The sequence below is a fragment of the Pempheris klunzingeri genome, chromosome 2 (genome assembly GCF_042242105.1).
Source record: "Pempheris klunzingeri isolate RE-2024b chromosome 2, fPemKlu1.hap1, whole genome shotgun sequence".
Lineage (NCBI taxonomy): Eukaryota > Metazoa > Chordata > Actinopteri > Acropomatiformes > Pempheridae > Pempheris > Pempheris klunzingeri.
The window spans coordinates 29,035,431-29,142,567 of NC_092013.1; the positions used below are offsets into that span (position 1 = coordinate 29,035,431).

Below are 107,137 nucleotides of genomic sequence, written 5' to 3' on the forward strand. Positions count from 1 at the left end.
TTGCTCTTTATGTGCAAGTCATGGAGTCGCAGCACCAAAAAGGGATATTTCAGGTGGTGAAACCTTCACACTGAGAACAATGATATTGCTGTAACTATATAAATGTTCTAATAATTGCAGGTAAACAGAGCGACTGTTCCCACTGTTCACGCTTTGATGATAATTACAAAACCATGTGAGAAGGTACAGTGTGGTCCCAGAGCAATTGTGTGTGATTCAGTTACAATAGAGCATTTTCAGTCAGGCAAATTAAAGTTGAAGAGAAAAAAGACATGGCAGGATTTGGACTTTTTGAGCTTTGTGTACTGTAGCCATGTGAATGCTGCAGCCACAATATACTGCTGTAGTGGTACCAGGAGTAGATTTGCAGGAGGGTGGGTTTGGGTTAAGGGTCTACTTACTTTACATAATTTAATTCCAGATATTTAAATTCTATTAAAGGCTATTTGTTTCGAGCCTTCTGCTTGGTTGCGCTGGAGACTCCTGGAGGCTAAAGAGGCTAAAGAGGTTGTCACAGGTCAGTGGGTTGCACCCAGTTGGCATACCTGAAAGGATGAAGGCGTTCAGAGACTGCACCACCACGCTGGATGGCAGGCGTCAAACTGTCAGAAATGGCCAAACAAAATCATGGACAAAAACAGAAGAGGTAAGATATAAAGAGGATCGATTTGATGTAGGTGCAAACTGCCAAGTGATTTGACTTCTTCTCTGACTCCGCCGACAGCAGGTTTCAGGACTCTCAAGGTAAAAATTGGAGGCTGTAAAGAGTTTTCCAGCAAGAGTGTAAGTTTCATTTCAACTTTCAAGGGAAAACACCTTGGATCAAACTCCAGACAGCAAATCATACTAACGCACTGTGGGCTTAAAGCCTATGTGATGCTATGGCATAAGCTCCTCCCATCTATCCCTGCCCTACCCTGACTGTGGCTCTCTGAAAATGAGTCATAAATACATAGTCTTATTTATCTAAAGGGTCAGTAATTTCCTCAAACTGTAGGGCACTGTAGTGTTTAACGGATGTTACTGACAAGAGACTAATATCACATTTCTTGGGGACTATTTTCTGCTGTGGATTAATCTACATTTGGTGCTTTAGTGATTGATGTCAGCCAGTGCAACTGTGTGGCTCATCAGTGTGTTTTTAACACTTTTTGGATGACAATGTAATTTTGATACACACAAAATACAGTTTTTTTGATCAATTCGTTGTTGGTTTTTGTTAAAAATCTGAAATCTGAAATATCACCACCTTTACGTTTTGATCTGTAATAATACTTTACATTTTATGAGCATATATTTTATATGTAAAATTAATCTACACAGTAACTACAATCTGTAGACATCAAATTTCTGTTGAAGTAGCATCAAAAGTAAATACTTTTGACTAAATGCTTGCGCTGTTACGGCTGCTGAAGAGATGCCGAAGTTTAAAACACTTTCAGCGACACTTTCAGTACAGCGGCGTACATACCCTGCACTTAAAGCGCCAACGGTACGTTTCGAAATATTGTTACTTGAGTAATATTGAATTATTTGGTCAAATATATCATTATATTTGACTTTGCCCATAATGCCTGCTTTATTGCTTTGCAGTTAGTACACTGTGCCCTTGCATTTGCGCTGTGACGGGAGTTCATGAAGAGCTTTTGAGTACACCTGGTGTAACATTAAGTTGAGGAATAAGAATGGGCAGAATTTAAAAGGTGATAGATTGCACTGGAAGTTTCACCCAACAGCCCTTTGCGCGGAGCAGGGACAGGCAGCATAATGGGTTATAGAGTGAAGTTATCGTCATGGTTATCATTCTAGATGTTAATGGACTTTATAGGGAGAGAGAGAGACTGCAAAGACACATTAATGTCTTCATCTTCATTTTTAACCTTGACCTACCTATTGCGCTCCTGAGGTAACCAGGAGTCAGGCAGGCACACACACAATAACACACACACACACACACACACACAGAAGATGAATTCTGCAGAGGAGGTCATTTATAATTAGTTACACAGCATGAAAGTTGTCCTGCTCCGCCACACACAATCAAAGACAACTCACAGCATACAGCATCCTCTGCATGCACAATAGCAATCAGTATTCAAGGCAATCAAGTAATCATATTTTTAATAATCCATCTCCTACTGGGGGACAGTGTACAACAGTGCTGGTTGAATATTAGATAATGGGCAAAAATCGGATAAAAAGCAACCCATTATGCCCACGTGTTACTATTGCACTGCACTTTTAACACCATATTTTTTCACCCAGTAGCAGCAGTGTGTGGCTGTCAGAGTGTGACAGCTCTATACCTCAATGCCAGCAGTAAGACAGGTTGCCAGAGAAAGCCTGGAGAGAGCTGCGGGCTAATGCTCTACAGCACCAGTCGTTGCTGGAACTATGGACCTCTTTGTTCCTCCAACCAACTCTTGGAAAACTTTGCTTTTCCCCCTCTGTGGACGAGACTCAGCTCAGGTGTTTGTCTCAGACAGAGAGCTCACACCTGCTCCACTCAGTTACCAGTTCTGACAGTTTTATAGACCTGGACATGTGTTCATAGATTCACTTCATTGGATTAGCCACACATTTTATATTTAAATCAGTTTAAATAAATGAGTCATTACTACATAACTATGTATAGTAGCTGTGTGGCAGACTGTAGAAGGCAGGGACGAATGGGATGAACTCAAGACAAATGTATTAGGAGAGCTGGAAGTAGTATCAGAAATGGATCACACATTTTTTTATGAAGCACTGAATGTGTGTGTGTGTGTGTGGATTACGTATACACAATTAAATAACCTGGAATTGATAATAACAAAAGGTATAATACCTGGGGTAAAAGGGTAAAGTACTCTTGTACAGCCATCACAAACTTAACATTAGCACATTTGAGAGTCGTGACCATCTCAACTTCCTCGGCTCAGTGGCTTTAAGCACTTTGTGCTGGGTAACTACTGCTCAAACTGTGACTGCACTCTCTCTCTTGTGCAACTAGCTTGCTTGCTTTAGCGATAAGTCAGCTTTGCCTTGTGGAACGCATAATTAACAACAAATAACAGACACCAGATTTTTTTTTTTGTCAAACTATTCGATATATTGATTTTTTTTGGCTGTTATGAGAATTTCAACAACTAAAAATAAGTTCCGTTATTTTGAATTGCTTGTGTTCAGTTCAGTTGAGACCTACACAGCAGTTTGGAGCACGGTGGATTAGGGCATGGGGATGCTTCACCTCAGGTCTTTTGGTTTATGGGGGTCTGGCCTTTACTGTTGAAAAGCTATGACCTTCACTTGACAACATGCTCCTACATTAGCCGTTTTGAGGTCATGCACATTTGAGGTTTTCAACTGCAATTGCCAAATTTGGCACTCCAGACACTGTCAAGAAATGATTTCTAAAATATGTCTAATGTAGGGCACGACCAGAACAAGTGTGTCAGACCTCCTGGGAACTGAGAACATCCAATCGAAGAACATTCACTGGTCTCTGGGTAAATTTGGGTCAATAAAGTTGCTAAAGTGGACTCCCCTCTGTGGCAGTATTACCTTATCCGTGGTCTCGTGCAGCAGGTGTAATTTCCATTCCTTCCATTTCAAAATAAGGGATGGAATAATTCCGCACAAGAGAATGTGTCATTTAACATTAAGATTGATTGGGTTTATCTGTCATTATGTGGACAGTCCTACTATTCAGTGGAAAAAGTATTCTGATCCTTCATCTTCTTTCTTCATTGGTGCAATGTGCAGAGTTATGAAATTAGCATAGATGTAGATTCGCGTGGGAGAAACACTGAGTACATGTTTGAATATGTGATAATGTGTGGACCTGTATGATTGAGCCATGAGGATATATGGGAGTGCGTGTGGGGATCTGAAAAAAGAGGGAAAGGAAAGGAAGATATGTAAATATACAAATTTATGTACGGCTGCATGCATAAGCTCACAACTATCGGTAGTGGAATCCCAGAAGCAACATAATTTTGAGTTTGGGGAGTCTGATGAGTAACCATCCACATTTATAATGCAGCAATGAATGATATAAGAAATACATAACATGTAATTAAAATCTAATTACATATGCACCATATGCCCACCATATGCACCCGCTGCCAGTGCATCCAGTCCAGCAGCCTCTCTGTGATCATTTCTGCTGTGCATTAAAGCTGAGTTGTGCCTCGCTCAAGGATATTTCTGCGGTGCCTTGGAGGTGAACTGGAACCTCTCCAGCCGACAGTCCACACTCTGCTCTGTGGTCAATTCCCAACTTAATCCTCTACAGCCTGAGCTATGGTCATCATTAACAAAAACCAACTGAAAGAGTTGATGAAGGTAACCAGTACCAGTAAGAATATACCTGAGCAGCAGTCTCACACATTTTAAATAGAAGTCCACTGACACCTGCCACCCTTTAAACAGTTGGACAGTTTGAGCTGCCTCCAGACATAGACTCCTAAGGTGCAACAAATTCAGACATTCATTTTTCAACATATGGGCAATGAAAAAACTTAATTTGCTCTTCAGGAACTAATTTTCACCCTTTGTAGTTGCCTTATTTTATTTAATTTCATTGAATTAATTCACCACTTAATGTAATTAGTTTTTACTCAGTGTTTCTTATTCTTTTATTTGTTAGTGTGTTGCTCTTTCATTTCTTTTAATCCGTAGTATTTCCTTGTTTTACTGAAGGATGAGTGTGCTCAGGTGTGTCTGTTTTGTCAAACTGTGGGACAAATTTCTCACTTGATACAAAACAATTTTTCACATTTTGAGAAAATGGGCTTTACGGATCAAATTATAGACAGAAATGAATCTGATAATTGGGAGGTGTTTTGCAGTGAATAAATGCATCATATTTTAGAGGGAGATTATATGCTTGGTTTTAAAACATTTAATTTGTACTTTGTTTTACTGTAGTTTCCCCACTGCGAGCAGGCATGAATCATCTTAGAAGATATAGCTCCTGGCTGAAAATCTCAACTGATGAATGATGTCTCTAATGTGCGTTTGTTTGTGACACTAAAAAACTGTGTTTAACTGTAAAATATTAGCAGAGCCGGTCTTTTGCTTCTTCTGCTACATTTGTGCGTTTTGCAGTAGAGCCACATGAATACGCCACCGCCTGTTATTAAACTTTATCATGAAATATCCGTGCCTAAAATGACATTTCCCAAGTATATGATTAACCATTCACAGTGTAGTACGAGGTGATTCACTGGGTCAAATATATGAGATCCTGTAATTTAACAGCGTGTGGTCAAATCATCCAACGCTGTCACCTTGTGGCAGAGAGAAAAAACTGCACTAAACGTTCATGTGGAAACGTAAAAATGTCATCATTACAGGCCTTCTGTGTGTGTGTGTGTGTGTGTGTGTGTGTGTGTGTGTGTGTGTGTCAGCCGATCTGTAATGGAAGAGTGCCAGCCATGCTGATTTAACCTTTCCCACAGGATCAGACTGGGTGATGAGGCTCTTTCATATCAGTTTAATGTGCTGTGATATTGGTATTCAGTCTTATATTTGCTCTCATATTCAACATGCATATGTAGCTGTTTTGCTCTTCATATCTTTTTACATTCGGCTGGGTTGCGGCAGCAGCTCAAACCTCAACACTCCGCACAGCAGCCTATTTCGGTGGGGGTTTGTATGTATGTCACAGAGCCTCCCTGTCCTCTCTTTCACCCCGAAAAAAGCAGAAATACTCCCTCTTCATCCCGCGCTTCCTCTCTCTCTACCCCCCCCCCTTTCTATCTCTCTCCGCCTCCACCCAGCTTTGATCCGCCCCTGCAGCCACGCTGGAAAGATGACAGAGCGAGGAAAGGGAGAGTGGAGACGAAGGGAGAGGGGAGAAAAAGAGATGACAGCTCCTCAACAAGTGTGGAGCATTGGGACGGGGAGAGGGAGAGAGGGGGGGAGAAAGAGGAGAGAGGGATTCTGACGATGAGTCTCTCATCATGGTAGGAGGAGGAGACATATGCAGCACCAAGAGGCACTGGAGCTGTGTTAAGCATGCACATGCTCGCTGCACTCTCACACAGACACACACACATACACTAGGTTAACCACCTCTGTTTACCCCAAATCTGGATTTTCTGCACTCTCCGTTGCCATCTGCCCTGGTTGCCACAGATGCTGACTTGTAACACATCCAATAATAATCAGTCACAGAAAAGTAGATGGTTATGAGCCGCTGTGGCCTTGACAGTCACTCACACACACTGATAGACCAGACATAGATATATACTCAGCAGCTCAAAGACTGGCAACGTTATGCCCCCCTGCATAGGGAGAGCATGCAGGAGGGCAGAATGGAGGAGGAAGCAAGATAAACTGCAAATCTAGTTTCAAATTGTGAAGGATCTCTTGGATAAATACCAGCAGACTGTCAAAAACCAAGAAAGAGTTCAGTACTTTCCCAATCTTATTAACAACTATCATAAGCCCAAGGCACTTTTCAGTGTGTTTAATTCTGTCACCGCCTCACTCCCCACCCCCTACTTAGAAGTATCTGTCTCCATATTGCTAATGCTAATTTTTTTGTCACAGTCTTATTGTTAGTGCTATAGTCACTGTTAGTACGTTGGTTGCTGTTTGTGTTGTCTCTCTCTCTCTCTGTCTCTCTCTCTCTCTCTCTCTCTCTGTCCAACCTCCACCCAACATGGACCCCTACAGAAGCCGCCCACATTGAGCCTGGTTCTGTTCGAGGTTTCTTCCCGTTAAAGGGGAGTTCTTCCTCCACTGTTGCTTAATATAATATCTGATGCTGCTCATGTGGGGATTCTTGAATCATTAATGTTGAATTCCTGAATCGTTGGGTCTCTCTCTAATTAAAGAGTTTGGTCTGAGCTGCTCTTTATGGAAAGCGTCTTGAGATAACGCTGTTGTGATTTGGCGCTCTATAAATAAAGATTGATTGATTGATTGAAATGTGAGGATTTTCAAAAAAATTTTAGAGACAAAGTACTGAACATCAGAGCTTCAGTCCATCTGTAAATAGTTTTTCCATCAACCCTGACAACACTGTAGCTACAAATTCCCTTAATTCCATCACTTTACCAGAACTTCATCAAATTATTTCTTCTATGAAAACCACCTGTTGGCTCAACATTATTCCTACTAAACTCTTCAAAGTTATTTGCATTGTTTGTCCCAGTACATTACCAGTAAATTACCAAAAGCTCCGTGCAGTCATGTTTGCCAAGCTTTCAAACATGTAGCAGTCCACCCACTTTTAAAAAACAGAACCTAAATCCTTCTGTCCTCAGTGTTGGTTAAACACTGGAATTTTTCAAAAACCCAGTGTTTAACCAGGCGGGATGACAGTTGGTTATGTATGCTGTGATTGGCAGTTGGAGCCAATCACTACTGAGAATAACTAATGACCTGTAACTGCTCCATCTTCCTGCTCCTCAGTCAAACTGCAGTCTTCAACACAGTGGATCATTCCATCCTCATTCAAAGGTCAAACCAATGGGAGAAGTACTCTTTCAGTGTCTCTATTAGAAACCCATCTTCTTCCTCTGTCTCCATGTCCTGTGGTGTCCCCCAAGGTTCTATACTTGGTCCAATAATTATTTTGCATCTACTTGCATCTGCTGGGCTACATTATTCAAAAATCATTACTCAAAGACTTACTTTACCTTACTTAAGGCCAAATAACTACTGGCTAACTAACTGACCGACCGCAGACACTGAACACTGGATGGCTGCAAGGTTTCACCAGCTCAGTGACTAACGTCCCTCAATCAGAAGGTCTGTGGTTCGATCCCCAGCTCCCAGGTACAATGTTGAAGTGTGCTTGGGCAAGACACTGAACCCCAACTTGCTTGTCCTCCAACTTAGATTCCTCCTGTAGGAATGATGTGTGAATGAGGATGTGATGTAAAAGCGCTTTGAGTAGTTGAAATGTCTAGAAAGGCGCCATACAAATACAGACCATTTACCATTAAAGCATTTGACCTCTCAAGACTCTGCAGCCCTCAGACTCTCACAGGAGCCTTTATCACCTCCCATTAAACTTGCCAGGTTTATTGCAATGGAGTCCTCCTCCTCCTCACCGGCAGATCTGTCCCCAGTAACTATCAGACCTACACCACACATGTAATGAGTTCTTTGCGCAATAGTTCAGTCAGAGAAATTCTGATATAGTCTGTAAAGTTATTCTTACTGGATATCAGGATGTCGCTCAGCATAATGTGTTATCCAGTTCACTGTGGAAAGACAGATAAAACACTCATCAACATAATTTTCCAAATCATCTGTGTCATTTCATTGTGTAGGCCAAATTCACTTTAAAAAATTTTGTTTATTTCCTAGGATGGGGATTGTGTTCCAGCAATAGGACGTCGCCATCTTGAATCTCGCACCTGCTCTTACGAGAGTAGCCCTAGCATGCCGGACCCAGTAAAAAATGCAATTGATGAAAGTTGGCAAGCTAGCTCAGACACAACATGTTCATACAGTTTATTCAAGACATGTATGTGTAATAATGACTCTTGCCTCAACACTGTCTTCAAACTCCAACAGAAGAGTTTAAATAAAGGTAGATGTTGCCATCCAACACAGCTGATAAGCTATTATTCGCCACAAAATGTGTCATCTCAATCTCATCTCAAATTTGAATAAGATGTATGGGTTCTAACTTAAGGAGCTCTTTTTCTCATTGGGCCAAAAACATGTTTCTCATAGGCCATAATGCTTTAGAAACGACTTTAAACTATGTTTTATACTTAAGCATTGCTTCTTTACAGCCTTCTCATGCAGGCTGTACAAATAAAGAAAATTAAAAATGATGTAGGAAGACTTTTATTCTGAAATGATATATTCACCACGGGATGAGACACTCACAAACTAAAAAAAAAGACATTATGCAAAGTGGTGCACATAGGGAATCCTAATGTAGTTCAAGCTTGTTACTATACATTTTACCACGAAAAGTATACACGATTTTCTTTAATGGTGTCATTATTTTGAAGGGCACTGGTATAGTAGAGACTGAACAGACCTTCCATCTTAAAGTTATGCATTTTGTCTTTGTTAGGGACAAAACGTTTATACTCACATATATGAGACAGTCATTTATTTCCTCCCCTGCAAAAACATATGTAGCTTTTTCATACTAGTGCACCTGTACAGACTGACAACCGAGACACAGAGTGTGAATAAAGGACGAGGCAACATGCTGGAGCCCTGAAAACAGATAACAGTTAGAAACAGATGCAGCACCAGTGTCTGATGGGTCTCTGCCAGCATGGGAAGCATTTTCTAGGACACAGCCAATGTGAGAAAAGACTGTGGAAATTCATAATCATCACATTCAACCCATGTGTTTCTTGAGGGGAGGTAAATATCTACCAACAGCACTGACATTGCTCCAAGCCAAGATGTTGTCCATGTGACTTGAATCCAGTGTCCCTGCATCACTGAAAAATCACGTGTCCTCAATGATACCCGGTTATTATTTTGACATGAATCAGAAACAACTCATAAATACAGAGGTTCCCATGAGAGAGCTCAAATCATCCTGCCTCTCTTTACATCTAATTGATATGCATCTCATACTTAGTAGGACAAGAACTTACTCTCCATGTAATTGAACTAATTGAAGCTAATTTGAATCCCTGTTACATACATGTAAATTTGATTTCCACTTACCTGACAAAATAATAATGGCTACATACCATTTCTTCTCGTAAAACGTATGTCTTCCAAATTTGACAATCAACAGCTTGCTTTGTTTGTTATATATATCTGCACTATAAACTGTCAAAGTGGTGATGTCTTGAGGCCTTTGTCTATACTATGAGTCTATACCAGGGTATAAAACTCTAGGGGTTGTAGGGATATTCTGTCTTTTTTACATCACTGTTGACCATTATTTGATAAATCTGCAAAAGATCTGTAGATTACTAATCCAGCATTCACTCAAAAAATGGAAAAGAATAGTACAATTCTGAGCTAAAGAAGTACTATTGGTGTTATAATTTTATCCTCAGTTTATCCTCAGAAAGTTTTTCACTCCAGTACATTTATCTGACAGCTTTTAGATGCACGTTACTTTGCAGACTAAGATTTACATTTACAAAACATTTGCTCATTTTAGTCACATCATCTTAAATGTAAGTTTAAAGTTGGTAAGATTACTTAAAGTAGTAATTTGACTTCTGATACATTAAGTACATTTAACTGATAATACTTTTGTAAAGTTTTAACACGTCTTAACAGCCTGACGAAATCCTTGTGCAGCATTGAAAACTGGGGTATAGTGTGGTTATCTTTTACTGTAACCCAGCAACACATTCTGGAGTCTGATTTCAGTTCATTTGAAGAGTTTTAAGGATTTACAGAGCTGCAGATCACTCTGGCCTTGAGTTTGAAAAAACTCCTGCACCCCTTCTCCTCCTCGCTCTTCTTCACTCCCTGCCAACTGGCATAAAAGGCCCTAGATGAACACACTGGCACACATACATTGAAAATGTTGGGGCGTGTGTGTGTGTGTGTGTGTGTGTGTGTGTGTGTGTGTGTGTGTGTGAGGGTGTTTTTGTATGTGTGTGTACCTTTCCGGGCTCTTTGTCTGTCACATTCACCGGTAAGTGAACCCTTGTCCCTGAAAATCCAAATGACACAGTAAACTGTTCTTGTCACCCATAAATCCAGGCAATTATCCTGGCACACACACACACACACACACACACACACACACACACAAGCTGACTTGGCTGCGTAGGAGTTTCACGGCTTAGTGTTTGCATGTCGCAGTGATATCTTGCGTATTGAGTGTGTGGGATGGAGGAGCGCTGCATGTAAGGAGACAGATGCTGGAGCTCGCAGTGACACACAAACAAACACTGACTGTCAGACACACACACACACACACACACACACACACACACACTTGCATGATACCCAAAATCTGACAAACACTGCAATGAAACTGATGTGCTCGGCAACTGACTGTCCCACAGATGAACTCTGTTACTGAGATTCACACTAAACCAAGGGGAGTCTGATCAAATAATCCAATTCCCTACTGTTACCCCTAGCCCAGCCCTCGGAAACACACACACACACATTCACACGCACACACACATGGGCACATGCACAGACACAAAAACAGAGTATGGGATGACGGTTGAATACTAATGTCGGACCTATTTACATTTCAAGCTGCACGACTGTCAGCACATCTCTGTTCGGGGAGAGAGTGGGGAATTGTCAAGAACACAGTTCTCGCCTCGCTCTTCGTTTTATTCCAACCTTTAAACCCACAACATAATATTGGGATACTTTTGCATCAAGGCTGATAATGAAACTTCAGTCAAATGGGGAGAGCCACTGTTTCATCCTTCATTTTGTTTACAAATCCCATGTTTACACCGTTTTCCCTCTGAGAAACCAGTTTCCGTGTGATGACTCTCTCTTTTCATTCCATTCATTTTGCCTCCGCATCGCGTCGGACTGACCCAGTAAAAGTCGTCAGGAGCTGCTGTGTGAATGGTGCAGCTTTTCAAAGTCTAGACCTATTCAGATATTCTCATTAGATGTCCTTCGTGCTGGAAGAAAAGCTCAACTGGTGCTCTTGCACAGAGGTTTTACTGAAGGCGGTAGAAATGAAATAAAATCAGACAGTTGCCTGGCAGGTATCAGCACCATAAACAGCATCATACAATGCAGCTCTGAATTAAAAGTCTGGTCCAGTCAGTTGATGGAGCAGAAGTAGATTATGTGTGAAAGGTTCATCTACACTACAAAATATACGCTTTCCTTTCTTTTTATGACCCTATTTAAAATCTTTTTTTAGTAGTGGAGGAAAGGATCTAAGCCATCTAGACATGATGTGAAATGTGTGTTTTGGTGGTGGCATTAACATGCATGCAGCCTACTATTCTAACGACCTCGTGTGCTGCTGTGTGTTTTATCAGATGATATATTTTGTATCTAAAGGAGGAGCAATATAAAGTAGCATAAGATGAAAATAATCGCGTAAAGTACAAGTACCTCTCTTGAGTAAATTAATTATTTACTTTTCACAGGCTGAGGCAGATTAGACAAGTAGCCGAGTACATTTACTCAATCATGTTTGAGTTCGGATGAATTTGTACCTAAATATTTAAAGTAAAATAGGCTCCACTTTGAAGAGATTTAAACTGATTTATCTTATTAATGACACTTCTGTACTTTGTGTAGAATGCAGGATTTTATTATTATTAACAGTGTTATTTTACAGTGTTGCATAAATAGTTTTATTCAAGGGAAAGTTCTGAGTACCTCTACCAGTGCCGATACCAACATCTCAGTCAGAGAAAGGGTAAAAGTAAGGTATGATGGAGCCCCCATGAGTTTGCCTGGGGCCTCCAACTCACTAAACCCACCCTTGATCTAATATTATAGGTGAGTATATCCCTTATATAACCCTTAACTGAATTAATTATTAGAATCAAGAGAATATCTCACAGGTGTGGCAGGTCTGTTTATCTCAGAAACATTGCTTATTTTCAAGGTTGGATATTGCTCTGGCATGATGGCAGAACATTTTGACTTTTAGTGTGAAATGGCTTTGTTAAGCATCTATGAAATGTGCAGATGTACACGTGCCAGTGTACTGTGTGTGCTGCAGCCTTTCTAACTGGTCTCTTTAACTTTGTCTTAATGTGCATTCAGTGCCTTTGTTGATGTGTTGTGTTTCCTTTGGGTAAAAAGGAAAGGATACATAACAATTTAGATATATAACAAATGAATACTGCACTATAATAGTATTTAGTGGTCAGCAAATACTGCCTCCTCCTCAGTACAGTTGAGGTCAATGACATTTTGTGGTGCTGAAAAATTACATTTAAAAAAGATAACAGGCAAGTGTTTCCAGGAACAAAGTCTGTAACTCTGGTCCAGTGCTTTTCAGATATTTCACATATCACAAATAATTGGCAAACAATTGCCACAACTTACCGATCACAACTACAGACCTCGCTGAACTACTTTCTCCCAAAGAAATAGTCCCCATGAAAGCAGTGACAGCATGACTGTGGATTATCCAGTAAATATGTGCATTTTTTGCAATTCAGGTGAAAATCACGATGGATGAGGATTGATCTGATATGAGCAAAGTGATTGTTGGTAGACTAGGTCAGGTCATTGGTGTGTGTGTGTGTGTGTGTGTGTGTGTGTGTGTGTGTGTGTGTGTATGCATCGCTTCTACACATGCACGCGTGTTTACATAAATCACTGCGTTAAGAATTAAGTTGAGCAGCCTCTTCTCCGTCTATCTCTCTCACACTCCCTGCCTTTCTGCTCCACTTATCCACAGCGTTGCCTGCAGCTACTCATCTGAGAACAGAGCAGAGAAAATGAGGGAATCAACTCCAAAGTGGAGGAGGATGATGTGTAAGAACAATCATTGTGCCAGGAGGCATGATAAGCCTTTGAATAGGAGGCTCATTTATGAAAGTTCTTAACCCTGTTGCTTTTTCTGTTTCTCTCTCAGAGCATCAGCGGGCTGTTTGTAGACTGTCAAACAATGAGTTCACCAACTGAGGGTGTCATAGCCAGGTCAAGAGACATTTTAATCAAACATTCACACACATACAGGCTGAGGTACTGAGTCAAACATTAAGCCAGCAGGCATCCACCACCAGTGGCTGACTAGAATTACCAATGTGCTCTGCGCTGGCAAACAGTGATCCAATTATTGTGCGGGCCAAATGCAGTCCTGCAGTGCCCTCTTTAGGACGGACGGTGAAGGGAAGACGATATATTCCGGATCTCACTAGTATCATCAGTTATACTGACATCAGATGACACGTCTCGTGTGTGACTGTGAATTTCACATTGACTTCATAGACATTTGTATTAGTGAACATCAGATGCAGAATCAGGCCAGGACCAGACTGGGGATAAAGAAAACCACAGCTGTAGGCCTCCAGCGGCACCCCCACTTCCTCCCAGTGAGTACAATTAACAGGTAGTTGTACTTTACTTGAGTATTTTGATTTTATGCTACTATATATCCATATCCATATCTATCTCAGAGGGAAATATTGTACTTTGTACCCAAACTACATGTATCCTACAGCCCCAGTTATTAGTTATATAAAAAAACATACAGTGGGGCAAAAAAGTATTTAGTCAGCCACCAATTGTGCAAGTTCTCCCACTTAAAAAGATGAGAGAGGCCTGTAATTTTCATCATAGGTACACTTCAACTATGAGAGACAGAATGGGGGGAAAGAATCCAGGAAATCACATTGTAGGATTTTTAATGAATTAATTGGTAAATTCCTCTGTAAAATAAGTATTTGGTCACCTACAAACAAGCAAGATTTCTGGCTCTCACAGACCTGTAACTTCTTCTTTAAGAGGCTCCTCAGTCCTCCACTCGTTACCTGTATTAATGGCACCTGTTTGAACTCGTTATCAGTATAAAAGACACCTGTCCACAACCTCAAACAGTCACACTCCAGACTCCACTATGGCCAAGACCAAAGAGCTGTCAAAGGAAACCAGAAACAAAATTGTAGACCTGCACCAGGCTGGGAAGACTGAATCTGCAATAGGTAAGCAGCTTGGTGTGAAGAAATCAACTGTGGGAGCAATTATTAGAAAATGGAAGACATACAAGACCACTGATAATCTCCCTCGATCTGGGGCTGCACGCAAGATCTCACCCCGTGGGGTCAAAATGATCACAAGAACGGTGAGCAAAAATCCCAGAACCACACGGGGGGACCTAGTGAATGACCTGCAGAGAGCTGGGACCAAAGTAACAAAGGCTACCATCGGTAACACACTACGCCGCCAGGGATTCAAATCCTGCAGTGTCAGACGTGCCCCCCTGCTTAAGCCAGTACATGTCCAGGCCCGTCTGAAGTTTGAGAGCATTTGGATGATCCAGAAGAGGATTGGGAGAATGTCATATGGTCAGATGAAACCAAAATTGAACTTTTTGGTAAAAACTCAACTTGTCGTGTTTGGAGGAGAAAGATTGCTGAGTTGCATCCAAAGAACACCATACCTACTGTGAAGCATGGGGGTGGAACCATCATGCTTTGGGGCTGTTTTTCTGCAAAGGGACCAAGACGACTGATCCGTGTAAAGGAAAGAATGAATGGGGCCATGTATCATGAGATTTTGAGTGAAAACCTCCTTCCATCAGCAAGGGCATTGAAGATGAAACGTGGCTGGGTCTTTCAGCATGACAATGATCCCAAACACACCGCCCGGTGGCTTCGTAAGAAGCATTTCAAGGTGCTGGAGTGGCCTAGCCAGTCTCCAGATCTCAACCCCATAGAAAATCTTTGGAGGGAGTTGAAAGTCCGTGTTGCCCAGCGACAGCCCCAAAACGTCACTGCTCTAGAGGAGATCTGCATGGAGGAATGGGCCAAAATACCAGGAACAGTGTGTGAAAACCTTGTGAAGACTTACAGAAAACGTTTGACCTCTGTCATTGCCAACAAAGGGTATATAACAAAGTATTGAGATAAACTTGTTATTGACCAAATACTTATTTTCCACCATAATTTGCAAATAAATTCTTTAAAAATCAGACACTGTAATTTTCTGGATTTTTTTTTTTTTTTTTTTTTTTTTTTTTTTTTTTTTTTTTTTTTTTTTTTTTTCTCATTTTGTCTCTCATAGTTGAAGTGTACCTATGATGAAAATTACAGGCCTCTCTCATCTTTTTAAGTGGGAAAACTTTCACAATTGGTGGCTGACTAAATACTTTTTTGCCCCGCTGTATGTGTTAAAGATTAAATCAGTGGATCCCCACATTTTTGTCTGTGACTCCTTGTGTTGTCGATGTCTTTGGGTTGTCAGCAGTTCCACCACAGACTGTCTAATATTTCACAAAAGTAAAGACCAGAGAAAAGTCAAAAATGCCAACATGAATTTGTGCATCAGAACGTACCCTTTTCTTCTTCTGTTTTCCATTAATCAGCAGTAAAAGCATTGGTCCTGCAGAAAAGGTTCTATTCCATATATTATCATATATGACATTAGACTGTTAATACAGATTCAATAAAGTGTAAGCAGCATTTTACTTACTTGACTACTTTATGAAGAGTTATGTCAACCAGCTACAGCTGTAAAATAGAAGTTTTGGGAGTTTTGTCCATTGGTTCCCAACCTGGGGGTCAGCAACAGCACCAGGGCACAAAACAAACCTCTGCAATCCAAAAGTGTATTCTTTTTCTGGGCTTTTTCTGGCTTTTGTTGTGAAATATTGAGTAATCTGACCTCTTCTGAAGAGGTCGCCAGCCAACCGCAGGGCCAACACATAGAGACAGACAGCCTCATGCAATTTTGAGAATCACCAGTCAACTTAATGTGCATGTCTTTGGATTGTGGGAGGAAGTACCCGGAGAGAACCCACGCAAACACGGGGAGGTCCAAACCTGGATTCGACCCCTTTCTTGCTGTGAGGCAACAGTGCTAACCACCCACCACCACCTTATGATATCTTTGCATGTGAAATACACACCTGTCAGATAAATGGATTGGAGCAAAAAGCACAATATTTCCCTCTGAAATGTAGTAGAGGAGAAGTATAAAGTAGCATAAAATGGAAATACTCAATACTCAAATACAAGCAAGAACCTCAAAAATTTTACTGCTATTATAGTACAGGACAGGACAGTAAGGTACAGGACGGGACAGTACAGGACAGTAAGGTACAGTACAGGACAGGACAGGACAGTAAGGTACAGGACAGGACAGTAAGGCACAGGACGGGACAGTACAGGACAGTAAGGTACAGTACAGGACAGGACAGTAAAGTACAGTACAGGACAGTAAAGTACAGTACAGGACAGTAAGGTACAGTACAGGACAGGACAGGACAGGACAGGACAGGACAGGACAGTAAAGTACAGGACAGGACAGGACAGGACAGGACAGTAAAGTACAGTACAGGACAGTAAAGTACAGTACAGGACAGGACAGGACAGGACAGTAAAGTACAGGACAGGACAGGACAGTAAAGTACAGTACAGGACAGGACAGGACAGTAAAGTACAGTACAGGACAGGACAGGACAGTACAGTACAGGACAGGACAGGACAGTAAGGTACAGTACAGGACAGTACAGGACGGGACGGGACAGTAAGGTACAGTACAGGACAGTACAGGACAGTACAGGACAGGACAGTACAGTACAGGACAGTAAAGTACAGTACAGGACAGGACAGGACAGTAAAGTACAGGACAGGACAGGACAGTAAAGTACAGTACAGGACAGGACAGGACAGGACAGTAAGGTACAGTACAGGACAGTACAGGACGGGACGGGACAGTAAGGTACAGTACAGGACAGTACAGGACAGGACAGTACAGTACAGGACAGGACAGGACAGGACAGTATGGTACCGGTCAGGACAGGACAGGACAGTAAGGTACAGTACAGGACAGTACAGGACAGGACAGTAAGGTACAGGACAGTACAGGACAGGACAGGACAGTAAGGTACAGGACAGTAAGGTACAGGACAGGACAGGACAGTAAGGTACAGGACAGTAAGGTACAGGACAGGACAGGACAGTAAGGTACAGGACAGGACAGGACAGTACAGGACAGTAAGGTACAGGACAGGACAGGACAGTAAGGTACAGGACAGGACAGGACAGTAAGGTACAGGACAGTAAGGTACAGGACAGGACAGGACAGTAAGGTACAGGACGGGACGGGACAGACAAAACTCCTAATGAGGGAACATACTTTGGATGAATGCTCTTCCCTCCAGTAAAGTTCAACAAGGACAATCTATGACAAGGAGCATGTGTTATATTGTCATCCATCTTTACAAACAACCTCTGAAAACCCAAAGCCTCCTCTGTGTTGATGGAAAACCTTTTCTGAACCTTTCCACAGTCCACTCCGCATGAAGCTCTCACACAGGCACCTCAAGCATCTGGGTTAAATGAGATGGTCTGTGTGGGATTTCCAGCGCTGCATTGCAGTGTAACATGTGAACCACACGGTGGCAGTGCCAGACAGGTGAGGAGACGGCATGGTGCTCTGCTGGCTGATCATGTCTGGCTGCATCTCAACAGTTTATCAGAAGTGTAAACCAAAATGTTCACACCTCAACCGTTGGCTATAAGATGGGGGTTTCAGGGAATAAACACATGGTTATCTTTAAATCTGATGCACCGACACTGTAATCTGAGTATTTTGCTGCAGGTCAGTACTACTGCCTGGCTGCCGGACAGTGATGATGCACGAACCGTACATTAGTCAAGGTGTGATATGAGCATGTCCCTGAGATTCAAGGACCTCTCTGTGTCGAAGAATGCACAGCTCGAACTGAATGATCCAGAGGCAACTGTAATAGAAAAGAAAAGAAAGGCGATAGTCACTTCCCTGGTTGCTATGGCAACATACCTGCTCCTCACTACAGCATCATCCCTGAACACAGAGACAGAAGTCTGTCTGATGTGGAAGAAGCAAGAGAGAGAGAGAGAGAGAGAGACCAGTGGACAGACAGAGAGAGACAGGGCGTGCATTTTAACCCAAATTACTGAGCAATATTTCAGATTCTGGTCAGGAGTCAGCAGCCTGTTTCTCAAAATCCAACTTTACATCATTTCCAACAGGTCAGCACTGACACACACACGTACACACACACACACACACACACGCTATGATGGGAACAGCCTACTACAGAACCTCCTCGAAACTCACCCCATGAGTGGGTGGACCTGAAATTCAATGAGCCTAAAAAACAAAGGTTACTTCCACCCAGAGCCTCCAAAACTCTGCTGGAATTCTCAGCAAAAGATTCCAGCAGGACAAATACATATTTTTGTAATAATTTCTATTTTTATTATATCCCCTGAGCAGCTGATTATTGAACTTTAAAGGCTCAGCTTGTTGGAGACCCAGACACAAGCCAGACAATTCAACTGAGATCAAATTCCTTTTCCTTCCCTTCATTTCTTAGTCAATTAAAAGTGGTCATATGTAATGCTCAGAAATATATTGTCTGTACACTGCTGAAATGAAACAAATTAAATCAACTTAAATATTTAAATAAATGGGAAGCTTCATTTGTTTGCACCTACAGGGCTTAGAATTGGTAATAAATAAGAAGTAAATTACAAATGAGCATCAGGCATGCGAGGGATCAGTGTGTCCCAACAGTCCATGGCACGTCTCGACATATTGTGAACTGGTGTTTTGTTCTGAAATCAATTCTCCATGTATAACATATTGTTTTAAGTATCAAACATGGATCTCCTGTTGACTTGACTCGGGCTAACATCCTGTTATCATGCTTAAATAATCCTGTTTATTATCATCCAGCTAATTTGGTTCTTTGAAGCAGTTCAAATCCTGGATGAAAGTCTTTAATAACAGCGCGCTCTTATTTTGAAGGGAAGGCAAAATGAGCGGAGAGTTGAAACCATGATCAGCTTTCACATGATTAGCTGACCTTGTACACCTGTGATGCAGGTATACATAACCCTCCCAGCATGCACTGGGGCTTCAGATTCATGGGCATAGGCCCACTGTATCCACTCCTTGATCATTGTTACACACATATGTGCAGTATATACCAGCCATGCGGTATATATTACCAGTGAATGAGGCTAGGCTGTTGGTGTCCTTGGTGCAGGATTGGTGGAGGTTCCCAACATACGCAACATAAGAGTCTTTTGGTAGAGTTCTCCGACTGTATTTTTTGGTATATTTTATCAAATATAAGTACAGGTAACTCTTTGTGAGGAGAATTCAATTGTAATAATTACATCAACAGACCATACTGATTTTTCAATAACCTGCATGTTCTCTTCTAAAATCCTATTCATACCTACACTCTTTTGTTCTGAATCCAATAAAGCAAGCCATTTGAATTTACTTCAAGTAAAAGGTTCAGCCTGAAGCATCTTGGTCGGGATCCAGCTAAATGTCAGTTAGCCAGCACATTTGGTCTAAAGCAGTTGTTGCTCTCTGACAGCAGGTCCACATTAATTTGAAATCAGCTTCAAAGAACTGAAAAATCCATACTAGTGTAACATTGTCATCAAACCTATGCACACTGCTGCTCCTGCTAACACGTGATATCCAGCATGTTGGAAACCTTATCATCAGAAATGTGTCAACTAAGACTATGAAAATATATTTATGATCATGTTTTTCCAGCGGTTTCATCAAACTGGGCTCCTGACACCATGGGAAACGGTCTGCTTTTCTGGGTGAAATGCGTCTTTCATGAGACATTAATCGAGAATTCCCTTCACAAAACAAAATGCAGCCCTCGTTTGGTTGTGAATTGAGATTTTTCTTTAAAAAAAATGAAAAATAGCATCATTGTGTGAGTTCTGTCTGTGTAACTATTTCAAATATCACATGTGATTGCTGATGTTTTCATCTCATTAAATGAGTGGTTTTAATGGAAAGCTGCCACAGAGGGAAACACTTCATACTGAACATCTTATTTCCAACACAGAGTTTATAGTCGTTGATCCCATTTTGGTTCTGGAGGGGTTAGGTTAGGGGCTGCTGTAGGAATACTTTCACACAAGGGATAACGAAGGCTCCCTTTCTGTGGATCACGATGTCAAAAACCAGAGCACTGTACAGCAGCATGCCCTTATCCTAAAGTTATTGTACAAACGTCCTGCTCCCCTTTCATAGCAGTGTGGAGCCATGTCAGACTAGCAGCAAAGCCAAGGTAGAAGGTCATGAAGCCAGGCCTGAATACACGCTGACCCATTCAGACCAAGTGGAAACACACCTGGCTCAGCTTTATAGGTCTGACAGTGGCATGGGCGTACCGGGGCAGCAACTTAGCTTTTAAATCTCTTTTGCATAATGATTACAATGTGAAATTCAGTCATAGATTCTTATTCCAGTCTGCTGTATGAAATCCCTCACTGTGGCAGTAGTGCTGTAGATGCAACTGCCGGCTACCTGCACCTCATGCTGCAGCAGTCTGCCAGGTGAAACAGAAGAAGGTTAGTGTGAGGATCAGCGATACCACGGCCAGTTTGATTCCTTAAATACAGTAGATCCTGTCATGTGCATGGCCTGTCGGTGCACGCTGTAACCAACAACAGCAATGTAGCTTTATGATCTTTTGGGACCCACTCTGAATCCAATGTTTGCATCCAACCTGAGGGCCTCTTTTTGTTTTCTTAACAGTGCTGATTCAACCTATCCTGCTAGCGAAGGCGGGGAACTGTATGCTAAAAGTGTTCCAACGGGCAGCTGAAGTGTCCAATCAGAGGGAGAGTCGTCGTTCAAACCGGCCAATGGCAGCGGCGGGATGACGCGCTGCGCCTCTCAGCGCGCCGTGGGGGCGGTGCTTGTCGTCGAGGACCCACCCCTCAAGGCCGCGGGGTTTGGTTGCACACAGGCTGCAGTTTCAGTTTGTTTTATTCACCATTTTGAGTAGCTGAGGGTAAAAAAATTAAGAATATTTGCGTGTGGAGGACAAGCCGCTGCCGTACTTTTATTTTCACGCGCTAGCTCGGTCGGTGGAGTTGTGCGTCAACCTCGCTCCCCTCGGTGTTTTGCGGAGCGGGAATCTACATTTCTTTTTTTTTCTCCCCCCTGTGCTTTTTCTTCTCCCCCCTTTCTTACATCCTTAACCTCTACAGTATTCCTGCAAAATGTCAAGACCAGTGAGGTAGGTGTGCTAAATCTGTCCTCGGCTCTGCCCGCGTTAATAACGACGCCGTGCTCGGAAGGCGTCGCAGATAAACACGCACGTCTCGACCATGCTGTGTTTTATGAGCTGGGATGTGTTTATTTCATGAAAAGCTAATGGGAGTGTGTGTGTGCGTGAGTCTGACTGTGTGTGTGTGTGTGTGTGTGTGTGTGCAGCCTCTCTCTCTAACATGGATCCCAGCGGTGTGGACTGCTCGCCATGTCTTGTGGAGATATTACGCGCCGTGTCGTGTCTGTCGTGCTTTTAAACGGCTCCATGATGTGCATTGTTGGCTGCTATGTAGGCCAAGCGGAAAATTAGGCGGAGTGATTTAACCAGCTAACGTTTTACGGCTCACTTGTACCAGGCCTGCTAATATCTGGTTTTTTTTCCCTCTCTGGCTGAGAATGAGAATATGGCTACCCATTCATCCAGGGGAGGCTCTGAAACGCTAACACCCCCCCCCCCTCACCCTCACCACCACCTCCAAGGCTGAAAAAAAAAAGCCACCGGAGGAGGAGGAGGTGGTGTTCGGCCTCGGGATTTGATCTTGTTACCGCGCAGACTGGCCGTGTCGGTGCTGCACCGTCAGTGGCGCACGGTTACATTTCGGAGGTGTCCGAACAATAGGGGAGCGCGTGTGAGTCGACAAAAATGTCGTTTGTGTGTGGGGGGGGGGGGGAAGGTGGTGGATTGTAAGAGCTGGCTGTAAATTAAGGCTGCTGGCTGATGTCAGAGGAAGGCGGAGAACTACAAAAAGTCACCACACCCCCCCCCCACCTCACTCACACACACACACACACACACACACACACACAAACACCCCCCGATGCAAGATCCCCCGTGTGATTATAACGCGTGAGGTGTCTCCAGGCCTTCTCACCGAACATGAACACGTCCTTTTTTTTTTTTTTTAAACTAGATTCCAAGTCGTTTCATATTAAAGGGTTTAATGTTAAGTTGATCCTCGAAATCTCGCGTTTTTTCGCCCTTTAAATGCCGCATTTAGGGCACCAGAGAGGAGTGTTGGACCATGAGCTGCTCGTTCTTTCTCCAAGTAAAAAAAAAAAGGGAGTTGATGATATTTGGAATTGGGGAAAAGTCTTTAGAGGCTTTATGGAGATCACAGAGGGTGGACTAGGGTGTGTATAACGCATTTATTTAAAAAGATATGTGTTTGGTAAGCAGTCCCATTAATAGACCTCCACTTGAATTTGAAAGTGACTCTGATGATGAATACATTCTCAATATTCAGGACAGCCGGAGTTATTAGGAGAGGTTACAAATTCAACAACTAAACAAAATAAAACTTCTCTTTTCCGTGTCCATGCCTCGTGCACCAGCGTTGGAGGTGGATTGCTGTTACATCTGCAGCCCCTCAGCTTCCCCAAAGGCCTTGAAGGACAATGATCTGATGTGGTGTCTTAGTTCAGAGCACAATCAAAGCCTGGTTGCTGCTAATTTAAGACAGAAACTGTGTCTTTTTACTTGCATTCATTGTGCAAATTTTCTTCGACTGCAGACGGGGTATGTTTGTGGTTATTGAGTGAATCAGTGTAGTGCACAAGGAAAACAGCGGCTTTGATTATCTCCACAAACGACAGCAAATACACCTCATCTGCTGCGTTAAAGAAGCCCGATTGTCCACGTGTGTTTCGGTTTCGGTACATAATTTGAGCTCAAGGCCAGTTCAGTCGGACCACAGCACCGCGGGAAACAAACGTGGCCCAGACATTCATCTCAGTTAGGGCGGATGCTGTGCTGATGCAGAGGACCCCGGCAAATAAAGCTGAACCCGACTCAACTTTTGCCACAGTGCTGTTTGACACCGTCCAGCAGCTCACTACATCGCCACGCCAGTCAAATATTAATGCACGTGCACATTCCAGTTAGTGTTTTATACTCTGATACTGTTTTTGTGCACATCACGCTGCACACATATGAATGAACTGACATCTTGGAGGTGGAATAACCACAAGAAGTATTAGTAAACTACCAGCAACTTATTAGTGCAGGAACATTAAGTAGAATCCAATAAAATAATCAGGGCTGGAAAAGACCTGCTTTCATGACGAATTTAAAAGAAAAAGATATCCATGACACGGTAGCAGTCATTTTATCAGACCAGCAGTCTAGAACAAACAAGATATTGAAGTAACTGTGACATGAAACGGAGAAAAGCAAACAAACCGTAACATTTGCTTTGTTGTCAGTAGAAAATGAATAGAACTGCAGTTTTTATTCAATGACTTACTTGTGGACATTTTCCTATCCAAACCCAAATGACGGCTTATGCGGACAAGCTGCTAGTACTTAACGTGATCAGGACAAGGATGCAACTGAATCTGCAGCTGTGTGTTCAAAAACTGGCATCCGTCAAGTATTCAGGAGTGTGTAATGTTCTGATGATCCAATACAATTTCAAAACAAATGTCATGAAAAAACAATTGGTCAGTAAACTGATCAGCGAGCAAAAGGGTCAAACACAAACTTCTTTCTCCTTCTCAGTTCTGTGGATTTGCAGCGGTACATTCAAATCTGTGAATCAGCTGTAAATGATCAGTACTTACTAAATAAATGTAACTGCAGCTGGTAATGTTCACTGTAAGACATGAAGGCACTTCCACAGAGCTTGTAGGACATTATACCTTCTGTTGCAGGTTTTCCTGGAGTTATTTGAGAAAAAGGTGGCAAAGGCTAGAGGAACGCGTGCGGCACGCATGGCGCTCTGTTAGGGCGGCATACATTTGTGAAAAATCAAATGTATGCACAGACAAACAAACTTAATACCTAGATGAAAAACAAAGCTTGTGACAAACGACAGTGTTTGTCTCAGCACAGCAGTCAACATTAATCATTTCACATTCCTGACTCTATTTTAGAGCCTCTTTGCTAAAACTGATGGCTTCTTGATTTAAGATGTTTGCACATTTTATTATTATTGGTCTCATTTATTTGCGACGTATGTATCTTCTAAAACTGGTGAAGTTAGAATATTTTTACAGCGCTGGTTTTCATTTATTTTCTTAGTCAAAATAAATCTGCTGAGCCCGCCTGCGTGGCACTGATGATGTTCTATCATCTGATATTTACCCACTGGTAACAGACGGACATGCTGCTCTGTTGGGTGGCAGCAGACTCGTCTGTCCTGGACTTCATGCCCATGTTGTAGAAAGATGTTTCGGCGTGTTGTTGGCCTTTTCTGTTCGGCTTCCTACATCTCCAGCAGCTGTCAGTAGAATGTCACATGGGAGCTTCACAGTGTTTTGGGAAGCTGCATCTTTTATTCTTAAGAACTGCACATCCACTGCCAAACTTTTCCTCTGCTCTGCTCTCGTTCCCCGGCTCGCCATGCACACTGCCCACACCCCATAACACCTTAGTTGAAATTTTCATTTTATAGACGCTATAACAACCACTGTCACTTTTCTTCGTCATTGTTTTGCAATGTGCAGCTGTCGTCATCTGATGAGCTCGGAGGCGTATGATTCTGATGGATTGGGCAATTTGGAGCCGTTTTTCAACTGGAACTGGTTCTCAATTCCCATCCCTAAATTTAACTCGGCTAAACTAAATCCAAGTTTTCCTTATTTTTTCCTAAGGCTGCCCCTTGCCCAGCGGAAACTGATGATAATGAATACCAAAACATCTAAAAATAATAACAGCCACAATGTTTAGTCCTTCCTGAACATTGTCTGGCTGGCACACTGACTCGAACATGTATTAAGTCAAGGATAGTCAAGACTTGTAGAGCTGCAACTAATGATGATTTTCATTATTGATCAGTATCATTTTCTCAATCGTTTAGTCCATACAATTTCAGAAAATAGTTAAATTGCCTGTCACTGTACATAGCCCAAGGTGGGATCTTCAAATGTCTACAAAACCTGCAGTTCAAATGAATCAGTTTACTCTCATTGAAATGAAGCACCCTCACGTTGGAGAGGCTGGAACCAGCAAACGTCTGGCATGTTTGCTTAAAATTGTTCAGAGAACTATTTCGTTGTACCACGCAGCTCGTTACTGAGACTACCACCGTTGTACGTGGGTCCCCCACATGATGGATTGCATCATCAGATTCATACACCATCCTTTCTCCACAGTTTGATGACTCACTAGCGTTGAGATGGTTGGAAAAATAGTATCTTACTCTCTGATATTCCTGAGATGTGAATGATAGTGTGGAAAGCTTGGCGGGCACATCAATGGCTGCTGCTGCTGCTGCTTCACATGTCTGGGGCTCTCGCTGTGGTCAGTGTGTGCGCGCATGTTGTTGTAATCTAAATACTTGTAAAAGTTTATGACCCCCCTCCCTCCCCATCACACACAAACACACACACATTGTTCCAGCGTGATATTTAATCTGGTTAGGAGCCACAGATTCATAGATAGTTCAGGCCGTGCATGCAGATGATCTGTGGTGCCACCAGTTGCCCAGTGTGATCACCACACCAGATACCGGTTTGCCAAAAAGTGCTCAATATGCAGAGACTACATTTTCAGGCCCAAAATAACACTATTCTTCACCTTTTTCCTAAGTAGAACAAGGGACGATTTTTCGGTGGTTTTAACCTGCACCATTGCAGCCTCTAGAGGTGTGTGTTACCTGAACTATAGTTGGCTGCTGTCACCTGAGGCTTCCCTCATACACTTTGCCAAATTAGCCCTTGAAACTGTAGAGGAGAGGCCAGTGTCCAGTTCACTGCCCCCAGCTGGAGGCTGCTTGGGGCCTCTCTAACCAAATAATACAGTTCAGACACTCATACACAGCTGGCTTGTTGCTGCATGTTGAATTGCTGCACATGACACATAATATTTTTGCTGCTCACCCTCCAGCACCCCTGGACATGTCTAATATTGGGTGTGGGCAGTGAAGTTACTTTGTCCTGTGTAAATGTAATCTGATGCAATGTGTACTTCTCCACAGGAACAGGAAAGTGGTGAACTACTCACAATTCAACGAGTCTGACGATGCAGGTAAGAGACACCGAAGATATGTTTTTATCATTGGAATTTAATACATTTTCTGGAAAATCTATTGAGAAATTGTTATTGGATGACGCAAACTGATAGTAGTGTGTGCTTCTGCCTATGTGACAAATTAAGTACCTGATAGATCAAGACCTGATAGAGCACCTCATTCTTCTGATGCAAAAGGTAAAAATATTATCTAACAATTAAGGGTGTTGTGATTTAAAATTTAAATTGAGAATTGATGGAAATAAGGGTTAGATTTCCACCTTGGAAATCAGATCGGCGATTCCTGAGTATATATTTTTTTTCCCTCTCCACCGCGCTTACTTTTGCATATCAGAGACGACACAGCATAGTTCACCGTTAGTCTGCAGTGGCACCATTTCCACTGCAGGAGGCAGAGATGATGGAGAAGCAACACAAGTGGGGAAATCCTCCTGCTTCCTCGAAGTTAGCGGCGTGCAGGGCTGAGTATCGTTAAAAAAAATGACGACACCAGTACTCGTACAGAGATACCAATACCAGCAGAGTACTTCATTTGATACCATTTTTTCTCAACTTCATTCAATGCCCAGGTGTGTAGTCGAGCTGGGCAGTAAGGCATAAAATGTATTTAAAATAATATGGAAAAATGATAGTGCTGTCAGAAGCAGCACAGATATACTAGGACTGAGAGTTGGCCACCTAAAGTAAAACCGATTGATTGCTCTTATGACAATAAGTAATAGACAAGCTTAGGAAACCTCCACCAGAGTTAACATCCGTAATCAGGCTGGTGTCCTGCGCCCCCCCCCCCCCCCAGTAAGTACTATAGCCATACTGCAAACTTCATCACATGTACTGCACTCAACTTGGCTGCCACAGACTCTGTGGGCTGTAGCTGCAGAGTAGTGGGCCAATCAGATGTTACATGGGTGCAATCAGGATGTTCTAAGAACTGCTTTTTCCTGTACATCAGAATTATTTATTTATCTTTTATTTAGATATTGTCAAAACCATCTATGACAGGAGAATATTGAATATTATTAAGCCCCATAAGTGTGTAATATAATTACCATGGCTTTTTAATAAAATCTGAAGAGAACAACAAAGCCCCGCTAGGGCCTGGTGTGAACATTAATGCATGCAAAATCAATATGATCTCCTGTTAGTTACAGGAAAAACCACATAGATGAATGCACACAAGGAGTTTGGCTCTGCTAGTTAAATGCTAGAACAGATGTGATAGCTGTGGTAGCACAGCACGTTCTGCACACTACCTGACTGGCAAATATCCTCTACAACCAAAATGGCTCCAGATAACCGGCATAGTGTTTCTCTTTGACACCAAAGTCATCTCTCGCTCTCCAGCGTTTAGTTCGGCCATTGTTTGTGTTTGGGGGCCATTGTCACTCGGTAGGAATGCCGGCATCAAAACCTGTGCGTGGCGTAGTTCTCTCATACGCATGTGTCACATGGACTGTAGGGCAGCGTGCATGCTCTTGGATTGTGTATCATTTTTAAAAAAAACTCCTCTTGCTTGAAGCTTTTGCTATTTAGAAATTGTTTCGATACTACTTGGTGCTGGGTTATTTTGGTAGATATCAATACCCAGACCTGCTAGACTGACTGGCAGTTACCCTCCCCTGTGAGTTATGTGAACAATGAACGAATTGTTTTTGTTGTTTCACAACTGGTGAAATGAGTTATTGCACTTTGACCATAGGCCATAGGCTAGAAAATGATGGCAGTTACACTAGAAATTGAATTGTGACCATAGAATCAAAAGTGTGTCATTATCGCTTCAATACATCCAGAGATATCTCAGGCACAGCTACCTAAGTGTAAATGATGTACTAATAGATATCTTGTCATGGTACACACACATATCATGTCATGTCATCCCTGTGTGGTAGAGTATACTGATACCGGTGTCAGCCTTAACGTTAGCACATTAATACTGGAACTGATGGATTAAACCAGATGAATCTGCCATCAGTTGAAGATCTAATGTAAAAAACAACATGGAGAATTAACTCGGTAATTCTATATTTTACCATGAAAGAATACTTAGTTGCTGACCTCCAAATATCACCGTATTCAGAAGCAGTTAAAGAAAGAACTGAGTGTGACTGGTTTTGTCCTAGTCATGGTGTGTGTGCGACAGCCGCGAATAAGAAGGTGTCCTTGTGCGTAGCTACATGTGAGTGAAAGACTAAAATCGTGTCCTTTCTCTCCAGATGAGGAGTATGGCGACAGTAAGCCGAAGAAGGTGCGCACAGCCCCTCGTGAGCCCAAGCACAAGCGCTCAAAGAACTCACAGGATGACAGGTGAGCCCTCGGTGTTCAATGCTGCAATGTGTTCATCATCATTCATTAATATAACTCAACCTTGTGCTTCACCACTACTTCAACATAAAGCAGCCTTTAGAGTTTGGCCTTGAGAAACACTGAAGCTTCTACATTGTATGAGTGCTGTGGAAATTCACCCCACTATAGGCAGACTGAAAGAGTCAGCACTAAGAGACCAGGATAGAGTAGGGCAGGTGCAGCAAGGCTGGAGGAAGTAGGTAGTTGATCAAATACATGTGTGAGAGGGGAGACAGCCAGGTGTGCTGCAGCAGTGTGTCAGGCAGACCAGAGCAGGGCAGAGCTGGTGGGTGAGCTGGAGGAAGTGTAGAGAGAAAGAAGCCCGGCTGGTGGAAACTGTGGGAGGGAGGGAAGGAGGGAGGAGAGCAGCACTCGGTTTCATCGTGGATGCAACTCGTGATGCACTACCACTCGTAAAACTTTTCCCCGTGCATTCAAGTCAGCCGTGCTGTGATGACGCGAGCTTCACAGTGACTAAACTTCTAAAAAGCTTTGTCACCAAACGGCTTCAGGTGCATTAGCATCTCCTGGACTGGAGCGAGGCAGACCCTGATGTGCATGTTGCCTGAGAAAACAAAGGCAGATCACGATCTGGAATTTGTGATCTGGCCAAAGAGATGCATGTATATGACTCAGTATGAATGGAAGTGCCTTCACTGTCATCTGGATTCATTCTGGATTGAGACACTTGAAATATGGCGCCTGTGAAACAATTTATGAAAAAAAGGACAATCCGCAGCTCTTCCTGCAATTAACATGCAACAATTTATGGCATCCGTGGCTCAGCGTTACTAGAAAGTGCCCTTTTTGTATGGTGTCTCCTCATAATAACAGGGGCCTGTGTCATTATCCTGCTGTCTAATCAGCATGTAGGTGTGTTATACCTGCCAGATAGCTGTCAGACAAAATAACCAGACAGGCATGTGAGAAGTAAGAGAATTAACATGAGCAGATGAACTTTGTGATTGCTTTGTTCAGCCCATAAAAGATCGTTCAAAAACAGTTTTGCAGTCACCTTTTGCCGCAGGAGATTATCGGTGCATATTTGTGACCACTCCTGACGACCTCCCTGTTGCCTGTTTGATTTTATTTGTTAAATGAGACGCAGATTAAAACCTGTGTCTTGTTTGGGTACCTTTACCCAAGTTGCTAAGACTTTTTCCTGACTTGTGTTGCAGCGAGGAGTCTGATGACAAGCTCTCTAAATCCAAAAATGATTCAGCAGGTAAGTGTGTGTGGTTGGCTCATGGAATCTGTGTGAACTTCTGCAATTTGATTGGGTGAGGAGTGAACAGTGGAGGCAGCTCACTGACTTCCCTCTGTATCGCTGCTGCAGATGACTTTGGCAGCGATGAAGACAATGACTTTGGAGAGGAGGAGGATGAAGATGGAGGAAGCGACTATGAAGAAAAAAGAGGGAAAAAGGCAAAGAAAGCCAAGGTCGAGAAGCCCAGCAAGAGGGGGCCGAAGAGAAAACGGGCTGCAGGTAACGACCCACTCACTTTCTTTTACTTATTGAGTTGTGGAATATGTCTGCTGCTTCTTACGTCCATTCTGTTTGATTTTATAAATTCAGCTCCAGGCCTGTATTTGTGATCTACATAGTTTTAGGCGTTAATACCAAATATAATGACATCTTGGGTAAAGTTATGCTGCCAGGACAGTTAAAACTGATGCTATTAACTATATTATTACCAGCTTATGGTCTACGTATGTTATTAATGACAAACTACTGGTGTGTTGTGTATATTTCTTTATTGACATTATTAATCCTTGTAACGGTAAGTAATGATATACAGTTGCACACTTTAGCTGCTTTACTGGCATTAGAGGTACATTTCAAATAGGCTTGGGGGGAAAAACTACTCCGTTAAGACTTAAACTAAATTGATGTAAGTTAAAGACCACAAAAACCCTTTTTTATTCAAACCAAGTGTGCTTGAGGTCTTCATAGAGGAAAACTATGAAGGGTTTCAACAACACACTAATAAACATGACCCAATCTAATAAAAGAAGAGCTTTGCTCACCCACTGGGGCTCCAGACGGAAATATCATCACACTTTTTCTCTGAAGGCATCATACTGAAGGTTTTAATTTAGAGCCGTTGGTTTTCTCTTTAGATATATTTTAACTGCCTTTTTATATTTTGCTCCCTCAGTGTTCAGATGAATAGTTAGTCTGTACAGCCACTGTGTATGTGTCAGTAATTGCAGTGGACCTGGCTGTCTGTGGCTTCAGATGTCCTACACAGCAGAAACGGCTCACCTGCAGTGCTTCACTCTCTTTTCTGTACACACGGTGGTGGTTTGTATTCCATTTAAAGGCACTGTGATTCAGTACTGCTTACCTGTGTTACCCAGAATACGGCCCAGGTGAAGGTTTCTAGTGCTTCTCCAAATCAGTGTTCAGATTTACACATTACGTCTCATGCTCAGTGAAGTTATAAAAGATAGGAAGTGGTCGTTAAAACAATCACCTTAGATGTGGCTTTATTGGCCAATAATCCAAATGGTGATCAGGAAGTCTATTGATCGATCTGTCTTTAAAGACTCTCTTCATGTTCACGCCTTCATAGACTAACTGATTGTGCTCAGAAAACAATCGGCTAATGAAAATAGTTGTTTTGGGGGATCTTCATCACCATGCCTTACTCTCAGCCATATAAACTGATCCAGAGAGATGGATCCCCTAAACACATGCATGAAACCTGTGACTCAAAATGTTGTGTATATTTGCCCGGTTAGTCTATAGGCCCTCTGTGTTTACTGACTCAACGTGTACCCGTGTGTGTTTCTGGCATAGATGACAGTGATGATGACAGGGAAGTGAGTCGAAAGCGTACAGTGCGTCAGGCAGCCTCCAAGGCTGTGTCCAAACAGAGGGAGATCCTGCTGGGCGATGGAGGCAGCGAGGATGAGGAGCACGAAGACCAAGAGGAATCCTATATGGACCGTATGTAGAACTGCACTGGACACTGATTCAGCAGCACACCAAGTGTTACATGTAGAGGACATCTGATGTTGTTACTGAGCCACGTGGTGAGATGAATGGTGCTGAAGTTTGGAAACCTCACGAAGATTACTTAAAGACCTAAAACACTTGTCACATGAAAAGATTCTTTAGCTCAGAGGTTGAGGGAGACAGAGAGGCTGTTGGCTCTCTGAAGAAACGTCCAGGCCCCTTCATTTTGTCTTCCTTTTGGCGCCCCCAGAGGACAAAAGCAGTGGTGCGCCCCAGAATGAAGCTTCCTTAAGATCTTCATCTGGTTTGCTTTGCTCGACAAATGCAGCTAACATTAGCCAAAGCTAGCTTTCATTTAGCCACCGACACAAATTGATATATTGATGTAAAGCCAAGTCTCTCAACATATTTCATAAATAAAACATCACACACCTGTGTAGGAGGGAGAGGACCACTTCAGGATCCGGTTTGGATCCTTTGAAATCCCGCAGTTCTGTTCATCTGTTAAATGATGACTCGTGTTTTGCCCGTGCTCTATCACTGTTACCTTTCGACCTTTCTTCTTTTGTTCCCAGTATCGGCTATAACCACAACATATAACATCAAAAATAGAATTCTCTTTAGAGAATTTTAATTGGCTACCATACTGTCACTGCCAAAATATAGGCTCCTCCAGTGAGTGTGGCGTATGGCTCATGGCACCTGGTGACAGGCATTTGGAGTAACTAAGTAGAAATAGCCGGTCCTTGTGTCCTTGTGTTGGTCATATCGTGGCATCAGTGTCCTACTGAGACGGTTCCTCAAGCAGTTAAAAAGCTTGTAGCTGTAGCTTGTAGTCGTTATTGTACCTGCTGCTAGAAAAACAGGAAGCTGTAGTCGCATTAGTGAACCAGCAGTGCCGCCATCTTTGTTGAAAAGATTGTCACACTTCCTGTTTGTATTTGCAGCTGACGAGTCCGGCAGCGATGAGGACTTCATGGTGGAGGATGATGATGACAGTGACTACGGTCACTCCAAGAAGAGAGGCAAGAAGGTGATTCGACGGGGACGGCCGGAGAAAAAGGAGAAGAAAAGCCCCAAACCCCGACTAAAGGCCACAGGTGAGAGGTCCACTCCTTCCTCTGCTGTTCCTAATGGACGTGCACACTTTTATGACTCTAGGATTGGTCCGAATCTCCCAGACAACGCTTGTAAAAAATATACTCAAAACCATCTCTGCTCTCTCAGCTGACAGGAAGTCTCTAGTTCTCAATGAAATAGTTTTTAACGTAAGTGGTAAATGTAGAAATGTGAGTGGACAGATTGAGTGGGACATTCCAGTGGACAACTGGAAATGGATTCATATTTAGTGACACTTAGATTATTGACTTAAACGTCTTGTATAAATGGTGCACAGCGTCCTGATTCCTCATGATTACGTTGCTAACCTTACATTGTTGATGCAGGAAGAGTTTAAGCAGTGAAAGTGGCTCCTGATGTGATGAGCTAAAGAAGGGACGTCTCACTCTGTTGGAGTTGTTGAGATTTCAGAGACTCACAGCGACATTACAAACTGTCAGACAGTGTTGAACTATCCCTTTAAGTGTTTAGGTGAAACGTTGAGGCAGTTCTGATTAGAAGTCCACTGGTGTGATCAGAATTAACAGGGCCGTTATTATGGACACACATTCAGGTGTGTGTGTGTGTGTGTTGGGTGTTTTAACACTGATTTCATACATATTGTGTGTTTTTTAAATTTAGGATTAACAGCAGCAAGAGTATTTGAGAAAATCAGAGGAGGAAGATTTTATTTCATTTATTTTTTTATCTTTGCATTTCAAGAATAATGTCACAATGTGGAGAATAAACTTGACATTTCTAGATTCTAGAAACGTGAGTATAAATCAAGCGGCTTGCTTTAGCGTTTCAACTTTAGCTTTGATGTGTGAGTTTATCCTCAAAATGCAAAAAGAAGGATCTTCCTCCTCTCATTTATTTGGTGCCTGGCCCCAGTGCTCTGCTGTAAGACTGAGTCATTATCTGATGATTGCTCACTGATTGATTGTTGCCCCCTCAGTGACCCCCAGCCCAATGAAAGGAAAGGGGAAGGGGCGCCCCAGTGCCAAGGCCCTGGAGAAGAGCTCACCCAAAGAGGAGGAAGAGGAGGACCCTGAGAGTCCCCTGGAGGAAGAGGAGGAGGAGGCTGAGAAAAAAGAGACCTCCCCCGCCCCCAAGACGACAAAGGAGGCCACAGGAGGAGACGAGGAGGAGGAAGACGAAGAGGAAGAGGACGGCTCGGAAGAAGAGGCACCCTCTGGAGAAGACTAGAAGATGGTACCCTCTGAAGCCCATCCTCCATGTCTCTCTGTCTCTTCTCAACGTTTTTGTTTCTTTTGTTGCTCTGCGTTTAGAGGTTTTATTTTGGTTTTTTTCCCGTTTTTTGTTGGTTTTTGTCTCCTGGTGGCCTGGCTCAATGGTTTGGACTTGGTGTGCTTCTTGTTTTGCCTCTCCCCCCCCACCCCCCCTCCAACCAAGACATTGTGCTCATGTGATCACGCGGTGTATGTAAGGATCATTTTCAGCACCAGACTCACAGCATTCAGCCTTACCCTTCCTCCTGTCTTTATCATTTCCACTCTGCATTTTAGTGTGAAAATCCAAATAAGTCTGCCTTTCCAAGAGCTCCGAGCTAGTGAGCATCCGTCCTGAGTGTGAACAAACCAGTTCACCTGTTTGTTTTTCTCCTCCCCTGAGATTACCATCGATCTGAGACAAATGGTCACCCACTTTAGTCCCCGTTTACTGATGCCTGCAGTTATAGTGAGAATTCGGAGCTCGTCAGTATCAGTAACTAAAGCGCTGTATTTATAAAGCAACGTTAAGTCAACACACGCAGGCCTTCAGCCTTCAGCCTCCCATTGGTACTTTGTGCTTTTAAACCAGGAGCATGTTTTAACAGGGCAGTGTTAGTTAGGTAGTTGTTTTAAATCCTTTAAAGTTGCAATTTCAGTTAAAGCCGCGTCTTTTAATTTTCTTTTTAAAGGTAACCCTGCGTGTCTCAGACTTGTTGGTGCCCTGGACGCTTGTTGCGTGGCTGTGTGCAGAATGAAGTGAAGGCGCATTATTTCGAAAAGTATTCCACTCGTAGCTGCTGCTTCGTAGATCAGTTCAGACTCTTAGAGGTGTGTTCTGTTGACTGGCGGAGCGGTGGATCACTGCTGACGGTCTGCTATAAGCCGGACTCCCACTATCTCACACATTAAGCCAGCATGTGTGTGTGTGTGTGTTTTGTACTTGTTTTTTGTATGTGTGTGGGGTACTTCCTGTAAGAGTGTCTGGCTTGTTTTTTTCTCCTCTCTCAACCAATCAGCTGCCTATGTGAAACGGTTTCTGTTGTCGTATGTTGGGCTTTCTAACGGTGCACCATGCTACGTGAAGCAACCCCACCCCTTTGAACACACACGATCCCCACCGCCCTGCATGGCTACAGCATCTTCTCAACATTCAACCCTTGTGCCAGGCACCCCTAAATCTGTTTTTTGTTCTTTATTTTTAAGAAATGCAAGAGAAGATGTTTCTTTTTTTTTTTTTTTTTTTTTTTGAGAGTTAAAAAATGAATGTTTTTTTCTCCTGTTGGTTCATTGTTCTAATTCTCTATTCAGATTTTTTTTGTAATGTTTGTTTTTTAAGAAAAGAAATAAAATGTATCTTGATTTTAAAGAAAAAAAGTCGACCCTATCCAATCTGTTCTGCCTGATGGTTGGACCGGCCATCCCTCCCTCCCCCCTGTCCTTTCATTCACTCTCCTGTCCCCCGCTCCCAGTCCCATCTGCTTAGTGGTTCCTGTTGGTATCCATGTCCATTCGTTTCTTAGAGCTCTTTGTTCACCCAGTAGTATTTCTCAAGCTGAGATATTTTTCCAGTTCAGAATTATACGGCACTGAGGCTCCGAAACGACTGAAACAATGAAGTGGACAGCGCAGTATATATCCGGCATTCATTTGTCTTTTAATGCCTTAATTTTCATTGAGTTCAGTTTCAGTAGTGGCTCTGATAACGTTGTTGGAGGCCTGAGAATGTAACCTGTCCTCATGTTTTAGGTCTTTGCTACAAGCGGCAGATTAGGCTTAGAACAAGTCAACAATTTGTATGATCAGCAGACCATCCAAAGCCATAAATGATCTCGAAACTAGTGACTCGGAGATCTGGTGCAGCACTTGTGAGATTGTCCTTTTTTGCGATAAGTAGTGTTTTGATGTCAAAGCAAAAAAAATTACAAAGGAAAAAGCTGCTATTGTGATCTTGGGAAGATAAATTCATTATTAGGCGTTGATCGGGAGAAATCCTGATTCGTCCCAAGGCTGCAATAGACGTCAGTCCTGGATGTGAACAGGACACACTCGAACCTAGTCCTCGGTTCAGAAGCACATTCAATTCTTTTACAACTGTCCTTATTAGCAGGTTAGTGTGTTTTTCTACGTTCAGGTCCTGAATTGGCACCCAATCCTTAATGTCATTTTAAGACGACTGGATATGAATAAGAAAATAAATGGGGGGGGGGGAGTTTGTTTATACCAATCTGAAGCTCAGAGAGCTCTGTTTGCAGTAGGATCAGATACTGTCTGTAGTTTCCAGCGTCGAGGGCGTGATCGAGGGTCCTCTTCATCATCCCACAGGAGGCACATGGCATAAGGCTGTGAATTTTTCCTCTTTCATCCATTCTACGATTTCTTCTGTTGTACTGTTTTTGATGTTTTTTTCTATCTACCTTCAGTTGTACTGGCAATGTAAATGTAAGCCAAGTTGTGATTCTTACAGGAGACCAAGTGGAGAAGCTTTTGTCAGTAGTGTGGAAAAGGAACGCTGAACTCTTGAATCTTTTGCATGTTGTGGAAAAAGTGCGAAGCGATGATGATGCTGGTGATGGCGATATTGTGGTCTTACAAAAAAAAAGTATTAACAACGACGATGTTGATAATGTTTTGGTTTCCCAGCTTCTAATAAAGGCAACCTACTTTTTATACGGATTTAACTACTTGTTTTGTGACGTTGAGCTCTGTGAAATGTGCTTTTGGTGTGTAATGATGAGCAGTACTCAGGTCTGCCACTCAGCGGCGCTGTGTGCAACAACGGCCCACTTTTTACATTTAGTCCTGTGACCTGATGAGCAGACTGCTGACAAACTCAGTTTACATTCGTTCAGTAACTAAAAATATATCCAAGAATTACAGGGCCATGCTTTGCATAGATATACTGTGTGCCCTCCAACGGAGAGATGAGAGGTGGATACGTCCCACAGACACCCTGTAGTTTGATTCTGAACTTCCCTTCATGCCTGAAAGCATGCAGATTTTCATAGTTAATTTGTATTCCGAAATAGTGGACCAACAAGTCTGCACTTTGACACGAAGCCTTCATCAGCAGTGAGAAAATAAATCAATAAAAGATCAGTGTTAATAATGGTGGAAACAAGGGAGAGCTCGGGGGGGAAAAGAAGAATTTAAAATTACAGGGAGCTCCAAAGGTTTTACACACCAAAATGTTTTCCAGTTGTTAGTGTTTGAAAAAGGGGAGACATGACACACAGGCAGCCCTCTCCAACGAGGAACTGAACCCATTCTATCTTGATAGGCTCATTTCAAAGTTGCCAAACTCAACAAAAACTTCAAGCTCTCTTTCTGTTTCAAACGTACGTCGATGTTTCAGGATGAGATCAACACAAGAGGTCTTTCCTTTCTTTGGGAAATACAGATACAAATACATCCAAATCCCAACTTAAGTTAAGTGCAGGAGAGGTACATCTCATTCAAATCCTCTTCTAACCCCAGAGCCATGGCCACAGCCGGCTCTGAGGTCACAGAGCTCCTTGGTAACTATTTCCAAGGAAGGAAAATGGCGCTGTATAACTGTATAGTCAGGGCAGGGCAAGTTATTCCCATGCTTGCTGCTCAGTCACCTCAGTCAGTCAGTCAGTCAGTCAGTCAGCAGCAGCACGGCGTCTCCTCTCACTTCTCTGTGTTGCTATGGTTACAGGGACGCTCTCTGTCTGTTACTCTGACCCCCTCCCTTCTCTCACATCACCCACACAGTCTGCAGCCATTGGTCTCACTAATGCCACCGGACAGGTGCAGTAATGGCGTCTTATCATAGCGATGGAGAGAAGTGAACATGGAAGCTGAACAGATGGCAGACAGCACTCATCATATAACCACTGTAAAACAGGCAGCATTACAGTTAGTAATCTATAGTGTTCTGTTTATCATTCACCAAGATCCCATCACAATAAAGATAAGCTCACTTATTCAGGCCTGGGCTGAGCAGCCTTCCAGGGGCCGTCACAGAGAGCCGGGGGGGTTGTAGTGTGCTTCCTTTGGCTTTATTTTTTTGCCTTTTTTTACAAGTGCACAACATGAAACTTTTCTCCTTCACATAAATAAAGACATTTCCGACAGAAGTCGATGTGGAAAAGCACAAATTGGTGCATAAAACTTCAATAGGATGCGGGAAATGAAGTGTTTTTGACACTCAAAACGTCGGCTCACACACCCTTCACACGAGCGTGAAGTGTGTGTGTCTGGCAGAAAATACTCTGATATTCTGTGTGTATCGGCGTGAACGTGTCTGCCCTCTGCACTTTCAGCATCTTTTACTGCCGCCGTGTTAACACTTCGCTCTGAGTGACACACACACACAAAGCGAAGTGATATTTTAGGTCCACTTAGGACGGACACACGTCCTGAAACCAGCCGGCACCGTGGTCATCCTGCTCAGAACAACAAAGTGAGTAATTCTGCTTTTCTTCATCACCGTCTGCTGTTCAGTCCCAACACAGTCACTACTGTTTACTACGCTGCTTCCTTTCTTTCCATTCATTTATTCTTTGGAGCATGAAGCTCTTTTTTGTCTCCGTGAGAATGGGTTCTCTCCACTGTAGGTTTTATTAGCAGGACGTGGCTGTGAGGTTTATGATGGCTTCACAATAAAACATATTGCATCATGGGTAGGGTGAGCCACCTGTGTACAAGGATTTCTGTAGTTTAATGTAATATAATGTAACGTGGTTTGAATTTTCATGATCATTGAATGATTTTGTGGTTTAATTAGTTGATCATGATTGTGACCATAATGAAACACAGGACAAATAGAAATGACTGAGGATGTAGCCTAAGTACAGGAATACTAATGCTCCTTTGACAGTGAACACTAAAGGGTCATTATATTCAGCCATATTCATACTTCAGTTTGAGGTGTTTATCTTTATATAGGGTTAGATTTTCCAGTTCTGGTAAAATAATTCATTTAGATTTAGATTTATTCTGCTAAATCAGCTACCTGGATGCTCTTGACCTCTGTCTCTGTGCCGGGGGTCTGGTTCTGGTCTGGTCCCCCCCCCCCCCCCCCCCCCTCCTCCCCCCTCCGCTAAGTTCTCTTTTGACTCTGTTTCCATGTGTCTATATAAATGTGTGCTGTTTCCACTGTAGCTGATTTGTTTCCTGCAAACATTCCAGTATTTTTGTCTGCAGCTGTAAAATTACTCCAAACAGCGCTCATCTTCCTCTCTGCCACCCTCTTCCTCTCTACCATCATCTTCCTCTCTGCGTCCCTCTTCCTCTCTGCCACCCTCCTCCTCTCTGCCGCCCTCTTCCTCTCTGCCGCCCTCTTCCTCTCTGCCATCCTCTTCCTCTCTGCCGCCCTCTTCCTCTCTGCCATCCTCTTCCTCTCTACCACCCTCTTCCTCTCTGCCGCCCTCTTCCTCTCTGCCATCCTCTTCCTCTCTGCCATCATGCAGCCAGCAACTCACAGCACTGCAGCACTAAGATGTAACTGGAGTTCTGTACTGACCGTAGAGAAGGACAACTGAAACTTAAGTATCGATCAACACCGATACCAACGTTGGTATCGATCTATCGATATTTTCGATCGATCACCACCACTACTGGCAGCAGCTTCATACTGATACTGATATGAGGGTGGATTCAACACATACAACAACACGAACTAACTGAGATGAAAAGTGTGGTGGCTTTGAAGAGGCCGATGTAACGGCTTTGGGCCCCTGCTGGAAAAGGCTGGCTGATACATAGAGGGTGAAAATACTCTAAATATAACGTGTACTTAAACTGATGCTGATTTCTTTGAGGGGGATAGTTCATTACTTACTGTCTGTGCCAGGCCAGCTGCCATCTGTAGGTGAGACACCAACTATGGAGAAGGACCTCACAGAAGAACCCTCCACACTATCCCAGGTGTCTCTCTTAGGGCTCGGGCTCTATTTCATGATAGCCAAAGTGTAACATCGTATCACATTAACGCAGCACTACTGGGCAAACAGTCCAACTGTGTCCGTGTGTAGGAGCTGTACCAAGTTTCAGATTTCTGTTGCTGTCAACTTATAGATTCAAGTAAGGAAAACTGGAGCTGAACAAGTTCTTGTTCTTCTATTCCCCAACGGGAATGTTGACCAGAAATACAAGTCTTTCCACGTCATTGTCTGTATGTCTGGTTTGTTCAGCCTTTGTCTTCAGCTTTGTCCTAAGCATCACTTAGCAGAAAGCATAATACTGACTTGATGCACAGCATAGTAAGCTGACAAACTAAGATATACATCTTTATATGTCTTTTCTAACATTACGCAGATCGAATGTAGATCAAAAATGAGAAAGCAGAGACCTAAAAACAAGGGAGGAACAAATACAAACCCTCAAATCATTAAACAGATGTCACTTTGTTCTATAGTTTCTCATTTATTTCACCTGTCATGCTATTATCTGGGTCATGTGACTGCCCCTCATTACTCTACAGGTGAGGCCACACCCCTGTGTGAATCATACTTTAACAGTGTTTAGTAATAGTTTAACCACTACAGTAAGGGCTTTTCATGAGTTCCTACCTCACTGTTATAGTTTCATATGTGCAGCATCTAGAATATCTTCTTATTTGTAGTGTTTGATATTAGCTGAAATATCCACCGTGGAGAAGCAGAGCTCTCTCTGGTCCGACCCACTCGACCTGCAGTGAGCAGTTCCATTCCACGTAACACATGTGCTCAAAGTCCCCAGCTGTCATAGGCTACGGGCCACAGCGACACAGGAGGCCCGCCCACAGGCTTCACAGAGAGCATGATGAGCCACAGTCTCCTCACCTGTCTGCAGGTGTGTGCTGCTGAGCGTCAGAGGGAGGCTGCTATCACACCGGGTGCTGCTGCTGCTGCTGCTGGAATTTCTAACCACTCTTGTTCTTTGTGGAGAGATCATAGAGTGTTTATGAGGCAAGTGAAGTGAAGCAACTCAGTAGTCAATCATGTAATGCTTAATAGTGTCTCAGAAACATGACGTTCTTGTTGGAGTGGCTGCACTGAAGAACAGGTAGGGTTTATTAGAGAGTTCTGATGAAGCTATGTTCAGTATGTGAAGCAAAGTGCCTTTACTTTTAGAAAACATCTGTGTTGCTTACTTTAGCCTGTGTGTAATGTGCCACAGAGATAAACTGATAGCAGATGAGTGGAAATAAATGGAGCTTGTCATTCTGAAGAGTATTAACAGAAAACATTGTCACTCGTAATAAGCATTAAATAATGTGATTATTCACTCCACACCTGAAATCCCTGCCGCTTTTGTCTGATGCTTAAAGGTGTTGCTGCTGCTTAATGTGTAGGGAGGGGAAGGGAGGAGGTCACCAGATAGCAGTGAGTCAACTCAAATGCCTACAGGTGACTGTGTGACCCCATTTACTCCTGGCATTGACGTGCTGTGATACACAGGGGAGATACGTGTCAGTGAAAGGTGTAAACACAGGTAGAAAGCTTGTATACTGTGCAGAGGGTGGTTCACATAACCGCATGTGAAAGTACAACGATGCTGTTCTCTGTCTGAATCCCCCAGGAGGCCCCCGCGCTGGCAGCAGACATCCGTAAGTTGGCCTGGGATGGGAAGCCTCGTTCATCCTTGCATGATGTTCCCGAACAGAAGGAACACGGGACGTTAAGAGAGCTCTTTCAGTTGTCTCTTGCACAACGCATGACAACATGACATGTGAATCCTCCAAACCTCTGGGAGGCCCTTTAATTCAACAGTTGTGTCAATCAGTTCATATCAGGACTAAATGCAGTGCACAGTGAAGACATTACATTCAAACCAGATGATGAAAAAAGAAAGGAAGGAAGGAGGTGAAGTGAATAAGTCACAGCCACAGCTGCCAGGCCAGTTGTGGGGGCTGTTCATGGTGAACACTTTAGCATGCGGCCTGGAGGCGTGCATGGCTGCAGGAGTCGTTTACATTCCTCCTCTGCTGCTGCAGGCCGGCATGGAAGAGCGCTACATGACTATGATGCTCGGTAAGTGAATGGGCCGGACACACTGGGTGGACAGGTTGGACGTCAATGGGAGTAAAACAGCTGTTGGATTTGCACTAACAATTGAAACAGAGCATGACGGGTCAGCACTGTCGCCCCTCAGTGCTGGGCCACAAGAAGAGTCAGACTTCTTTTGCCATGCTCCTAGGCTTCTCACAGTTTTCTTTTTAGCAACAAATAGACAAATACAACAAGCTAAGACTTGAATTTAACCAGCGACACACAAATCTTACTTTGCCATCCACACTGAATGCCAAAGAGTTTAAAAGAGCAAAAAAAGGAGAGGATAAATATAAAATATAAAATATAAACTACTATTGCTATTCATTCATGAGCCAATCAGGTGGATTTTGAAACTTAATGTTATCTGGAGAGCTGATTATTTCAGACAAACAGAGATTGGTACAGTGAGAATATAAATAAAATCTAATTCAGTTCAGTTCTGTCCAGGAGACACAGACTGGACATAGTCCCGTCCTCTGTGTCATTAAAAAGCGGGTAATCAAATAAACGAAAAAAATAAATAAATCAAAAGAAAAAAGCAGCTAAGAGAATTCCTGACAGCACAGAATTTTTTTTTCTGGCAGATATTGACGTTCATCATCTGGTTGGGGTTGCCAATTTCCACGTGGGCATTATTAGGCCAGAAATATCCTGATTAGCAGCTTACGTGAGAACGGAAAAACACTTTCTATTCAAATCCTCTCATTTTAGAAAGATGATAAAAAGGATCTTTGTATTCCATGTGTCTGTTTGACTAACACCCCGTGCTCAATGATTTTGCATGAAGAGGAATCCAAAGCTTCACAGGACTGTCACGTTTACTTAGCGTTGCTAAGCTATCATTGTTTGAGGAACAGGTTTAGCTGGCAGTGCCAATGTGTGAGAGTGAGTGGATGCAGAGGATGGTTAGAGGGACGTGTAGCCCTACAAAAGATAATGTACCAGTTTTACTTTACTATCAGTTCTTACTGCTCAAATATTTTGCCCAGTCATTTTTTCCCCATTCCTCTCAGGTCAGTGAATGTACAGTTGCACTTTTCAACACAATATATCACTTTTAATGACTTCTGCAGTCTCAAAATGATTCAACCGAATAGAATCCCTCATTTGCAAATCAGGTGTTGTCTCAAGCACATCAGATGCAACAAGTTAAGGGCCTCATTAATTGCATAAGTCAAAAGAACTGTCCAAAAAGTTAAGATCATTGTCTTGAACAAACAAGGAAAAAGATTCAAGAAGACAGCAAAGGCACTGAATGTTCCTACTGTTGGACGCAAAGTTCAAAGCTAAAGGAACACTGGCTGCACTACCTGGATTTGGCACAAAGAGGAAGCTGTCAATAACTGCCACCAGACTTCTGAGGAGGCAGGTGTGACTGAAAAAGACCTGCAGTAAGACTTGGTGGCAGCAGGCTTCAGTTCCTACAGTAAGACACATACTAAACGCTGAAGTCCTCCTTCAGAAGAAGTGGAGGAATGGGCTCCTCTGGAACGCTGTCAGAACCTGGTGTCTGGCTGTGCATCATGTTTGCAGCAGGTCATAGCAGCAAACGGGTGCTCTACTAACTACTAAAGATGCTCGTCAAGAAGGGGGTTGAGTCATTTTGAGACTGGAGTAGCAGCAGTGACATTTTGTGTTGCATTTGGAGAAACCACGTGGAATATTAGTTGTGTTGAGCTATTTCAGTTTTTCTTGTTTGGACGGTTCATTGAACACAGCTGAAAGTAAATTTTGCCAATATACCTAATCATATTAACAGACTGCTTCTCTCTGCCAGCGGTGTGTCCTCTCCTGGGTTTAATCTTTATTCCCATGATTGGCTCAGCTAGCGACTCGTGGCGAGGTCGTTTTGGTCGTCGCCGCCCATTTATCTGGATGCTGAGCCTGGGAGTTTTGTTAAGCCTGCAGATCATACCGCAGGCCTGGCGCCTGGCTGCGCTGCTGTCCCCGCTGCACCCTCACTGGCTGGAAGGCACTCTGCAGGCTGGAGCTATGTGTCTGATGGACTTCTGTGGACAGGTGAGTTACCTGCACACATTCACACCTTAGATTATTCCCAAGGCAACTCCTTAAGGTGTGAGTGAGTGGCCTCCTGGGTCAAAGACACAAACCAGGCATGTAATGAGTTGATCAAGTGTTTGCCTTGAAAGATATGATGTAATCCAGTAGCGTTACACCCTTGATAGATATGTGGTCTTTATGTAATGGTTATTTCAAGGTGTTATGTAACCTTCATTTTGATTAGGACTACTAAGAACTCTCAGAAGAAGAGAAACAGTTCTGATCAGCAGTTGTTCCAGTTTAGTGGTTCTTAAAGACATGAGGAAATAAACCCCTTAACATCCTGGGAAACTGTCACTGCCTGGTAGCCAAGGAATTATTGGTGAGTTCATCCTCCACTGGCAGGCCTGAGCATAAAATCATTGGATCATAGAAGTATAGATGCCATTTCATACTATTCCATAGTTTGAGTTTAAGCGCTTGAAAAATTGTACTTTTGCTTCCCAGCTTTAAAAATCCAACGAAATGGCATCTTTACTTCTATTGTAACTTCTCTTCTACCATTTCTACTACGATCCAGTGATACTAGACCGAGCAAATCCCCCTGAGCATGTTGAAATGAGTAATGATGCATTTTATGGCTTGTAAACATCACTTTTTGTTTGAGAGAGTAAGAGGGTGTTGCTTCTCCTTTCAAACACTTCCAACACAGTCTCTGCTTTAAAATGTTCAGAAGGTGAGCTACACCGCTTCACCAGGTCTGTGTGATGACGGTGGTCCGGTAACATGAACGTCCCGCAGCCATCGATTCAAATCCTGACTGAAGCAGAAGACAGTTATCGATACACAGTCAGACGTTCCCATGGAAGCCCAGCGTTCATGTCAAAGGGGGATTTTGTGACATTTCATGTGGAAGTCCAATCAGTGTTGATTGAATAAATATGAAACACCTGTCCAACCACCATCACAGTACATCTAGTCCAGCCAGGAGCCCCTCGTCAGTGACACCGCCCCCCCCCCACAACACATCACTGCTCACTGTAAGAAGGTGGTTATGAGAATGTTTTCAGGGTCTTTAAAGGAACACATGAATGTAGTTGTCAAAGTGGCTGTGAGCTGGTGTCAGCTAAGCGTTGTGTTTGCTCCTCAGGCCTGTCTAACCGTGCTGCTGGCCCTGCTGTCAGAACTGTTCCCTGGGGAGGAGGAGAACCGCAGAGCATTTTCGGTAAACTCCCTGATGACTAGCCTGGGGGGATGCCTCGGGTAAGGCGCTTATTAAACGTTTCTCCCCTAACCGACCCTAATCCAGTGTCTTTCAGTGAGGTCACTGGCCTTTGCCTTTTCTGATTTGTCAGCTGACAGGCCCCGATGACTGTGTTGCATTTAACCTCGTGGCCCTTGTCTTTGCTTTCTGTTTTCCTCCTCCCTGATCTCTCATCTGAAATTACATTTGAGTCATTAGGGTGATGCTCCACAGTGACATAATGTAGAGTGAGTACAGCAGGTCCCAGACCTCCACCATGCTGAAGGTATTTGGTCATAAAGGTTTGACATGATGATGGCATTACACGCAAAGTTCAGCAATCACCAGAGTTATTAGGCAATCCAAAGTTGTCGAGACAGGGGATCGCCAAAGTCATGAGGATTCATCCTTCGGGGAACAGTGAATGTCTGTAGAAATGTTCATGGCAATCTATCTCAAGTTGTCGAGGTATTTCAGTGTGGACGAGTGTGGTGGACTGACGGTGATATCACTTGAGCCAAGGTGCTAGCATTGTTAAGGAGACTTAAAATGATTCATTGATGATGGAAATAGTTTGTGCCATTACACAGGGATAATAAACTAATCACATGAGGTATTTGGAGAGACAGACATCCATTTCACTATCTTAAACTGTGTGTTCAGGTTTTTGCTCCCTGCTGTGGACTGGACCCAAGCACCCCTAGCGACGTACCTGGGAGGGCAAGAGGCTTTTGTCTACATCCTGCTTACCTTCCTCTTCCTCAGCTGCCTGCTCACCACCCCCTTTATCCCAGAGGCTGCAGGAACCAGGGAGGTAGAGAGGAAGACTGCCGCTCCTTTGAAGAAATGGAGCGGCAGATGCTGCCCTCACTCGTTGCTGTCCCGGCCTCATTGTTTCCTGGTCACACTGGGCCGATGTGCATCAGCATGTGCGTCGATGTATGCAGCATGTATGCATGTGCCGGTGGTCATGTGGAGACTGTTTGTGGCGGAGATGTGTAGCTGGATGGCACTGATGAGTGTCATGCTCTTCTTCGCTGATTTTATGGGGGAGGGATTGTACCGGGGAGTGCCGGGAGCAGAGCCACACTCACAGGAGAAAAAACACTATGATGAAGGTACGGTAAGTGCTTCTTTAGCTCCTCCCATTTCAGTTTAACTAAACCAATGACATTCATTTGCCTTCTCGCTGCTTCCTGTGTCTGTCCAGGTGTGCGTATGGCCAGTCTGGGCCTCTTCCTGCAGTGCGTGGTGTCAGTGCTGTGCTCCATGCTCATGGACTGCTGGGTCGCCCTGCTGGGAGCCAGGGTGGTGTACATCAGCAGTTTAGCCCTGCTGGTGTTTGCCACCACGGTCATGTGTGTCTCAGACAGCGTGATAACGGTCACTGCCATGGTGGCTGTGACAGGATACACACTCTGTGTCCTTCAGGTCCTGCCATACACCCTGCTGTGTCTCTACCACTCAAATAGACAGGTAAAATAATCTCCGGTCCACACTGTGCAGCGAAGAGTCACTTTATGTTTGGGGAATCTATGATGGCATGTCAATATCATTAGAGTTTACAAAGCGCTATATACTCTTAGGATATAGGAAATTTCAAGTTGAAATGAGACAATGCCCTGTGAAGAAGGTACAACATAATGCATGACATGTATAGTTTTCACCTAATGAAGAAAATCTAAATCATATTAAAGCAACACTATATGCAGTGTTGGACTTCGTCGTGGGATTTTTGTAGTTTTTGAAGAAAAAAAAAAAAAGAATGAGCCTTTATTAAAACCTCTAAAGCTCAGTAATTAAGGGAGTTATGTGGGGTAACGTGGCAGTCTCACTGTGACTGATTTTTTTTTGTCTTTGGAGAAAACCAGGCTAGCTGTTTCCCTTTGCTTACAGTCTTTATGCTAAGCTAGTTAACTCCATGCTTCAATACAATAGATATGAGAGTGGTATCAATCTTTTCATCTCAGTCTCAGAAAGAGAGCTCATGAGAGTGTTTCTCTAAACGTCACTAATTACTAAAGTGTTTTTGTCGAAGAGATGGGGACAGAAACTGATCCCCTCATCCATCATCCTTCTCTCCTCAAGGCTTTTTTCACTTCACTAAAGCCCAAACCTCCGCAGCTCAGCGTAAGAGACAACCCAGCGCTCACCAAGCCCCCCCACTCCTGTGGTCCACACACACCTGATGTCACAGGGGGACTGAGCTTACCCAAGGCAGCATCCTGTGATAGACCGCCCCATGTGTCACTGTCTGTGAGTGGGGGTGACGGGGGTGAAGCAGACTGCTCGCCAGTCTCGCAGAGAGGGATGTGTTTCGACATGGCGATACTGGACAGTGCCTACCTGCTCTCACAGGTAATGTGGACATGGAACTGTTGTGCCGATTACTGTTGGTTATTTACTGGAAAAGCCAGAACAAATTATGCAATGATTCTAATGTGTGTACAAATACAAATGTATCAATCAGCTGTGGCAACAACATCAAGCACAAATAGATACATACAGATTCCACTGGAGGAAAGATTTGGAGAGATTTTTAATTCATCAATTCATTTACTACTGAATATCTATGGGCTTGACAGTCCAGCAGACCTCTGACTTGACTCCTGAATAACCCAGCAGCTCTCTCACTGTTTGGCAAGCCTACAGTTGGGGAAATATCTTTGTGCATCATGCAAGTTGGCTGCCAAAGCAGCTTAAGCAGCTCTCATCGGTGAACTCTTGCTCTGTGACAGTGTAGCCTTGCTCAACAGCAGACATGCAAAAAGATGTCTGTTATAAGCCTCAAGGTTTCTGTTCAGTATATCAGAGTGTGTGTCTGCCCAGGAGCTCCTTAAAACCACAGCGTGGGTGATAGAGTACTGACAAACAGCTGTGAGTAGCAGTAGCTCCGAATCTATTTGGGAGTTTAAAGAAACAGAATAAAACCTGCTCATGTCTGGGTCATCTCATAGCTCATCTTCATGGCTACGGCCTCTACCTCCAACTGGGAATCAGCTGCATGTCTAACATCCAGCAGTTTGTCAGTGCTCTCCGCACAAGCCTTCAAAAAATGTGCACAACCAAAACCTGCTATCACTCCTAAATTGATTGCCACATCTTTACATACACATTGACAGCTTCAGCTGCCAAACATCAGTGTCGACACTGTAGTTTGTATAAAAGAAATGGATGTAGCCACGTTGAGGACCGCCGTTCTGAAGCCTTGTGTTTAGCTTCACGGGCGTCGCCATCTTGGCTATTTGGAGCCAGAAGTGACGTTAATTCCACAGAGACCGTCTCTGATTGGTTAGTCACAACATAGCCCCGCCCTAAAGCATGCTCTGTTTTCTGGTCTGTTTTCCTCTGAATGGGACGGTAATTTACTGAGTGAACATCATGCTGTGTCGAAGACAGAAACCAACAACTGAGATCATAAACCCGTCAGGAAAATGTTAACTGAGGTAATGAATCACGTGAGAAGTCGGCTCATTTTCTTGTTGACTTCCATACCGTCAGATTTCTTTCTGGAGCCAACGGAGTTGCTTCCTGCTGGCCATTAGAAATAATGCAGGTTTAAGGCTCTTCCACATTGGCCTCACTTTTCAGACCTGTAAGCGACATCCAATTCTTTTATACAGTCTAAGTATAAAAGAAGACCAGGCAAGACTGGCCTTTGAACTCTACAATGTGGAAATAGAACAAAACCTTTTCATAGATCAGAAACCCTCAAATAAAAAAAAAAATCATTAACATCAACTGAGAAAAACACTTTTCTTGTATGTGTTCAGAGGCCATTCTTGCCCGGTCTAGCGTAGTGGTGTCCTTGACCTATGAATGCAGCTTCCATGTCAGCTAGATATTACATCAGCAGGAGCAGTATGTCCCCCACTGCTACTGACATGCTGGAGCAAAACAAAATACCCATGAAAGAATAAAGCAAAATGGCAAATTCAGTCTGATTATCAGGCTAATAAAACGTGCCTATATCTTCAATTGGGATCTTTTAAAAAAAACAAGTGCTGTTTTTCCTGGTTGAATGGGTCTTTTCAGCATCATATTGTAAAAGAACAAATAGAAACTATCCTGATCGCCCATTTAAAATGTAATTATCTCCTGCAGGTGCTACCGGCGATGTGCCTCGGCTCGATTGTGCAGCTGGCAAACAGTGCGAGGGCTTACATGGCCTCCGCCTGCTGCTTCAGCTTGATGGCTTTTCTCTGCTCCACCAGGGTAGTCTACAGCCACGCTGACCTCCAACACTGACCATCTCTCAGCAGCAGAGGGTGGACAGCAGCACACAGCCTCTGATGCTGCACTTACCGTGTTCTTGAGAGATTGCAGAGGTTCGGGGACCTGACTGGGCCTTGGGACATACATGAAGCTATCCTTTTAAGAATTGTGTTGTATTGTCATTCCATGTCCAACTCACACTTTAAGACAAGCACATTTACAAGGCCAGTAACGAAGCGTGGATCAAAGTGTTGCTTTCACAGTCAGAGCAATTTGTTGTGGGTAAAATGAAGCAGCACAGAAACTCGGTCCATATTGCGTTTTTTCTTAATATTCTCGTATAGGCAGTGATAGGCAGCAACATCCTGCTGTGTACTGTTGCTAAGAAACCACACTGGAGTCTTGACGCTCCTTGTGTGGTGCATTATGCTGCAGACTCCTCAGCCATATGCTCTGTTTAGCTTCTATGGAGGATCAGTTTCAGGCAGCATGTAAGAACTTAATGAAGCTAATTACTGAATAGGGGGAATAAATGAGCCTTATAGGAAGCTATGTTTCCAGCCAGGTGATCTAATAGTGTGGTGCTACGTACTTTACTGGAGGCACTGCTGTAGTTTAATCCACAGAAGTGCACCAAGGTCTATAAGATCAAAGTGTTTTTTTAATTAAAACAATCTCAACATTTAAATGAAAACTTAATCCTTCAGTTTGTAGAATAATCCACATTCAACTTTTTTTTTTTTCCATGTGTGTCTGAGAAGTGCAGTAGTAGCAGAGGTGTAAAAAGTCCAACATGTCCCTGTGAGATGTAATGGAGTAGACTCAAGTAAATACCTCAAATCTATGCTGAAGTGCAGCACCTGACTAAATGCACTCATTCCACCACTGACAAGTCGTATGTGGTTTGTGTAATCCCCGCTGATCGTATTATCTAAGTCTAATTTATCTAAGTGTGTCTGTGCCTTTTAGCTTGACTGACATATTTATCATCATTGTCAACAGGTTGATCTGGATCAGTCAGAAAGCTTCAAATCACAGCTACTGAAACTCCATAGGAGTGTTACTGTGTGGCAAATACACTACTCACAAAAAGTTAGGGATATTCGACTTTCAGGTGAAATCTATGGAAAATGTAAAAAGTGAATGCTACAGTGATATTATATCATGAAAGTAGGGCATTTAAGTAGAAGCATGCACTGGTAGTTTCTTCATCTTAAACAATGTATTTGAAGAAAATCTACCAACAGTGGTAGGTATACCACAACAAAACATGTTCAGTGTCTCAATAAATTGGGATGTGGCCAAAGGACGTCCACTCCTCTCCTTTCTGTGACTCTTCCAGTCTCTGTATCACTGTTCCAACCTCCTGATGACACTCTGTGACCCTCTAAGCTCAGTGAACACCTCCGTCTGAGGACTTCCTGTTTGAAGCCTCCAGTGTTGAGGTGCTGCTGATCAACTGTTAGGTGTCGTCTTGGTCTCATGATGTCAGAATGTGAACAGCAGGATGAGGAGGACTGTTTAAATACCAATTCTAACTGAAGCAGGAAATGTATTGGTGGATTCATGGATCAAACCTGTTGTGAATGTTGCTGTTAAGCTTCTTGTTAGAGAACAGCAGCTGGTGCAGAAAGTACTGAGACACTGAACAGTTGGACATGTGCATTCAAAGGTTTAGAGAAGGTCACATTAAGTTCACCTGGAAAGGTTAGAATGTATTTTAGGTTCATCCTGAGATTTCACCTGAAAGCTGAATATCCCTAACTTTTAGTGAGTAGTGTATAATACAACACAGGTAGTGATTTAACGTGGCGGGGGTAATTATAATACCACATGTATAACATGGCTTTCAATAATACATTTTCATCATCCCCAGTGTGAATTTACCAAGGCTTCTTGTATGTATTTAAAATATTTGTTTCATTTATTAAGTTGTGCTGTTTTTAGCCACGGTCTAGATGTTTAGACTGCAGAGCTTTCACCTCTTTCACATTACAAACCTGATCCACCCTCACTGTAATAAAACGAATGATGAAAGGTATGTGTGGTTTAGGATTATTGTCACATGAACGTGTGGGTGAAGGTTTTGAACTATGTCAATCTCTTTTTCTCTCCTGATTTTTTGTGGCTCTACTGAACCACAAGAGGGCGCTTTTGTACAACAGACCAGCACAGCATCATCATCGTCCTCCTCCTCCTCATCATCATCATCATCGGGTCAAGACGAAGATATTTCATAAAGAACCCTGGTTGTGTATGTAATAGAAGACATGAGGATATTGTTTGCTTGGGGCTGTTATACTGATGTCCCTAAATGATTTGTGGTAGTGATCTATTTCCTCTTTTGTTTCATGTAGAAAGATTTTCAGTCTGGGTTTGTCTTTGAACCTCTGATTTTATCAGAAAGTATGATTTACTCCAATTTATTTTTTAATCCGGGGCTTTTTAATCTGGATGTAGCCCTAAAGGGAACCAGTAAAGAGCTGCACCAGGATATGATACTTTCACGTGTTAGTTCTACTGACCAAATGTTGGTTTAGACTTTAGGGAGGCAGACAATAACCCAGAGAAAGAGGAATTTCATGCCCAAAAGTTTCCAACCCACCTAAATGAATGTCATCATTTGGCTTCAGTGGGAGGTTTCAGTGTCTCAGGTTGGTCTGAGTTCTGTTTAGATGCTGTAAGTGTTTTGTCATTTGACACACTGGTGGCCAGATGACAAATTCTAATTAGATGGACAGATCGTAATCCTCTAATGTTTGCACAATGGATTAGAGAGATGTTGTATTCTATTAAGATGGAGAACATTAGGTATACTGTCAGGGGGTCTGCTGACAAGTTTACATTGATGTGGCAACCTTTTCTCTGCCGTGTTGATGCTTTAGGCTCAGATATATATCATCATATATGTATCTGTCCAGAAATGTTGAAACTTTGTTAAAAAAAACAACTTTAGACTGCAGTTTTTATAGTGTCCATATACTTTTGGTACTCTGGGACACATTTAGAACTTAGTTCCCTACATGCTGTGTTCAAACTATCAACACCTTTAAAACATTAAGTATAACTGTACCAAGGTACTGTACACCACACATTCACCTCGAGAAATGTTCCCAGGCTTGGTCATTTTATTTGTTTCCGACAGCGGCCCATGCTCTTCTCTCTATATACACAGTTTCTCTAGAGTCCATCTCTCTGTAATAATAGTTCCTGTTTGAAAGGGGAAACTAATTGGAAGAAGGAGTGTTATGCATGTTTTAGAAGGTTTGGGGGAACCCAGTGTTGTTATTCATAGTGAAGAAGCACAACAACAGCTGCAGCATCATTACTGAACAGTGAAAGAAGACACAGCCTCAATGAATAAGACAGGACAATTGTTCATACACAGTATTTCTCTCAACTCTCACTGATGATCCATGTCAGGACTGGAAAAAAGTGGACCACAGCCCCAGTGCCCAAGACCTTCAGAGACCCCCAAAGGCTCCAGGGTCACTGTGTAGCACTTATAAAATCACACTTTCACAAAATCACAGATTTACTGATATTGTATAGTACAGTATAGTACAGTATAATATAGTATAGTACAGTACAGTATAATAGTATAATATAGTACAGTACAGTACAGTACAGTATAGTATAGTACAGTACAGTATAGTATAATAGTATAATATAGTACAGTATAGTATAGTATAGTACAGTATAGTATAATAGTATAATATAGTACAGTATAGTATAGTATAGTACAGTATAGTATACTACAGTATAGTATAGTATAGTACAGTACAGTATAGTACAGTACAGTACAGTGCAGTATAGTATAGTACAGTACAGTATAGTACAGTATAGTACAGTATAGTATAGTATAGTACAGTATAGTATAGTACAGTACAGTACAGTATAGTACAGTATAGTATAGTACAGTATAGTATAGTACAGTATAGTACAGTATAGTATAGTACAGTATAGTATAGTACAGTACAGTATAGTATAGTACAGTACAGTATAGTACAGTACAGTATAGTACAGTATAGTACAGTATAGTATAGTACAGTATAGTACAGTATAGTATAGTATAGTACAGTACAGTATAGTACAGTACAGTATAGTACAGTACAGTATAGTACAGTATAGTATAGTATAGTATAGTATAGTATAGTATAGTACAGTCTGATGGCAGAGGTACAAATGAGTTTTTTAGTTTTTCAGTTGATGTCATGCTCATTCTGAAGACTATTGGATCAACTTATAGATATAACGAAACCACAGCCTTTTGGAGAAATACTGATTATGCAGAATGTTTTATAGCAGTTTATTTACTTGATAAACATAGAAATTAAAACAGAAATATGAAAGACACACTATAGACTGTCAGTGGAGGATGTACTGGGCACCATTCATACTTTGTCTTGGATATTCAAATTCCAATTACACTGCAAATATCTACAATCATACAAACAATACATTCTAAGTAGTGGAAATTCCTTTTTGACACCTAAATCAAATTCTCACTAGTTATTAAAGGAAATATAGATACATCAAATTTATGTTTTAAAAGAACAAATATAATTTTCGCAAGTTAGAATTGTATTTCAGGTATCTGCAATATCAGGAGTTACATTCATAGAACTTATTTCCAAGCTTACATATCAATAATTTCAAAATTGAACATCTTGAATATCGTTAAATATCTAGAATTCCACTCCTGTAATAAGTGTAGTAATCTACAATGAACATTTCCATGAGTGAGAACTGAACAACTGATATCACCAGCCGGAGGCCAAATGACATTGTGGATATGTTGACTCAAATATAGATATCTGTAACTGACTTTGAGTAGAAGTCAGCGGTTGAGCTGTTGTGGAGTTAACATCAGAGTTTTATTCACAATGACATTACTGATATGTTGAAATAGGTCAAATAGCAGTAGTTCTTCCTGTCTACAATCATCTACTTGGCTGTTCCCACTAGTGAGTGGATGTTAAAGGAGCTTGCCATATTGATTGCAGATGTAATGTAATAAAAACACTAAAGTAGAGTTTCCTCAGCAGCAGCAGCAGCATGTTGTCAGAAACCCTGAGAGCAGTTTTCAGGATGCAGGACAAAGAGCCCTGAAGCTGTCCCAAAGGAAAAACCTCAACTTACATCTGTCGTTACATTCATCGGCTGTTTCCATTATTTAGTCCACCCCTGTGCCACACTGAGCCCTGTCGTGTCTCGTCGTGGTACAGCGATCCCTCCATCAACACATGGCAGTCAGAATTTATCGAGCGGCAGCCAATCAGCGCGCTCCTTTTAGGGCGAGCCTCCGCCGCCCTCGGCCAATCAGCGGCGCGGATCGGGACCCGTGCCTCCGAGTTGTGCAGCGATGCAGTCACGTGACGCTGGGAAAAGGAATGCCAACATGGACCCGTGGCAAGGACGGGATGTGAGTGTGCCACGACAATAACACGACGGAGGGGAAAGGAAAAGAGAAAAACAGAGAACCGTCGACGGCGCTGCTCTTCTCCGCGGAGCCCCGCAGCCACACACGGTAGGTCGGGCCGAGCGTCCGGGATTCTCCTGCTCGGATCCTCCGCAGACACGCAGGAGTATAAATAGAACATTTTTGACCCAGCCGAACTTGAGACTCGTGGATTCCTGTGCGGGCGCGGCTGTGCTGAGGCGGACCGCCGCGCGGCTCCGCTGCTCCGGGACGTCCGCTCCTCTCCGCTCCGCTCCGGCGGCCCGATGCTTCGCTCGGGCTCAGTTTTCCTCGCCATACGGTTCATGGGCGCGTCGGTGCGGGCCGTGTTTACCCAGAGCGAGGCCCTGCTGCAACATGTGCCCGACGGTCTGACAGCAGCAACAAACAGCCTTTACATAAGCAAACACGGAGAATCTTTCCGCTGCGAGCTGCTTGTTGGGACATTTGAGGTCTGCGGACCTGATAGAGGTCCTAAATAAACAGCCCCCCCCTCCCTGCAAATTAAAGTTTAACTTTCAGCATACTTTAAATTTGCATAGTCAAAGAATTCTCCATTATATATATATATTATTATTATTATTTTTGTACTCTCCTCAGACACACAGGTAGGATAAGAAGTGGCCTAAATCACACCAGACCAGAGCTAAAACTGTGGCCAGCAGATAAAGATGGCTTGTTTTTAGATACTAATTAATTAATTAATTATAGAAGGCTTTGGGGGAGGGGGGGGGGGGGGGGGGGGGGCTGTTACTTCAAGGGGCCTTATATTTTTGGAACAAAAACTTCCAAAGACATCGAAGTGACCTTAAGCAAGAACCCAAACATCTGCCCAATGTTAAATATTCCCTCTTGGTGTCTACAGACTTAGACCAGTAGAGCCGCTTCATGATGGGAAGGACATTCTAAGCGAATCCTAGTAAACAGAAATAGTTACTTTGGGTTCTGTTTCTACGTGTTTTAAGAGTTTCTGTTGTGACGTGTGACAGTGGGAGACACTCACTCTGTGAATTACCTGTGGAGTAAATGACTTCCTTTGTGTTTTTGTTGTTGCCAAAGGTTTCCTGGAGCATCTGCCTTTTTAAGGTGTAAAATCCAGGCGTTGAAGTACATAAATAGCTGGGTAATAAAATACAATCTCAATGTTGCCTTTGCAGGATTTTGTGATCCCCCCTTGTGGATAGTGTTTCCTCAACATCCTCTATTCTGCGTTTGGCCCGGATCAATGGTGTCTCTCAGCAGCAGAACGCTGAGTTTGGAGAATGACCTGTTCAGGGACAGCAGCAGCAGCAGCAGCAGCAGCGGCCTGTTCTCCCTCGGCCTGGGAGACGGAGCCCGCAGCGAGGGGGGCAGTTTAGCCTCCTGCGACAGCCCCGAAGCCGGGGAGCTGGGGGCTATGCATAGCTCCAGCCCCGAGGAGGAGGATGAGGAGGAGGAGGAGGAGGAGGAAGAAGATGAGGATGAGGGGGCGCGTCTGCATATTTTTCTAGGAGCAGAAGGAGAAGAGGAACCTGCAAGTCAGGAGCCTAAGCTGCCAGAATTCCCTTTCCATCCCTCCTCCCCGTTCACCCCCACCCTGGAGGACATAGAGGAGTTCTTGAGGGAAAAGATGGAACTGGTCAAAGAGGGGCTGCTGGCCCCCAAAGAGGAGGCCTCCCCTCTACCCTGCAGTGGCTCTCCATCCTCCACTGCGCCCCTGGCTGCTTCCTCAGAGACTTGCAGTGACCCAGGGACTAGTGCCTCCCATTTCACTTTAAGCCCAAACACCCCTCAGAAGGAGCAAAACAGCCCCAGCCCTGCTGACCCTTCCCCCTCTGCCCAAGCGAAGCCCTCAGCATCCACCTTAACCCCCCCAGTGCTCCTGGGCGCTCCGCTGGTTCTCCAGCTGCAGCCCCTACCTCTGGCCCAGCCTCAGACCCCAGCAGGCTCTCCTCCTGGGACCCAAAGTGGCATTTGGCTCACTCATCTGGTCATGGGGCTGCAGGGGGCAACGGGACAAAACGTCACACTACTGGCCCCGCAGGTGTCCCCCACCACCACCGTGTTGTCACTAAACAGTGGAGATGCCAAGTCAGCTGACCAGAAGTATGTGAAGATCGCCCCCCTGCCCATCACTATGAGGACTCTAGAGATCACGGGTGTGACGGGCGTTGGGGGCCAGGGCAGTAGCCTGTTGAAGGCCGTGGCCCCCCGGGTGATGAGAGTGCCGCCTACAGAGAGGGTCCATAAGTGCTCCCACCCAGGCTGTGGGAAGATGTACACCAAAAGCAGCCATCTGAAGGCCCACTTCCGCAGGCATACGGGAGAGAAACCCTACACGTGCAGCTGGCCTGAGTGTGGCTGGAGGTATGTGGCATGATGTGTACTGTAAATACCAACTGTAGGTTAAGATAAAGGGGTTTGGAAGATGTTCCTACTGGTTGATGCAGGGGGCTGCATTAATGGGGCAGCTGGCTCCTGATGAAACACCATCCAGGAAGTCCTGTTGGAGTAACCTCAAAACACTGCTCGGTGGTTTATAATGCTGTGAGGAAAGATTTTACAACTCATTACTACCATCATCATCAAAAGACAAACATTGTGATCTCAATGTGTAATCCACTTAAAATATATGACTCGACTGAGTGTAAAACAGTTCAGTTATTTACTCATAATGAAGATGTGTTTGTCTCGCAGGCACAAACGGGGGAATAAATAACACCAAAACAAGAACGACTAAAAGCACCAGCTCCAGGCCGGACTGTTGTCCTGTTTTTTTAAAAGCATCAGTATTTGCCCAGAACTTTGCAATGGGGCATCCCCTATCATTTTAATGATCTTATCTAATTTCTCAGTTCCCCTCTCAATTGACCATTTAGTCTATTACATTTCAGCAAATAGAAAAAATGCCAGTCTCCTGACATCCTCAGATTCTTTGTGTTTTGTGTGAACAGCTCCCTAAAACCCAAAGATATTCAGTTTACAGTCTATTAAAGAGGAGAAAACTCCAGCTGATGATGATGATGATGATGATATCTTGACGTATTAATAGGTTCATAGAGTAATTGTTTCTGCACTAAATTGACATCAGATTACTGGAATATAACAATGCTATTTTATTATTATTAGACTTTATTGTCCCCGGGGGGGAAATTCTTTTTCACAGCACTGATTCTGCTTGACAAACTGACCATCAGACAGTAGACATGACAGTGCAACAACAGCAGACTTAACAATACTTCACAAGACAACACTTCCCGCTACCTTTACACCAACAAAGCAAACAGCCATAGCCATGTTTTGGAAAATTTCCCCAATGCGACCACACTTTGGAGCTGTTTTTACAGGAGTGGTCATGTGCACATTTGCTCAGTAGCCGTTCACTTTCCTCCTCTTCCTGTGTTAAAAAGGAAAGATGTTCCTACCGCTTGAGCTGTGTTGTTTGTGTAGAGTGCACCAATCCCCTCCCACCACTGGTGTACATATTATGTAGAAAAAAAAATCCACCAAAATTATGGAACAAATATTCAAGTCAGTGGGGAAGAACTGTTGTGTTGAACCTAGGGGCTACATTGGGCTTAAAGATGTAGTTATGTAAATGTAGTTATCAGTGTGGGGGCTGTGTGTCACCAGTTAGTAGGGAAAACATGATGATTCTACGGGTCCACAAAAAGTCTAGCAGGTTGTGGGAATTATTGAAGTGGGTTCACAGCAGTAGTCAGTCTGTGGGCTCAGATCTCCCAGCTGTAGCCTTTAACATCATGGATAATTAGCCAGCGTGTTAATGTGACTGTGTTCCTCACTCTGCCCGCCTGCTCTTGTGTCGCCAGGTTCTCCCGATCAGACGAGCTGTCTCGTCACCGCCGCTCTCACTCTGGCATCAAGCCGTACGAGTGCTCCCTGTGTGAGAAGAAGTTCGCCCGCAGTGACCACTTGTCCAAACACACAAAGGTCCACCGCAGCTCCAGGCCCAGCAGGATTATCAGAGCCACTGTGTGACACCTTCAGCTGGCCTGAACGGACCTCCCGGCCTGGGCCAGGCAGGTGCACACCACGGGAGGTCCGGGGCTCCCTCAGGACTTACGGTGCTTCACAAGCAGAACCTTCAGAAGAATTTTGAGCGCTGGCTGCTGTTGTCCCCTCGTAATTTCCTTCCCTTCTCTCCTCCCTGCTGTTTATCCTTCACGGTTCCTTCTGAGAAGCTCGTCTTATATTGAGCGAACAGCCACCTCAGGAAAAACTCAGCTGAAAGTGGATTTCCTGGCCTCCACACACACACACACACACACACACACACACACACACACACACACACACACACACACACACACACACACACACACACACACAACACAACAGGGGACCGTCTTACAGAGGCGCCTCTTGCAGCCACTGCTTGCACTATTGTTTCTGGTACCAAGCTACCAGGGGCTGCTGGAAGCTGGGTGGTAACAGGAGTGTCTGTAATTCTAGAATCTCCCTTCTACTCCTGTGCTCGACCTTTTTTCTCAAATCCAAACTTCAGGGTCCACATGGATAAAGCCTCCCAACATCTTTGTACGTTGCTACAGTGAACGTGTCCTCTGTTCGGCGTCTTAGTTACGCCATGTGTTGTAATCATGCGGCTTGCGATGGACATGTGCACGTTGGGTAAAATTATGAGATACAGTTCACTTTGAATAAAATGAATGACTCCTGATATTAGGAGTAAACGCAGAGACATTGTCTTTATCAGACTAAACTTGTGGCTTTGCTCTCGATTTGGCCCAGCTGAGAAAACCTTTTCTGCATCCAGGCCTGGCCTTTATTGCATTCGTCCAATCATAACCCACCCTGTTTTGACCTGTATGCCTTTCTCAGCCCCAGCATCGCCTAATCTCTATTGATGCCTTTGTCCATATTACAAAACCTCTTTTGATCCTACTGTTATCATATGACTGCTCTAATTTAACTGTGATTCTGAGCAGGGGGTTGCCAAACCAGAAATCCCTGTTCTGGCCCTGTGAGAGCATGAAAACGACACTCCTGGTGCGTGACAGTTTATAAGCTCTTTGTTCTCCGAGATTCTCCTGAAATCTTTGTGTAGCCGACTCATGTGGCCTAGAAAACTACTTGGTCTGTATGTTATGTTTTGGATCAATGGCGCAGAAGTGATGTGAAACACTGCTTTCTTATTTACAGTAGCAGTTACTGTAAAACATTTCTCTGTTGGTTATAGCAGCAAGAAAAGCTAACAGCTGGAAAGGCAGCTAACATCTATTCAATCATCTGTATTAGTATACTCAATATAATGTGTACTGAACATAAAGGACAAAGATAACATGTACAGCTTGTAGCCTTTATGTAGATGTGTTTTGTTTTTTTTAATCAAAGAGGATTTTCAATCAGTGCATTAAGCTATTCAGTCTTGTTTCTGAAAAGGTCTTCGGTCTGTTATGTGAGTTTGATTGTAGCGTGATCAATCTGTGGAATGTCAGACTTATTATGGTCTGGGATTTGGCATCCCACTCAACACATTTCCAAACCATTAAGCTGAGTCTGCTAGTCTCAAGTGCACTTGTGTTAGTGGAAAGTGAGAAACAGTCATTGTGCTCTTATGGCAGTTCCATAAAATGTATTGGAACCGTTAAATGCCAAAAAAAACAAAAAAAAAAAACAATGGATTTTCTAAGGATGGTTAAACTGCACTGCGCAGTGCAGTCACAATTATCATTTGTTCTTTGATCTCAACACATTGGTGCTTGTTAACCTACCAGAGCTTCACATGAAGGGACAGCAGAGCGCTACACATAACTGGTTTGTCTCTGTTGAACCAGCAGACACTTACTACTACAAACCGTAGGCTTGTGGCAATCTTAACTTAGCTCAAGTAACGTTGGTGCTTTTGGGATAAACTCAAAAATAGAGCACTTCTGCGAGTAGCAGTGCACACTCATTTATACAGCAATCATGCCCTTATCTTTGTATCGTAGCAATATGGATATGTTAGGTTTCTCTCTTCAAAAACAATCATGCTCAGTAATGTAAAAACCCATCCAGAGCAGACAGTCGGGCAGACGTGTTTATCTGTCTGAACTAGCGCTGTCTTTGTGTCTGAGCCTCCCCAGGCTGCTTCTACTGACCTACATCCAGACCTGCATTCCCTAATCATCATCATCATCATCATCATCATCATCATCGTCATCATCACCATCATCGTCATCATCCAGTCATCCAGTTCTCTCTGTTTCTCTCTCTGTCCTGTCTGTGTATCTGGTTTAATACAGGCTGTATTTGTTTTGTTTTGTTTGTTTTTTTGAATACCAGAAATGCTATTTTCCTATTTGCAAAAATAAAAGCAAAAACTTAAAATACTGAGTCGGCTTTCTTTAAAAAAAACAAAAAAACAAGGTAAATGATTGACCAACATTAATTAATGGTGGCAAGTAATTAAGTACATTTACATTTGCTCACTGCATCATTTTTACACAATAATAATGTACTGAATAGGTGCCATGTGAAAGGGACGAACGGAGACAAATAAACAAGAGCGTTATCATCCAACTCTGCAGTTTCTCCTCAGCCTCTTTCAGCTTGTTTAAATTTTACAGCCACAACTTCACTGTTTTGGCTCCCTGATCTCAAGCCAAGGCAGAGCTAAAAGGAGAGTGAATGTTGAACTTGCATTAACTAATTGGCCTGAGACACAACTAGAGATGAATAATGTAACTGAAACAGTTAATATTTTATATATAGTTTGCTAATACATTATGGGAAGACTGTAAATGACTCGATATCAGTTTGTTCTGCTGCCCTCCAGTGGCCAGGAAGTCCACTGATGCAGCTTTAAGTACAATTGTGAGGTACTACTAGGTTTACTGAAGTATTTACATTTTCTGCCACTTTGTACTGCTACTTCAATACATTTCTGAGAGAAGCATGAACTTAATGGTTTTAATGGCTGACATTACAACAAGGGCCTTATAAAGTTAATGTGGCAAAGGTGTCGGCAAACAGTTAAACAACAGCTATTTAAAAATGCGACACCGAGCAGCGTTAGCTTTCACTTGGAGTCACGATTCCATTGACTCGGCATATTTAAGTCCAGTGTTCATTCATATGGTCATTAGGCACATTGTTCATACTAAAATGCTGAATAGTGCAAGTTTAAGATTTAAAAACCGTTGATGAATCATAAAAACACTGGTACACAGAACTTTGAACTATCCAATAGTCAGCCTATTACTCTTTAACTGGCTACAACATTAAAATGCTGCTTACTTGTAGGTGCATCAGAGATGATCAGTTAAAGATATGAAGCAACATTTGTGTCATATTAAATGGTCTGTACTTGTATAGTGCTGAGACTTTTTTTTCACACACCAAAGTTCTGCTTCGGGAGCAAGTCGGGGATCTGTGTCTTACTAAAGTCACTGGCCTGCTCTCCTCCACTCTACAAATTTGCCCAATGACTGTCTCAATAAAATTGCACCAATTTAGGTTTCCTGTAGCACTGAACGACAGCAAGGACTACAGCCCAGAGTGGGTGGATAGCATAACCACATCAAGGCCACTGCAGTGAGCCTCCGAATAAAAATAATGCTGCAGGCGTTGTAACCACTTTTTCATTAAGAATCTGACTGCTGTAGTATCGTGCAGTGTCCCTTAGCTCAATACTGTAGAAAGCAGAGAGGAAGGAGCAGCTCTGCTCACATATCAGGCTGGAATTTCTGTCTATTGGTACTTTCCAGTTGTGTTTGGCTAGGAGGGAGCGCCTGGAGGAAAATGGGACTGGCTTCAAAGCAAAAATCTGTGTTGCCTCCTTTCCTGCTGTGTTCTTTCACGCTCTCGCTAAATCTGGGATGATGTGGTCAGAAAGAAAACGCTCATCGGATTCATGTTGGACTGTTTTGATTCATAAACTGAAGGTGAGGCAGGCGGCACAAGTGAAAGTGGGCTGGAACAGAGCAGAAGAGGGAAAATGGGGGGTTCCTGTTGGGAATGAAATGCGGCCACGGGCTGTAATGTAATACGAGTAGCTGATAACAGTTGTGGCCAGAGGTTCTTGTACGACAGAATGATGTACTGTCTTTAAAGAGCAGCAGTCATGCCATTAAAATTATACAGATTTTCTCTGATCAGGAAGTGTGACAACACCTCCCCCCAAAGCTACAGAGCACAGAGGAACATTGTTAATCTGTTTTATGCTTATGGATAGTTTAACACAGTTCCTTTTCCAAGTTAGAAACTTATTTTGAGAATTTATGCAATATTTTTTTCTCCTTCTGGCCTAGTTGGAAAATAAACTGAATTCGTATAGGAATCAGAAAAGCAGCCTGAGAAAAGCTTAAAGCTGCGATAATGAACATTTTTATATCAAATGACTATGTGTGGATTAAAAGAAACTGCTTGTAGTGAGGAACAAAGAAAATTATCACCCGAGGCTGTAGTTCCTCTCAGCTCTACAAAGCATTTTTAGCATCTTTAAGCTTTAATTGTTTTACCTTTAAGGACTGGGACTTTACTGTTTTGGTCCAGTCTCACTGCTCTCGTGGACCTGGTTTCCATCTGCAGCTGTGAAAAGTGAAATGAAAAATCAGTATAAACAAAAACAGACAAAGGTAGCGACTTGCTGGTGAGCATGGTAGGGCATTTAGCAACTAAAGAGCCAGATATTTCTCTCAGGTGTTGGTGGAGACCAAAAACAGGGCTAAAGAAGAAAGTCAATATTGGACATTGATCTCCAAATGAATGTAAATGTCATTCCATGTCTACTGGATGTGTGAATAGGAAAATGCGTACAAACATGTTAGCCATGGTAACTATATAGTATGTAAGGGTTAATGTACACCGAGCCTTCGGGGTGATTCAAGTTCTGCATCACCCTGTTGGATAATGACCGCCGCTTGCTGTACGTTATCCTGCTTATTACACAGCTTCGAAATCAACAATTTGACACAAAATACTGACTTAAAAACTGCTTTGAGACTGATTGGTTTTCTTTTGCATCAGTTACTTTTATCTCTTATGGCTGCAATGTATGAAGAATTAAGCTGGACAAAAAAAAAAGCTTAACTGCAACTTCGAACTACACATAAGACACACATCAGCATAAACTACGTAGCACAAACTGTAGCTAGCAAAGTGCTGGCTTCCAACAAAAGCACAGTATGTCTACTACATATGAGCACATGTAAATCTGAAGAAGATGCTAGTGGGGGGGAATCCAAATTCAGTAGATTTCTCCCTCTGCTGTGATGAGTCACTCAGTCAGCACGTCAATCCAGCACCACCGCTCTATAAATAAGCACACATCAGTCTTTGACTGCATCACATTAAGGCTGAATGGCCCTGATAGTTTTTGGCTGAATGTCAGAATCCTGTTAGGACTGATACTGCGCTCTGATTGGCTGACATTAATTTCAGCCAGAAGTGTTTGCAGCAGTTCCAATTTGTTATTGCTCACAGTGAGGTGATGGTTCTTTATTCAGAGATAATGTTATATAAAGTGGGGACATTCTGGGCAGCTTTTACATTTTAAAAGCTCCTCGGTCTCAGCTGTGCCCATGACACCTGCCAAATGTGTTATTTACAGGCTGGTGTTGATGTCTCTTTATTCTTGGTCTTTTATACTGTGCAAGGCAACAAACAAACAGTACACTTAACCTCTAAAGACCTGGCGTACACATGCGTGGACATCACATTTTGGGTTATATTACCATAGTAGTTAATTCTGCTTAGCTGGGGCCGTATGGACATGTATGTGGGCAAAATTGTTGATATTTCATATTGACTTTTGCACCGTGATTTTCAAAACATGTTCAAAATATGTTTTGTATGTGTTCTAAATACATGCAAAAGCAGTCAGGAAAAAAACTGCTATGTTCAGGGTGGAAATAAAGAGTTTTGCACAAAGGTGACTTTATTGTGTTTTCTGGAAATTAAGACCGATTGTCCACATATGTGGACATAATTTTTCTCTAAAACTGCACCATGTAAAAAGATGATGCTTAGGTTTTATACTTATCAGGGTCCAATAAGCCCAAATAGCAAGGGGAAATAAAAAATGCATATCAAACAAGAGTTCAGGTCTTAAGAGGTTAAAAAAATAAGTGTCGTCTAAAATGTATGGATTTAATTTTTTTTAAATCAATCTCTGTCATCAAAGCACGGTTAAGATGAGTTCAGCTGTTCACTCTGTTTGCACCGGATAACAGCAAATCAATCAATCAAACTTTGTTCCAAGTGGAATTTATTTAGAGACTAATGCATGCCAGAAAAACTAAAAAAGCAAAGTTAACTGAGTAAGACAACAGGAAAAGATGAGTAGCTAAGATATTAAGAGAACTAATACAAGCAATAGAAATAACAAAAAATGTAATTATGAAACACTACACAACATAAATAGATTATAGTGTTAGTATAGTTAAGGATGATAAATAAAATATAATAATAGCAATAATAACAATAAGAAGAAGAAGCAGGAAATAATAATAATAATCAACAGTAAAATGTTGATGAAAACAAAATAAAACAAATAAAAAAAACCTAGAAACATTTTGAAAAGCTACATAAAAGTCAGACTGAATAGTGTAACAAAATATTTTCAGCTCCTCTCAGATCCTCTGAATGCTGCTCCAGTGGTTCGGAGCTGAACGCCTGAAAACAGTTTCTGTTCTACTTTGTGGAACAGCCAACAGCAGGATTCACAAGACCGACCCAGTTCTTCGACCAGAAGCATTTCTGAGAGGTAATCTGGTGTAAGTCCAGGTAGCACCTTATAAACTAATAAAAGAATTTTAAAAATCAGTACGAAAGCTAGCAGGTAACCAGTGTAAAGGCTTTGAAATAGGCATAATATGAATGAATGAAACACTAATGAATGTGTAAGGTAAATCAGACTCACATTTGTTGGGGGCTGGTTGATGATGTGACAGTGCTGTGATATGCTGCCACTTGGTGGCAAAACATACTTACAGTTCCTGTAGTTTCTACTGTGGGTGTCTAGTCTGTACTCTTAATTTTGCAAATGGCAGTGCGCCTTAATAGAAAATCACTACAATGAGGTTCATCATGTTTGATTCCAGCACGTTGATCGTACTTTTACTGTTGTATTTACAAAGACTGCTATGCATAAGACATATGACATCCTGAACTAGGAAGAGAAAAGGGGAAAACAACAAGTGATCTTTGGTCTGAACCCATGATACACTTCATCATACAGTAAACTCAATGTGCACTACAGAGACAGTAAGGAAATGACATCCACCACACAAACACAAAGCACAGACACACAATAAGTAATCAGAGAAAGGTTTCAGTTTGTCCCACACAGTTGGGCCAAAGTAAATGAAAGAGTTATTAGAACCAGGAAACTGGATGACCTGGGATGTATGATTGGACTGAGGTCAGTGTGTGTGCCAAACTAGTTGGTGCCTTAAAGACTGATAGTAGAGTTTAAAGTTGATTCTGTGGATCAGGGGTGTCAAACATACGGCCCGTGTGCCAAAACCAGCCCGCCAGAGGGTCCAATCCGGCCTGCGGGATGACTTTGCAAAGTATAAAAATTCCAGAGAAGACAGAGTTCAGGTTGTTCATAATGTTTTGTAAAAAGATAGTTGATTAAATGAGAACATTTTCAGAATGTACTTTACTTTTTTGCACTAAAAGGGAAAAATTTGGAGTTGTCGTTATTTATAGGTTATTATGCAATGATTTTACTGGTCCGGCCCACTTAAAGATCAAATTGGGCTGTAGCCTATGTGGCCCCTGAACTAAAATGAGTTTGACTCCCCTGCTGTAGATGATTGAAGCTAGCAGAATTTAATGGAAGGAAAGCGGCCAGCAGCTTTTCACTGCTGCAGCTCCCACTCTCCAGTGTGTGAGTTACAACACAGTTCCATTAAATGCTTTGCAGCACAGTAGATAAAAGCATTTACCTTTTATGTGGTTACCCTTCTTGGGGCTCAATGCATGCTGGGATAGGCTGGAAAGTGAGTGAGGAAAAAAGAAATGCAGAGGGGGAACATGTTGTTCAGGCATTATTAGGTGGACTCCCCCCTCCCCAGCTCTTTGCCTTCATTCATTTCATGATTTCATTATCAGCAAGTGCCAGCAAGATTTCATCACAAAGTCTCTGCTTATCTCCTATATTGACACCAAATCGAATTATTTGACAGTGCATCAATTCATCATCCTAAAAGTTTTTAGTCGTTTTTAATTAAGGAGGCATGTTAGAAATGGTTGTTTAAATGTCTTATCTTACTCTAACTGGACGCCAGATTGTTGCAACACGTTGGCCTATAAGCGCACAGTGACCACAGGGCGCTGTTATAAATATGTAACTGTGGTAAACTAACAATAACACAATAAACAGGGCAGCCGGAGGAGCAGGACAGGAAGTGATCTCAGCGGGAGTTTAATGACACATTTTCGTGCTCGCGAAAGCATTGGAAATTTGGAGCGCACAAACGAGCAAACAGGTGGTAGTTTTTCCTCTCTCGTCCGAGGACGTGCTGAGATTTAACAGTTCAGATAGAAGAACGTGCAAGCCACATCGCAGAGTGAAACTGTCATACTTTAATTACATAAAGTCTGACATCCCGTGACGATCTTGACTTAAATGTTCCGTCACTGTTTTTCTAGACAGTGTGATGATAATAATAAAAATAATACTAATAACACTAAAATACACAATTAAAGCGCTGTTCTCTCCTTCTCCCCATCGCAAATCATAGGGACTACTTGCTGCAGGATTTGCACATTAAAAAACACCATCTGTCAACACTTAAAAACAGTCTTTGTTCCTGAGCTAACGCACTCGCAGTAGGCCCGACAGTTCCTGATTGTGATATGTACGAGGAACATTGAATGTAACATTTTTCCCTGTTCAAAGGATCGTCAGTGCGAGCCAAAGGCAGTTTAATGTATTTTATGTTCCGGTATTTCCTTGACACTCTGTTTGAAACTTGTTTCTTGACCTATGGCACGATAGAAAGCTTTCCAGCAATGTTTTGGGAACATTTCGACGCGGCTCGACGACTCGGACATTCAGCGGGCTATACGAGCGAGGTGAGGTTAGCAGACAAGCTAACGTGACGCTAGCTAGCGGCAACAGCTAACTTACAGTTAGCGAACTAACGTTGGTGCCTTGATTTGTTTGTCTCATCGGTTGTTTACACACACACGCACATACACACATGTTACACACCACAGCGGCTCTTGAGCTCCACACGGCGACTTTGAACTGTGGGGAAACAACCGGTAGCCTGTGTTGACGGTAGTGAAACTAACGTTAACCATCTACAAGTGGTCTTTCATTTGGCTCTGTGTGGGTGTCTGGCTGTCGGACAGTGGAAACCAGTCACCCCAGTCCAGCCCAGTGTTGATAGCGCAGTAGTAACCCATGTTTTATGACTGATCTGACCGAGCTTCGGCTGCCGTTATCTCACAGCGACGTAGGTAAAGTTTGCTGCTAATGTCAAACGTTACATAACGTACATCGGTAATCTTCCCCCCCTGGCAGCAGTTTTGACACTGCCCTATTTTTGCCCCGATATCGCCAGTTTTAACATGACAGTCTGGGACAGATTGTGTGTGTGTGTGTGTGTGTGTGTGTGTGTGTTTGTGGGGGGTGTTTCCAGCCCAGCAGGTCTGGATGAGTCCGTGCAGATTTAGCCGTCCCCATAAGAAGCTTAGACGCACGCACACACACACGCACACTTGTTGACAGATAGTGACAGGGAGAGCACAAGTCACACTCATCCTGCAACATGGAGTGGACAAAAGCATCACATGAAAATCCAGCGACACATACCAGTCATTATTAGGATTAATGTCACACAGCAGCATGTGCAAGTGGGTCCTCCCGGAAATCTGTGTGTGTCACTGCAGAAACTTGTGTGTGTGCAACACTTGCATGGCATGTGGACGGATTATGGGCAGTGGGCTCTAAGCGTGATCTAATGTGCGTGACAGTGAGTAAGATCATGATCGTGGATGACAGAAGGGACGGCTTGTACATCACCACTGCAAGTTGGATTGCTGGGCCTTTAAGTCTCAAATGTGTACAATAACTGTACACCTCATCAGAACATGTGCCATGTGGGAGGCAGCGCCTGGTAGATGACTGTTGATGGCTCAGGCCAAAACAAGTAATAGTCAAGCTTTAGTGAAACAGTTAACATTAGAGAGCACTCTTTTGTCTGTGGGGTTTTAACAGTTTAACAACAACCACACAGGATAGGGTCAGCGTATTCTACCATGATGTTTATTGTACACAGCCCTGCAACTAAAGTGCCTGAACTCTGGCTCAGCCTTTGTTATTAATCGCATTACTGATCTATGTCATCATAGTTAACTTAAACTCAACTAAAAACCAAAACAAGGTGTGAAAAAACATGTAAACTTCTTAAATTTTGCCCAACCTCCCTGTTATGATAATAACAAACACTAAAACTGAGTTGGAAACTAATAAAAGCTTGAGTAAAACTAATCATTCTTGCTGTGTGTGACAAAATGAAACAGTAATTTATTTGTGTTATTAATAATTGGTGTATTTGGTTACGGTGGTTATAAACAATATTTCTATAATGACAGTGTATCAAATGACAATGTGACAGGGATCTCTTATTGTGATAGATCTACATAGGCTGTGCAGCTCCCTTCGGCTTTACGGAGCTCTATTGTGAGTTTCAGCTCATAACTTTAGCTTTCCTCTTAATTTTCACCCCCTTTTAACTTTTTGGGCTGCAACTTTTTTTTCAGTGAAAAACTCTCTGTACACTACACATGCAGACAGACAGACAGACAGACAGACAGACAGACAGACAGACATAGTTAGCGGCTGGAACATGGTGGATCATTGAGCAGCTAAAGAGCCAGACATTTGCAAAATGCAATGATATGTCAGTGATGTGCTCATAATTTGTGTCCCCTGCCAACAAGTGCCCAAAACAATTAGTTTTTGGAGGTTTCGAAACATCAAAAAAGATTTTGTGGAAAACTATTTTTATGCTCCCTAGTGTATGGAGAAAAAACACTGTTTTGCTATTGGTGCATCAGACATACACACCACCGAACCTTCATGGGAAGCAGGTTTCTGCTTTCATCTCTCAAGGGGAAACGAGACAAGGAGCACTAAGTGTGTCCCAGCTCTCTATGAGACACATAATAGTTATATAGTGGTGGAAGTTTCTATAATATCCACCCACACTATGTACATTTATACCCACCCTGTCCCTACTTCTGGACTCTTATTGTGACTCACAGCATGAGCCCTCCCGTCTATCATCTGTATTTATCTGCTGGAAGTCCTTCCTCTGGTGAAAAGAGGAACCTGCTGTCACTTTCCTCTGGACAACATTTAACTATGTGACCCTTCACCCAGCTGAAGTGACAGAACATTGTTATAAAAGCAGATGTTTAGGTTGACTCAAGTGGGTGCTTCAGTCACCCATGCTGGTGTTGGGTCCATTTCAGGTCCAGATAGGTTTGGGGTGTCAAAGATTTGCAGAGATAAAATCAGCAATATTTTTTTCTCTGTGTTGTAATGAAACTAAACCAGTACTAGTCTGAAGTCTACACTGGTCAGTAGAGGTAATGGATTAAATTGTGTTGTCAGATAATAAAATAAAATGAAATCAGGTGTTTTCTGATTAGGCCCCTTTCAGATTGAGGCCATACTTCCTTTTGAAATTATTGTGAAAAATGTAAACACTCTGGATGATTGGCAGGTCTATAGTCTCGGTTTATTTAACACATTGAACACCTGCTGGAGTTGAGCAGTTGTGCAATAAGCTCAGTGAAATTATGTGGATCTGTAGTAATGATAATACACTCAATCAAAAAATAGTCCGTCTGCTGACTAACTCCATCATTACTGCATACAGTAACTTTCACCACTGCCCATTTTAGAAAGGCTTGCGCAAGAAAATGATCAAACCCAGATCTCAGTGCTTCGATAATGGCAGAGTAAAACATCCTTGTTTATTCATAACTAGGTTGTGCCTTACTTACTTATAATGTAGAAAGAATGTCAACTGAATGGCGGTTTAGTTGCACAGTGGTTCACGCACTTCCATCATGCCGTAAATCAAACCTTTATTGTCCCGGGAGGTCGTACCCGGTGATCAACAGAACTGCATAGTGAAAGCAAAGCTTATACAGAGCCAATCTAAACTCTGATGGTGTCATTATTTTACAACAATTACACTGTGCAATTAACAGTTGCTCCACAATGATGAGTTAAAGCAAAAAAGTTGTCTACTTCCACTTTAACATGAACGTTGTCATGTCACATCTAGATGGATGTCTGTATCACTGACCTAACAGTGCCACTCTTTACTGTCTGAACAGTCTCAGGTCTTGGAAAGTTTCTGTATGGAGACAACTGGTGTTCAGTGTCCACTCCAGCTCACTAAGGGAGGGAGAAGGTGAAGGTCTACTTTATGTTCTGGGCTCCAGAACCTCCCATAAAGAGAAGAGAAAGGAAAATGGCATGAAAGGTGTTTGGCTTCATCCAGCTGTTAATGAAACCACTCTTAAATGTATTCAGCAGGGTGCGTGGTGGCTTTATCATCCTGGAATGTGGGAACCACATGAGGGAACAGCATTTGCACCAGATGGTGCACCTGGTCCAGTAAAACAGCCTCTTATTTCTCGTCTGTTAAATAACCATTTACAGCTATTGCAACACATACTCTAGGTATCCAACAGACTTTGTGATTTAAGGGGTTTCTTTAGCTTTTTAAAAATAGAAGTGAGGATGACTATGATCAATACTTTTGCCAATACTCCAATGCAGATCAGCTTTTGCACTAATAAAGTAAAATATACCAGAACACTGTTTTGTCATCTGCCCAGCAGAGTGTAGCTACAGTTGGCCCTCGTGCTGCATTTGGTCTTGCCTCTGTGGGCTGCTGTCATGCACATACTGTGTGCCGGACCTTACATCCATTCTTTGGTTGAATCATATGAATGATGGAAGGAAGAGCAAAGACTTGAAGTTCTGTGCCCGAGGGTGATCTTTTAAGGAACCCCGTGTTGTCTATTTTTAATGAGCCTGATGTTTTTCTAACTTCTATTGTTTTTTTTAGTGAGAGACATGGACAACTCTGTCACCCTGTGGCAGTTCCTTCTCCAACTCTTATTGGATCCCAGTAATGAGCAGCTGATCTGCTGGACCAATGAAGAAGGGGAGTTTAAACTACAGCAGGCAGAGGAGGTGGCCCGGCTTTGGGGAGCCCGCAAGAACAAACCCAACATGAACTATGACAAACTCAGCAGGGCTCTCAGATACTACTACGACAAGGTAAACACACCAGCTCGGCTCTCCTGTTCAGCTGAGGGTTCTTTGTGATTGAAATGTTGCTGCCCTGTATTTTGGTCCATAGCCAAGTCTTTTGGTGTACCAGAATAACTATGCTATTCTATAACTATGCCCCCATAGCCATACTTTGTCAGGCTAAAAGATTGTAAGTATCCAATATGATAACAGATTTGGCTAGCATTTTTTGATATTGTGACAACAGTGAAACATTTTCATCGGGTCAAACTGAAATTCTGAGAAAGGATGTGGTGGGCGTGGTGTTGCATCTTCTCAGATGTAGTAGTGCAGGTGACTGCAGGATTGTCGTCAGGCCTGGATGCAGAGTAAAATCAGTGTTTTCCAAATTAGTGGAGTTGCACTAGCAAGTTACAGTGCTGACTGCATGGTCCTGCACTGGCAGTTGCACAACAAGCAAACAAACATTGATTGCGACAACTGATTTCACCGTAAATAAGAATTAAAGATGGTGTACCCCAATCTAAACCACACGGGGTGAGTCAGCACACCATTGTCACAATGTCCCCATAGAAACATAAAATATCCTGCAACTACAACCTTCCTGTGACCCGTTGTCCTTCATAAAATCAAGGGTAGAATTCAACCTATCAGCCCATCAGTCTCAGATACAGCCATTTCTTTGCCAGTTTACATGCATGTGCCACACCAGGGTTCACCTTGTGTGCATAGTCGCTGACTTTTGTCACAACCAGGCTGAAACATGTTGACGATGTGGAAGTTCTTCACCGTGAGTGAAAAACACATAAAACAAAAGCATAGCACGGCAGAGACGTCATTGGTGACGTGATGATACTTGCAATGTGGAGCTCAGACATAGAAAACTGAATATTGCATGCCGGACCATGATGAGCCATCTATTAAAAATCCAGTTAAGACAAGACAATGTCCCAGGGGCTAAATTTGTAGAAATAGTTGAATGTCACAATGTAGTTCAATTAAAAAGATGGTTAAAGTGCCAGCAGGGACTTCAGTGTGTGAATTCAGTGTGAATCATTTATTTCATGAGCCAGCCAAACTACTAAATGAACCGTTGGCTTTAGTAAACACTGAGTCAAAGATGGTCAGGGAGCGAAAACCCCACTTAGTACCAATTTGATGTTTCAAAAGTGAACAAGGATTGTGTCTTTTTGGTGTTCAAAAAGACCAACAGAGAGATGAGCCTGTCAGTCGGTAAACAATATTGTGTTAGCTGACTGCTCACGTCATAATCCAGCCCAGACATGGATTTATTCAGAGGGCTTTTAATACGTACAAGAGCCAGGTAGATTGTCATTAGGTAACAGTCGACTACAGACTAACAGCTAATGTTAGCAGATAAAAAATGGTAGTCAGAATCCCTCAGGTATACTTAGAAGATCACATCAGTGTCTTAATCACTTTAATGAGGATCATTCAGGACTGAACAGCAGCAGTCTTATCAGTCTGTGGAACAATAACGTTAGCTAACGTTTGATCAGCAGCTACAGCGGTGACTGAGAGCTGTCAGCAAGATCAGTTTAGATGACAACTGATATTGTCAGATTTCACTGTCAGAAGTGACTCACTAGATGTTTGTCATTATTACATAGCAGTCAACAATAAATATATTGTTACTTATAAATGTAAAACATAGCGATAAGAATTTGGAAAAGGTCATTTTAGGTATTGATGTAATACTGGCTGGTTTTCTAGATACTACTGAATTTCCAGGTTCTTTGAAGCTGACTTCAAGTAAAACACTGATTAAACATGTTTGTCAGTGGCACAGTTAAGCTCTGTTGAAGCAATGGGTTGTACTTGATCACCCTATATTTCACATTTCCCCAAAAGTCTCTCTCCCTTGTTTAGATATCATTACTCATATCATTTTTAATGTTATTTCTAGCAGTCAAAGAATGTACAGCTTTCAGATTATTGCTTATCGTCTCCCTTGGATGGAGCAGTGACCCTCTATTGACTCCCCCTCTTTTTGTATGGAGCAATAACTTTTAAGCAGTGAAACTTTTGGGTAATAAAATGTTGCATCACATTTACTGAATATTCCTGCTCCCCCTTTGAACTGAAGATCTTGTATTAATGTTGCCACTTAATTAATGAATAGGTACAGATGTACAGCTGCAAGGAACCTCTGAGGCTTGAGCACCCTAATATCCTTTCCCCAGTGCTGTGTTCCAAAAATTAAAAATAGATCAGATATTTGACAGCCATAATTAAACCAATTACATGATGCCTAACTGCAGATGTTTTGAAGCAGCAGGTGGAGGCTCAGTGGGGACTGTTTTCTCCAGACAGCTGCGCCAAAGAGTGCACCATCAAGTAGCAAAACACAAGTTAATTGCACCTCAGAATGGTTAAAGTCCACTTCTCAGTGACATGCGGAATAGAGTGAGAGCGCTGTCTGTCTCGCACTCTGCTTGTGGTTTGGCAGAAGCACAGCCTGACCCAGTGGGCGTTCTGGGCAGGGCTGCTCTGGTATGCTTGGCTGCAGCATTAGTGGCTGCTAGTTTGGTACAGACAGGAAGGACAGAGCTGTCCCACGCACAAGTCTTTTCTGTGGTCTCACTCTTCTATTTTTTACTCCTAGTGCCTCTTTGGTAGAGAGAAAGTCTTGTTTCTGCTCTCACTGTGTACTTGAACATGTCTTGGTCTGTTTTTTTTTGTCTTACAGAACATCATAAAGAAGGTGAACGGTCAGAAGTTTGTGTATCGCTTTGTGTCCTATCCTGACATCCTGAAAGGAGATGCTGCTACCCGCACAGAAGGTGGAGATGTAGGTGCTGGGGGCATCCTGCCCCAACTGAAGAGGGGAGACAGCATCCTGCAGGAGGGGGAGTCTGGTGACCGCAGCAAGGTGGGAGGTAGTCCAGCAGCTGTGGGCTCCAACACCAAGCAGTCAAACCGCAACGACTACATCCACTCTGGCCTGTACACCTCCTTTACCCTCAACTCACTGCAAAATGGACGACAGCTCTTCAAATCCATTAAAATAGAAAACCCAGCAGAGAAGATGGCTGACAAGAGAGGTCTCACGACCACAGCCCAGAGCCAGGAGGCGTTTTCTCAGCCGCAACAGCCAAGTGCTTTGCCCTCCGTCATCAAGTTTGGAAACACGCCTCCAAAGCCAGCACCAGCACCGCCTCCTCAGGTTGCCATAGAGCAGACCCTGATGTCCAACGCCTTAGATCCTCTGCAAGCCCCTCCCACGGGGGCCGAAGACATCAGCACACACTCCTCCCTGCAGTCCCAGTCCATCTACACATTTGAACACATCCGCCCATCAGAACCTACGTTCAGCTTACCAGACCTGACCTCGCCCAGCCCGTCCCCCAGCCTAGTGCCCGACTCCTCCCAGGAGCTGGTGATTGACAGCGACATGGAGTCTGGATCTTCTCAGCCTGCAGACGCTCAGGCACTGGAGCCTTCAGACACTCAGGCACAGGAGAAGGCTAGTATACACACAAACACGTTGCCCACAATGCTAGTTGAATAATTTATTTTAAATAATATATATATATATATATATGTATATATATAATCTACATAAATAATTTCATTTGTGTTTGTCTTACTGGTTTCAAGTAGGTGACTTATTATTTATTAAATCATACTTATGATTTCTCTGTGCACTGGTGTAAGTAGCGGCAGAATCTTCCAGAAGTTGTGGTTGTTTCCTTACACTGTCAAACCCCAGTCAATAAGGGTGATCTGCACACATCTATATAGTGTATATAGAGTGTTAGGTTTTTTTAGTTAATAGATAAAAACATATAACATTAAGTTAGTAAATAAACTTTAAATGTACAATAAGTCATCATTGGGCCACTTGAGAGCAGTGTTAGCGTGCTGTAAAGAAAACTAACATCAGTTGAACGTTTTAGCAAACACCTCCCTCTTGAGATATCCAGCAGACACAGACCACAGACAATTAGTTTGGACTAATTAGTTTGGTTTGGGGACCAGATGAAGTGAAGTCCAATATTCCTTTTTAGCTCTGTTTTGGGCTCTTTTAGCTGTTAACTGCTCCAATATGTTCACCAGCCGGTCTCTGCTTTGCTGAAAACCAAAACCACTCAAACCAAGACAATAAAGTTGTGGCCCAGAGAACATGAGGCTCTGTGTGACCTCTTTCATGTAGAAGTAGTCACGTGATTCATTTTTATTATAATGTTATATGAATAATAGCTAAAGTATGTGTCATTCATTCAGTAGACATGCCGCACAACACCCTAAAATCTACAAGCATAACTTAATTTCACTTTATAGACTCAGAAAAAGAAACAAAACCAGTTTGTTGCTTCACTTCAATTCTGCTCTCACAACTGTGTAGGTAATTTCTTTTTTACATCACATCACTTTGGATTATAACACTGCCCATGGTTGATTATTCTATGTGCAAAATGTGGATTTCTCTTTGTTTTCTGATACTATGAAAATAAAAAATAGACAGACATACCTCTTGTTTTGACCCAGATTTTCTAGAGTAAAAACAAGTGTACAGCAAAAGTGATGAAATCAAAAAAATCTATTTGTGGAACACATGTAGAAATGGTGATTTGTGTCTTGTCAACCAGGTGGACAGTGGCATCGGCCTGTCTGGAGATGAGACCAGTTTGGTGGACACTGAAACCAGTTCGTCCTCCGTGAGCAGCAGCACCACACTCAGCACTCAGAGCTCAGGAAAGACACGCAAGCCGCCGAAGGTCCTGCAGATCAGCCCGCCAACTCTGCTGGTCACCACCTCTGACATCTCCCCCATGAACCTCTGCAGCCCCTCTCTACCTACTGCCTCTCTCACACCAGCAATGCTACAGGTAAGATTCATCCTCATTCAGAAGTGAAAACATGTTTGAGCAGAACATTTCTACAAATAAACAATACAAATCAAAAAGATACAAATGTTGAGTACTTTATGAGTGAATGATAAAACACTTCTATGCTGTGCAGTAAAACAGGGTGACGTGGGGTGGAAGTCCTTTGTGAATATTAAATCTTATAGACATCTAAGAAGTTCTGGGAGGGTGATATGTTTAAAATTGTGTATGATGGTATTGGTATATATCAGGCTACAGTCATTGTTCTGTAAATTAAATTAAGAAGTGGAAGAAGCTTAAGTCGCCACACTGTACTTCATCACATTTGATCATTTTCTTCTTCCATACAAACAAAAACAACTGCATCACTTGTGACAGCACTAAAACAAGAGACTCGAGGCAGTAAAACTAACATTACATTAAGACGGAAGGATCCAAATGAGAGTAACAGTTTCAAGTGTTACAGATTTTAAGGTTAACAGGTGCCAATAAATAGCAGCTGGACTCCAGTCAGTGGGATTCCTCCTCTTCCTGTTCTGCGATTACAGTTTCACTCTCCTCCTCCTCCTCCTCTTCCTCTGTATCTGCCCTAATCCTGTTACTTTGCCACGCAGCTGAAGAATCTGTAGCGGCAGACACATTTCTGCCATTGCACAGCATATGTACGGTCATGTCGCAAAGCATCGTTTGAGCTCCCAGTGAAGAAAGTGGGTGTGAAAGTGGATGGAAAAAATGAGTGGAAACAAGGGACAGTAAGCTGCAATCAAAGTGAACTTGTTTTAGTTGTTTGAATGCTCAAAATATGTTGTCGGTTGATGCCAACCAAGGTAGGAAACAAATCAAACGCAACAAATCTTCTCCTTCACCTGAACGGGTGCCTTCCCAGTGACCACAGCCAGTATGAAAGTAGTATCTTATTATTGTATATTACTATTTTTTTATTTGAATAAACTGTAAAATGAACCTTCTGTTTTCTTCAGGCTTCAGCCATTATCAGGATACCCTTTAAATTGGCAGCATTTTCACATAATACATTGTGATAAATATCAATATTGATAAAAAATATTGTGATCATATTTTTTACCACATCACACAGTCCTGTGCCCTCTGTAGCCTTTTTATTAGAAAAAAAATCAACACACTGTTTTGTAGCACCAGTAAATAATTATAAACCCAACATTGTGGTCAGTTAAAGTGTAGTAGTACAGTTAAATGTATTCAATTAGAACTATCACATTATTCCATACTTATCTTTAATGGTTATTTCTACTACTGCACATGAATAAATGATTCTCATTCAGTATCATTTTGAAGAAAGCACTGTGTGTCATAATGTCCTGGAGCCCAGGGTGACCTCATCACATGTCTGGGTTTGCCCAAGAAATAATCCAAAACTCCAAAATATTCTGTTTATTATAATACAATATCAGGAAAAGCAGCAAATTTTCTCAAATATCCACGAGACTTGGAAAAAAGAACATTTAGTCAGTTACTGAACTAGCCACCAATTAGTTTTCTGTTGACTCACTAATTGATTAACTGACTAATTGTTGTAGCTGTATTACAGTGTATTACAGTGGGGAAAATAAGTATTTGATCACCTACCAACCAGCAAGAATTCTGGCTCTCACAGACCTGTTAGTTTGTTTTTAAGAAGCCCTCCTATTCTCCACTCATTACCTGTATTAATTGCTCCTGTTTGAACTCGTTACCTGTATAAAAGACACCTGTCCACACACTCAATCAATCAGACTCCAACCTCTCCAACATGGGCGAGACCAAAGAGCTGTCTGAGGACACCAGGGACAAAATTGTAGACCTGCATAAGGCTGGGATGGGCTACAAGACAATAGGCAAGCAGCTTGGTGAGAAGGCAACAACTGTTGGTGCAATTATTAGAAAATGGAAGAAACTCAAGATGACTGTCAATCTCCCTCAGTCTGGGGCTCCATGTAAGATCTCACCTCGTGGGGTATCAATGATCATGAGAAAGGTGAGGGATCAGCCCAGAACCACACGAGAGGAGCTGGTCAATGACCTGAAGAGAGCTGGGACCACAGTCTCAAAGGTTACCAATAGTAACACACCACGCCGCCATGGATTAAAATCCTGCAGCGCACGCAAGGTCCCCCTGCTCAAGCCAGCACACATCCAGGCCCGTCTGAAGTTTGCCAATGACCATCGGGATGATCCAGAGGAGACATGGGAGAAGGTCATGTGCTCAGATGAGACCAAAATAGAGCTTTTTGGTTTAAACTCCACTTGGCGTGTTTGGAGGACGAAGAAGGATGAGTACAACCCCAAGAACACCATCCCAACCGTGAAGCATGGGGGTGGAAACATCGTACTTTGGGGGTGCTTTTCTGCAAAGGGGACAGGACGACTGCACCGTATTGAGGGGAGGATGGATGGGGCCATGTATCGAGAGATTTTGGGCAGCAACCTCCTTCCCTCAGTAAGAGCATTGAAGATGGGTGGTGGCTAGGTCTTCCAGCATGACAGTGACCCAAAACACACAGCCAGGGCAACTAAGGAGTGGCTCCGTAAGAAGCATTTCAAGGCCCTGGAGCGGCCTAGCCAGTCTGCAGACCTGAACCCAATAGAAAATCTTTGGAGGGAGCTGAAACTCCGTGTTGCCCAGCAACAGCCCCGAAACCTGAAAGATCTGTGGCCAAAATCCCTGCTGCAGTGTGTGCACACCTGGTCAAGAACTACAGGAAACGTCTGACCTCTGTAATTGTAAACAAAGGTTTCTGTACCAAATATGAAGTTCTCTTTCTCTATTGTATCAAATACTTATTTCATGCAATAAAATGCAAATTAATTATTTAAAAATCATACAATGTGTTTTTCTGGATTTTTTTTATTTTTAGTTTCTGGCTCTCACAGTTGAAGTGTACCTACGATAAAAAGTACAGACCTCTCCATTCTTTGTAAGTGGGAAAACTTGCAAGATCGGCAGTGTATCAAATACTTATTTTCCCCACTGTACATTGACTGCATATGAGCTGCTACTGACTTGTCATATGTTGTATTGATGTCTCAGGGTTTGGTTTAGCGTAGATAAAGCCCTCTGGGCTCCCACAAGATAAGACGACAGATGTGGAAGAATACCAAATGAAAATAGGCTGCATGTTTCTGAGGAGTTACGTGGTGTTTTTCTTACAGTTATTTCCTTCATTTATTCGTACATTTTGTGTCTATAGTCTGCTTCTGAGTATCCCATAATGTGTTGACATGATTTAGTAACTAAATGCATCACAGACTGTGTTTAAATGGATAAATAAATGTGAAAAAAACCCAGAACTGGCACTGCACAGAGAACCCCCAGCATGTATTGACCCTGACCAGCAGGCGGCAGCAGTGCAGCAGGAATGTGTAAAGCCTGGCTGTTTGCTCTTGACAGACCACATGACTGTGTGTGCTACTGCATAGAATTTAGGAGCTGATTAGATTTGCTGGTTCAGACAATGTTGTCTTTATATTGTCTCTGCTCAGCAGGTCAGGTCAGGTTTGACCATGAGATCCAGTGTCAGATGTGTGAACCTATGAGTTCCTCTTTCTGCTTTCCCTCTCTTCAGACAGCGAGGAACTTGAAGCATTGCCCCCTCATTGTATAGGAGGGCTCAGATGTGTTCTTGGTCAGTACAGGTGCATATGGTTTAGTCTGTGGATAGCCTGTCTGTCTGTCTGAGGTGAGGCACTCAAACTAAGACAGGTCACACAGACTGTAACACCAGCTACTAAGTGATGATAGACGCAGTGCAAAAGATGATAGACCAGGGATGATGAGGAACTGGTGAGAGAACAGTAGAAAAATACACCTGTATGTGCTCTCTAATGGACGAACTCCAGAGAGACTGTCTGTGGCTTTTCTCCACTGCAGTCTCTCATGACTTATTCTCTTACACGTACGCCGCTACAATACATCCGTGTTAATGTATGATCTATGACCATCCATGCTGGCGTATGGCCGTAGTAACCTTAACTGACTTTGAGTCTGTCCTGTTTGTCTCCCTACTCAGACTCCCACTCTGCTGCTGACGCCCAGTCCTCTGCTGTCCAACATCCACTTCTGGAGCACGCTCAGTCCGGTCGCTCCCCTCAGCCCAGCCACACGACGCCAGGGAGCCCACCTGTTCCAGGTCAGTGCATCAGAGCGTATACCTTTCTGCTCTCGTCTAGTATCATTTCATCTCTCTACCTTTGTCTAAATGCTCCATTCTGCTCTGTTCCAGTTTCCATCAGTCCTCACCCCTCAGTTCCAGATTCCTGTACACAGTTTGGATGGGACCAACACGCCTGGCCCCATTTCCCCAGACCCTCAGAAGACATAGGAGTAATCCTCCACAGCATCACCGCATTTGGACCCACACAGCCAGACACGCTCCAGCTTAAGCTCCTGCTCCCACATCCTGGACATCCATGTGGGGGCTCAGTCATTGCCATTCCTCATCACTCCGGTGCTTTAAATTATACTGCCACAGAATTCACACTACAATCAGATGTGTGGAGGGAGGGTTTGAAAAGATGCTGGCAGTACAGGTTTGATGGATGAGGTTAACACATTCAGTTTGTTTCAAAGCATTTAGACCGTGCGGATCCTATCCTGTACTCATGTAAACTGATGCCATTGTTCCTTATGCACTTACGGATTCTTTTTGTGTGGCTTTTGGGGAACTGCAGTCACAACCATTTGAGGGAGGGAAGAATTTCCATGGCAACAGTTGGTGCATGTGGATTGGATTGGATCCTCCTCAGCGACAATCTGCTTCATACTCGGACACACAGACTGTTGGGATTGCAGATATCTGAATCGTTTCCTTAAATAGAATTCCCTCCTTTTCTTGTGCAACAGTGTTATTGCCAAAAAAAGACACACCAGTTGTTTTCTAACCTCCTCTGCTGACAATGTTTCTGTTCCTTTTTGTGCTCTGTCGTTAACTTTTACTCTTGCTGAAGGTTAGTGCTTTAACCTGAAAACGTGCATGTTTACCTACAACTCTTTTATCTCTAACCCAGTTCTCTACCTTGCCTCACTTGCCCAAGTGTGTACTGTTTGCTGCTCCGAAGCGTTGGCTTACTAGAGCCATATCCAACAGGACTTTTACCTTGACTGTCTTATCGTGATATGTCGTCGTAATTCAAGTGCGAGCTTGAATCGTGCTCCTATGTAACTGTTCTGATACATATGTACAGTAGAACAGCCCTAGAAGCCAGTGTGGCCTGGCCTGCCTGCAACCAGTAAGCTTTCAGGTAGGGATGAAAGAAGGTGAAGCCATAACCCTTTCTGTGCATTGACCCTGCAGGCAACGGCACACAAATCCTCAGTTTGTTTCTGCTGCTACAGGCAGCCATCTTAGGCACACACTTATTAGATGACTTGCTGAGAGTTGGTTGTGAAGATAGATCCCCTCTCGTGTCTGTGTGGTCAATATGTAATTATGTGTACTAGAGGCATAAACACAGGACCAGAACGGCTTTGAAGTTCACTAATGAACATGTTACATCTTGTGTGTTCAATTTGTACAAAATCAAAGTGTAAGAAATCCCAATTTGCAGTTTTATGGGGGGGTTATGTGCCAGACTTCTTGGCTGAGAGCAGGGACTTCCTGGGGTCTCCGCTGGTTGCCTGGCAACTGCTCCTGGGCAAAAGACAGTTCGGGTATGAACTTTGAGTTTGTACACTTTATGAGGTGTAACATGTTAATCGTTCAGCTTTAGAGGTGATTCAGGTGCCTTCTGATGCTCCAGCCACATATTCACACACACACACGGGACTGGTATCAATTTTCTCATCGAATGCTTGGCAGGAAACCTAATAATTGTGTTTTGCAGTATGTCGAACTATTCCTCACGGCTTTAACTAAAGCCAGACAAAAACAAAGACACACCAGACGTTGAAACCGTGTTGACTGTCCTCAGGTCGGCTCTGTTTCCTCGTTGGAAATGAATGGGAATTTGATTCATGTTGCTTGCAGCGTTGGCGCAGTTGTATTTTCTCTGAGTGAACCTCCTGATCTTAGTGGCTAGACTCCCAGCAGTCCAGCCTTAACCTTTGTCTAGCCTTAGCCATGTGAAATACCAACGTTTATCAACGTATATCAGCGTTTAATACTGTAGAAACTTTGTAGAGCATTGAAGCTCCTTCTTTGCCCTAAAGCCCATAAACTTGTCTAGATTATCAGCCGTGAAAGGTTGACACCTGTTTTGTAAATGACTTTGAAGCCATAAGTCTGTCACATAGACTCAAGAGTCAGAGCCCACATTTCTATGCTATTAAATGTGGAAATTGTACATCACACTTGTTTACATGATGCTTGGAGAGAACACGCTTCAGTGTTTCTTGACCTAAGTGTCCCTTTCTAACCCAGGGATGGACGACCAGCGAATCTTGCTCACGCTCATTTTTAGTCAACTACCAGACATTTGCCCCCTCACCTGCAGTCTGTCACATTGATACATGGTGCCTTACCACAGCCAAGCCCAAGTTTAACTCCCCAAAACTGGAGTTCTATCATTTAAAAGTTAGTATAGAACGGTACATGACAGCGTTAATGTTTGTTTTTTATGCCATATCTTTGCGCAGACCAAACCACAGCCCCAGAAGTCTGGAGTGAAACCTCACAGGGATGTTGTGTGTGTGTGTGTGTGTGCGCGCGCGAGTACACTGCGGCTCATTTGGCCTGCCACAGGTGACCCACCGCAGGACATTAAATGCTCCGCAGTGTTCTCCAGGATACATAGCTGACATACAGACAGCCACATGGGTTAATATGTGTGAGTCTATTCAGGCCATGCCTCTTTCCAACCTGCTTCTAAATGTTTGTGATAACAAATTTACTCAGAAAGTATATAAATATATATATGAAATCTGTATTATTTTCTGTGTAATCTCCTTTTATTTTCCTGTAACACCGATAGAATTTTAAGATTAATTTCTATTTTTGTAACGGGCAGATAGTTAGACGTCTGCTATTTTGGTTTCTCTGATTTAATGTTCTCTCTGTGCATGTGTTTCTTTATGTTGTTTCCTCTTGTGTATTTGGGAGGCGGCTGCCCCAATCAAAGCCTTATGGGGAGAAGCCCATATCTATGTTTGATATGTAAAGTGTTTTGATATAGTGTTGATATTGTACATGCAGATGTTGTAATGGAACGTTTGCACTTTCGGGATTCCTGTAGTATTGGATTATGTTGCTTTTCTATGACTCAGATTTCCTCTTTGATGAAATGTTGATGTTTGCTTACTGACAAATGTATATTTTCCCATGGGGAGGATAAAATTATGCACTTCGTATTTTATATGGTAAATCTAATATTTTACAATATATATATATATATCTATCTATATATATATAGCAAATGATTTACAGTGATTTGGCACTACCACACAATATTTATTTATTTGAATTTGTAGAAGAGCCCAATAAAATTGGTAGCTTATATTGCATTTTTGCAGTAACTTTGATAAAAGAACTTTAAAATAATGACCCCAAAGCCATTTGAAACTTTCCTCCATCAAGTCGCGTTGGACTTGTCCTTTGCATTACTTCTTCGTTCGTGTCCTCTGATGTTTTTCCTCTAACTTACCTTGAAATGTAAAATCTCATTTTAAAAAGAAATGACACACACAGCTCTTGCTTTGTTCTGTCCAGTTTTCTATTTGTTGGATGCTTTTTCAAATGTTTACAAGCTGCTTGTCTTAAGTGGCGTATTGATATGTGAGAGGTGTAAAGCAAATGTGTTTCTAATGGAAGACTTAGGTGAGACCAGTAATAAAAGTTCTCTAACTAACCACGTCTGTCTTTTGTCATGACATCATAAGGCCTGATGGCTCCTACTCAGCCACACTGATGACACATGACACAAATCATGCACACATGCACATCTGTCACTGATCCCGGCTGGGTCTCTGCTGGGTCCTTGGCTCAAATGAACCCCCCCTCAGCGACATATTGAATGCCCCACCACCTCATGACGACCCTAAGCACCAGTTGTGGAAACCAGTAGCAGTGCTGTATCTGTGCACTGGGAGGGGCAGTGATGCAGAAGCTGAAACAGATTATTGCCATCAGACAGTGACTTCAAGCTATTTCACTGCGGCTGGACATTTTCAGTGCCCCAGAGCGCCTGACATCAGCTGTTCTTATGTGTGATCTTTGTTGTTATCTTATAAGATCATCAAAATGACATACCGAAGCTTTCTGCAAAATACTGACAGAGACTGATGGTTTTCTGAATTAGCCTCCATAAAATATAAGTTACTGTTCAAATTTAGAAATCAAGCAAATAGAGCTGAAAGAGACGTTGATGGTCATTATACCTTCTATTATTGCCATGAACGCTCCAAGCGATGCACTATTCAACAGAACGGTGTGAGAAATTAAAGTGATACAGGTGTGAAATGCTGTGTGTGATGTTAACAAGGAGCACCGTGGTCCTACATGAGCACACTGGGACAAACTGACACAATGTATTTTACACAAAGAAAGAAATAAGTTCATTTATAACAATTTCTGAAAGCTCAAATAATAACAATTGTGTTGTAGACAGTGTTTCACAGAGTTTCTTTAGACACAACATCAATTTTTACTTCTTTCCTAACGTCTGTGTAAATGGTGAAATCAGCTGAAGCAGCTTGTTCACTAACATTTGTCAGATTTCTTGAAAGATATAACTAATTATTGAATTCATGTATAACATGTAATGCTGTATTTGCAAGAAGGCACGACTGATTAGGATTTTCTCATGGACTTGCTTTTTGCTTTTTTAAATAAAAACTTTCATCTGTGTGGTGAGCTTGGAAGGGAGAGAGGTAAAAATGTGTATATCACTTTGTTTTTGACAAACCAGCAGTGTTTTGGCGGTGATACTGCCCATCAATCACAACTTAAAAAGAACTATGGAGACAGGGAGGGAGTAAAGTAGTGCTCTTGGCTGCAAAAGTAATCACGTGACTTTTTTTGTGTTTGTCCAGGATGGCTCTTAATCCAAAGGGGTGTCTGAGAGGGAGGTAGAGGGAGGTAGAGGTAGCCGGGTGGCACGACGTGCAAACACGAACCTGCTGAAAAGCAAAATGTGGAAGCTGTGGGCGGGGCAGATATGTTGCGATGCTCCAGTCTATCAGCACCCACAAGCCTTTGGGCCAAGATTTTGGGGATGTGTGCCTGAAATGAAGCGCTGACTCTGAAGTCATTAAGGTGAAATGTGAGGGTAAGATCAGTGTGATGCTGTTAAACATATATTAATAATATCTACTGACAACTATATGGACAGTAAACATCACTGAAGCTCCAGACACTCCACAGAAAGCCCATAACACACTGTACAAACCACGGTGGGCTGTCGCACACTGGTACGTGTGTGAATGTGTACTATTAAGCCCCAGCAGGGAATTTTGGTTGTTGCAGCAGCAAAAGCAGAATTAAGCACAAACAAGTGTAGAAAGTAAAACAAATGAGATTTGTACAACTAAAATAAGAACATAATACAACACAGAAACTATACAGGAGCAGCTGCAGACAGAATGATAAGATTAAAAGGTAAAGTGACAGTGGTGTGGTTAAAGTGCTGTCTTATGGCGACACCCTGCAGGTGAATGAATGGGCGTGTTCACGTTGGGACTCTAGAACTGTCATAAAGAGGCCAAGTCCCGCCTCTTCCTGTGGGCCCCATGCCATCTTATTTGGGAAAAATGACATACGGTAGTTAATGGTGGGAGACAGATCAGTTTTAGACCCGGTGCCGTGAATTACACATGTGATATTATCGATTTAAAAGATAATATGCAAGTCATGAAAACCACAGTTTGTTGTAAAAGGATTCAAGTTTAAGTTAATTTTGTGTGAAACTGCTCTTAGCTTGACGCCATTTCTGCGATGATTGGGTGTGTCACCTCTCTGATTATGTCTTTTCACAGTCAGTTTTACAACAAAATGATCCCTGTGATCCAAAACGATCCTCGTCTCTTTGCATCCCAGATAAGGCGTCATGGTGCTCGACCAGAAGAGGTGGGACTTTGCCTCTCTGTTCCCAGCTTCTTCCAACTGCAGAGCCTCTGGCTGGGTGCAGTCTGGCACCACACATAGACACAACAGACATCATACAACACTTATATCTCCACAGTCCATTCTCAATCCCACTCATTATTAATCATCTGATCATTAACTTATACTTTATACAGCATCCTATTCCAACACTGGGGTAATGCCACAGACTGTTTTCCCGTGTTCCCGTTCCGTCGTCCTCAGCAGAGTCCTCTGGTCAGCCTCTCAGGGACCCTCAGATCACAAACCTCCCGTCTTTGGCTTCTCCTCCATGTTGGTGTTTTTAGACGAATCTGAGAGGTAATCCGGCGTGATTATTCAAAGTCACAGCAGAGAGACAAACACAGGACAACTGACATCCATTAGGCTTTTCATGGACGCTGGCATTTAACAAGCCAGACAGATCTAATTTTACACAAAAAATGAACACCCTGACCATGGAAAGTAATGAATTTATAATTATATACCCTGATCTAAACATTAGACACATTATAAAATAATAATTTTCCCAAAGTGAAAACCAGTTAAATGAGCAACTGCCAAGTTAAAGACAAACAAATGATTTATGAACTATTCCATCCTGTCAATGTTTGAAACAAGTGTGGCTGACTGCTGCTTGTTTTAAGCATCAGGGAATTCAGTTTCACGTGCAGAGTGAGATATTTGAAGTATTCTTTTCCTACAGGACCCAATCCCAAACTAAATCAGTCACTCAGTACTGTCCTGCTGTAGAATCACAGAGATTAAAAAAGAAAACAAACAACGTTGTGATCTAGTTAATTTTCTGTGACTATGAGCCTAGCACATCATTTAAAACTGTGAACTAGGGACACGAACTAGTGCATTTTAATCCGTGTGAACTGCACTTGGAGTGAGCTTTGTGAAGCGTGAACCCTGTTTATCATGTTAAGAGAAGATCAACTCTATTGATCCCGATGGAAATTACTTTGCCAGAGTACAATACAATAGAAAAGTTGAATACAAAGTGTAAAGATGTTACATGTTAGTTGCCATTGTTAGTTGTTATAATGAAAGTTGAATGTTATCTAGATTGATCTGGATCAATGAACGCCCCCCCCCACTTCTGGTGCCCTTGCTACTACACACCTGTACATTTTCCTAACTGCAGCATGCACGGTGGTGACACCGTCATGCTGACAGACAGACAGACGGATGTAAAGACACCTTGCAGCAGCTTCAGTGGTGGTTTAGTTGTAGCTCCCACTGTCTCCAAGACCATGACACACACATGCAGACTTGTACGTCTGCAGCCACGTGCTGTTGTGCGGTTGTGTGTTGAGACACTGGGTGCACTCTTCTTCTAAATAGTGAAATGTCATTGTGCTTTCTGCTTCGTTACGTTAGTTTCCAAATTGTTGGGGCTGCCTACACGTTCAAACTTGAGTGCTTCCCTACAAAGACAGCAGAGAGCAGTAACTACAGGCCCCAGAGATAATAGAGGCTTTGTGGTACAGAAAGATAAGCTGCCTTCATTATGAAGTCCTTCATGCAAATGAGGTCACACTGCATGTATCACTATTTCCTGTTGCTGTATGACATTATTCCAAAAGCCCAGCGTGTCATTGGAATATCATTCACTCTGTCCGTATGTGCCCATCTGGTGTGTGTTTACCTGTTTGGCAGTTTGTGTGGATGTGCTGGACATAGAGGAAGAGCAGGAACAGACAGAGGCCGATGAATGACGCAATTGTACAACACAACAGGAAAGCATAACTTCCCTGACTGTGGATCACCTGCAGGACACACACACACACACACAAGGACACTGTTATCAGTGTCTCAGCAACACTAACACAGACTATAACGTCCTGCTGCAAGCAAGTTCCACCACTGCTGAAACACTTTTCAACTGAGGTTAAAGTCTGCAGCAGGTAGCTTATTTTATACAGCAGACTTATTTGTTTTCATCATCAGCTGTGCATCACTGAAATAACATCCTGGTCCAGCCAGTTATACTGTACTGTAAAGCAAATATTGAAGTATCAAAGGAAAGAAGCATGTAAAAAGATAATGTTCCGGCTCTGGTTTGAACTGGATCATTATTCTAAATAAATTGACACCGCGTGGAAAGAAGAGACGCCGATGATCTTACAGATCCAACAAGCAGCTGCAGCAGCATCTCTCCTGTGCTGGCACTGGTCACCAGGACGGTTGTGGCACAACCTTTAACACACAAACGAAACAAATGATTTCTTTATTTCCTAATTAATGACCAACATGTCTTATCTATTAATCTCATCAATTATTGAAGTACTATTTTATTTTTTTTATTTGCTATTGTATTTGACATTTAAGCTTTTATGTTCAATCACACACGTTTACTTATTGATGATTGATTAAAGTCACTTTTGGTGGTCCGTGTGCTGTATGTGACCTCCAAGAAGAGCTGATGCAGAGAGTGCGTGTGTCAGAACATGTGTGTCCGTTTACCTTTGTATTCCAGTATGTCCTCGGTGAAGGCCAGCATGGAGGGGAACACACTGCTGATGCACAGCCCCAACACGCAAGTACCAATGAAAAGAAACACACAGCTGGTGTAGAAGATCATCAGCAGGCACTGCACCAGTATGACCCCCACCTGAGAGAAAAACCGGCAGATCAGACAATGGTGAGACGATGACTGAACAGGAGTGTGTGCGCTGCTGTGAACATCCAACAGACCCCAGTTATACTTGCTGTGCAGAACATGAAACACTGTTAAAATTTCTAAAAGTATTATTAGTGCTTTTAACTGTATTTCAGAGCCGCTGCATGCATTAGTGCAGCAGGCACAACCACTACCAATTACACTTTATCATTATTATTATTATTATTATTATTATACACTACTCATGAAAAGTTAGGGATATTCGACTTTCAGGTGAAATTTATGGAAAATGTAAAAAGTGAATGCTACAGTGATATTATATCATGAAAGTAGGACATTTAAGTAGAAGCATGCACTGGTCATTTCTTCATTTTAAACAATTTATTGAAAGAAAATCTACCAACAGTGGTAGGTATACCACAACAAAACATTTTCAGTGTCTCAATAAATTGGGATGTGGCCAAAGGACGTCCACTCCTCTCCTTTCTGTGACTCTTCCAGTCTCTGTATCACTGTTCCAACCTCCTGATGACACTCTGTGACCCTCTAAGCTCAGTGAACACCTCCGTCTGAGGACTTCCTGTTTGAAGCCTCCAGTGTTGAGGTGCTGCTGATCAACTGTTAGGTGTCGTCTTGGTCTCATGATGTCAGAATGTGAACAGCAGGATGAGGAGGACTGTTTAAATACCAATTCTAACTGAAGCAGGAAATGTATTGGTGGATTCATGGATCAAACCTGTTGTGAATGTTGCTGTTAAGCTTCTTGTTAGAGAACAGCAGCTGGTGCAGAAAGTACTGAGACACTGAACAGTTGGACATGTGCATTCAAAGGTTTAGAGAAGGTCACATTAAGTTCACCTGGAAAGGTTAGAATGCATTTTAGGTTCATCCTGAAATTTCACCTGAAAGCTGAATATCCCTGACTTTTAGTGAGGAGTGTATGACTGTGCAATAATCCACATCATGTTTCCATCCCATCCCACCCTGTTGTTGTATTCAGTGTACATTTTGTTTCTTTGTGTATATAAGGCTTTTTTCTGTATATATCATGTTTATTTAATTTTAATTTTCTATTTCTTTAACTGTGTGCTTCATCTGTGCCCTTGAGCTGCTGTAACAGCAAACTTTCCCCACTGAGGGATCAATAAAACGTTATCTTATTTTATTAGAGCATCGGTGCAGCCTCTCCAACTGACAGCAAACATTCTCCACATTTTCTGCAGATGTGTTGCAGATGTGGAGAACATTAAACCCCACACAGCTTTGATGCTGACGGCTACAGCTACTTCAGCTTATCAGCTCATTCCTGTGGCGGCTGTGAGAAGATTCCTGAAACACCTGAACATGATGATGATATACCAACCACTGCTGATGTCCCTCTCAGGTAAAGAGTCAAAATACAAGAGGGAGGGCAGTCATGGATTGTAAATCTAACGCCAACCATCTGAGCTATTTCGACAATAAACTATAACTCAAAGTCTCCAAAACAGTTAAAGGCACAGTTCAGAAAGCACCAATTTTCCACAAATCATTAGGAGGCTGTTGCTCTGTCACTTAGCATCTGACTAGCTTAGCTGCGCTTTAGAAAACATGTTTAAAATGTAGCTGTGTGCTAAACTGGGCCCAACTGCTAATCCAGAAAACAGAACACATCTGAAATCTTTAAGAAATGGTGATCATGTCATCATCCATGAATACACAGGGCGATTTGTGCGAATGAAGTTGCAGGAAAGAAACAGAAAAGTCGCCAATGCAGAATATTAGTCAGCAGCTCTGAGATAAAAGTTCCTAAAACACAGACCTCCAGCTGCCAAACCCCACGAATCAACCAGGAACCTTTAGACCATCAGTCAAACACTCTCCCAACTCTGAGAAACGAAAAGAACATCTAAAATCTCGATGGAAACACTCGTAGCATTACTGCCTGCGTACTAAAATCTCAGGAGTTTTGTCCACAACATGCACGTGTTTCATCATTGGGGAGAACATGAAAACTCCAGACAGCCGTGACATCATGTACCAAACCTGCATGAGAGCTCCTAATCTGTCTGAACCCAGCAAAAGAAAAACACATTAAAAAAACTGATCATGTCACCATACAAGAGTACACGGGTGGAATGGCATGAATGACGTTGATCTGAACAACCCCAGTGCAGAATGCTATGAATCAGCAGTCAGCAAGGACACACACATAACATCCAAGCTGCTTTTAGTGTTCAGTACATCTAAATTACAGAGATCACCTGCTGTCAGAGCAGGGATCAAAGTAGAAGCTGGGACCTTTAGATCTTCAGTCTAACGCGCTCCCAACCGAGCTATTTTAGCACAAAAACAGGTGGAATGGTCCCAATAATGTTACAGGAAACATGAGTGCATGTAATCATGTATGAGCAAACAGAGAAAGACCCCAGTTCAGACGGCTACATGTCAGCAGAAGCGGATTAATGTGCCCCTCAGAGGAAACTCAAAGTCATTTTAAAACATTAAAGGCACAGTTCAGAAAGCATGAATTTTTCACAACCCAGTGGGAGGCTGCTGCTCTGTCACTTAGCATCTGACTAACTTAGAATACAGGTTTAAAACACAGCTGCATGCTACACTGGACTTCCCCTTTTCAAAGAAACCACAGACAGAAATCATGACATTGCTGCAGTTCATCATCATCAAGGAGTCCGATAGTGTGTTCGTCCTGGTATCGACCACTGTTTACAACAGCTCTGAACACTGAGGCCGCCTGCTTCTGAGCCCCAGGATTGAACCAGGGACCTGTTTGAGTGTTACACACCTTGAGGTGGCTCTCAAAAGCAAGGTCAGATTCTTAAAATGAACTGAGCTCTATTGATTTGGGGGTTAGAAGTCTTCCTCTTCTGTGTCGTTCACTGCTCTCATCACTAGAGGGCAGAGCTCTCTAACGGTCCATTAAAGGCTCTTTAATGTATAGAACGATCTCACCACTACATTTACTTTTAAAATGCATTCATTACTTTACAGAGAATGTGGTGTTTTATCTTATGAAATGAATTCTGACTGCATCCACTGACAGTTTGTATTCTGACATAGGAGGAAATAAGACAAGAATTTCTTTCCACAAATGCACAAAAGCAAACATCCTTCAACCTGCAGGCACAGAGTCTGTGGGCCGTCATCAGATGAGCCCTGAATATGCTGGGTTTCACTTCCAAATCCGTGTTGTTGCTACTACCACAGTGATATGTCCACCAGACAGAGACTACAGTACACTTGATGAATGCAAGTCCCCTCCTCATACCCCCCCAGGACACACAGGCTGTTGAGACACGACGGTCTGCCTTTACCTCATAGTGAGGCTTAGCAAGAGCAAGAAATAAAGACAGGGAAACTGAACAGAAACCCAAGCAACTGCATGTGGTCCATGTTTCATTATAGTTACCTCATTCAGAGAAAATACAGAGATAAAACAGTCATCAGTGCTCAGGTAGTGGTCACATAGAGCGTTAAAGGAACTACAGACAAGTCTTTTGCTTGTCCTGGTTTTTTTTTATGCAAATACACACATTTAAGATCCCTAAAGTCAAGGCTTAGATCTAAATGTGACCAGCATGAGGAGATAACACTCACAGAGTCAGTGACTTCTTTTAAATCACTTCATAAAACCCATTTTAAATGGGTATGATGTTGTCTTTATGTCTGTCCTATTCTATTTCCTCTATTTATTTATCTATTGTAATTCTTATTTCTTTTATTATTGCTCTTATTTTTACGTGTATGTATTTATATTTGAACTTTCTAATGCTCTAATCTCTTCGATCTCTTCTGCCACCCTCTCTCTCCTGCTTTTGGCTTTTCTTTTTTTCTTCTTGTTCTTGAATTCATTGTAATCCTTGCTTTTGTTTGACCTCACTGGGCGGCTCTGTGATGTCCATTAGCTCCTTGAGTATCAAAGATAATCAAAGCACTTTTTAAAAGTTCTATACAAATGAAGTTATTATTATTATTATGCGCGATGTGAGAGGGAGAATGTGACCAAACTCACCCACGTTTCTGATATTGGATTACTGCAAAAGTCACTAGTACATGCATGCAAACACACTAAAAGTCAACAATTCTGTGACTGAAAGAAGAAACAGGCAGAAAGACAGATGCAGGCTGATAAAGACAAACAGAGAAATCAAGCAGATGATGACATTCTGTTGTATAAATCAATTATTGAATAACCAAACAGTTCAGTTTGGCTTAAAGATCCCATTGTCTTTACACCTACTTTATCCTCCTATGAAGAATGTCACCTAATCCTGTCACATGCATCCCCACCCAAATCAAATATTTGGTTAGAATGACCATACCACAGATGTCCACGAGCTCTATTGCTTTTACTATTATTTCCTGCTCAGTGCGACAGCATAATCAATGTGGCAAAAGCAAAAGACCTGGTCCCTGATGTCCTCCTGATGAGCACTATTCTCTCTGCACTGTGAGGTCTTCTACTGTATTCACTTTAGGGTGGATTTGTCCTTTAAATGTGAGCGCGTACCAGACTGAAGGAGAGCAGCCTGGGCGCTGTGTATCTGTAGGACAGGTAGATGAAAGCCAGTCGTCCTACTGTGATGGAGGCCCAGAATATACTGTCCAGGCAACCTGCAGTTTTATGACCCATCAGCAGAGGAGGGGACACGGCGTAGGTGTAGACGAAGCCAGCGTAGGAGCCCTGCAGGACAACAAACACAGCAGGAGGTCAGCTCAGAGCAGAGGTTCTCAAGGCTGACACTGTGGACCCCCCACGGACACACAAAGAGAAAACTTCCATCATTATTCTTTGGCTTGTCTTTGGTTGATAATCATGATCTAAGTGTTAGAACCATTGTTCCCACAATGCATGGGGGGATATAAACAGGAAGTGTAATATTTACTCTTTATTTGTCGACAGTTTGGCAAATTGTCAGCAAACTAAAATGGTTTTCTGTGAGAGGAGGCATGGACCAGTCCATCTTACCTCATCTCACCCTCCTCACCCCCCCACCCCTGCACCACCCCTGGCATAGAGTATTTAAGTGTCTCACTATAATCCCATCAGTGATGAAGAGGATGGCCCCGCCTAAAGCATGGAGGATGAAGAAAGTAGCCGGGCGACCTCGGAGTTTGGAAGGGTTACAGCAAGAGAACAAACCCCCATGACCTGAAGAGAGAGAGAGAGAGAGAGAGAGACACTGAGAGCTCTGTCTGTTCATTTGGAGAGAGTGATCACACACACTCACACACCATATACACACACACACACACACTCACACACCATATACACACACACACACATACACACACACCACATACACACACCACATATACACACACACACACACACACACACCACATACACACACACACACATACACACACACCACATACACACACCACACACACACACACACACACCACATACACACACCACACACACACACACACACACCACATATACACACCACATATACACACACACACACCACATATACACACACACACATACACACACACACACACACACACACCACATATATACACACACACACACACACCACATACACACACACACACACACACACACACACACACACCACATACACACACACACACTCTCACACACACACACACACACACACACACACACACCACATACACACACACCTACACACACAAACACACCACATACACATACACACACACACCACACACACACACATATACACACACCTACACACACACACACACACACACACACACACACACACACACACACACACACACACACATACTGTACATGCTTCACCTTGATCAGTGTCCCCAGTGGGACTCGTGCTGGACGCAGAGTCCTTGTCAAGCAGACGTTGACTGTTGCTGGAGCAAGATAGCAGTCTCTCATGGTACATCAATGTGAGCACTGCAGCCGGCACAGGGAGCTGCCACGACACACACACACACACACACACACACACACACACACGCACACACACACACAAAGAGACTATTGTGAAGCCACGTTAACAGTCCACATTTCCTGTCAGCTGACTCAAATTGTGACGCTCCCGTCATAGAAGTAGAATCCAGGCTGTCTTATCTCATCCTTGAAACAGATCCAGCTGTGCTGTTTCTGCTGATGTGGGAGCTTATCTCTTTATCTGAGAGGCAACATCACGGCTTATGGCCATCTGCAGAAACGTAAATAATTATGAAAAGAACAAAACTGAAAACAAGGACAAAGTTGTAAATGGCTCTGAGGTGCAGCTGAAAATTTCATTACATCATTTAATTTCATTTGGGTTGTTTTCATGGGGATTCTAGTCATGTGACTGTATGATAATGAGCCAGAAAAGTCAGTTAAAAGTTTTTTTTCTGCAAAGCTGTACCAGAAAAAAAAGGTCCATCAGTGTTTTTGAGTTTAGGTTTGTCCTCACATTTGATGAATGCTAAGTTATTAATGTTAAGATGAAAGAAACAGCATTTCTCTGTCTGTCTTCGCTAAAGGAGAGGTAGAGACTTTACTGACTCACTATCTGATCTCAGTAGACCTTACGTCCCATCTCGGGCATGCTGCTCTCACAATACAGGCTCATGTACTGTGATTTTGTTGGGTCTGTTCTGAAAACATGACACCTATTTCCTGTCTGTCCGTGCTGGTGGAGGGATCCCTCCTCTGTTGCTCTTCCTGAGGCTCCTTTGATTTTTTTCCCTGTTGAGTGGGTCGGGTGGGACACAAGGTATCGTATATTGTGCTGTGAAGCCCCCTGAGGGAAATGGTGATTTGTGGCATGTATTGGATACATTTCTGTGTCACCAACTATGACATTAAAGTTGAAATGAACTAACATTGATGAGAGCCATAATCCAGAAAGCATACGACACCCTGGTGATGACTTCACCCTCTGTGTGCAGAGGATACTGAGAGAGGTTGTGCAGCGCCGCTCCATGTCCAGCCATGCTGCTGCGGAGGTGCTGCAGGTCGGAGGACGAGGACGAGTTGGCAGTCCAGTTGGCACCAAGGACACAGCTGTCCTCCGCCAGGAAAGGATCAGCCACCAGGGGACTGACCAGGGCTCCCAGGCCTATGAAGAAATGCAGCGCCTAGGGCCAGACACAGACATAGACCCTGTTAAGATTATATATTGGGGTGTTTGGTAGCCTAGTGGTTAAGATGTATACCTCACATCCGCTCTGTCCCTTTATTTTATGTCACATCTCTTTATATTTCCCCTCTATATCTACATCTGCAGGTCTCCCTTTTAAAAGAGATTTCTGATCTCAATGGGACTTCCTGGTTAAATAAAGGTAAAATTAAAAAAAATTAAAAAAAAACATTGTAAGATGTCCAATAGAAGTAAAACACAACAAAGAATCTTAAAGATAATATATGACTGGCTTAGAAGTAGAAACTGTGAGACAAATGATATTAGCTGCATAGTAGTAGTTCATTTGAATCTTTTTCCACATTATCAGCGTCTGTCTGTCGCTGCACTTGCATACAATATACAACACACACACATTCACAGGTGTCGCTTCCCCTCCTCTCCTCTCTAACCTGCAGGAAGGTGGCCGAGTCCTTCTGATACAGCTTCACCAGCTGCAGGTTAGCGATGGTGTCGATCACCCCCATGGCTTTGCCAGCGAGCGCCATGGCGATGGATAGAAGCACCACGTCGCGACACAGCGGTATGACGGCAAACACAAGCGAGATGATGAGAGTGCAGGAGAGGAGGGCAGACAGGGAGGACAGAAGTCTGGAGGGGACACAGAGAGACGAGACGGCATCCACAGCATTAATAATCAGACTGCTAATAATAAATAATAAAACACATTGAGCCGCTCACTGAGAAGTGAAAATTGAAGACAAGTTCACCAACATGTTCACCATATTCTTATCAAATGTGTATAGCAGTGTAGCTCAGGCTGGGCCCCACTGAACGGGGATTTCCAGCCTTTTGTTGTTGCAGTAAAGTCACCTTGATGGCCTGCTGCTCCACTAACTTTTATTTACCCAGTAGGTTTATCACAGCCCTGCAGCAGCAGTACGCCTCCACATTATCTTCACCTTAAATTCCTCTTTCCTGCCAACTTTCCATTCTCCTTTTAACCTTGTCCTAGCAGAACATTTCACCCAGATCCCGTGATATAAGGGTACAAAAACATTAAGTGAAGTGGCTGCAGTTATCAGTAAGTAAGAATCAACGGATGAACTGTACAGAATTTTACCTTTTTTATGTTATGCTATATCTTCTAAGAAGAAAAGAGCATTTCTACCTTAAAGAGACAGTTCAGACTTTTTAAAGTATGGCTATATACATGTATTGGTTTTGATTTGTTTTAATGTCCATTGAGTTTGATTACTGCGGTTGTGTTGTGGTTTACTGTGCAACCATAAAGTTAAGTAGAGGTTAGTTTGCTCACACAGACACAGGGTCTACATGCAGACTAACCATGCTTTGGTGGTAGTTATCAATCATAATACCAAATTGATCGTTTAGTATTTAATGAGACTGAATCAGTTGAACTGGTTCCTCGTTTATCGAGGTGGTGCCCCACTCAAGGTGGACTTTACACATTCAAGTCCCATTCACTTATATAGTTATTGATTATCTTTGATAGTTACTCATTATCTCTGATAGCCAAATTGCCCCATACAAGGTACCATTAGCACAACATTTTGGTGCCACCGTGTGAGGCAAGGTATCATTAACCCCTACATAAAATATGATCTTTCTACAGCCCCCGTGCACAGGGGTACGTTGCTTAGCATCTGTGTCGACCACAATCTAGTGCAAGTAATACACAGATGATAATACACTATGAATAAGCACCTTGTGCAACCTTGCTTAAAATGATAAGCATTACCCCTTAGAGAGCTGTTCCCACATACTGTTATAAAGTACTGTGCTGCTGTGCTGTATTAGGATTTAAACTGGGAGTTTATATCGTATAAAGCATGTCAACCCACTTGTAAAATATACCCGATGTTAAAGACACCCTACAGGACTCAGGTCAGCAGGATAAAGCTGCCCAAAGTACAAGAGTGTGAGTGTGTGTGTGTAGTGGATTTTCATGAAATCTTATAAATACATTATCATCAGCATATATATATATATATATATATATATATATATATATATATATATATATATATATATATATACACACACATTAACATTTAGTTCAAAGCAGGCCCTCACAGTGTTGCTAGCTTTGCAGTAGACTTTAAGTCTTTCTTTTTAAGGGCCAGGATAATCAGACGAGCCTTTGTCGAGAGTCCAATGACTGTGTGTGCCTGACAGAGCTTGTAGATGGCAGACTAAAATTGTCTGTGAAATGGATCAATGATCATTTGACAGAAAATTGATGTGTGATGTATTTTCAGTCCCAAGCTGCTGCTGCTGCTGCTGCTGTGTATCATGCACCTGTCCCCACATACTCTCATTCTCACCTCAGCTCACGGTCCACTGGCCGCTCAGTGTGTGAGCTGAGGCACACCTCAAACAAGTCTCTGTGATTTGAATGTTGCAGGTTTGCCAGTCAAATGACAACAGTCTAACTGTCAGAGGAGAAAGTCCCCATGTGGTCACTGAAATACTTCAAATCCATACCATTACTTAATCCTATGAACTATTCAACCTACCGAGTCCTTTATGTTTCATTTATTCATTCAGGTGCTCAGTTAGTTTCACAGTTTCTACATTGCCAGATATGTAATTCTGACCAAAACTAAATATCATTTATTTGATTTTATTTCGCTGCCTAAACTTGTCAGGTTTGCCGGAAATAGCTTTGGCCCCCAGGCTTTCTGGAGGTTGATCACATCCCCTGATGTACCTTAGAAATTGCACAGAACAAATATAAACAGGAACATTTCTTTGTCTTTGACTGTAATATGTGACATGTGTTTATGTTTCCCTGTAAGTGGGTTCTCTTCTCTTCTGGCCTCATTAAAACTGGCTTTGACACAAACTGGGCTCACACACATTTGAAGCTGACAAAATAAAGACAATGAAACAGTTGTTACTGTCGTAGATTTAAATTATGGATATCATATTATTGTCATACCAAATGAAGTTTTATATGTTATATTGGCCGCGCATGAACACTTATGATGGATTTCCCTTTTGTTTGCCAAATTATTTAATCTTCTCATAGGTTTAGGTATTATTAGATGAAATAATAATACAAGACCATATACATACATATATGATGAAACACATAAAGTTTATTATGGTGGAGTCCCAGTTAAGCACCACAGACACGATTAGTTTATCTTGAATACGACAGGAATATTAAACTCCTTTATTTATTTTCTAGTCTTTAAGCAGCGCTGGAAAGTAACTAAGTACATTTACTCAAGTAACGTCCTTAAGTTCAATTTTAAGGTGAGTATTTCCATTCAATGCTACTTGGTACTTCTCCTCCTCCTCCACTACATTCACCTGGCAGCTTTAGTTACTAGTTACTTAGCATATTCACAAAACTAATACAAATTATAGATCAACTAATAAATGATGATGTGTTATTGCAGGTGAACCTTCCCACCGATTGAACTAAACTGACCCATCAGAATGTAAAGTAATTAAACTGAGCTCTACCAGCTGATGAACACATGAATGCATCGATAATTGTAATCCAATAATATAAGATGTATTGTTGTGCAATGGGACGTTCTGCATGATGAGTACTTTCACTTCTGCTACTTAAAGTATATTTAATTCTGGAGTACTTTTATCTAAGTGAGATTTAGAAGACAGGACTTTCACTTTGACCACTTCTGCTACTTTTAAGTCAAGGACTTCTGCCACCACTGTAATGTCCATATGTCAGTGCAGGGTTCAGTCCCACTAAGCACACTCACGTTTTCTTGAAGAGTCCTCCCAGACTGCTGCCCACCAGCAGGAAGAACTGCTGGGAGAAGAAGACCCAGGTGATCTGCTGCAGGGTGGAATGGGTCTGACACCTCAGGTCCAGGATGGTGGGTCCCAGGAAGGCGATGCACAGGCCGAAGCTGAAGAACACGCTCCAGTAGGTGAGAGTCTTCTGCCAGTGGCCCTTAAACAGGAGCCAGATCCGCTCGTCCAGCAGCTTCATGTCGGTCCCTCAGAGGAGCTCCGAGTCCTGAGGGCTGCAGAGGCCGCACAGCTGCCAGCTGCTCATTCACACACACTCTGCCACACACACTCTGCCAGCAGACAGGGTCAACACAGCCTCGGGAGTGTCCCTGTGAGCAGCTTCCACTGAAGCCACTCAGCCTGTTGACGGACGTGACGCTGATTGGCTGATGTCCCAAGGAGCCGCCCACTTTCTGACTGGTTTCAGATCAGTTTTTCACTGGTCCGTAAAGTCTGAGGAGTTTGTGTGTCCACGGATAAACACACTGAGCACGTTTTAGTACCAAGACAAACTGAGACAAGCAGTTGAAAGAGCTCATACTGACCATCCACAGGCTCACAGGCCAGTTTAGAATTAGCATTTATTTCATGAGGTTTGTGTGTATTTCCATGACTAGTGAACAAAATGTCATTGATATTATTCACAAACTTGAACTATTGTACTCTTGAACTGATCATCACAGAATATTCGTATTATATTTGTACATTTTCACAAGGGTCTGTGTCATTTGTCTTGTCTTTTGGTTTTCTGGCAGCTGTGAACTGTTAGAGGCAAAATTATTGGTTAAAGTATGAAATGTAAATGCACTCATTATGCAGGATGGCCCCTGCTAGTGTATTATTAATATTATTATTATTATTATTATTATTACATTATCATCATTAACGGTGCATTAACATGTAACAGTATTAGGCTACTTTAATGTAGTAGTTTAACAACTTCTTCTATGTGCCATGTTTTATACTCTAATCAGAGGCTGTTTTTTTAAACCTTAATATGAAAAGTAACTAGAAACTATCGCTCGTGTGTGTGTGTGTGTGTGTGTGTGCGCAATTAGATGTTCAGCTACCACAGTCTGTGTGTGTGTGTGTGTGTGTGTGTGCGCGTGCACAATAAGATGTTCAGCTACCACAGTCTGTGTGTGTGTGTGTGTGTGTGTGTGTGTGTGTGTGTGTGCGCAATAAGATGTTCAGCTAAGACAGTCTCAGTGTGTGTGTGTGTGTGTGTGTGTGTGTGTGTGATTGAGTGTGAAAAAATGCTCAGAAAGGATCAATGAGGCCGCTTGCTGAACTAAAATTCTGAAAAATGAAACTGCTAAATGATCCCCTGACCCTATTAGATCATTACTGTATATTACAACATCAGTGTTGTCTATATTAATAAATAAGGAGCAGCATTAGCTACTCATCGTAGCTACTAATGTGTCACTAGTTTGAACTAATTTATAGATATCATGTCTCCAAATGTCATGGCTACAACGTGCTGAGAATAAATAAGTCTAAACAACAGCATGCTGCCTCTACTGCAAGACCACACCCAGATACACCCAGATACACCCAGATACACCCAGATACACCCAGCTACACAGGCAGCATCAGCAGTGATGCAGCTACAGCAGTCCATTTACCTGATGGAACAATTTACAGCTAAACATCAATAATAATCTATAATCTACATCATAATAACTGGTTGAAAGATTTAAGTGAGGTTGGTTATAATCAAGAGAGCTGATTCATCAGACTGCAGTTTGTCACAGGAGACGAACAGTGGTGATGTGATGTGTGATGTCCCTTCAGCTGAGTAATGTTGAGTGTAATGTAAATGTAGAAGCTGCTTTACATTTTCTGTTGCTGCCTCTATCTCATCTCCCATCTGCATTCATTTAACAACAGTGGACTAATAGCGCCATCTCGTGTTCACCTGTGCTGTTCTACCTCTGCCTTTAAACTCCGTCCAAAGAGCTCCATCATACAGCATCAGCTCATACACTACTGACTAAAAGTTAGGGATATTCAGCTTTCAGGTGAAATTTCAGGATGAACCTAAAATGCATTCTAACCTTTCCAGGTGAACTTAATGTGACCTTCTCTAAACCTTTGAATGCACATGTCCAACTGTTCAGTGTCTCAGTACTTTCTGCACCAGCTGCTGTTCTCTAACAAGAAGCTTCACAGCAACATTCACAACAGGTTTGATCCATGAATCCACCAATACATTTCCTGCTTCAGTTAGAATTGGTATTTAAACAGTCCTCCTCATCCTGCTGTTCACATTCTGACATCATGAGACCAAGACGACACCTAACAGTTGATCAGCAGCACCTCAACACTGGAGGCTTCAAACAGGAAGTCCTCAGACGGAGGTGTTCACTGAGCTTAGAGGGTCACAGAGTGTCATCAGGAGGTTGGAACAGTGATACAGAGACTGGAAGAGTCACAGAAAGGAGAGGAGTGGACGTCCTTTGGCCACGTCCCAATTTATTGAGGCACTGAACATGTTTTGTTGTGGTATACCTACCACTGTTGGTAGATTTTCTTCAAATACATTGTTTAAAATGAAGAAATGACCAGTGCATGCTTCTACTTAAATGCCCTACTTTCATGATATAATATCACTGTAGCATTCACTTTTTACATTTTCCATAGATTTCACCTGAAAGTCGAATATCCCTAACTTTAGTGAGTAGTGTAATGGTATCCATCCATCCATCCATCGTCTTAAGGGTTAGCCACAAAAGCAAACAAACAAAAGACACTGTACAGGTGAGTGTGTTCCAGAATTTCAGTAGTTTATTTAACCATTAATTAATCAGTTATTCAGTCAATTTTATGCCTATTGGCAGTCACAGTACATTCAATTTCTCATTTTATGACGGTGTAGACAAATCACACAAAATATCACATCTTATACAAAATCTAGACTTATCTTTTATAAAACATTTAGACATCATCTGCAGGTTTTTTTTTCCTTATATTATTTTAAATACAGTGCTCTATTTTTATTCAACATCATAAAACTCACCGAGAAAGATGAAAACATCCGTTAAAATACATATATATTATTTCTTTTTCATTACAGTATTTAAAATAGCCTCATTTACCACAACTAAACACACAGTAATACTTCTGCCACTGAGGGAAGGAGGGAAGGAGGTTGGAAGTGTAACGTCTGCAGCTATACATCCCTCTGAAGTCCCAGCTTTGCCCTGAATTTCTCTCCTCGTTGCCTTCGCCTTTGCTTGTGCTCACTGGCAGGTAAACAGAGGGTTTGATGGTCACAACACAATTCTTCCATCGGATTCATTCACTTTTGGAGGTAGAAAATCTTCCAATGCCCATGAAACTTTCACTGACAATTGTCTCTTCACTCATTCACAAACATATCCCCCCCCCCCCCGGCCTGCACATATACTGTGTGACTCTTTAGATCAGTGTGCCACTGGAGCGGTTCAGGGGTTCAGTGGTTGGTTTACGGGCACTTGAACACACCCTGCTTTAGAGGGTCAAACTAACAACTGTCTCGTTCTCTACCTCTGTCCTCCCCGAACAGTCTGAAGGCATCATTCGTGTGCTCTCACATGATGATGAGTGACGAGAGCCAAATCAAAAGCAGCTGCTGTAGACTTGCAGTAGATTTCTTCATGTTCTGACTGACTGGTTGGGAGCTGCAGGCATTTCCACTCTGTGGGGCTGTTCACAGCTTTGGTGACCGGACACTTTCTGTGTCTGTGGCTGAACCCTTTGTCATTCTGGTATCACACACTCTCCCTGTTTGTATTTCTCTAAACCAGTCACAGCGTCTTGGGCAGTGCAAAGTCCAGGATGCAGAGACAGTGCGCTCACAAAACAGTGTCGGGGGGGGGAACGTGATGCACGTGGGGAGGCATTACAATCGCTAAATCATAAATTTGTATTCTGTGCGGCGACCTTGTGAGCCTTGAAAGGCGCCCTAAAAATAACATGTATTATTATTATTATTATTAAATTACAGCAAAAGAAACGTGTAGGGCAACATGTGACACGACTTTCACTGAGAAAAAAAGATAACTTGACCGTCTGTATTCAGGTGGTGGAGCCTGCCAGTAATTCAGCTCGGCAGAACATTATTAAACCGACATGACAGAACCTCGTGAGAAGCGGAACAGACAAGAGCAGCCTGTGAATGTAAGACCCTCATGTCTAATGTTGGTGGCTTTTCTGGCCACCATCACTCAGAGGCCACTGGGCACAGACAGTGACCTGACCAACAACTGAACTGTTTTATTTCACATGAGCTCCTGTGATATCAGTTTGATAATGTTATCAAGTTCTGCTTCTTTTTCTATCAGTAAAAGCTGTTTCATGTACAGACAGGGACTTTGAAACCAGCAACACAGAGATAGAGGAAAGGGGGAATAATGCCGCCTGAAACAGTCGGCCAATAGCCGAACACCCCCAGTGTACATCCTGTGAATCCGACTTGGTGCACACTGTCCGCAATATTTAATGTGCATTGTTTGTGCATTGTTTTCTCTTTACAGGTACGCTGATGTCTATTGATGGCGATTGAGTCGGACTACCACAGACCAGTGACCCAGTCATCAGCATGGAGCCACAGTGAAGATTTAAAGTCCACTTCTCCTATAACTGGAGACAAGGGTGCAAACTTTTGGATCATCTTTTGGACGGCATTTGATGAATCAAGTAGGGGTGCATGTTAGATTACCAGTCCCCCCCCGTAGATTCTGACTTCATTAGGGGCGTTTCAGCTGCTTTTTGACAATCTGACATGCACCCCATCTGAGGTGACTCACCCCTTTAGACTGACATGAGCCAAGGTGTTAATGGGTCGTATCTCAGGATGGCATTGTTGCTGCTGATCAGTGGTGTTGGCCCTACTGGAAAGAGGTCAGCAGTCTTCATAACACTCTTATGACATCAGCACTGCCAGGGCTGCAAAGCCAACAACCTGAGAAGGATGTGTGATTTACACAACAACTGACCAGGTGTGCAGACATGAGACAGTGTTCAGGTTTGAACGTCTTGTTCGAGCTCTGTTTTCGGTCTTTACACAGCTACTTTGTCATTCGACGTGTCTGCAAACAAGTGGAACACCATGAATGCCTCTGAGGAAAGATCGTCCTCCCGTCTCTATAGCAGCATTCTTACTGCCCTACTTTCAAGTGTGGCTGTTTAGAGCAGCACAAACTTCTGCCTTCAGGTGTGGTTAGATGACACAATGTATGAGCTAGTATGAGCTCACGGATATCGTTACCTGAACTCCCCACCAGTCAGTTGGAACTGAGAAAGCCTGTCAGATGAAAGGAAAAGAGAGCAGCAAGTCCAGTCGCCCTCGACTTCTGACTATCATAACCTGGATGGCCGACAATAATCACACACATCCCGAGGATCAAATCCTGATTATATACAAAGAAACAGTCCATGACCAGTTCGCCATTTATCTCACTAGAGCACATTTTAAAACACATATTCATGCAGATCTGAAAGCTCAGTACAGTTTTAGTGACTGAATGAACGATAGCAGTAGGAGGCCACTATTGCATCCCACACCGACTTTAAAGCGTCTCTTTCGTATTGCACCTTGCTCAAACCTCACTAGTAATAAATGTGACTCCCTGCTTCTTATCAGGGGCTTACATGATGATCCCACAGTGTTTCTGTTTCTGCTGGATCTCAGCCACACAGGACGAGGAGAAGATGGAGAGGGAGTCTGGGAGGGGAAAGAAGCTTATCGACAAGCCCCTGTCACCTAAATGTCTGCAGATCATCTCATTCTAGGGTGTGAGCATGACCTCTGGGCTCGGTCTCAGCCACAAGAGAACTGTGGGAACTTTGATAAGGAGGATTTCTAAATTTCACTTCTGCAGATATGTATATATATTTTTAAAGTTATTCTGTGTATACTTTTATACACTGCCTGTTATGGTCCTGCAACTGAGGTGTGCAAATATAAGGGGTAGTGGTGAGTCCGACTGAGAGTAATTTGCTACTAGAAAGTACTTGCAGGACCTACTTTCCCATTTGACTGGTTTAAGGTTAAGGGGTTTCAATCCGATATGGGGCCATATTTTGGAACCATGTCAGGTAAGACACAAAGGGAGCGGAGCAGGCTTCAGAGGACACTTCTGGTTTGTGCAAATAGGAGACTAAGAAATACATACACTCATAGTGAGTTATTTATACACACAAAGCAAATGCCTCCTAACACATTGGCTACACAAGATCAAATATAGATTCTTCACAAGCCAAAATATCATGCACAGTTTACTAAGGCAACTTCAAAAACTGAAGTGAAAGTAATCTGGTAACACTGTATGGAACAAA

General features: G+C 42.7%; 5 protein-coding genes across 5 annotated transcripts; 4 read left to right on the forward strand and 1 right to left on the reverse strand.

Moving 5' to 3' along the window:
* The first annotated feature begins 21,338 nt into the window (after positions 1–21,338).
* On the forward strand, positions 21,339–36,922 carry nucks1a (nuclear casein kinase and cyclin-dependent kinase substrate 1a). Its single transcript, XM_070849187.1, has 8 exons — positions 21,339–21,616; positions 26,565–26,614; positions 28,831–28,921; positions 30,139–30,185; positions 30,297–30,446; positions 31,764–31,913; positions 32,870–33,022; positions 33,979–36,922. Exons 1-8 carry the CDS (start codon positions 21,600–21,602, stop codon positions 34,227–34,229), a joined length of 909 nt encoding a protein of 302 aa, XP_070705288.1. The 5' UTR covers positions 21,339–21,599; the 3' UTR covers positions 34,230–36,922.
* A 5,119-nt stretch (positions 36,923–42,041) lies between these two features.
* On the forward strand, positions 42,042–49,747 carry slc45a3 (solute carrier family 45 member 3). Its single transcript, XM_070839399.1, has 7 exons — positions 42,042–42,234; positions 44,033–44,274; positions 45,407–45,519; positions 46,163–46,617; positions 46,710–46,975; positions 47,588–47,857; positions 49,604–49,747. Exons 1-7 carry the CDS (start codon positions 42,042–42,044, stop codon positions 49,745–49,747), a joined length of 1,683 nt encoding a protein of 560 aa, XP_070695500.1.
* Positions 49,748–56,380: 6,633 nt separating this feature from the next.
* LOC139213033 (Krueppel-like factor 15) lies at positions 56,381–59,167 on the forward strand. Its single transcript, XM_070843642.1, has 2 exons — positions 56,381–57,521; positions 58,985–59,167. The coding sequence occupies exons 1-2, from the start codon at positions 56,401–56,403 to the stop codon at positions 59,151–59,153; spliced, it is 1,290 nt and encodes a 429-aa protein (XP_070699743.1). The 5' UTR covers positions 56,381–56,400; the 3' UTR covers positions 59,154–59,167.
* Positions 59,168–68,016: 8,849 nt separating this feature from the next.
* Positions 68,017–82,696, forward strand: elk4 (ETS transcription factor ELK4). The gene is made up of 6 exons (XM_070843055.1): positions 68,017–68,204; positions 72,230–72,444; positions 75,128–75,904; positions 77,031–77,270; positions 81,296–81,415; positions 81,509–82,696. Exons 2-6 carry the CDS (start codon positions 72,238–72,240, stop codon positions 81,605–81,607), a joined length of 1,443 nt encoding a protein of 480 aa, XP_070699156.1. The 5' UTR covers positions 68,017–68,204; positions 72,230–72,237; the 3' UTR covers positions 81,608–82,696.
* A 2,934-nt stretch (positions 82,697–85,630) lies between these two features.
* On the reverse strand, positions 85,631–101,045 carry mfsd4aa (major facilitator superfamily domain containing 4Aa). The gene is made up of 10 exons (XM_070845248.1): positions 100,780–101,045; positions 97,471–97,669; positions 96,762–97,016; positions 95,725–95,854; positions 94,964–95,079; positions 94,438–94,611; positions 89,771–89,918; positions 89,433–89,503; positions 88,953–89,073; positions 85,631–87,612 (listed from the first exon to the last, which is right to left on the reverse strand). Exons 1-10 carry the CDS (start codon positions 101,010–101,012, stop codon positions 87,560–87,562), a joined length of 1,500 nt encoding a protein of 499 aa, XP_070701349.1. The 5' UTR covers positions 101,013–101,045; the 3' UTR covers positions 85,631–87,559.
* Between the last annotated feature and the right edge of the window lie 6,092 nt (positions 101,046–107,137).

Bases quoted from the DNA above. Each gene is read 5' to 3' on its own strand.
- nucks1a (XM_070849187.1), top strand. The intron at 28,922-30,138 runs GTGAGCCCTCGG...CTTGTGTTGCAG, and splicing joins AAGAACTCACAGGATGACAG to CGAGGAGTCTGATGACAAGC. The intron at 30,186-30,296 runs GTAAGTGTGTGT...TCGCTGCTGCAG, and splicing joins ATCCAAAAATGATTCAGCAG to ATGACTTTGGCAGCGATGAA.
- slc45a3 (XM_070839399.1), top strand. From the start codon at position 42,042: ATGAAAAAAGAAAGGAAGGAAGGAGGTGAAGTGAATAAGTCACAGCCA. The intron at 45,520-46,162 runs GTAAGGCGCTTA...CTGTGTGTTCAG, and splicing joins AGCCTGGGGGGATGCCTCGG to GTTTTTGCTCCCTGCTGTGG. The intron at 46,618-46,709 runs GTACGGTAAGTG...GTGTCTGTCCAG, and splicing joins GAAAAAACACTATGATGAAG to GTGTGCGTATGGCCAGTCTG.
- LOC139213033 (XM_070843642.1), top strand. From the start codon at position 56,401: ATGGTGTCTCTCAGCAGCAGAACGCTGAGTTTGGAGAATGACCTGTTC. The intron at 57,522-58,984 runs GTATGTGGCATG...TTGTGTCGCCAG, and splicing joins TGGCCTGAGTGTGGCTGGAG to GTTCTCCCGATCAGACGAGC.
- elk4 (XM_070843055.1), top strand. From the start codon at position 72,238: ATGGACAACTCTGTCACCCTGTGGCAGTTCCTTCTCCAACTCTTATTG. The intron at 72,445-75,127 runs GTAAACACACCA...TTTGTCTTACAG, and splicing joins TCAGATACTACTACGACAAG to AACATCATAAAGAAGGTGAA. The intron at 75,905-77,030 runs GCTAGTATACAC...CTTGTCAACCAG, and splicing joins ACACTCAGGCACAGGAGAAG to GTGGACAGTGGCATCGGCCT.
- mfsd4aa (XM_070845248.1), bottom strand. From the start codon at position 101,012: ATGAAGCTGCTGGACGAGCGGATCTGGCTCCTGTTTAAGGGCCACTGG. The intron at 97,670-100,779 runs GTGAGTGTGCTT...TGTCCCCTCCAG, and splicing joins GGAGGACTCTTCAAGAAAAC to ACTTCTGTCCTCCCTGTCTG. The intron at 95,855-96,761 runs GTTAGTTCATTT...GTGTCGTGGCAG, and splicing joins GGATTATGGCTCTCATCAAT to CTCCCTGTGCCGGCTGCAGT.